General features: G+C 34.3%; 4 protein-coding genes across 4 annotated transcripts in view; 2 read left to right on the forward strand and 2 right to left on the reverse strand.

Moving 5' to 3' along the window:
• Window positions 1-621: 621 nt before the first annotated feature.
• Window positions 622-70228, reverse strand: LOC129801887 (F-box/WD repeat-containing protein 7). Its single transcript, XM_055847320.1, has 10 exons — window positions 70050-70228; window positions 40267-40751; window positions 33082-33701; window positions 27280-28068; window positions 16232-17122; window positions 5312-5493; window positions 5008-5233; window positions 4728-4938; window positions 900-1071; window positions 622-806 (listed from the first exon to the last, which is right to left on the reverse strand). The coding sequence occupies exons 2-10, from the start codon at window positions 40724-40726 to the stop codon at window positions 695-697; spliced, it is 3663 nt and encodes a 1220-aa protein (XP_055703295.1). The 5' UTR covers window positions 40727-40751; window positions 70050-70228; the 3' UTR covers window positions 622-694.
• On the forward strand, window positions 9581-11457 carry LOC129801900 (integumentary mucin C.1). The gene is made up of 2 exons (XM_055847336.1): window positions 9581-10249; window positions 10346-11457. The coding sequence occupies exons 1-2, from the start codon at window positions 10243-10245 to the stop codon at window positions 11242-11244; spliced, it is 906 nt and encodes a 301-aa protein (XP_055703311.1). The 5' UTR covers window positions 9581-10242; the 3' UTR covers window positions 11245-11457.
• A 26-nt stretch (window positions 70229-70254) lies between the features above and the next one.
• LOC129801895 (nitrilase and fragile histidine triad fusion protein NitFhit) lies at window positions 70255-78500 on the forward strand. Its single transcript, XM_055847330.1, has 5 exons — window positions 70255-70534; window positions 70621-70986; window positions 71047-71259; window positions 71319-71604; window positions 78023-78500. Exons 1-5 carry the CDS (start codon window positions 70340-70342, stop codon window positions 78373-78375), a joined length of 1413 nt encoding a protein of 470 aa, XP_055703305.1. The 5' UTR covers window positions 70255-70339; the 3' UTR covers window positions 78376-78500.
• Window positions 78501-82338: 3838 nt separating this feature from the next.
• Window positions 82339-144179, reverse strand: part of LOC129801896 (autophagy-related protein 13 homolog) — a 73454-nt gene continuing 11613 nt past the window's right edge. Inside the window, exons 2-5 of the mRNA XM_055847331.1 lie at window positions 131610-131967; window positions 101540-101738; window positions 94022-94433; window positions 82339-83961 (exon numbers count right to left, since the gene is read on the reverse strand). Of these exons, the coding sequence (XP_055703306.1) occupies window positions 83731-83961; window positions 94022-94433; window positions 101540-101738; window positions 131610-131967 (1200 nt within the window). The 3' untranslated portion in view covers window positions 82339-83730. The remainder of the gene's footprint in view (window positions 83962-94021; window positions 94434-101539; window positions 101739-131609; window positions 131968-144179) is intronic.

Here is a 144179-nt window from a genome sequence, read left to right on the forward strand (position 1 = left end):
TGGTGAATTATTGAACAGGATAAAAATTTTATATCCAGAATATTCTAATGGAAAAGTATTTTATGAAGAATAAAATTATGTTAAAGTAGACTTTACAATCACGATATAATTTTTCAAAGGAGGAATATCAGGAATATTTAAATATCAGGATAAATCGATAAGAAATTCTTTTCACTGAGATAAATTCCTGTGATATGAAAAATAAATTAAAAACAATTGTTAATTGTTATTAAATGTTCCTCACCGTCACTTTTATCTCAATATTTCGCTAAGCAAATTAGAAAATTAAAAGATTATCCTCTTATTCTGTTTTTGTTTAATAACGAAGGGTGTTGGTTTTCTTGACTATATTTCGTTAATATAACTACATATTTCACATTCTCTCTCGCTCAGTGTTTTTTTTGTTTGTTTTTAAATAGAAAGCTGTTCAATTCTTTTAAAACAGAGAGAGAGAGAGAGCAATATCTTCCCCCTCAAACATGTATATATATTTTTTTCAGTGGTATTCAGATTTTTGAAATTTTTTTTTAAAGAACCCCTTTTTCCGATTATCCAGAAGTAAATGTATTTTTTTTTCATTTGTTAATAATTCACGTGAACGTTTCTCTTTTCTATCTTATGTTTTTGTTTTCTTTTAAAATTTTGTTAATTGTGTTTAACCTGAATTAGCTGAAACACAGACCATTCATCCTTCTTATGAGCATTTTAAGCAGGCACCTTCAACATCAAAGTCCAGTACCATCAACTTGGTCTCCTCGGTTCCATTCCTGGAACCCACGGCACAGATCAACTTGGTATCATTGGCCCTACACAAAAACACATAAAGAACGTTTTTATTTATTGATCTCTAAATAACTTCCTCGCTTCCATCTTTGAATTATACAAAAAAAAATGCTCACCTTATTCTCCATACAACTCCGCCTGATCCACCCGAATCCAGAGCCACTAAATTCCTAATGAATTCTCCAGTCTTTACGTCCCATAGCTTCACAGTTCCATCGTCGGAGCTCGTGATAACAAAGCGAGAATTGAATTGCAGGCAAGTAACAGCTGATTGGTGTTTATTTGGTCCTGAAAATACAAAAGATAAAAGAAAAACCACTTTCATTAAACGAAACTTAAGAGCACGTTCCGTTCAGTGATTCATTCATTTTCAACTGCTTATCCCTATCGGGGTCGCGGGCCTAGGTCACACCCAGGTTATAAACTATGTATGTCTGTTTCTGTTGATACCCTGCCACTTCAGGAAGATGATCGTTTTCGATCCCAAAACGCTTCAAAACTAGAACCTGAATTTAATTCAACCACCTTGTCCTAGGCCTACCCCGAATGCACTGAACATGATCATGCCATCGAAGTTGTGATCTCTCAACTCGAAACTTCTCAACTCATCGACTCTTTGCAACTTCTCGACTCTTAGCTCATCACGAACGGTTACGTTCCTCACTCGATCTCAACGAGTGATTCCTTTAACCGATCAGAGGTTATTCATCTCGACAGCTTATACTCACGATATTATACTTTCGGTCATTACCCAAATCTCATGACCCTATTTGAGAATATGAATTAACACAGCTTTTAAACCAATAATTAAGCAGAACGACTAGGCTCGACCTTCCTCATCATGCTACTGCTAAGGTTTCTCATTACTGCAGAAGTCTGGCCGATTCCTAACGAGAGTTCTGCGTCCATCCTACCATGATTTGTGAATAACACCCCGAGATTCAATTTATGTGTTTGTCTTGAATTAAAGCTTGGTTGCGACAGCCGCCGACTTACCGCAACCAATTTCATCAGGTAAACGACAGAAACCACTGAATCATAAGATCGTATATACCAAAAATTCGTACTACTTTTACAAATTTTACAATCCATTGTCAATTATTTGTGTATGGCAATTATTCATAGTAAAAACAAGATGAAATTGGAAGGGTGGAATTCTATTAGTTGAACTGAACTAGTTGAAATTTCGAATAACAACCACTGAAAAAATTAACTTTCAATTGAAAAGGAATCAATTAAACTGTAGAATTGGTAAAATTCAACCCTTAGTAATGGCCCAAGTGCAATAAATAATGGTAATAATTATTATAATGGTACTAAAATCACTAAAATGAAACAACAAAATAGCGTAAACTACATTTAATCTACTGGTTATTTCTACGATTATCGTGTGTAACAGAATCAATTCGATTGTCGTAGTAATTTTTCCACCGATTATCGCACCAAAATTTCAACTTTCAACTACTTTCGTTTGAGCTCATTCTTCTTCTTTTTATATTTTGTCATTGTCTTTGGATCCAAAGACAATAATTAGATCCTTTTAGATCCAAAGACAATGATTTTGTGAAATTTCAGTGGGACGAGGCCGAAAGAGCAATCCGTCGGCTTAAACACAACAGAGCGCCAGGAGTAGACGGAAATGCAGCAGAGCTGTACCAACATGGAGGCGCCCAACTACACCGATTTGTTCATCAATTAGTGCTCCGTGTATGGGACGAAGAGGTAATGCCAGACGAATGGAAAATTGGCATTATCTGTCCTATACATAAGAAAGGAGATATCACAAACTGTAGCCACTATAGGGGTATTACGTTGTTGAGTACCGCCTATAAGATATTCTCCTCTATTCTGCTTGGTCGAATAGCCCCATTCGCTCAGACCATTATTGGACTATATCAATGTGGTTTCACTCCAAGCAAAACAACAACAGACCAGATCTTTTCCCTTTGACTGTCTACGGAGAAGATGAGAGAGCATTACCAAGCACATCATCATCTCTTCATCGATTTCAAAGCAGCCTACGATAGCATAGTCAGGGTAAAACTGTACGAAGCCATGGGAGAATTCGGCATCCCGAACAAATTGATTAGACTGACAAGGATGACCATGACCGATGTGAGGAGCAAAGTAAAGACGAACGGATCGCTGTCACGAGAGTTTTGCGTGAACAACGGACTCAGACAGGGGGACGGACTATCGTGCGTCCTCTTTAACCTGGCACTGGAAAAAGCGATCCGTGACTCCGGCGTGAGCAGGTTATACTCAATAAGTTCACGCAGCTCCTAGCCTATGCTGACGATATTGACATTATGGGGGGTAATCCCAGAGCTGTACAAGAGGCCATCATCCAGAATGAACATGTGGTACGAAATCTGGGGCTACAGATAAATGAAGGCAAAACGAAGTACATGGTGGCCTCGTCAGCAGCAACTCCGGCAAGATCCACGGAGAGCATCTGTCAAACAGGGCTCCCGATGGGGGACTACAACTTTGAAGTTGTCAACTCCTTCGTGTACCTTAGGTCAACAATCACAGCCGACAACAACACCTCAACAGAAGTCCGCGCACGGCTGCTGAAAGCCAACAGAGCCTATTTCAGTCTATCAAGAGTTTTCCGGTCCAGAAACTTAAGCATAAAGACTAAGCTACTGCTGTATAGGACTATGATCCTGCCAGTTCTCACGTATTCGTCTGAGACGTGGGTCCTCAGCGAACAGAATTGCGAACTCTTAGCCGCGTTTGAGAGGAGGATACTACGACGGATTTTTGGCCCCATATGTGAGGAGGGACGATTCCGGAGCCTATACAACCATGAGGTGTATGAGCGCTACCGAGAGGTAACTGTCATCAAGCAAATACGCATCAATATGCTCCGGTGGGCTGGTCATCTGGTTCGTAAAGATGAGGACGACCCAGCCTGGAAAGTCTTTAGGGGCGGACTCTATGCTACGAGGAGACGAGGCCGACCCAGCCTCAGATGGATCGACGGCATGGATTAGGACGCCAGCTCATTAGGGGTGCGGAATTGGAGAACAGTGACGCGTAACAGGCTCAAGTGGCGACGGGTCCTGAGTCAGGCCAAGACCAGTAATTGGTTGTAGGGCCGGTTAAGTAGTAGTAGTTTTAGTGGAACTTTTGGAGGAAAATTCAGCTTACTTTGCTTTTCAACTATGAAAATTCAACTTGTTTGCTGTTCAACTTTGGTTCCTACGATAATCGTTTGAAATTTACTACAATTATCAATGCTCTCCTATTACACGCGATAATCGTAGTGTAGACACTCGCGGAAAACTTTCCGAATTTAGGCTTATCTTGCCAACTCTCGCACCACACACTCTGTAGCCAACCATGGCTCACGTCACTCTGACTCTACGTCAAGTGGCGCTGTGGACGAGTGAAAGCTTGCTCATCTGGTGAGAAATGTTCGAATTGCATTTCAGTTAGCAAATTCGACAACAATAGTAATTATTTTTTACTATGATGCGTAAGAAAGATGCAACAGAATATGCACATTGAGGGATGAGTCTCGGCTTGGCCAATAAGGCAAGTGACACAAAAGTCCAGCAACATTACACCGTTCTTGTTTTCGTCAGTGTTATCGTTCTTTCCAATCACACCATTCCATGCCTCAGAATCGACACCAACATAGGCAATGAAATCTCCAAAAACTCTTAAATCCACTCCAGAAGTTGCCTTATCAAAGTTACATTTGCCTAAATTATGGCCGCAAAAGTTAATTGAGATCAAAACGTTAAGCAGTTTCACTAAAATCATTAGACGCGGAAATCATCGATGCACTGTAAGCACTGTAATTATTTGTGGAACTTCACCAGCAAAACAAGAAAAATATTGCTTTTTATAAGCCCCATTTGTAAAACTTGTCGTGACAAAAAGGCATTTTAAAAAGCCAATGAAAGTTTTTCTTTCAAAATCAAATTCCTCACCTGAAAGTGTTTGTAGGCATTGTCCCGTGAGAATATCCCACACTTTGACAGTCGAATCGGCATTCCCAGACACCAAAATATTCTGCCTCAACTCCATTCCGGACGTGAGGCTCTGATGTCCCATCAGAGTATGCTTGCAACTCCCCGTCTCGGCATCCCAGACACGAATTGACGTATCCAGTGAACCAGACACTACGTGAATACCATCAAACTGGAAAATATTCTCGTTAGAACAAAAATTCAAATGGGGGAGGAAATGGAGAGACTGAAGTGGATTCACCTGTAGTGAGTAGACACGATTGGTATGACCCTGAAGCGTGTGTAAACACTCAGCCTTCTCTGGATTCCACACTTTCACCATATAATCGTAAGCCCCCGACACTACCAGTTTGCCATCGTACTGAACGCAGCGCACAGCCGCCAAATGACCCACAAGGATGTGCAAGCAGATTCCACGAGTCACATCCCACACTCGAAGAGTTGCATCGCGGGAACCACTAACGACTCTGAATGGTCAAAGGGAACAATCAAAATTGGGAAAGCTATTGGGAAAGGGTATTTCTTCTAGAAATTACGATACTCACTTGTTGCCATGCAGATGCATACACCTGACTGTGGATGTGTGTCCATAGAGTGTATGGATACATTGTCCAGAGTCTGCATTCCACACTTTCAACGTCCTGTCGGTGCTGCCTGAAATGATGATGTTGGCCGACATCTGGGACGACCATACACCACCTGTGTGTCCTACAAGTGTTCGAAGGCACTGCAGAGACAGAAAATCAAATATAATGTTACTTCGCCGAAACGTAAACAACTCTATGTTTTTTTTTACTGAATTAAAAATATCGGATTTCAAAGGCTAAACCAGTATTTACTAAAAGGTTTGCTTTTTAGTTTTAACTTGAAAAGTGACCTGGAGGGCAATTCTGTAACGCTCTGGTAATGCCAAATGACAAATTGGGTTTGAATTTTAGGAGAGCTTTTTCAAAAATGCGATTCTGTAGCCGTGACATTGCCATTTCAGCTCACGTGGTATTGTCAGAAGTCACATATTTTAGATTTCTGGCAATTCAAATGACAATGAATTTTGTTAAATAAATCAACCAAGGACGTACTGTATTTTCATAAAATAAAATCATCAAGTAAAGGGATTTCATTCAAAATTAAATGAATTGAATTTTCGAAATCATATGATATGACGAATAAAGCTCGAAGGGCATTGTCAGGTTTCGAACTCACGCGTGGCAATGCTACGAAAATAACAGAATTCCCCTACTGGAGGGGAATTCTGTAAATAGAATAGAATATTTATTTAATCACAAAAAAGGGTACATCCCTCTTACAATTGTGATAAAGAAAAAGAAGATTAAAATTGAAATAACAAAAGAAAACAGAGTTAAAGAAAAAAAACAACATGAGCTGAAAAAAAGATGAAAAAAAAGATGAGAAGATGCTTCTTTAAGATTCACTCAGCCTGGACCCGAAAAAACTGACGGATGCCATCCGCGGACCTACGCATGTCACTAGGAATTGCGTTGAAGGGCACAATGCCTTTTACAAACAGTGACCGGTACAGACAATTACTCCTGACCTTAGGCACTATGAGTCCCAGAATCCTGGCCGAATCCCCCCTAACCAGAAGACTCGACAGGTACTCAGGACACCCAAAAATTAGCAAATGAAACAAAAAGAGCGCAGCTCTTGAGTTCAAATGAAAAATAAGGTCACAGCCGATAAATACATTTCTGTGGGGAGTGATATGGTCCCGGCGATTTAAGCCACAGATATACCTGACACAATTATTGAAAGAAACAGTTAGACGACGAATGGTGTCACTATCCGCCGCAAAGAAAAGCTCTGCTCCGTAAGTGAAGAAAGGAAGAAGAAGCGCTCGCGCGAGGAGCAAGCGAGTGTCATAAGGTGTGATGTCCCGGAAGCGCCTAAGGGTATACAAAGAGTAGTTGACCTTTCGGCAAATTGAGGTAGCATGATCTGACCAAGATAACGTGGAATTAAAGATTATTCCGAGGTTTTTAACCTGATCTACAGTAGGAATAATTTCTCCGTGTAGGAGTAGAGGAAAGAAATCAAACGAAGGGGTTTTTCTATAAATTATGATAGCTTGGGACTTTTTAGGGTTTAAAAGCAAACCATTCAGAGACTCCCAGTGCTCAATATTGGAAAGATTAAAGTTTATAAGATCGAAGGCATCCCGTGGATTAGTAGGATCACCATCCACATAGATTTGAAGGTCATCTGCATAAAGATGAAATAGGCAATTTAACATTGAAGGTAAATCATTAATAAAGAGAGAGAACATGAGAGGGCCAAGAATTGAACCCTGAGCAATGCCCTTACTTAAGAATGTAGGTGGTAAAGTTTCATCGCCAAATTTGATAATATGTGATCTACGAGTGAAGCATGATCGAATGAGTGCAATTGCAGAAGAAGAAAATTCGAAGAGACTACACAACTTGTAGCAAAGGAGATCGTGAGGAAGACTATCAAAGGCCTTAGTGAAATCTAGAAGAACTAGAATCACAAAACGATCGATAGCTGAGGAGATGTCATGGTTTACCTTGAGAAGGGCAGAAGTAGTACTGTGACCTTTATGCCCTAGACACACTTACGACTAAAGTCCAGAGACGACTAAGCTAGTTCATAGCCAAGTCAGTTCCTGACACACTACGAACGAGGATTAACATTTACTGGTACCTACAATACATAACTTTTGTGAGTTTTTATGCATATATTTTTACTGAAATGCACTAAAACTCTTCTGAAAATGAAACTATTTGTAATATCATGTCTCAGTACACGTGCAATAATTATTGTTAATTACAATTATTTGTGAGGTGGAAGCTAACTCACGACTTAAGTCAATTTCTACGATTCTAGTGAATAATTCTTATTGTTATAAGTGAATTGTCAAGTAAATTTACAAGTAGTTTCATTTTCAAAGGAGTACTAGTGCATTTCAGTAGAAATATCTGCAGAAAACCCACGAAAGTTATGTTTTGTGAGTGCCAGTAAACGTTAAGCCTCGTTTGTAGTGTGTCAGGAACGGACTTGGCTATGAACGAGCTTAGTCGTTTCTGGACTTTAGTCGTAAGTGTGTCTAGGGCATTACGGAAACCCGACTGAAAGTCACAAAGAAGTTCATTTGCGGTCAGATGCTGTGAGATTTGTTCATGTAGAACAAATTCAAAAGCTTTTGAGAGGACAGGAAGAAGGCTAAACGGCCTAAAATCCGAAGGAGATTTGGGATTAGAAACTGTTAGATGGCGCTCAAAATGGATTATCGATGTCGATCAAATTGCTATGTACCACTGACTATTCTTTGTTCACATTTTTACTCTGCCACCAGAACTCAATGTGTAAGCATCGGTGGCAGCCAAAATCCCGAAAGCCAAAATCCCGAACGCCAAAATCCCGAAAAGGTCAAAATCCCGAAAGCCAAAATCCCGAAAGCCAAAATCCCGAATTTTCAAAATCCTGAAAGGGATGAAATTATATGAAGGAAAATGCTTAGAATAATTTCCCAAGACACAGAAGATTTCCCTTTGCCACCAGAAAGCGCGGGTAGAATCGTGGGAGTAGCTGTAACACTTTTAAAAATTCGGGATTTTGGCTTTCGGGATTTTGGCGTTCGGGATTTTGGCTTTCGGGATTTTGGCGTTCGGGATTTTGACTGGGACCCGTAAGCATCAATATATTTTTTGTCAAGTTAAATAAAGTGAAGTTAAACTTCACCTGGAGTTTTCGGCAACAAGAAGGGATTATTTCTATATTAATTTCCTCTACCCTCGCAGGTATTTAATTCACTACACAAGGAGCAAATGTATGAAATTTTCTTCAGAAAAAATATGAACTTAATGTGTTGAATCTTGTGTCAAAGTTGAAGCGTCTGGAAATTCTTTTGAATTAGGACATTTACCCTACGAATGATACGAGTGTATATGACACTTCTAAGGATCGACGATTCAACAGTACGGTCCTGAGGCTGCAAAGTGCGAGTGTATCAAAGGAATTGCCGGGTACAGATGCAACGAGTGCGATAGAGGCTATCTTGGACAGACTCTTTATTACTAATCCGGTGGGGAGTGTTTCGACGGTTTCGACAATTGGGATCTCTCGAGAGTGGAACTCTTCGTGTGATCGACGAGGCTAAGAATATCAAGACAGTATATGCTACATGTGCATACACCAAAGACTTTGAAGGTATGGACAAGAAATTGGAGAAGATCTGTCAGTTGCCGGACAATACAACAATCGATGAGCAGAATATTGGGATTTTAGAATCTGAGGTGTTTAACTTGCGAACATCTCTGAATACTCCCTTAGAAAACATTAAGAGAGCGGAAAACTATCTCGAGGACTTGGATTCCAATATCAAGATACCCAGAACTCTTTAATTTACACAATCGCACTGAGAACATCAAAAATATGATCATATCAATTTCTCTTCCTGTTTATTAGAACTTGAATGTGTCGAACAATATTTGAGAGTAATAAATGTGATTTATTATCAACCTGGGTTTTACGTCTTAAGACAAAAAGTTACCTATCAATATCGCTTCATCATGGTATTCATATTCTAATGTTGCATTTCAAAAGACACTAATTAATTTTTCTTTTTAGTGAACAACACTAAGCGGGAATCAACAGGTTTTTCCTCGAAGTAAAGAAGAAAAAAAAACTGTATGAAAAGTAAAACGAAAAGGGATTATTATTAATTTCACTCAACAAATCCATAACTGTTGACCATGGCAAAAGTCAATCTATTTTATTATAGTATCTTCCTTTAATAAATACTGTCCTAAATGGCCCTTGGCATTAGCACACTTTCCGCACTCGCTCACACAATGATTAAAAATGTTCCAGGAAGGCAAAAATTGCGACTTTGGAGTCACTCACCCCCGGTAACAGGAACACATTCCATTAGTAATTCGTCACAATCTTCCTTAATCACAATTCTTTTTCTTTTTTTTGTTCAATCACGCATTAATTGATCACGCATAGGAGGGTCAAATTTCCCCACGATACATCGTTGTTTGGGTCTTTGAACGTTATATGCACAATCCACAACAACAAAAAGAATTCTAAAATCAGATTTCCGGGAAAATTCGTCATTTTAGATCAAAGGGAAATATTTAGTGAATGACCAGTTATAAATTTAGTAAAAAAAAAAATATGTGCCTAATAGTATTGGAAATCCAAACAAGTCACTCAAGAGTCTATTCAAGGCAAAGTACAAAAAAAAAAAAAGAACAGCTAAATCAATTCTACCCCTCGTCAATCACATTTGATTTTGGGAAGTTGATTGAACGATTATAAATCCAAGAGAAAATTAATCACAACTAGTAAGAATTTGGGCATTTTTTCAAATAGACTATTCAATTGTCTGTTTCTGATAAGAAATTGCATATGTTGTGAACTGCTGGGACTTGGGTATAAATTGGCTCGATAGTGAAGCAAAGGACATCAGTGGAGTGTTAACCAACGAACAAAAATGAAGTGTAAGTGTTTATACTTGGGCTTCTTTACTAATTTGGAAGACTTCTTTAGTGGAAGAGACACTTGACACGGATTAATCTTTTGTTCCAAAATTGCAGACGCCATCTTTGTGGCAGCGCTCTTCGTCGCTGGAGCCTTTGCAGCACCAGTTGAGATTGAAAATGAGCTCCCCAGAAGTCTCGATCCCCGTTTTGTCTCCCACGGACGGCCAGCCTGCCGCACCAACGAGGAGATGGCTGTTCGCCTGTACAGACACAACTGGGATCCAACTAGATGGTGGCAGTGCAATCATCAAGGTGTTCCCGCCGAAATGATGTCCTGCCCCACCAATATGCTCTTCGACGAGCGCACCCGCACCTGCATCCCATCTCATCTGTGGATCTGGACTGAGCCACGCAATCCACCCACTCTGGCCGAATGGAATGGTTCTCCGCCAGCTGGAGGAATTTGCCCACAGGACAACCCCACCTGCCCATGCCCAACTCCATGCCCTCCATGTCCTCCGAATGAGCCTCCAACCACCACCACAACTCCATGCCCACCATGTCCAACCACCACACCTCCCTGCCCACCCTGCCCACCAGAGGAGCCTCCAACTACAACCACCACGACAACAACTACGACAACCACAACGACAACCACGACGACGACAACAACCACAACAACCACCACGACAACGCCTTGCCCACCATGCCCAACAACCACCACCTGTCCTCCATGCCCAACAACCACTCCACCCTGCCCACCTTGTCCTGAGGATCCTCCAACCACCACAACAACTCCATGCCCACCCTGCCCCAATGACCTAATCTGCACTCAGGATCATATGGGTACACTGTGGCCTGGCTCTCGTGCAGACAGCTTCTTCGTCTGCCACACCGTCAACCACCCAGCTCTGGAGATGTTCTGCGAACCCGGAACCGTCTTCAACTTCAACCTGCAGACGTGCACAAACGCCATGAATGTTTTCGAGGACGAAGAGAAGGCAAAGCCATAAAGAGAAAGAGAGAGAGGGAGAACGAGAAGAAGAAGAAGACGAAAAAGCGATCAGCTAAAACCTCATAATGACGAATGGAAAACAGCATTTATTATTTGTTAGTCCCCCTATAATATTGTTAGATTCTCCCCCCGTAGTAGTCACGTAGATTGTCCGCACTCTGTAGAGATTTTTTTTCGTAGTAGAAATATATCCACTTTTGCATACCTAAAATAATAATCTTTTGCTCACATTTTGTTGGTTTCTGAAGGAACTTCAGAATTTTTCCCGTTAAGGCAATATATATATATATATATAAACTACACAGTAAAAAATTGTGTGAGAAATAAAGTTGTGTATGGGAAAAGTTGTGTAAATTCACAAGCAATATGGTTGTAAATTGTAAAATTACATCATATTTGTGGTACGATACAAACATAATGGTAGTAAAATGATGTATTGTGTAATGAAATTTGTGTATGGGACAATTTGTGTGAGAACTGTCAAAATTTCATTGTTTACTATTGCAATTTTTCTAAGATTTTAGACAGTTTTTGCATTTTTAACTGCCTAATTGTCTTCTGGAATCATTCATTGGATTCTTAAAATATGCCTCAGTCGTAAAAAATTAGGAATAATTATGTAATAACAGAAAACAGAGGAAGCATCATGTAAATTAGAAAAATTGACGATGCAACTCTTGGCCATTTGCTTAAGAGAAGTAAGCAAGTTCGTGGCGCATCCGGAAAACGCGAGACCACCAACGCAAAGGTTATGGGCTCAAGTCTCAGACCCTCTCTTCATATCTTTCTTTTTTTGTTCCTTTTTTCTCTTTTTTCCTTAGTTTAATACAAAGACTTTTCACAGATAATACACATAAACCGAACAAAATTGCTCTACAATCAAAATTATAGACAGGAAGACATTTTATAAAATTGACAATACACAACTTTGCCAATATACAACATTGCCAATACACAAACTTCACAACCATAGCGCTCGTGCAAAAATTACCAACGATAGTGGTTGTAAATTTTTTTTACTGTGTACGTAAAATTTGATTGATCAAGAAAGAGAACCAGTGAATAACTAAGTTCAGAAGAAGCAGTCACATCAATGATTTTGATTCTAAAGCAAAGATAAACTCGAATGTTAAGTCTACAAGCCTTGTCGTAACTATCACAACCGTACTACCACATTTGTTTTTTATTTTAAATCTGCAGCCTTGGAGAAAATTTAAAAAAAAAACAGGAACAATATCATTTATCTCATACAACACACCATTTTTACCTTAATCTAAGACACTTCCTTCGCTTCAATAGAGAAAGTTATAATTATTTTTTTGGTAGAATACTTATGGTAATAGTGCCACAAGCAAATCAAGGAGATGAACACCCTCGGGATGTGCAAGGGGCAATAATTCTTTTAGGGCAGGGAAACACAAAATTCTTTGTCAAAACTGTCGGCGTTTCAGTGCACCTTCCTTAGTGGCCAAATCTGTGATTTGTTTCTGGAATTATGTCTGCAACTCTATCCACTACTCCAATTCATGATTTACAGAGAAAATTGGGAATTAGCCGCGGATGCGCCTTCTTGGACATTATTTCACACTAGGCGAACTTTTGGGAAATTTTGATTCAGGATGGTTCGACAAGAACATTTAATTAATTTAGATTGTTAAATTTAGAAATCCTCTTGATTATATTTAGAAACCAGGAACATTCGTGAAAGAAGACCAAATTTTTGTCTGAAGAAAGCATTAGATTCTATTTGAGGGCACTCAATGGGTCAAGTGGTAGAGCACTCGCTCTATGATGCAAGTGCCCCGGGTTCGAATCGAATTCCCTTTAGGTCACTAGGAATTTTTTCTGGCGTTAAAGGTGTTCGGATTGCATCCAGTGAGCTTCACAGCACTTGATTCCACGGGGCATGGGACTGACAACCCCATCCTTGGATAAGAAAGAAATAATAATGGATGTCCCGAACTCCCCTTGTGGGAAGTCCCAGTTCCTCTATCGAACGTTGTGCCACCATTAATATTATTATTATTATTATCTATTTGAGTTCCTTATGTATTTATCGTGGCTAATTTTTTTTTTGATACAGCTCTCAGTTCTACAGGATGTGACAAGAAAGTTTTTTTTCGACGGCAATAAGATCGAACTCTGTGAGGTAGCTCAACGCCACTTTACACAGAAAATAAAAATTTCCTGAAAATGTTGGTAAATGTTTGTGAATTCCTAGTGAGAACTTACAAATAACTCGTAAAGCGTATAACTCTTTCTTCTATTTTGGGACTCTGGGTAGGGGAGACTGGGGCTAAAAGTCACAAACCGAAAAATTCAAAATTCAATATCTTCCAAGGTAAAAAAGATAGCGGCTCAAATTTTTTTTCTATAGATAGCCTCCATAGATCTTCTTCAATGTCGTAAGTTTCTTAGAATTCGAACAAGGAATTTAGAAAATAAAAAATATGGAAATTTTTAGTCCTATTTTTGAAATATTTTCCTTGCAGAAGATAACAATTATTACCTACTTATTTTCCAAAATTGATGCACTGGTGAATATTTTCTAAATTATTTGGATTTTTTGAATACGAATCCGCTATATATTTTAGATTTTCACAAAAGTTCTTTTCCCCAGAAATCCTTTTATTAAAAATGGCCATTTGGGGTAAAAAGTAACAAAAGGCATAGAGCAAAAAGTAACAAAAAAGCGAAGCAATTTTTGAAGTCTCACGGCAAAAAGAAACGTCATTATCATGTCTCGCCGCTTGTTGTATGCATTGGTCAAACGATTTGCAGTCTTTTGTGTGTTTTTTTTCTAAAATAGCTTGAAAAGCGCTTTTCTCGTCTTCCCACTTTTCTCGCAGAGAAAACGGTGTTTTACAAAGTTGTAGATGAATAAAGTTTCTATGAAAATATGTCCTCTAAATAATACCCAATGTCTGGTACTATTTGCCCCAGCATTTTTGAGAATATTCACAAAATTACCTTTTAGAAATTGGCTCGATAAACGTATTTCCTTACAAAATAGAGGAAAATTACTTTCACAAAGTTGTAGAGCGGTAAATTTCCTATAAAACTGCGCTAATTAGAAATTTTTGAACCAACGGTTATGAACCAATAATGCAATGGTTCATAACCGATCAGGGGCGGATTTAGAAATGTGGAGGCCTAGTACCCACAGTATTATTTTAATATTTGATGAATAAGAATAATGAATTCTATCTTAATATTTGTTCTTTTTGGATGATTTTAACATAACTGTTTTTTCATAAGTTTTTCACAAAATCTATTATTAAGTGGTCGACATAGGGTACTTTACTTTATTAAAACTAATTTTAGTAAAAAAGACGATAAATAGCTTCACAAGTTTCTAAACAACCCTTCTGAAAAGACAGTAACAAAAAAATCAATTGATATTGAAAATATCGCACTTCAAACTTAGAATATTGATGCTTATAAGCACCCTCCCTGTCCAAAATGATGAAACCCTCCCTACGGCTATTAGAACAGATTTTAGATTTTTTTAAAAATTGAAAAAATCGCAAAATAGGGGGTCGTGACATTAAATGCTCTAATCGTTAATAGCAATTTAATTTGCAGTTTTTTTTTTAATTTTTTTTATTTATGCAGTTTTATTTTTTTTATTTTTATTTCCTGCCTATTTAACCATGGTAGACTTCTTAAATGTGGAGGCCCTTGAGAAGTGGATGCCCGGTGCCGTGGTCTCAGGGAACCCACCTAAATTCGGCACTGTAACCAATAACTAGTTTTTATTCGAAATTCAATTATATATTGGTCCTAAGGTAATTTTGGGATATATTTTGAGTGATTTATAAATCGGTTCAAATCGGTTATGAACCGGTTATGAACAGATAAGTAATTTTTGTCCGAAAATCAATTTTATTACTCTTAAAACCATTTTGAGGGATTTTTTGAGTAATTTATGAATTTGTTCAAATCGGTTGGGAACCGGTAAACGGTAAGTGCTGCGAAAGTATATTTGAATTATAGCGTCTAATGGGCTTTACACAATAATAGAGAAATTTATGTCCATGTTGAAGGAAATTCCCTACGCTTATGTAGGAAAAACTCTTCAATATGGACATAAATTTGGCAAGCTGCCTGAAATTTGAAGCCACTTTCTCATATTTTGATTCAAATTTATATGGGATTTTTTTTGCACTCGCTACCGTTATGCTAAATATTTAAAAAGTGGGAAGTTTTCCTGTATTATAAGATACATTTCCGTATAGAGGGATAAATAATACTAAATTTTTGTTTAAATAAATATTTTCCTCGGAGTACTGTGAGCTGAGTCCGAGATCAATTTAGGAATTGGCTTCAAATAGCTCCATATAAAAAGGCCAACTTGACAGGTGCTTGCCTGGGACGTTTTACCATCCCTATTTCTTCTTCATTTTTATGTTTTGGCTCTCACTCACTTTACTTCTATTCAGCCAAGAAAAAAATAAAAAAGCAAGATCGCAAAATGACAAATCTATCAATTGTTTTAAAATATTGATATTCAAGATATGTATCCTGTCCTGGATATTTCAAGATTTGTTTTTGTAATAATTGTAGAACCAATATTCCATCATTTTCAAATGCCATTTTGTTTTTGTTTCTTGAAATTTTTCCAAGGATATTTCAGAAATGTTAGGAATTATCAAGATGCTAAACGATTTTTGATTTAGTTAAGACACTTTTCAAGTCAATTGCAACGATCTAGAAAAAAAAGATTCGATCTTGTAATTTTTTGGACAGCCTAAAATTTTGATTCTGTTAGAAAATTCACGTATAATTTTTTGAAAAATTTTCTTTTAAACTCTTTGCAAAATGTTGAACACTTTCGATAAATTATTTAATTGAACCGTAAGGAAAATAGTTAGGGAATTCGTATAAATAGTAAAAGTCGAAACTTCCTTCCGGAGATAAAAATGGTTTAGACAAAGTACAAAATTTTCAATTAGAAACAAATAATAAAAAAAAGATCCACTCACCTTTCCCGTGATGGCTGACCAGACTTTAAGAGTGTTGTCATCGGATCCAGAAACGATTCTGTTGCCACAAAATTGGAGGCATGTGATTACATGATCATCATGCCCCTTCAGCACCTTTGGCTTCCGAACTGGCCTCGAGCGCCAATTCATCTCAATGATGCTCTGCCGGATGTAAGCAGCTTTCCATGGTGAAGAAATATGTGGCATATTTCCTGCTCTTCCACGCTTTGGCCTATCCGTAGCCCCTTCAATGATGATACTTGCCCTCTTGCACTTTTCCTTCCACAGTAGATTATCATCGCAGAGGAAGCGCCAGTTGCGACAGGTCTGAGCAGCACGTAGCAGATCCCTCGGTTCCAAATACGACAACACCTGCAGGGCCAGTTCCTTGGGCAACAACGATATAAAGTCCCGCTGAAACTGTGGCTCAATCACCTTCATCATATGACGCACCTGCGTCGGCTCGCACAGATCTATCAATCGATCCAGCGCCAGCAGACGCTCTGGTTGCGTCCAACGCTGAAACTGCACCAACCAGTCACCCAACTCAGGCGGTGGATTATCTTTGGTCGGGATAATCGAACGTGGTGTCTTCTTCTCACCACACGTACTCGGACTGGTTACAGTACTGGGAGATGTTGTTGTGGAGGACGATGGTGACAGCAAGGACACCTTTACCACTAACTTACTACTCTCCAATGTGATGCGTTTGCGCCCCGAAACTCCACCACTCTCCATAAAACTTCCATCTAGGTAGACCATTTCACTGATTTTGCGTTTCCGACTAACCCGTGGAGTCTCAGATCCGCTCGTCTCGTGTACATAGTCATACGTGTAACCGGATAGATCTACGTCACGAGACGGCAGCAGCTCATCCTCGCTACTTGCCGCCTGAGAATAAAACAATTTAAAAAAAAATCGAGATTTGCCTTTTTTATTCAGAAAAAAATTCTAACAAAAAAACTGAAAGTTGCTTCAATTGGAAAAATTATTGAAAATCAAAGTGATAAGCCTAGATCAGCTTTTAGTAGGTGAATACTTCTATTGTAAATTCGAATCATGAATCAAGTTGAAGGATCTTTTTTATAAGAAATATTAATTTGGTTTAGCTTTTAAATGTCATAACGTGAGTAATAATTCAATAATTCAAAATGGCAAATTTTCCGGTCATAGGTATGTTTGGGCGAAATGTTCGCCTGGACTAGCTCTAAAACATATCCAAAAATCATTGAAAAAGCTTGGGCCAATTTTGAGAAAAACCGAAAAAAATATGTTTTTAGGGGAGGGGAGGGAAATAGGGGAAGAAAGGGAAAAACGTCTAGAGATATTGTTTTTTTATTGGGGGTCATCTAAGACTGGAAGTCGATATCTCTTACCGTTTAAGCGAAATATCAATTGAAAATAATAAGAGAAAAAAACCGCAAAACCCGAAAATTCGCCATAAATTCAATGAATCACGAAACTCTGTGAAAAATTATATGAGTTCAAGAGAATTCTGTATGCTGCGAAAATTCGCGAAAAATTCCGCAGAGTGCGATAAATTACGAACAATTCAGTTATTTCAGAAAATCTGTGAAAAATTCCGCTGGCCAGGAACAACCGTGGACAATTCAATGGGCTGCGAAAATTCGTGAAACCATTGGGACCATTTCATGTAATTGCGAAATATTCCGTTTATCGCGAAAATTCGAGAAAAATTCCACGGACCTTAAGAATTTCTGATAATTTTAATAATTCAAAAAAATGTCAATAATTCTACGAGCTATGAAAATTTCCGGAAAATTCAATGGACAGCGAAAATTTGTAAAATATTTCTTCTGTATCGAAAATTCGTGAAAAATTCTGTAAGTCACATAAATTCGAGGAAAATTCGTGAAATACTCCGTGGATTGCCGAAAATTAAGAAAAATCCTTTGGGCTCAGAAAAATTCCACTGACCGCGAATTTTCGATAATTTCCGTAATTTACAAAAATTTGTGAAAAAATCTCAAGGGCCACAAAAATTCGCAGAAAATACCATGAGCAACGAAAATTTGTGAAATTATTCCGTTTGTCACAAAAATCCGTGAAATATTCACCGGTCCACAAATATCCGTGAAAATTGAATGTGCAGTAAAAATTCGTGAAATAATCCGTGGGACACTAAATTCGAGAAAAATTTAATGAGTTGAGAAAAATTCCGCGAATATGGCGAAAATTTTCGTAGTGTACGAAAATTTGTGTAAAATTCCACGGACAACAAAGATTTCTGGAAATTTCAATGAGCAGCGAAAATTTGTGAAATATTCTGTTTGTCGCGAGAATCTGTGAAAATTTCTGTGGGTCATGAATATTCGAAAAATAATCCGTAGACACCAAAAATTCGAGAAAGATTCTATGAACCGGAAAAAATCCGCGGGCATTAAAAATTTTCAATAATTTCCTGAGTTCGCAAAAATCTGTGAAAAATACTACGGGACACGAAAATTCATAGAAAATCCAATGGGCAGAGAAATATTTCGTGGTCTTTCGAATTATTCAAGTATTTCATGGGTCGCAAAGATTCGAGAAAAAATCAAAGTTGAGAAAAATTCCACGGACCTTAAGAATTCTGTAATAGTTTCCGTAACTCACGAAAATTCTTCGAAAATTCAATAGACAACGAAAATCTAAGAATATGGAGCACTCAGTGAAGTATAAGTTTGTTTACCGTTTTCCCACTTTTTCTTAACTTATTTTCTAAAATCATAAAAAAATAAAATTTATGATTCGAAATATAATTTTTTCAAAATAAATTTGATCTAATTGGAATGTCTCGAAAAATATTGATCCGTTTTGAAGCATTTTTCTTGTATACTCAAGTAGGGGAAAGTACTCTCCCTTCGAACGTTCATGCTTTCGATAAATGCGAATTTTCTTTTACTTTTCCTATGAGACTTAGGGTAAGTGTGCCAAATTTCGGCATAGTTGCATATAAGCACCGAAGTCCTAAGTTTGAAATGCAATAATTTTAATTCATATTGATATTTTTTGTTACATCCTTTTCGGAAAGGTTGTGTGGAACCTTGAAAACTCGTTTATCATCTTTGTTTTCTTTAAATCACTTCCTAAAATATTGAAAAATTAATAAAAATATGGGCATTGATTTGGGTAGTATTCCGGCCACTTTGAGTGAAATACCGGCCACCTTTTTTCTGACCAACTTTTGTGACGCAACGGATAGAAAATTTCAAAACATCAAACGGAACGAGTTTAATATTTAGTTCAGAGGTGTGCAAGAAACCGTTGAAACCGAATTAACGTCAAAATAAGTTTGTTATAGTAGCGTTTTGACCATTGACGTACATGTTTCATTTGACGTTAATTCGGTTTCAACGGTTTCTTGCACACCTCTGATTTAGTTTAATACGTTTATATGACCCAAAAGCCCTGAGATCTTCCGTGTAATTTGTCCTGAAGACCTGAAGAGTAGCATCTCAAATTTACGCACAGATTCCCGTAGCAATTTGCACTTCCTGAACTCTTCCAAGGCCTTTTCCACATCATCTTTTTCATAGAAGCGATGGTTTTTTTCTTTGGACATTGTAGAACTCAGAAATTCAAAAAAAAAAAGAATAAGAAATTCAGGAAAGCAAAAAATGTTGCCGGAATAGGCAACATTACTTCACCGGAGAGATGCTCACAAAGTATATACTTTTTTACGCAAAATAGAGGATCCAGCTGGGAAATTTTACCCGAAATTTAAAAATAGATTCATTATTAACATAAACAGAAACAATCTTTAATGAAAACTAATCAATTTTCATGAACCGAAGGAAAACCTTTTGCACTTCACCACAAATCGTAAGACTGCTAGAAACGCAATCAATAAGTCACATTTTTTATAAGACTCTTTCCACACTGAGCTTTTACAACGCAATTTAAATTCAAATTATACCTAAAATTTAACGGTCTTTGTGTTAATACATCCTAAAATGAACAAATATTTAAAACCTAAATAAATTCATTGACTATTCGAAGATTACATACATAATTTTAATTAATTTATTTGCATAGCCGAAATTACACTCAAAGTGGCCGAAATTAGAAGCTGGCCGAAATTTGGCACACTTCCCCTATACATTTCTATTAAATATTAGTTGGCTTATCATCAATTGTTGATAATTCCGTGATAATTTAGTGTAAATCTCTAATGAAAAACAAAAGAAATTCACATTATTCAAAGCATAAATGTTCGAAGGGAGAGCATTTTCCCTTAACAATACAACATGGACTTAAAAGGCTCACGAAATCGCATCAGCTGATTTCAAGATGAAGTCGAAAAACCAAAATTTTTTCAAAATTCATTAATTTTAAAGATGGTTTTTTTAAATACCTAGTCAACAAAATTTTTACAACGGAACCTAGAGTGGTCAAAATCGCGTACGCACATTTCGAGATAAACAATTAAAAACGATTTTTAACACACTTTTCAAAAAAAAAAAAAAATAATGCCCAAAAATTCCTCGTCTCATTTTCAGTATTAGAATCAGGGATGCTTCAAATAAAACCTTTTTTTATTTTTGAATTAAAAAAAACAGGGTAAGTGTGCCAAATTTCGGCAAAGTTGCATGCAAGTGCCAAGCTCTCAAGTTTTATGCAATATTATTAACCCATTCAGTCAATGTACCAGAAATACTTGAGATAGGATGTTCATATTTTGGGATTAGTTTCCTACAGATTAATAGATGAATTTTTTGAAGAAAAAATTTTTTATCCATTAAGGTGTCTACACATTGGAGCTGATTTCATCAAGAATTATTTCAAGAATTTTTTAAAGAAAAATTCATATTTTTGAAGGAATTTTTGAAGAAAAATGCCTCCACATTGGGTTTTTTATTTTCCATCAAAAATTTTTTTGACAGATTGCCATCATTTCCAAGTCTCTACCTCTTCTGACTGTTTTTCACGAAAATTTGTTGTTTCACTACTGGAAAAAGTGAGAAAAGCGTTTGGTGAAGTTCCTTGGGATAGTATTTAGTGAATTTGTGAAGAAAATCTTCTAAATATGCAAGGGAATAGTGTTTTTCTTGAGATGTCGTTCCTGGTGGAATCCAACCCAGCCTTGAAGGAACATTTCCTGTGATTTTCCTCCAGAAATTGCCGGAAGTTAATCCATCTGTGTATTCTTGAGGTGTTCCACAGTACAGTGGCCTCGTACTCCATGGATTGCAAGATGGATGGAAAGGAGAAAATTTACGGGCACTTTGGAATCTCTGCCTTGGTTACCAATCAAAACAAGAGCTAACCAGAGCCACCGAGGAGATCTCAATGCAAACGAGAGCTGTCCGGAGCTACCAGAAGCCATCACTTGAACCCCCAGAAGAACATCAGAATGATCTTTTATATCATTCACTTTCTCAACCATTAGGAACTCTGTGGGATTGCTTCCTTTCGAGAACATCAGAACTGGATAGCCACATGCCTTCAATTCCTCATGTCAATGGAACATGGAACCCAGTAAACAAATCAGTAGTGGAATTATTTTGGAACATCCATGGAATTTTCACAGGAATATTCTTCTATTATATTAATTTAAAAAAAACTACATTTTTTACATAATAGAGATCCTTTATGTAATTTTTTTTTATTTATTAAGGGGTCCATCTGGAAGATGATTGCCCCGCCTTTATGTAATTTCTAATGATTATTTATTAAAAATTCCCACTTTTAATAACATAATGCAATGTAAAGGACTTTTAATTTAGAAGATTACGTGGATTTTTAAATATTTAGGTTTGCTTATTTTTAGTATAGTAGAAAATATATCTGATGTGGGGATGTTATAATATAATACAAGCGGTTTAAAATAAATGAACTAAAAAAAATCTAGTATAATATCGACCACTCAGAATATAATCCGACTATCTCGATTTTTTGCAAAATTCGTTTTTTTCGCTTTTCGGATACTCCGTGAAACCCTCTACCTTCCCTGTGAATATTATACCTGAATATAAATTATTTCCAAATTTATAGCGCTTTTTCTAAAAAAGCAAAATCTCACTCATTTTTCAATTCAGTCAGGATAAGAGCCGCATAACTCGACCGTGTGACGTCATCATTTTGCATGTCAAAAGTATTCCGGCTGATTTCACGATAATAGATAAGCTATTATTTGGCTGCAAATATGTATAGTTTTCAATTTGGTAATATCTAGTTAATAACCAGTATTGTTAATAATAATTAATAACTCTTCTATAAAATTAAAAAAATGGATCAAAAACTAAAAATTGGATATTGAATACGAAATAGGCGTAAAGTGCTAGTATTTTTTATATGGAGTTTGACAGCTGTAATGGACATTTGAATGGCTTATATTTTATAAAGATCAAAGAAAATTTCACGATTTAATCCAGAATATTGCAATTATTTATGAAATATTACTGATATCTTGATAGTTTTTTGAGCTTCTCTAGTATTGCAAGTGTTGCAAAACCTGGATAAAAGCAATAAAATGCTAATTTATTATGCATCAAACTTCTCTTTGGCGCGAGAGCTCATAACCTATTAACTTTTAAGAGGTTTTGTTGCTTGATAATTGGTTAGAAATAATAATAAGAAATATGTGAAAAAGTGAAAATAATAAAAACTAAATAATATAAGACCTATAGGGGGTGTGGTTACCCGTCCTACTTCACTGAAACACTACCTCTTATTTCGATAATTATATCTTTTTATTAATCAATTTTCACATGAAAGTTTTCTACATTTTCTTTCGGATAATTAGCCGTCATTCCACACTTCACTTCTTCTTCTTCTTCTTCCCCTTTCAGTTCCCCATCCTAGACACACACCAACTGATCGACATTTTCCCATCACTACAGTTCCCACAGGGTAAATTCTGTAATTGCCGTGGAATTTTCACGCTTGCGTTTGATACCTGTCAATGCCAATCGACATATCACATTTGTTCGATTCGAAAATTGAATGAATTGATTTTTTCACACTTTAAAACCCAAATTGACATTTTACTTTAATTTTAAGTGATAACACTAATGTATAGAGAATTTAATGACCTTTCGTTTAGTAGAAAAAAATAGTTGATAACTTTTTTATTATGTTAAAAATTGAAAAAAACTAAAAAATGGGCGTAAAATACCAAATTGGCGTAAAATGCTACCTTTTTATACGTAGTTGGCATCCGAAATGGACATTTGAATGGCTTATACTATATAACCTAAAAAATGTTAATATTTTTGAGTTTTGTCACGATTCGAAAAAATCGTAAAAAATACGTGAAAATAATAAAATAATTATTAAAAATTAAATAATATAAGACCAAGAATTGATGTAGAATGGTAATGTAAAAAAAAGGTGAAAATTCACTTTTCGCTTTGTTTTACTTTTTCTTTTCTTTTTAAACTATATATGAGAATTTTAAAATTTTACAGGATAATATATAGATATAAGTTCTAAGATTCTTTCCAAATTGTTAGGAAAAAGGAAATTAAATATGTAAACAAATGCAGTAGAGTCTCGCTATAAGCCATCGCTCTATAGTCCACAATTTATTGACCGTTGACTTCAAAACACTGATTTTAAGTTAGGTTATGTTTTTTAGTACGCGACAAGCATAATTACAGTAGAGTCTCTCAAATCTGAATCTCTCAAATTCGAACGCCGGTTGGATTTAAAATGTCAATTGTAGGGTTATGTTAAAAAATTCGTATTGTGGATGATTAAAAATCATATCTCTGTACTGTTTTCTGAATATTTATACACATTATGTGCAAATAAAATGAAAAGGAAGTATGTTACCAACTAACACTTGTGAGAAATTACGGGAATTTGATTCAAAGTGCTATTTAATCTCACATAAATTCAGTTAGTTTTAAAAATATCGTTCGAATTTGAGAGGTGAGAAATGTCAAAAATACCACCCAATCGTTCCAATTTGAGAGACTCTACTGTATTTTAATATTTTTGGCAAACTTTATTGAGTAGTTGTGATAATTGTGATCCACAATTAAGAAAGTAAGGACAAGTACCACAATCGCAAAGAAAGTGGAAGCCATTGAGCAATTTCAATACTAAAAGTCGTTGATAATTTTAAAAAATTGCATGGACTATAGTGCGACTCAAGTGTCAAATCTGAAACCAAATATGGACTATAGCGAGACTCTACTGTAGTATAACGAAATTCAACAGAAGTTGCCTTTTTGCTACGAAAATCTGTAAAAATTCACTTTGGCATTTGTTGTCAATTTTCACAAAATTTATATACAAATGATTAGAAAAATGGGAAAATATTTATTGAAAAAATAATTTATGAGTCCTAGAACTGCTGTGAAGTTTTACGAAACGAAAAATATTGAAAAATTGCTTTTTTATGGAGAATAACTGCTCTAGCATTTTATGCCAGTTTAGTGTTTTACGTGATTTTTTGGCTCGGGTTTTAAAGTGTTAAAATGTCTTGAAAAAATTACTTAGAACAATTAATATACATAGATAGTGATGCGTATGGGGAATGATATCGAAACAATTTTGACAAGTGATGCGTGACCAGCCGGGTCGCTTGGCAGCGTGGGAAACTCGAGTTGTTCGGGTCTTATCCTGAGCTTTTGATATGACAGCTCAGGAAAAATATGTTACAACTCGGAAAATATTGTAATAGTTATTAAAATACACATTATTTTGTGAAAATTTTATGGAATTAAGATAACTTTTATCGAATCCTTTCGTTTGATGTACAATATTAGGAAAGTGAAGTTAAATTAATTGATTTATTAGCAAATATGCAAATCTCAGCTTTAAATCGCTCTCCTGTAAAGTTGGCCATTCACGAAATAGTCAGGTCTTATTCTGGGGGGTCGATATGTTAAGAGCAGTTTCCCAAAAATTAAATAAAATTTATTTCAATTTTAATTTCGCATTAAAATTCAAATAAGAGACAGCCTTTGAAATTTATTGTCTTTTTTGATCAGTAAAAAGTTTCATTCAAGTTTTTAATGCTTGTGGAAAGGATTTTATCAATATCAGGAGGATTTTTTTATGAGATCTTAAGAGTATTTTCCAAAAATTACACTTTAAGACTACCAAAAAATCTAGTTTTGAATCTAGTCCTTTACATTTCATTATGTTATTAAAAGTAGGAATTTTTAATAAATAATCATTAGAAATTACATAAAGGCGGGGCAATCATCTTCCAGATGGACCCCTTAATAAATAAAAAAAAATTACATAAAGGATCTCTATTATGTAAAAAATGTAGTTTTTTTTAAATTAATATAATAGAAGAATATTCCTGTGAAAATTCCATGGATGTTCCAAAATAATTCCACTACTGATTTGTTTACTGGGTTCCATGTTCCATTGACATGAGGAATTGAAGGCATGTGGCTATCCAGTTCTGATGTTCTCGAAAGGAAGCAATCCCACAGAGTTCCTAATGGTTGAGAAAGTGAATGATATAAAAGATCATTCTGATGTTCTTCTGGGGGTTCAAGTGATGGCTTCTGGTAGCTCCGGACAGCTCTCGTTTGCATTGAGATCTCCTCGGTGGCTCTGGTTAGCTCTTGTTTTGATTGGTAACCAAGGCAGAGATTCCAAAGTGCCCGTAAATTTTCTCCTTTCCATCCATCTTGCAATCCATGGAGTACGAGGCCACTGTACTGTGGAACACCTCAAGAATACACAGATGGATTAACTTCCGGCAATTTCTGGAGGAAAATCACAGGAAATGTTCCTTCAAGGCTGGGTTGGATTCCACCAGGAACGACATCTCAAGAAAAACACTATTCCCTTGCATATTTAGAAGATTTTCTTCACAAATTCACTAAATACTATCCCAAGGAACTTCACCAAACGCTTTTTTCACTTTTTCCAGCAGAAAATAACAAATTTTCGTGAAAAACAATCTTGAATCGTGATGGTTTTCTTCAAGAATTCTGTCAAGAATGACTTTGATGAATTTTATTCCAATGTGTAGCCGATAATTTCTTTCAAAAATTCTTGATGGAAATTTCCTTCAATTGGATATGATTTTTGAAGAAATTTGTCTACACATTAGACAAATTTTCTTCAAGAATCCATCTTTTTGTCAAAAATTCTCACCAATGTGTAGGCAATTTTCTTGAAGAACACTTCTTGAAGCTCATTTTTGATAGAAATTTCTTACAATGTGTAGACACCTTTATGGAGGCGTGGGGAGCCCCTGTCAAACACACGTCTTAACGCTCACTGAATTTAAATTCTGTACATTAATTGATTACAAACTCTATTGATTTAGATAGAGTAACTATCCAAGAAAACACATTGGCAACCAGAATTCAAATCAGGAAAGAGGATGAAGGCCAATTTTGACAAATTCGACAGGATGTCGAATTTTCCGTCCGCCATTTTGTGCAAAATTTTTGCATGACTTCACGCGAAGCGAGAAAAGAACAATATAATGTATTCCCATCTCTATCGGGCTCTTTTTTCCAAGTAATTGAAGGAGTAAAGTAACTAAAAATCCATTCCCGACATAAATTCGAATATTAATTTCCCTGGAATAAATCATCTAAAATCACTCAATTTGCGTATGATGTATAATACCATGGTAAGGAATGGGTTAATACAAATTGAATATTTTTATTACTTCTTCTTAAAGAGTGTTGCTTGGAACCTTGTAGACAGTATATCGTTTTTATTTACTCTAAAATCAATCTTAATACATTTTAAAATAAAGAAAAATGTTGACATAGCTTTGGTGCCTTATTTCGGCCACCTTCATTTTCATAGTTTTTTGCCCATTGGGAATTCTTCAAATGTCTTTTTCACGTCATCTTGTTTGTCGAAGTTACATTTTTTGTTATTCTTTTGCATTGTATAATCTCTAGAAAACCAAAAATTCATGAAAATTCGAGAAACAAAAAATGTGGCCGGAATTGCAAACTGGCCGGAATTGCAAACTGGCCGAAATTGCAAGCTGGCCGGAATTTGGCACACTTACCCTAAATAAATAAATATTTAAATGATTTAGACAAGGGAAACGTTGTAGGTTTGTTTTTTGGAAGATTGAGAATAGCATTAAAATGTTTAACACTTACATTCTCCTCGTCTGTGTACTCTCTGCAGGTGCAAACCTCCTCCACATCTGATCCCTCATCGCAATCCCCCCAAGCGTCATCCTCCCCGAAATCATGTTCAGACTCTGGTGGAATTGTTATGGGAGCTTCTGGCTCCAGAAGAGCCGCTTCCAGAGGCTTCAACCTTCCCGTTCGCCTGGAAGTTGAAGCTTCTCCCGAATCTACCATCAAGCGACTTGAACCCTCCTGGACATCATCAACATCCAGGAAGCCATGTCCTCCAGCTGGCAATTCGATATCTCCATCTCCGGCAAACTGACAAGTAGGCGAAGTCTGAGATGAGGTGGTTTGTGTGGCAGCTGTGACTGAGGACGTGCTCAGAGGTGGTTTCGATGGTCCAGGTGCTGTGGAAGTTGACGCACAAGCCTTGCTACATCCTGACGTTGATGGACCTCCAGCAGCATCCTCAGACTTTCCTGTCACTTCCAACGGTGTGATGTAGGGCACAATGATTGATGATCGATCCGATGAGAGGCTATCATTGGAATTATGATTGACAATGGCATCAAATTGTGATTCCTTGGGTGATTCACGATCCTCCATTCCAAACAAATGGGTTCGCCTACATGACTTCCTCTGACTATTTACAATTGACTCATCAGGATCAATTTCTTCATCATCCTCAGCATCATCCTGATCACCATTTGTCTTGGACACCAGACAACTAGACAGATTCACCTTCACCTTTGACGATCGCATCGCACATCGACTGCTCGTTGGTGTCGTTGAGACACAATTCTCAGCACTTCCCTGTGCAAACAAATACACAAAGAGACAAATACGCACACTTTAACTCCAAAATTCTCAATATTCCTGTTATGCTTCCTTCTCTCTCTTTTTGCAAAGAATTTCCCGGTGGTGAATATAGCAAGAAATAAATAACGAATTAATAAAAAAAAGAGAACGGAGCTCCCGGGAAGTGAAAGATCACACACTATCATCTCCTTCTCTGTTTCTTTTTTTTTCATTACACCAAAAGACCTTCGATTTTGCTGTGAGAGAATATCAGAGAGAAATTTTTACCGGACATGCAGTTGTCCAGAGAGAGACACCTAGAACCGGTCTCACACGAAGAGAGCGACAAATGCCAATTAATTTATTGGTGATCTTGTCTCCAACAACTCTGTAGAAGAGATATAACACTATGTGTCTCGATAAATCCACATTCAATGATCTTGTAGGCATCAAATAAAAAAAATTAAAACTCGATGGGAAGAAAGATATTGCAGTTTCTTTCACACACAGATAAATTTTTGTATAGTTTAATCTTGGGAAAAATATTTGAAAAAAATTGCCATACGATCGAAAGAATTTACAGTATGAATGAAATATTAGGGAAATACAGTGTTGAACGATTTAAATGTAATTACAATTGTAAATTAAAATTGAAAATAAGCACAGCTTTAAATCAGGGATAGGTCCAGGAGGGGAATTCTGTAACACTCTAGCACCATATGACAAATTAGGTTTGAATCTCAGGAGAGCTTTTTTCGAAAATCCGATTCTGTAGCCGTGACATTGCCATTTCAGCTCACGTGACATTGTCAGAAGTCACATATTTTAGATTTCTGACAATTAAAATGAATTTTGTTAAATAAATCAACCAAGACATACTGTTTTTTCATAAAATAAAATCATCAAGTAAAGGGATTTCATTGAAATTTCAATGAATTGCATTTTCGAATTCGAACTCATATGGTATGACAAAAAAAGATCGAAAGGCATTGTCAGGTTTCGAACTCACGCGTGACAATGCCACGAAAATTACAGAATTCCCCTCCAGCAGAGGAATTCTGTAACGCTCTGGCAATGCCATATGACAAATTAGGTTCGAATTTTAGGAAATCTTTTTCGAAAATGCGATTCTGTAGCCGTGATATTGCCATTTCAGCTCACGTGGCATTGTCAGAAGTCACATATTTGAGATATCTGGCAGTTCAAGTGACAATGAATTTTGTTAAACAAATCGACCAAGACGTACTGTATTTTCATAAAATCATCAAGTAAAGGGATTTCATTAAAAATTCAATTAATTGCATTTTCGAACTCATATGATATGACAAAAAAAGCTCGATTGACATTGTCAGGTTTCGAACTCACGCGTGATAATGCCACGAAAATTACAGAATTCCCCTACAGATAAGCTTAATATAGGTGAAATTCTTTACAGGAAACAATGGAATGTGTATAAATTCCATTACGATTTGAATTTCTGGAGACAAAAATCGCATCGATCTTGGCTGTAGAAATTTATCAAATTGGCTTGACTCAAATCAATCGTCTGTAAAAGATCGGAATGAAGTTTTGATGTTCTGAAAAGTTCTGAAAAGAATGATGTTCTTCACGACATGTTTCATTATCACAATCAAACATGAAATTCTTACTTTTTGAATTTTTTTTCTCTCGAGAGTTTTTAGGGATTGACTTGATTGACTGTGATTCGAGGACACGAGGACGACCAAGTCTTGAACAGCTTAGACCAGGACGCCTGTTTAATGGGAATGAGGAATTAACAAACAGTAGCGCGTAATATGTTCAAGCGGCACATGGGTCCTTGAGTCAGATCAAAACCAGCAATATGTTGTCTATATATTACATATTTCCGTTCTCTCGCCAGAGTTTGTACAACAGACAACAAAGAAATGAAAGGGCGGAAGAAAAGAATCGGAAAGACAGGACGAACGGGACGGACAAGAAGGACGGGTCGAACAAGAAGGACAGGAAGAATAGGAATGACAAGAAGGATGCCACGAATGGGAAGGACAGGACGGGCGGGAAAGACATGCAAGACGGAATGAACAGGGAGGACGAGGAGGACCGATTGATCGGGAAAGGGAATACGGGCGGGAAGGATAAGACGAACGTGAAAGGCATAAAGAACGGAATGCATAGGAAGAACAGGACGAACGAAATAATCAGGTAGGGCAAGATGGACTGCAAGGACTTGAAGAACGGAATAATCGGGAAGGACAGGACGGACGGAAACAACACGAAGGACAGGATAGACGAGAAAAACAGGAAGGACGGGACGAACAGGAAGGACGGGACGAACAGGCAGGCCGGAATGATAGGGAAGGGCTTCAAGGACACGAAGGACGGGAAGGACACAAAGAATGGGATGCATGGGTAGGACAGGAAAGACAGAACAGACTGAAACGAAACGAAGGACTGGAAGTTCGGGAAGGATAAGACAAACGCAAAATACTTCAAATACGAAATGCATAGGAAGGACAAGAAGGACAGGAAGCATAGGTCTGGAACAGGACAGATGGAAACAACACGAAGGACAGGATAGACAAGAAAAAAACACGAATGACGGAATGAATGGGAAGGACAGGACGAACAGGAAAGACAGAATGATTGGGAAGGACTGTAAGGGCACGAAGAACGTAATGATCAAGAAGGGTACAAAGAGCGGAAAGGACACGAAAAATGGGAGGCATGGGTAGGACAGTAAGGACAGAACAGACAGGAACGAAACGAAGGAAAGGAAGATCGGGAAGTATAAGACAGACGCGAAGTATTTAAAATACGGAATGCATAGGAAGGAAAAGAAGGACGGAAAGGACAGGAAGCACAGGAGGGACAGGACAGACGGAAAAAACACGAAGGACATTAAGAAAGGAAAGGACAGGGTAGACGAGAAAGACACGAAGGACGGAATGATAGGGAAGGACTTCAAGGACACGAAGGACGTAATTATCTCGAAAGGTACAAAGGACGAGAAGGACACGAAGAATGGGATGCATGGGTAGGACAGGAAGGACAGAACAGACGAAAACAAAATGAAGGACAGAAAGAACGGAAAGGATAAGACAAACGCGAAATATTTAAAATACGGAATGCATAGGAAGGACAAGAAGGACAGGAAGCATAGGTCTGGGACAGGATAGACGCAAACAACACGAAGAACAGGAAGTATAAGAAGGACAGGATAGACGAGAAAAACACGAATGACGGAATGAATGGGAAGGACAGGACGAACAGGAAAGATAGAATGATCGGGAAGGACTGTAAGGGCACGAAGAACGTAATTATCAAGAAGGGTACAAAGAGCGGAAAGGAAAAGAAGGACAGAACAGATAGAAACGAAACAAAGGACAGGAAGATCGGGAAGTATAAGACAGACGCGAAGTATTTAAAACACGGAATGCATAGAAAGGACAAGGACGGAAAGGACAGGAAGCACAGGATGGACAGGACAGACGGAAACAGCACGAAGGACATGAAGAAAGGAAAGGCCAGGATAGACGAGAAAGACACGAAGGACGAAATAAATAGGAAGGACAGGGTGCACTGGACGAACAAAAAAGACAGAATGGTCGGGAAGGACAGGCAGGACAAGATGGACGAAAACAGCACAAAGGGCAGACAGAAAGGGACGTACAGGACAGACTAGAAAGACACAAGGGACGAAATGCACAGGAAGGATGGAACGACGAGGAAAGACAGGTAGAACGTGAAAGTACGGATGAGTATTAAAACGTTCGTACAAAATTTGGATGGGCACTCAATGGGTCAAGTGGTAGAGCACTCGCTCTACGATGCAAGTGTCCCGGGTTCGAATCCCCTTTAGGTCACCAGGAATTTTTCTGGGGTTAAAGGTGTTCGGATTGCATCCAGTGAGCTTCACTGCACTTGATTCCACGGGGCATGGGACTGACAACCTCATCCCTGTATAACTGTGTTATCACACTTGCACATTTAAATTTTAATATGGTTCACATTAATTGTCGCTGGTGAGAATCCAAATGTGTAATTTGTTTGTTTGAATCATTTTATATTCAAAATTTGATCTATTTGTTGATAAAAAGGTAGACTTGGCCCGCAAAATTTGTATAAATTGATTTATAGCATTAATGCGAAAAATTAATGCAATTTTTTCATTTAATTTTTTAATGTGAAAAATATTTATGCTTTAGATAAATTTAAACTCATTTTTGCAGGCCAAGTCCACTTCCTTATCAATAAATAGAAAAAAACCCCAAATATTAAGTGACTCAAAGACACAAATAACATATTTGGACGGTCATGATGATTACGGTTAATGTGATTCACATTAAAATTTTAATGTGAAAATGTGATAATGCGGTAAGAAAAAAAAATTATGGATGTCCCGAACTCCCCTTGTGGGAAGGCCTGTTCCTCTATGGAACATTGTGCCACAATTATTATTATTACAAAATTTGGACTCATTCGAAATTCGATCTGACGAGATCAAATTTCACCTATCACGACAAAAGCTTCAGTGATTATCCGACTTTCGAATTATTCCCGCATCTTCAACAACTTTAATTGGACAATTATAAACTTATAATTGTTTACTAGTTTAAAAGATTTTTCTTTCATTAACATTGATATTAAAACTTCAATGTTATGCAGATAATCTCAATAATCACTGAGAAAAAAAAAGAGGATGCGATTAACTTTTTTTCCTCAGAACTTTAACACTTTTTAGGTGCAAAAATATATCAACATTTTTTTATGTTAATTTTACACCTTTTTAGGAGTAAAATTAACATGAAAAAGGGTAACTTTAATCCCCAATACAACTAAAAAGGGTAATATTTACACCGATTTTGGATCAATACTGCAGGGTAAAATTAACATTTTCGGAATGTTATTCTAACTTTTTCGGATTTCTTTCAGTGAAACTGTGGAATTATTTAACTTGCGATTTATTACGGAAGCAGATCAATCGTTTCATTGTGTATTCACCGGGAGAATTCTAAAATGGTCTAGAAATATCCAAAAAAAACTCACCTTTTCCTTCTTTACATCCTCCTGATTGGCAGTGGCAAAATGATTGAGAATATTGAGCTTGAGCTTATTATCGGCATTTGTTAGAGTATCATTGCGAATGATAACTCCACCGATGAGCTGTTGCTCCCGCTCAAAGTCTCTTCTCTCAATTGCATCCATCGATTGCACGTCATTCTCGTCGTAGATGGCATCATCTACGGCATGATCCTCCTCCGGTCCAAAATCATCGCCCAACGTCACCGTGGGTGATGTCGATGAAGATGCCACAGCGGCAGATGGCACTTTATCCTCCGCCTGGGCATTCACCCTTCCACCATCATCCTCCTGCCCCACCATCACCATTCCCAGACTCCGTCCAGTCACAATTCCCTCCACTGCCGAATCCTCATCGGCAGCTGCTGGAGCGTGCCGGACTTTTGGCCCACTCGTCTTGCTGCACGACGCCCCACTCTGCTGCTTGCAAGACACTTTTTTCACGCACATTCCAACCACTTCGTCCCTCACCCTACCACTAGCATCATCCTCCGCTGCCCCACTATCTCCTGTGCCATCGGACTGTGAACCACTCTTGTCAGCCACCGATTCCTCGACACTCACTCGTCTCACCTCGGATGATGCACCTGGAATGCGCGTTTTTGGCCCAAAAATAAAATTAATACCTTCCTCCTTCTTTCTTTTCTCAATCACCAAGAAAACTCCAAAAAACCAAACAAAAAAAAAACAACATTGCACGCGATTGCCATTTCAATCGGACATCACCTCCTCTTCACCCAGCGAGATTCTTCACAGAATACACTCCACTTCTCTCTGTCAATCTCACTGTCCAAAAAAGGATAGAGAGTCAATGAATATTCATCTCCTCATTGATCGCATCTGCACCATGTCGTTTTAGGGGGCAATCTTCTCTTCTTTGTTTTTATTTTTATTACCGGGTTATTTTGCAATTTTAGGCTTTGTGATCAAGCAAAGAAAAGAGGTGCAATAAATTTCATTGGAATTATCTTTGGAAGTTTACCAATAAAAGTAAAGAAATGGAGAGAATGTAAAAACAAGAGCTCGACATTTCTTTTTTAATACTATTGAAACGAGATAAAAATTAAATTTAAGATAAAATCAAAGATTCTCAAATTACTTTACTGATTTTTATTAATTTCATTATTTATTATTAATTAATTATATTAATAGCAAACCAACCCGCTCGCACCATTTAATTGTAAATGTAGGGTCGAAGAAACACTTATTGGGCACTTTGAGAACTCGTATTCTGGCATATTGCCATCCTATTGTATACTATTTTTTTAATAAGTGAGACTGGGGCAAAAAGTAACAAATCGAAAAATTCAAAATTCAATATTTTCCAAGATAAAAAAAGATAGCGGCTCAAGCTTTTTTCTACAGATAGCTTCCATTGACCTCGTTCAATGTCGTACGTAAGTTTTTTTTTTTTAAAAATTCGAACAAGTAATTTAGAATATAAAAGATATCGAAATTTTTTGCCATATTTTTTAAATATTTTCCTTGCAGAAGATATCAATTTTTTCCTACTTATTTTCCAAAATTGATGCACTGGTGAATATTTCTTAAATAATTTGGATTCTTTTAATACGAATCTGCTGTCTATTTTAGAATTTCACAAAGGTTCTTTTCTCCAGAAATCCTTTTATTAAAAATGGCCACTTGGGGTAAAAAGTAACAAAAGGTATAGAGCAAAAAGTAACAAAAAGCGAAGCAATTTCTGATGTCTCACGGCGAAAACAAACGTCATTATCATCATGTCTAGCCGTTTGTTGTTTGCATTGGTCAAACGATTTGCAGTCTTCGTGTGTTTTTTCTAAAATAGCTTGAAAAGCGGTTTTCCTGTTTTAACTTTTCTCGCAGAGAAAACGGTGTTTTACAAAGGTATAGATGAATAAATTTTCTTTGAAAATATGTCCTCATGGTATTTTTTTTTCAAATTGACGAAAGCCCATAATGAAGCAAATCAAAATGTGATAATATACTATGTCTGGTACTATTTGCTCCAGCATTTTTGAGAATAGTCACAAAATTACCTTTTAGAAATTGGCTCGATAACCGTATTTCCTTACAAAATAGAGTAAAATTACTTTCACAAAGTTGTAGAGCGGTAAATTTTCTATAAAACTGCGCTAATTTGAAATTTTTGAAGCGCTCGAGTAGCTTGTGAAAAAATAAAATATCCGTTTTGTGACTTTTTGCCCCAGTCTCGCCTACCATTTTAAAGTGCTCAAAAGTGCTTTCGCATCATCTCTAACGATTTACCGGTTCACAATAAATTGAGACGATTTGTAAATTACTTAGAGATCATCCAAAATAACCTAAAAGTAATATAAATGATTTGGTGATAAAAATTAGTTATTGGTTTCTACAATTCGTTCAGTACCGATTCATAACCGATTGGAACTATTTCCGACTGCTCAGATATTCCAAAACCTTTCCAACGAGCCCAAATATGATACCATTCGGTTCTGTAATCGAAGGTGAAATACAACCTCGTCAGATTGCGCCTAAACTTTTTATAAACACGTTTTGACACTTTTAGATCATGAATATCATAACCAGCAAATACCGATTTTCGTGGCCGTCCTTCCGTCCGGCCAATTCTACGTAGTACAAATGCTTTTGGGGAGAGAACGAAAAGAAATATCAGCAAGCGGTTTTCGGCAAAGGTTAAATGTCGGATTGACGACATTCGATGGTGATATTAGATCCTTTCCGCCAATTTGAAACACCCCTAATTTTTTTTTTCAATAACTCAGCTCCTATGACATCGATCGATCGATCTCAAAGTTGAGTATGTTATAGCTGGGCTTAACGGCGTTATCATACTTGCACATTAAAATTTTAATGTGATTCACATTAATTGTCGCTTGTGAGCATCCAAATATGTTATTTGTGTCTTTGAGTCACTTAATATTTAGGGTTTTTCTATTTATTGATAGGGAAGTGGACTTGGACTGCAAAAATAAGTTTAAATTTACCTAAGGCATAAATATTTTTCACATTAAAAAATTAAAGAGAAAATCGCATTAATGCTATAACTCTTTCCGGACCGCAGCATATGCTGCAAGCCAGTTTCACCATTTTTTAATAAAAAATATCTAATCCCAGGAATTTATTGCAGTCCTACAAAAAATATCTTATATTTGGACATCCTTATGGTTTGTAATCATCCACAAGAATAGGATTTTTATCAGTTCTGAATAATTAAAAAACATTATTTTTCACAGAACATTCATATGCTGCTTTGGGTACTCAGAGTCCCAAAAGAGACGAAAGAGATAAATCAATTTATATCAAATTTTGCGGGCCAAGTCTACCTTTTTATCAACAAATAGATCAAATTTTGAATATAAAATGATTCAAACACACAAATTACACATTTGGACTCTCACCAGCGACAATTAATGTGAATCATATTAAAATTTTAATGTGCAAGTGTGATAACACAGTAAGAGCTTTAGATGAAAAAAAATACATGGCCCCAGTCCCTTCTGATCTGAGCCGTAATGGGCTCTACACGCTAGGAGAAATTTATTTAAAAATACCTTTTTAAAGAAAATTTCCCCTGTCCTTGTAGGCAGAAACGTCAGATTTTTTTACGAAAATTGCTTCAAATGTGTAGACACCATAAGGGATCAAATATTCAATTTTAAAATGGTTCTTTCTCTGATTCTAATTATCAGAATTTGAAAATCTTGTGATTTGGAAAGGTCTCAATAAATGCTACAACTATATTTAAACATCATATTTCCACTACAGTCAGTCCCGGTATTATGCACTTCGGGATTATGCACCTGACGGTATTATGCACGTACAATTATGCAAATTTGCCTACCATTTTGAAACCAATTTGAAAACACAGTGTTTCTTTTTCAGAATAAAATTTTAATTTCTTTTATTAAGGTAAATTTTTTAAATATTTTACACATTTATTGAAGAACTCTGGCCAAAAAGTACTGTTTCTTAATGTATAGAATTTCCATTGATTGGAGATCTCTTAAAAATAAGAGACAAAAGACGGTTGGATTTTGAACATGTATGGAGGGAGAGAGAAAGAGGAAAAAGTGGTGAATGAGATCAGCTGGAAAGAAAATAGGGGAATAAGGGGAACGAGTATGGGAGTTACGTAAGACTTGATTTTTGCAAAGAGACGTGAGGAGAGAAAGTTATAAGTTTATTTTGTGAATTATAAATTAAATATTAGTTCAAACTACAGAAAAATTTACGTGACGTAGAGTTAAACGTGTTCAGTGAAATCTAAGAGGAGAATACTTGTAAATAAAATAATTGGTGAAGGTGAAAAGTGTGTTTCACTGCCTCAGTGGATTTGGTGAAGGGCATTTGGCGGTCATCGAGGAAACGTCTTCTGGAAAATCCAGCCGCCTACGTTCCGGATCACTGTTGAAGACATTTACTAAAGGAATATATATTTCCAGGTAAACTGGGCAGGAAGAAGAGGGTATTAGATATCACAGAATCCTATCACAGAGAAATTATTGTTTACCACAGGTACGTGAATATCACAAACGGTAGAAGGAAGCCCAAGAAACACAGTCCCTGACAGATTTATAACACCACAATATATTTATAGGTAATTCTCCACACTTAATGTATTTTTATTAAACAGTTGAATCTTTTTGTTTGAACTACTTTAACTCCGCGCGAAATTCATTCTACGGCCGATTTATTCAAAAGAAAGCCCCTGGAAGTATGCAAATTTTTTCGATGCATAATGCCATTTCGCGTGTGTTTTTCGTTCCCGAAAATGTGCATAATCCCGGGACTGAGTGTAAAGGTCCGATTAATCGAAAAATCGAATTTCGAAAACTCGATATCGAATATCTCGGAATTTCCATTTTCAATTTTGATGAAATTCTAGTATATTGTAGCTGAGATCAACAACTTATAAACGGTAGGTTGCACTTTACCCTCGCTCTACTCTCTATGACCTGAGCCATAAATGAAAACAAACTGACTGTACCATATCTTCGGTGTTTATGAGGCTATTTCGGTGAAATTTTAGTACGTTTTTGTATCTGAGATCATGATTTATATGACGATAGGTTGCATTCGTTCCTACTATTCTCCACTGTACCCGACCCTTACTATACCGAAATTAACCCTTTAAGGACGATTGGGTCACTGGTGACCCAAAAATGAAACGTTTCCTACGGCCATCTAAAGTTATGTTTTGCTTTAAAAATCAGTAAAGGTGATTTTTTCTGACCCCCGATTTTTGACCTTCTCGTCCTTAAAGGGTTAACCGGACTCTATCTTTAATGTTTATTAACCAATTTTAATGAACATTCTCTTTCTTTTGTTGGCTTTCTGTACTCGTATTTAGCCTTTGCCGATATTTAACCTTTGTCGAAAATCGCTCGATTGTTCATTCGCCAGAAACGTTTGTACTACGTAGAATCGGCCGGCCAGACGAACCGCCACAAACCATTTTCGTGATTTACAAATGTCAAGCCTACACTGAGAAAAAAAGGGGGTGCGATTAACTTTTTTTCCTCGAAACTTTAACACTTTTCAGGTGTAGAAATATATCAACATTTTTTAATGTTAATTTTACACCTTTTTAAGGGTAAAATTAACATGCAGAAGGGTAACTTTAACCCCTAATACACCTAAAAAGCATAATATTTACACCGATTTCAGATCAATAATCCAGGGTAAAATTAACATTTCCGGAATGTTATTTTAACTTTTTCGGATTTCCCTCACTAGTGTACAAATTTTGAGCCCGAGATGACGAGGTCGCATTTCACTTCGGACCACAGCAGTTGAGATTGTAATGAATCTCAGCTAATACAGAATGACAAGTGATAAGCCTAAGTAAACTTATGGTTGTTGAGATTCTTTACAGTCGACCTCGAAATGCGTGGAACTCGGGATGCTTGCAACTCGAAATGCATGAAAATTCGATTGTGAATTGAATTTTGGGCGTAAAGAATAGCTTTGAGGCAACTTAATCCATTTCGACCGCCGAGAATAGTTTACTCGACGCGATTCTTTACCCCTAAAATTCAACTCAAAATTTAATTTTCAAGTTTTTCGAATTGCAAACTCTCCGAGATCACAAAGATGTAAAGATGTAAAGAATCTCAGCGACCATAGACTGAGAAAAAAGGGGGTGCGATTAACTTATTTTCCTCGTAACTTTAACACTTTTTATGTGTAAAAATATATCAACATTTTTAATGTTAATTTTGCACTTTTTTAAGTGTAAAATTAATATGAAAAAGAGTTAATTTAATCCCTAATACACCTAAAAAGAGTAATATTTACACCGATTTCGGATCAATACTGCAGGGTAAAATTAACATTACCGGAATGTTATTTTAACTTTTTCGGATTTCTCTCGGTATAGGTTTATCTGGGATTATCACTATTTTTTTAATTGAATATTCAAATTATATTTAAGAAAAAACTTCTCTTCTCAGAAACACGAAAAACACGCAGGATTTTTTGCCAAAGCTTTCGGCGCTGCAGTGGCTAAAAGAAGTTGTGTCCCTGAGAAGAGAAACCCCGCTGACGCACCCGGAAGGAAGTTATCTCTCTCAGTTTTTTTTTTTTAAATTCTAAACAATGTCAGTTACCTCTCGAATGTGCAAATTTTATAAGAAAAATAATATTTTCCATTTTGTTCTGGTAGCTGTTTATGCCACTTTAAATAATGCATATTAAGTTGCAGATAACATAAAACGAAGAATTTAAATAACGAATGAATCAAACTCTACAGTGAAAGAAATACCAATGGGATAAATCTCTAAAAGCTCTTCTAATTAATACTCAAACTTCCCAAAAAAGATAAATTTAACTTGAGAAAAATCTACTTCAACAAATCCCCAAGAATGTTTTATCTAAATTGCAATAAAACACTTGAGGGAATTTTCTCAACAAAAAAAAAGAGAGTGTGTTCTTGATAGAAATATTAACATTATTAGCTAGACTTATTGCATCCTCGAGGAAATGTCTTAATTTTCTATTTTACACATTCATTATACAATATAAATACATATTAATTTAACAATTTTGCTCAGGGGTGAAGCAATTTTTCAAAATTAATTCATCACGTCCAAGAATATTTCATTGAATTTCTGTGCTGGAGTTTAAGCTTAAAATCTTTCTCTCTCTCTTGCTGTTTTTCTTATTACTTACCTTTCTGTCGGTGATTTTGCTTTGTCGACTTGGCATCATTCTCTTCACCAGCATCATCAACATCATCATCATCATTATGGTCATCATCAACAACAGGTGCATCGAAAATCATCTCCACTTTCACGTGCTTTGTCTCCCCCTTTGCCGTTTCCTCACATTCCATTGCCTCTGTATCCTGAGGCGCCCCCGTGTCCACAACATCCTCAACCAGAGCCACTGGAGACATGGCTGAGTAGGTTGGGGATGTTGATAGGGTACTATCAGATGCCACAGCCCCATTTAGATCCGATGTGGAATTATTGAGGCTCACAAGAGGCGTATTGTCATACGGGAGGGAATTTATCTCATCACCATCACCACTTATTATCAGCTCATCGCTCGAATCATTTGCAATGTCTTGCGACACTTCTGAGAATCTTGATTCATTTATACTGGCAACTACCACACATTCTTCCGCCATTATCTAACTTAGCTAATTGTTGTGCCTGCAAAGAAACAGAAAAAGGAAACAAATGGAATTATAGCAACTAATTGGCATATTTTTTTTAAGGTTTTATCAGTTTTAAGAATAATTTGTAATAAAAATCAATTGTCTAGGAAAAAAATGAACAAAGGACTACGCGATTTTTCAATATATTTTATTGTTTTTGGTTATCATTCCGATAGAACATAGTATAATACTTAGAGTAGAATCACATTGACAATAAAATGCTCGCCGTAGCCTCACCGTATTTCGTTAATTTACGCATTTTCATTGCAATTCTTACGCAAATTTTCCATTACCGTATTACCTTATCTCATACTCGGTGGCACTAGGTGAAAATAATATAAAAAAATTGAAGAAATAAAATGAATATTCGATAAACGGTGAGTAAAGAAAACTGTACGAGAAATTAATCGTACAGTTTTTTTTGCTCACCGTTTATCGCATTTTCGTTTTATTTTTTCAATTTTCTTATATTTTTTTCACCTAGTGCCACCGAGTATGAGATAAGGTAATATGGTAATCGAGAATTTGTGTAAGAATTGCAATGAAAATGCGTAAATTAACGAAATACGATGAGCATTTTACTGTCAATGTGATTCTGCCCTTAATTCAATTTGAATTTCAATTATTAATTTGAGTTGACTACCGAAAAGGTCTACTCTTTCCGTACATAAGTAGATCATGAAAAAATCGAAAATCTATTTGAAGATCCAAAGACTTAAACAGAAGTAGATTTTGATTCTCAAATAGTGTCTTGGATAAAAGGTGAGTTGTGAGTTCGAGTTCCGCCGGGTGTAAATAGAGTAACACCCCGTGGAATGTGGCCTGTGGAGTTCAAACCAAAGCTCATACTTCTATACATAGAAACAAATATGAGAATTCCTCAGCATTTGAAACTGTTACGCCAAATATCTTAAGAGTGGACAGTGATTTCCTTTAAGGAGATACTGATCCTTGTGGAGCAATAAATATATATACTAAGATTTCTGTATAAATAATTTTTCCCTATCGGCTCTGTTAGCTGAGTAAAGGGGCGAGCTTCAAATAGCTCCACAAGAAACGACAACTTGCCATATGGACGATTTGAACTTTTTTTTTGGAGTGTAGTCCATTATGTCTTGCACCGTTCTCTCGATTGGTTCATTTCCGAGATTAAATATCTTTACTTTTGCTATAATCACACCAAATGTGTTTCGATTAAAATAGGAAATCAGATTATATTTTGAAAAGTTGTGAGGTAAGTATCAAATAGATTTTCGTAAATAGAAATTTGATAAGAATTTAAGATTTTTGCAAGCTCTTCTACTGTATACTGTTTCTAGTTGTACTGAAAAGCCTGCATAATGCGGTAGATTTTTGTAGTATAGTATTATTTTTAGTAGGAAAATGATAGACATAGCCACTAGAACTCCTGAAAAGAACAGTGTCAAATTAATTTAATACTCCCTCCGTTCCGAAATAAGTCGTACGTTTGGGGAAAAACTAGGGATTAAGGAATAGTTTCAGAGAATGTTTTTCTTATTTGCAAATATCTGATGTATGAACTATCCTCCATGTTCAGGGATAATATAGGAATCCTACGACGATGGTAAGTAGAGGAATCCATATGTTGAAGGTGTCCATTTTTCGCGTTTTTGTTTTTCAAAGAGGTCCGGTAGATAGTTAATTACTAAAAATAGACTGTGATTAACATTACAGACTAGAATTTGTTCTAAATTTTTAGTATGTACAAGTAGAACTCAACAGTTATTACCGATATTGCATTTTTATTGCTCAAATTTTGCAGAATGAGCAATAAAAAGAACATCCTTTATTATGTGTGGGCATATCTGGCTGCTAAATGGTAAGGGATCGGGACTTGAGACCTTCGGTGTAGCCCCCCCTAAGTTGACCCTGGGACCATTAAAATGTCCTGCATTTTCCTCCATCCTCCCTTCCTCTCCAAAACCATGTTTTTGGGATTGGTCGAAAACATGTCGTGTAATTTTTTCAGAGGAAGGGGAGGGACGGGGGGAAAAGTAGGGACATATTAATGGTCCCAGGGTCAACTTATGGGGGAGGGAGTCCCCCGAAGGTACCAAATCTCTATCTCTCACCATTTTGCACTTAATTTAGATTGAAAATAAAACTAAAAAAAAGGCATTTTAAGACATTAGTTTCTCAACATAGCATCGAGACTGGACCTCAATTTTAGTTTCGAATATTAACTTTTTTACAAGAGATAATTGTTGATACACAAAACATTTACCAACAAACTTTCCCTTAATCCCAATTTCTTCCCAAACGTATGACTTATTTCGGAACAAGAATTTTTCCCAAACGTACGTCTTATTTCGGAACGGAGTACAATTTAGAAAAAAAAACTTTATCCAGCTTTGGCTCTACTGGCTGCACCTCCTCCAGTAATATATAGGACAAGTACTCTATATACCGGCACATAGTAAAGTTGATGATCTTTTGGCATGGTGAAAAACTAAAGGGAGCACTTTTCCTCGTTTGTAGACTTATGTGACAGGTGCTATGTCTGCCGATGACAAAAGCTCCTGCAGAACGAAACTTTTCTACTTCAGGAACGTTTTTGACGTTTAGAAGGAGCAGACTGCACCCTATTACGATCACTAAGGCTCACGATATAACTATGAAAAATTTCATCGATCAATCGATTGATTCAATTCATTCGATCGATGTAAGAAATGTTGTAAAAAGATGAGTGAATTACGTTGCAACAGCATATGTGATTAAACAATAACTTTGATTTTTTTCTTAGGTGTTGATGCATAACAAAGGGTCAACCGTAGTGAAAATTTCTATCAAGATCCTCTAAGAAATATAATTCTTATTTCTGAGAAAGTTCTACAACACGAAATTGAGTTGCCCAATGAAACTTATATCCCTCAATTAGAACCCAAAGAATTCATTAGTGATAGTCCTAGATTTCGGAAAGTTTTTACTGAGTTAATAAGATTGATTCAAGGTCATCTGTATGAACGAAATATCCGCCTATACATACTCCAAAACAATAACTCAAAATTAACAAAATCCCATGGTTTATTCTAAAGATCTAAAAAAAAACATGTTTGTATGTAGTGGAAAGGAGGGGTGGAGGGGGGGAGCAAATTAAGATCATATTTGGATTCCCTGCGTCAACTTGCGGGGAGGGGGGTATGAAGAACTTTATAAGCCTCTATCTCGTCATTTAGCGTCTACATACGAAAAATCCATTTTTGACCTTTTGACCTTGCCAATGTAAACAAAAAATTTGTGAAATCTAGGACTATCATCAATGGATTCTGGGTTCAAATTATGGAATACCAATACAAACTTTCATTAAGCAACTCGACTTCAAGTTACAATATTATTATTCTACACGAAAAAAAATCTCAAGAGGAGGGGCTTTAGTTAGGAAAACGCTTTTTCGAACGATGAAACTTGCACGCAAAACTCCAAAAAAATTTTCGTGTTACTATCGAACATTGAATAAAGTTGTGATATTTAGAAGGGTAGAAGGATATCAGAAGATCATTTATTTTATCAGTAATGCTGATCAATTTTATCATCAATATGGGCGTCTCTGGCACACGATGACCAGGGCCATATGCATGATCAATTTCAAACAAATATAATCAGATTAACAACTTTATTAAAAAAAAATCTTAACTTTACGATCGCAATTCCACTAAATCCGTTTCATACCAACAGGGGCTGCTATCGGGGAAATTTTTCGTACTGGTAAGAAGAGGGTAAAATGATTATGACATTGAGATGATAAATATAGAATTTTCCAAGAAGTTCAAATTAATATCTCTTACCGTTTTCTATCCGAAAGCGGTCGTACTACAATTGGCCGGTACTTTTTTTTCGTATCAATTGTGACAGATAAGGTATAGATTTCTTATAATATACAAATTGAATGGAGTTTTCGATAATTATCATGCAGACTGGTCCAAGGATACTTGTCCAGTTGGAAAGATTCCAAAACATTGCCAAATTGTGCTAAACGTACGAGAAAACTACTGAAAATCTTTACCCCACAAGATCATAGAGTGGTATTTCTCAAGAAAGTGTCATTGTGATGTGTTGATGGTTTTCACCCAGATGACCTCAAGTTTAGATAATTTTTTACACTGAACAATATCATCTACTGTGTGAATAAATTTCACTGGTGTTTTTTTTTCAGATTCCACATACGAACATCATTACTCTAACTCCTTGAAAAGGTGATGGGAAAATCTTCAGGTAGTCCAAAAAAAAAAAGAGTGTGACGAAAAGTATTTGGAAAAGAAAGAGAAAGGGGTCCACAGCCATCAACACAGTCGAGTTCCTCTATACTTCTCTACTACAAACAATTCAAACTATCTTTTAGGGTGCCTTCATCCGTTTATATCTAATGTCTTCCCATCGATGATGTCTTCTCATTCAGCTTAAATTGTGTACAGAGATAGAAATGATGCGTCTTTCCCTTGATATTGAGCATGTTTATAGTGGATGGGGCATTCTTTCACCTTCCCATGATCTTTGGGATTTTTCTCAAGGTGTTCATGGGAATTTTTGCACAAGAAATTACACTCTCGTCTTCCTCAACCCGACACAAGAGAGCTTTTTCGAGAGGAAGATGAAAGGTATATACATGTAAGAACGAAAAAGGGTTTGGAGATGATGATGATGAAGTGGGTAAAAATGTTTGGTACTCATCCATGTGCATCCTCCACTAATTTATCTTATCTTTGACATTTACAATTGCGTCTCAGAAGAATGTGCAAAATATAATATACACAAAATCCTGAAAGACTTAGGGAGTTATTGGAAAAGGGAAAAACGCAAATATTAAAACAGATTTTTTGTTGTTGTTGTTGCTTAATTTATTTTCCTAAAGAAATTACCCCTGAAGACTTTAAGATTTGTAGAGAGATCATTATCGTGATCTTAAAATTTGTAACAGTGACCTTTATTTTTTTTTGCATATAAACCAGCATATTGTAATTCAAACGTGATAGGGTAAGTGTGCCAAATTCCGACCAGCTTGCAATTTCGGCCACCTTTTTCATTCCTCGAATTTCCATGAAATTTTAGTTTTTATATACTCTATAGATCATACAATGTAAAAGAAAAACAGAAAATGTAATTTCGATAAACGAGATGAAGTGAAACAGACATTGGAAGAAATCCCGATGGGCAAGGAACTATGAGAATAAAGGTGGCCGAAATAGGGGACCAAAGCTATGTTTACATTTTTATTCATTTTAAAAAAAATGTAATAAGAATGATTTTAGAGAAAATAAAGACGATAAATTGTTAACAAGATTCCAAGCAACACTCCTTAAGAAAAAGGAATAAAAAATCAATTTGTATTAAAAATACTACATTTCAAATTTGAGATTTTGGAGCTTGCATGCAACTATGCCGAAATTTGGTACACTTACCCTATGTAAAAGGACAATTAGAACATTTTAGGATTTTTTTTGTATAATTACAGTGAATTACCCAAAAAAATAGAATAATCTTTGTTGATGAATAATTCATTCATCTGTCTTTTTTCTATTAAGGGGGACTGTCAATTATGAGGCCAAAATTTAGTTGCTTTTCGCGATTTTTTTTTTGGAAGAAAAGGAAACGACAAAGCTATTTGAAATTTTTGGCATATGTTATATACTTAAAAGTATGTTTAAATTTTTTTTTCGAGAAAAAATTACATAATGGCGGACTAATGCGTAGTCGCTAAAAGTTTTGTGTTAGGAAAGTTTTACGGTTTTAATCACATTTGCACATTAAAATTTTAACGTGATTCACATTATTTGTCGCTTTTGAAGTTTTAGAATTTTTATCCACTCTTGTGGAGTTTTGAGGACTTTTTCTGATACGTTGGTTCCTTTCTTTTAATTCCTTCCTTTTCTCTTCCCCACCTTTGACCAAAAGCCTACACGGTAAAATATCTATTACAAGCACACAACAACTTAAAATAAAGTATTATTGTTTATTTATTTATTTCGATGTACTGGACTATTATTGCCATTTTGTTCTTTGTTAAGAATTTGTAGTTTTGTACTTTGTTAAAAAATCGGGAATGAGGATCTTAATCCAAAATTCGTATATTTCTCAAACTCTTGTCTACCTTGTCCATTAGTCCTTGATCCAAATAACATTTTGAGTACAATTGATTTTTCTTTTAAAAGTTCCTATTCTATCATTTGTACAAAAATTTCATTAGGATTTCACCTTTTCAACAGTCTTTTAAGACATAATCCACACTTCTGAAAATTACTACAGATCAGAGATTCTTAAAGCATTGCTTAAGGGAAGGGTCTAAGATTTACATTATCCTCTTCCTCTGGCAAAAATACCTTTACAATTGCGTGAATACTTTGGATATTTTTCTTTAGCAGAGAAACAGTCTTTTGCCAGACAGTCTGCAAAAAAATCCTCACGATCGATATCATCATTTTGAGGAATTTCGTGAAGATCAGAGGTGAAGACAAGGGGTGAGTGGTATAGAAGAGCAAAAAAAAAAAGAGATAATAATTTTGCGGGTGTAATTTTGCTCTGAATTCTCATTGGATTTTTTCTTCACTTTTATACACTTTTTTCCAGTCTGACTGCAATTTTCAGTCATTTGAGGATTATTGCTTGTCTCTCCTGGGAGAGACTTTTTGCTAGCGATCAAATAATTCCCACAATATGTGAAACATTGTGGAAGAATTTTTCGTGTGAGAAAAATTCTTGTGTGAGAGAACGTTTAATTTTTTTTTTCGTGTGAGCAGGAATTGTATTTTAATTAATTGAGTGTTGGACAAAAAAAAAACACACTCGATGTGAATAAATTTGCTATGCAGAAGAATTTTAATCTACAATTGAGGAAATAAGTAAAGTGTCTCAGCATCAAATTGGGATAACATAGAGGTAGATATATACATATAGGGTAGGATATATACATATAGGGTAGGAGCTACATATAGGGTAGGACGGTTCTCTCCCTTCCGTTTTTGAACTGCCCTTTCACACGGTCGACTTGGTAACTTGAATATCGTGGTTTGATTATGATGAATAGGAATAAAGAAGCAGGTACCTGATCGCGTCTTCCTTAGTCTTTTTCCGTGTCCTTCTTCTGGTTGACCATACCGATTTTACTGCTCGAACTCTAAAGAGAATAATTATAATAATAATCCCTCGATTTTTCTAAATCTCTAAATTTCAATCTGACACCTCTCAGCTCTCAGTTATATTTTGAAACAATTGTGTTGTCTGGTAACGGACGCAGGAACGAAGTCCATTACCAAATTTGGAGAACAAACTGTGAAAGGACTACTTGGGGTCTTCTTGACAAGTACCATAAGTAATGGTTATAGAGGACGTCAAAAATAGGAAATTCGGTCTACATTGCTGTTTTTCGTTTTGGGCTCCTGTTAGCCGAAACGTATCCGTTTCTGGTTGGGGTAATTCTTCAGGCGCTACATGATTATTTCATCAAAAATATGTTTTTTGGATAATCTCGAAAACAGCTGTGGAATTTTTTTTTCATTTTTGGATATATTTGAGTGATTATCCAGGTTTACATTTCGTATTCTTATTTTAAGTGTGCGAATATTAACTAAATTTTCGTTTATTTTCCAACGCCAAAGGTTAAGTAGCCATCGAAAGCGTATTTTACTTTTACAACCGTTTTTGACAAATTTTTTATTCATTTCAATCGCGTGTAATGTATTTTCGTCTGTTACGACTTTGGATAGGTTTTGAGATGATTTGCAAATCGGTTGAAAGTGGTTCCAAATAGTTAAACTAAAAAATAAAATATTGCTGCAATGTAGTATTTATATTAACTAATTTTATTCATAAGAACCATGCATTAGTGCAAAACCAATTTTTAGGATAGAGTATAAAATTCACAAGTGAGCACTCTGCGAAATGTTGTACATATGGGCACCCCTTTTGAGACAGATATTCTCCTGGGAGATTTTCTTTCTTCTCAAATTCATCATTAAAACCACTCCCATAGTCTGTAATTTTTGATAGCGCTATGATTTCTAGTTTTTTTTCCTCTTTAATCTAGAGTTTTTTGGAGAATCAGAAAATCATTTTCTACGCTTTATTTTTTTCTCACCATGTAATTATTAATTGTCTACCTGTTGGAATTTTTCTACCTGTTTCTCCCATCCGATTTCGATTATTGTTATACACATTTTTTTCCGACCCATCCTGTCTCTTTCTTCTATTTCACGATTTTTCTTCGAAAATCGAGCTTTCAAAGAAAAAAAAACGCAATTTGACAAAAGTCGACTCAGAACCAGAGAGAAGATGCCAAAGAGAATTTGAAGAAGCCAAAGAAAAGGTGTATTTTGGATATACAAGAAAAAAATTGTCAAATGAATGGCTGTGAATGATTCAAGATGCATTGTTCTGCCTTTGGATGCATTAAAGACCAAAGAGGGACCTGAAAAATGTGACATGTGAAAAGGTGCAAAAATTTTATAGTATATACACGAAAGTGTGTAAAGTGAAGCTGAAGAATTTAACCATTTTTAGCATGCAAAAATTTAAGGTTTTTTTTCTCTCTTCCTTTTAAATTCTTTTTTGAACTTTCTCAGACGATGGCACTAATATCGATGAAATTTTCCATCAGTTGTTTTCTTCTTCATTTGTTTGTGCCCTCTCCGAGGGGCCTCTTTTGTCCTCATCATCAATGAGGGCTCAAAGATGAAGGGGACAATTGTCGCCGTAGAAGGATTATTTATGTGAATTTTTCTCGTGCTGGCAGGATCATTGACACATTTTAATTTCCTTGTGGGAATTTTTGCATAAAACATTTCCTTCTGTGCACTGAAGTGTGAAAGAGAGTTTTATATTATTCATTCAACTCAATTGGATCACAAGGTAGGGACCATTTGGTTGAGGATATGTTACCTCTTTATTTCAAATTGCAAACCCTATTATATTATGTATATATGTAATATATTTATTGCAGTGCAAATTAAATTAGGAATTAAAAATTGTACGTGCAGTACAATTTATGAGAAAGAAGTATTTTATTCTTCTGGTTTACGTATTTTACTGCTCAAACTCCACAGAGAGAGAACAGTATACTATAACCCCTCGATTTTGAGTTGTAAAAAAATTTCGACTCTTACTCCCTCAGGAGTCATATTTTGGTTGTATTTTGAATATTTGAAGCCGTTACTACGCTTAGAGGCCGAAAGGTTAGGAGATACATCGAGATTTAAGACCTTCGGGAGTCTCTCCGATAAGCCGACTCAAGGATCGTTAACATGTCTCTCGTTTTTTCTTCACTCCTTCCCTAACTCTCCAAAACTATGTTTTTTGGGATTCGACGAATTCATTACAGATAATTAATTTTTATTCTAAAATTAAATTTAATGCTCTTTAGCTATTTTGAGCGATATTTTGTCTCCAACCAGGTCCAGGTTTGTCTTATGTTCCAATACCTATCCAACAGACCTAAACCTGCTTTAATCTTTTGGGAAAGAGTTGTTACACAAATCTTTGACCATGGAAAACCGTTATTATGTATCATTTAAGGGTATTTTCGGTATTTTCATATGGAAGAAATGTCAAACCAGATAGCTTCTAAAGATATAAAAAAAGAGCATGGTTTTGGAGGAGAAAATAACGTCCTAATTATGGACGACTTATTATTATGACCGAAACCACAAGTCTATATCTATAACCGTTTCGTCTATAAGCCTGATAATGGCTTACTGACTAAAATTGTCTAATTCGCGAATTTGTAAAAGATAGGTCTGAAAATTGGGAATTTCTTGATGTAAAAAATAGTTTGTCTGTAGAGTTCAAGCTGTTCGAACTTTGCAGGTAAGTTAGGTTAACTTTAAAACTGACTTGGGCTTAAATTTATTCACTTTTTACTCCACTCAATGCAACGTGCCAAACTTATTAACTGCTTCTTCTGTCATTAAGATCCTATGATAATTTCGAACAAGTGAACTAACAACTACTAAAAATATAGCTGGAGGAAACAATAGCATGTTAAGTCCGAAGCGGCATAACGTTATTGGACTTCCGCTGCAACACATTAGAACCAAAGATTATGGACATAACGCTCAAAAAATAACTATGATCATAGCGATCTTTTTGATGTTCTAATTTTTTCCAATTTTAGCGTTTTTCAAGATAGGGTGTTTATTTTTTTTTACCGAATAATATAAATTGATTCACAATTAAAAATCCAAAATTACTAGTAGTAATAAGGTAAGTGACACTGAAAAACAATTTATGAAACACAAAATATTACATTGTCGTTTACAGTCAACCATGGGGGATCATTATTGAAAAATTGCACAAGATCAGATGATAGTGAAAGACATTTTCACACTCATTGCATCATTGAAGTATTGAGTTCCCAGAAGGAAGAAATTCTCAGGATTCCTTCACGATCTTACAAAAGAAGTAGAGATTGTTTAAAAGGAAAATCGAGTGACACCTAAGGAGAAAATTTATGAATATAATCCCTTCGAATGAACCTAAACAATAGAAAAGAACTATATACGAACATCTTCTCCCTCTTTCTCTCTACAGCAAAATCAATTGATCTTCCATTTGTTGTTGTACTTTATTGAACACATTGTTCCACGCAGCCACCCTGTTGCACATCTCGCTTCCCTTCTCTTTTTTTTTTCTATGTCTTACCGAAGATAGGACACAGCAGACAAACACGCAGACAATTGAGTATCCATGGGGAGGATAGTAGAAGAGATACCTGGGAACATTTTTTCTCTTATACAAGATAGATGCAGTAGACGTGCAATGAGAGGACCCCGAATGATCAGCAAAGAAGACAACCATGAGGAATATTGTTGATTGAGTGAGAAAATATTCTTGTAACTTTCATTTTTTTTCCTTTTACATTGTAGTTCTTGTCTTTTATAGTGCTCGAACTCCACAGAGAGATATTATTTATTAATCATTGATTTTTCAAAGTTTTATTAGATATTTTGTGAAATTTTCAAATTCTGAATTTTGCAAAAAAAATGATCTTAGGGTGTTTGGTCCGTTTGTTTATTATGGGACCCACCGATGGGACCAAACAAGATAAACGGTTAGTGATACCAATGACTTGGGGTCTTCTAAGTTAACCCTGAGATCATTTTAACACATATTCTTTTGGTCCCTACAACTTTTACTAATTGGCTCCAAAAATTTCCTTTTTTTTTACTGCTCGAACTCCATAGTGGGAGCAGTATTATACATAATCCCTCGATTTTAAGTTACCTACATATTTCGAATCTTTGACCCCTAAAAGGTCATATTTGGTAGAATTTCGGAAAGGTAAATTTTTGAGTTATTTGACGTTCTAGAGGTCAAACGGTTAGAGATAGAAGTTTAGGACCTTCGCGGGACTCTACATAAGTTTACCCAAGGTTGTTAATATGCACCTATCCTCGGCTGATCTTTTATTAAATATAAAAAAAAATACTAAATGGATAGTGGATTGAGTCAGAAAAAAAAACAATTTTTAAGAGATTTTAGAGTAAAACATAACTTTACGGCGTTATCACACTTGCACATTAAAATTTTAATGTGATTCACATTAATTGTCGCTTTGTGAGCGTCCAAATATGTTATTTGTGTCTCTGAGTCACTTAATATTTGGGGTTTTTCTATTTATTGATAAATAAGTGGACTTGGCCTGCAAAAGTAAGTTTAAATTCACCTAAAGCATAAATATTTTTCACATTAAAAAATTAAAGAGAAAATCGCATTAATTTTTCGCATTAATGCTATAAATCAATTTATATCAAATTTTGCGGGTCAAGTCTACCTTTTTATCAACAAATAGATCAAATTTTGAATATAAAATGATTCAAAAACACAAATTACACATTTGGACTCTCACCAGCGACAATTAATGTGAATCATATTAAAATTTTAATGTGCAAGTGTGATAACACAGTTAGACTTTACACTGACAAAAAACGGGGGTGCGATTAACTTTTTTTCCTCATAACTTTAACACTTTTTAGGTGTAAAAATATATCAACATTTTTTAATGTTAATTTTACACCTTTTTAAGGGTAAAATTAACATGCAAAAGGGTAACTTTAACCCCTAATACACCTAAAAAGCATAATATTTACACTGATTTCGGATCAATACTGCAGGGTAAAATAAACATTTCCGGAATGTTATTTTAACTTTTTCGGATTTCTGTCAATGTAGGAGAAATTTTGTTTTTAGATCGCCGGTGACTCAATCGTTATTAAAGGGTTAACGGATCTATGACGCAGAGGTCCCTAAATTGAACATAGCATCAATATTACTTCGTCGAACCTATTTAATGCCATACAATAGATTTAGTGATACGCCATACGTTTTATAATGTAAGTGTTTCACGTTCGAATTCCCCTTAGGCAACCTAATCAGTAATACCTAATATTAGAAATTAAACTTACGAGAAGATCTAGTCTTTCTACGGGTTTACGAGTTCGAGTATTCCGCAAAGTCTGGGTGACTTTCTTAACCCTTTTTTTCCAAAGACCAAAAGGAACTTTTTTCGTATCTTCATGGGAATTTTCTGATTTCTCTCTAATATTTTTTTCTCACATCTATATTATTCTTTTTTTCTTTTTCATCATCTTTCGATTTCTCGTATATACGATCGTTTTCTGTTAATTCAACTCCATGTACAGTGCGCGACACGACGATCATCATTTTATTATACACCCAAGTCTCCTCAAGTCGACAATAATAATAATAATAATATCCCAAGCCTCTTCTTTTTTTCCTTACCACACATCATGCTCTCTGTCTCTCGACATCTCCTTTTAGTATTAACAAAAACTTCTTGTAATAGTTTTTGGATCTTCCTCTCTTCATGATGGTGGAGCAAGAAAGAGAAAAGTATTTTCTTGTCAATATTTCATAGGTTGAGGGTGTGAGACTGAGAAAGATCACAATTTTTGTGGGAAAGACACTATATATAAGTATATACAGTAAAAAAAAGAGTAGAAAAGACTCCGCGCATATCGTTGGGAAAAAAGTCCAGTGTTGAGATCAACATGCAAAAGACTATGGAAGAAGAAGATTCCAAAACCAAAAAGCCAAAACACATATACATAGTCGTCAACCAACTACATTCAACAGCACCAGTCTGAAGATCATGATGATGAAAAAGAGGCACATTTTAATGTTGATGTTCATAAACATGAGAGCCAAAGAGAGAATGGTGGGAATTTTTCCCACAGTCAGTAAGAAGATTCTCACACAGTGTGTGACACAGAAATCTCTCTCTCACTGTTAACCAACGATTTTTCGCCCTCACAGTCAACGTCAAAATATTGTCGATCTTTGACCAACAACACAGAACTCACGATCTCCCCCTCTGTTACTATCAATTCACACGGATTTTTTATGAGATTATTTTTTTTCTGAGATTGCGATCGTACAATTTTGGGGAAGCATCTTCCCGATAAGTCTAAAGTAAAAGAAGAAATCAAAAGATTCATGATCGATGAACGTATACCATAAAAAGACTCGTGTGATCACTCAAATTAAACGTGAATATTTAACGACCAAGACAATTTGTCTTAATGAAGACATTTCCTCCCGTAACTGTCGAGTAGCTCCGTATAACCAAATTAAAAATCGTTTTTTTCAATTTTTTTCCACTACTGAGAAAGAATGGGTTTGCAACGATGTTTATCAAAGCATATTATTTCTTCCTTAGAAAATATAAATAAGTGTGATTTTATGAAAAAATCAGAAATAAAAATGTCGAAGAACTTTTAATAATAAAGAATCTTTAATATTTTAAACAAAGAAATATTATTCGAAATTCCTAATTAATTAAAAAAAAATTATGGTTATTAATTATGGTTATTAATGTTAAGACAGAGATGGATACTAAAATGAAAACTTTTAACTATAAACTGATCTTCAGAATAGAGATTTGTTAGTCCCGCTTAATAATAATCTAATAGATTATTTTCCCCCTATAATCCAATCCTAAGTTAAATACGGGCTTCAGCCTTACTGCAAATGGGCATTGGCCGCCCAGATTTCTAAATCAGGCTCTGGCCTTAGGTCGAAAGCCCACATAACAAAGGGAGCCTTAGTGAATTAGCAGATATAGATTATTGAATTTATGGAGTAGAAGTCCTGGGTTAAGCGACGAACTGCGCTAGTACTTAAAAAAATGGAAAAGAATGTGTTCAACTGGTAATATAATTCTAGGCTCAACTGATCAAGCAGTCTGCCACTGGCCACAACGAAACTTTGCAATAAGGGGCACGGTCGAAGCATTCCTATTACAAGGTGCAGCTCCTGAACTGTCCATTGATAATAAGACTAATGCGGACGTAACAACCTATAGACGTATTAAATCTTCTCATAAGTGAGATTTCTAGACCATTAAAACATTATTCAAACCAATTAGTCACACCTATAACCATTCCCCGTGGAATCAAGAGCAGTGAAGCTAACTGGAAGCAATTTGAACATCTGTATCGTCAGACAAATTTCTAGTGACTTAAATGGGATTCGAACCCAGAACACTAACAACATAGAGCGAGTAGTATACCACTTGAACCAATGAGTGCTTAAACTGACTAATAATGAGTGCCTATACTTCTTACAATACGAAAATTATTCAAGAACGAATAAAGACAGAAAATTGTTATTGTTGAAATTGATATTGAAAATTGTTACAATTAATGGAAGTTCGGAAGATGGTATAGTATTTATTAGAACAGCTTAGTAGGGTAGGAGAATTGTGTAATGCTATGAGAATGTCATATGATTAAATTTAATTTTATGTGGTAAATTCGGATGACCTAATTAAAAATCCAACTCATATTAGTACTGAGAGCTTCACAGAGCTGCTTACAATGGTCATTAGATTCTCACTGGGCTTTAATGTTATCTACACCAGAATTTATCATGAAAATTTGTCATATGACATTGTAATACTGTTACAGAATTTGTACAGAACCATCGTTTTGGTCACCTCCTGGAGAAAGGCATTCCCTTAACTCGACAAAACCTGAAGGAAAGATTTCCTTCCACAGATTGAGTCTGGCCTTCTCTGGCGATTTGTCAAGTGGTTTGACAGAGTGGCAAAAGCTCTTGCGAATCTTCAGCGTTTCTCTTTTTATTTTTTTGTACCATGGAGAAGATATTTCGGTTTAGAAAGAACCTTGAACATCTCTCAACTGGAGATGATTTGTCTCCTCATCCGTGGTGGAGCAATTCCTGCTAAGGGATAGAGTTTGTCCACCGGAGTGCTTTTTAAGCATCCTGTGATAATATGGGCGGTATTATTAAGAGCGACGTCAACTTGCTTAGCGTACGCATCAGTTAGGCGTACGCATCAGTTTCGCTTGAGCTCCCCACTGAGCGTTGACTAGTTTTCGCAGTAAGTTCTTGTTTTGGACCTTGTTTTTAGCATTACTGCAATGGGCCTTGTATGTAGAAGTTCAGTCAAGAGTGACACCTAGATACTTCTACGTGAAATTGTGCTTCAGAGAATCTCCTTCCCACATTACATTCAAGCAAGTTTTGGCCCACTTGTGATGCAGATGGAAACAACTTAACTCTGTTTTAGAGGGATTTGGTTTTACTATAGGTGGGGTATCTGACGGATTATATTGGATTCAGATCTTCCGGTGTTCGTCAAATATCAAAATTTTGCTCCAAAGCTTTCAACCCTGAGCAAGACCCATACCAAGGGTTGAAAGCTTTGGAGCAAAATTTTGAGTTTTGATTGAGGAAAAAGCTATCCCTGACGAACACTGGAAGACCTGGAAGATCTGAATCCGATTTGGCTTTAGTTGGTTCTAAAGCTTGTAAAATTTGGAAAATTCCACGAGGAAAGTCTCAAGCTGGGACTCCACGTCTTGAAACGTGTTTGCCTTAACAGCTAGAGTCAAGTCATCCGCGTACAGGAAGGCCTTGGATGGAGACGTCAGTGGCTGATCATTTGTGTAGATATAAAAAAAATTGGAATCAAGACACTACCTTGAGGTAGGCAATTTTTTGCAGTCTCCATCTACTTTTCTGATCACGGAACTCAACAAATAATCTGCGATTCTCTAAGAGAAGCCCAATCATCCGTGTGAGACCGTAGTCATTTGTGAGATTGTAGATCATGGAAAGGAGAATTCTGTGGTTTACTGTGTCAAAGACTGCCGAGAGGTCAACGAAGGCAACACCTGTGATTTTGCCTTCCTCAAACCCATCCTCAATGTCTTGAGTGAGGTTCAGTACTTTACCAGTTATGGATCGAATTAAAAAGTATATTTACAAAAAACGTTTTTAGAACAAAGAATTAGTCGGGGAAACCTTTCAGGCTTCGCATACACTCTGACTTTGAACATTTCAATTGTTTTCCCATATTCATTTAATGAATTTGACCCGCAATGACAATATAAATTTAGCTACTATAAAATCAAACATTTCCTGAAAAACTTAGATGAGATTCATTAAAGCAATATTGGCAAAAAAAGAAGTGTTTGAAGACAGTGTGTGCGAAGCCTGAAAGTCTTCCTCTATGTTGATTTCTTTTCGAGATTATTGAGACAACTACAAGTTTTGGAATATTAAAATCAATTTTTCTTTAAACTTCGAATTTCAATCTTAAGAATTTTTTATTCAATTAAAATCGATATTTTAATTAGGAATCTTCACTTTTTATATTGTTTCGAAAGTTTTTGATACACATTAAATGATTTTCTGTGGGTAATATTTCAAGTTAGGAAGTAAGTAACAATGTTAATTGCTAAATAAGTACCGTGTGAGAAAGATATGCACAATACTTTCATTTGCAAAGCACCCAGAGTCGAGAAAAAAATGATCAATTTTCACGTATGGAGTGTAATCCGGACTGAAAATGATTATAAGTTATGAAAAGGTTAATGGTGGGAAAGAGCACAGAAAATGATACACGTGGTCTTGAGCGCGCAAAGGAAGGAGTGTCTCTCCTCCAGAGAAGAAATTTTTCGCTTGAAGCTAAAAATTATAAGAAAGGAATGTGTCGCAAAAGAAGTGTTGGAGGAACTTTTTTTTTGTTGATCAAAAGAATTTTCCCAATGTCTTTTCTTTTTTTTTCTCGTGCTAAATTCTTTTGAGGTTGCTGATGAAGGAGTTGCAGAAAAAGGCGTATTTAAAATTTGAAATAAGAAAGAGAGAAAGACTCTAGAAGGGGCCCAACCAAAACAACAAACACGTTGATTATGCACAATTTAACTTGGGTGCTGGCTCTGTATTTCAGTTTTGGCCATCATCAACTTTCAAGGCTGTTAACAATCATTTTACACTGAATATTCCACCTAAGTTGTAGTTACTATATAGTACAGGTAACTCAAATCTCTCACAGAGTTCGAGACATCACGAAAAATCTTGCATTCTCTGTTGTTACAGAAATGTTTAATGAGACACCAGCATTGAAATCTTGAAGAATTGTTGTTGATGCAGAAAATAAGAAGACTAATAATGAAAAAAGAAAAAAAAAGAAACAAATTGTAAATGCAAGTGCAAGAAAATAGTGTTGCACGCGTGAAAAGTGGCCTAAGATGATGAGGAAAGAATATATAATGAAAAAAAAAGTCAGAATATATGGAAAATTGAAATAGTATTGTTGAAATTGCGATAAATGCGCGCGGCTTCTTTTAGTTTGAAATTCTACCACGTTTCGTTACGAATATTTCTCTCCTCTCCACAAGTTTCTTTCGCATTGCATCTCTCACAAACAATTTAATATAAAAATAACGAGTGTGGTATGGTGAGAAAAACATCAAGAGTAACAGTGTGAGAGACAGAGAAGCATAAAAGATGAAAAAGAAAGAACACGAAACAGGGAAGAAACAGGTGCTCATTTTTAATTGAAATGAGACGAGAGGGCCCAAAAGTGAGGGATTTTTTCACTGAAATTATTTATTAAAAAAAAGGATCGTATTTTTGGACACAGTCTCTTTCTCTTTAAAATACTTGTGAACTTTTTTTTTTTTAATGAAACAGGAAGAGGAGGTGTCCAAACGGACAAAAAAGAATTTTTCGCACGATCGTATATGGTAGATCGCGAGATGATCAACACACCAAGATTGATCGAATGTGTGAGGAAGCATTAATCTATTCTACCATTTTTCACAACTAAGTTGCTGCTGTTGTGGAATTGAGATCAAAGTATAAGATATTGATTTGAAATTATAATGACTATATACCAAGTGGTGCATTTATTCATTTCAAACGTCTACTGTTATTTTTTATTTTTTTTTTGTTTTTGAAAAACTCTTTTGAAGAATTTGAACATCATGTAGTCTATGTAGAAAAAGGGATAGCTTTCAAAATTTAAAGCCACTACTGGTCTGTTATTTTCGAATTTTGAGACGATATTTGAAGAAATAGGGTAAAATGGTACAATTTGGACAGGGCTTTTTTTCTTGATAAATTTAGTAGAGGAGATTGGGGTAAAAAGTCACAAATCGAAAATTTCATAATTCAATATCTTCCGAAATAAAAGAGATAGCGGGTTCAAATTTTTTCCATAGATAGCCTCCATAGACCTTCCTCAATGTCGTAAGTTTCTTAGAATTCCAACAAGGAATTTGTACAATAAAAAATACCCGTCTGACCAGATAAGCGTGGATTATAGCCTCAATTAACCCCTATCTTTCATACCTTACTTTTAAGAAGCTCCCATACAAAATACCCCTTACTAAATATATGTGAAGGACACTGTTTTGCGTTCATGGTGGTGAGCAGCGGAACTACGAAAATTATGTTTCCGGCCTTGTTGCTCAGCTGACAGTGACAAGATGGAATATTTTCCAAAACATTTTATTTGTTTTTAAAATTCTCGCAGATTCTCAGTGATTTTAGTGGTTTTTTTTTTTAATAATAATAAATGTGCGTGAGTGCGTGTCGTGTAGAGAAAAGTGTCGTGGTCACAATAAACAAATTTCCAACCCTGAAATACGTGTTTTTATTCCCTTTTGGGGGTGTTTTTTAGGAGGCATTTTTTTCGGAATAGTTTTTTGTTTTTCTAAATTGTTAAATCGTTCATCCTGGTTAAATAAAACATATCACTATCTTTGTAGCTTCTATCATTTGTATAAAATTCGAAGGTGAAATCAGGATGTGCAATTGACAGTTTCATTCCACCGCCATTGATGTACGTGGGAAAATCCAGTCCTTAATTCGGGCCTACCACTTGGATCTTGCCAATGAGGGTTAAAATAGTGCCTAAAGCTGGGTGCTAATTAATGACTAAACGCTGGGTCCCCCTTACCCTGTGTCAGACGGGTATTGAAATTTTTAGTCCTATTTTTGAAATATTTTCCTTGCAGAAGATATCAATTTTTACCTACTTATTTCGCAAAACTGATAGACTTGAGAATATTTCCTAAATGATTTGGATTCTTTGAATACGAAGCTGCTATCCGTTTTAGCATTTTCTAAAGATTCTTTTCTCTAGAAATTCTTTTATTAAAAAGGACCACTTGGGGTAAAAAGTATCAATCAAAAGGTATGGGGCAGAAAGTAACAAAAACCGAAGCATTTTCTGATGTCTCACGGGGAAAAGAAACGTCATTGTCATGTGTCGTCGCTTGTTGTTTATTTTGCATTGGCTAAACGATTTGCAGTCTCGTATGTGTTTTTCTAGTGTTTCCAAATTTCCAGAAGTTTCATAGTTCCTTATTCTATTATTCAATGTATGAGAAAACATTAAGGTTTGAAAATATGGCATTATAATAATTTAAATAGTGTAGTTCACAAATAATTTATTATTAAAGAAATACAGAAAAGCGAGATGGTGCGTGAATATAAAAGGAAAAATAAAGCACTTGACCCAGGAAAACTCTCGCTGGCGCTGCGTATGGTGGAAAGTGGTGTTCCGGTGAGGTCAACCGCCAAATTTTACGAAATAAACTATTAGACCCTTCGACGTTATTGGCAAAAAGGAGAAGGTTTGAGAGACACGGTATGCGTACAAACCGCGAAAAAAGGACGAGCAACCGTATTCAGTGAAGAGCAGGTAGCAGCATTGCAAAACTAATTGCTGAATTGTTCCAATAGATATTTCGGATTGTCTATAACAGAGGTGTACAAAAACCGTTTGAAACCGAACAAACGTCAAATGAAACTTGTACGCCAATGGTCAAAACGCTAACTGAACAAACTTATCTTGACGTTTATTCGGTTTCAAACGATTCTTGCACACTCCTGGTCTATAAGCAGTGTCAGAAGATTGGCATTTGATTATTCTCAAGAGCTGCAGATCACTAAACCATCGGTCTTGGAATGAAAAGAAAATGGCAGGTGTCGACTGGTCTAGCTGAGGAACAGGGAAACCCAGATCCGGAGGTGGTTCTCGACAGACAACTGACAAAAATACAAAATCTAAGAGGATGTCCAAAAAACAAGCCTAAGAAATCGGGACGTTCAGATTCAGTGGTGATGTCAGGAATATCCGCTCATCAGGAAAGTGCCAAAAAAAAAGGAAATCATAAAGGGAATCTGCAGAAGAAAAACCAAGGAAGAGAGGACGTCCAGCAGAAACAATTATACCTAAAAAAGCTTATCGCCATCGCCAGTCTGTGAGCTAAATAAATTTGCTCCATTTGCACTCATGAAATTGTAATCCCTGAATGAATCCATCCGGAACGAGAAAACGTGTAGAAAGTTTTCTCTATTGACTTGATATAAGCTGAATCTAAAGCTATTTATTTTAAAAAGAACACAAAACACTTCTTTCCATTATTTTTTGTTTTTATTCTGATTTTTAGTGACATTTACTCGGCAATTCTTCGGCAGATTTTGTCAAATGTATCTCGCCCAAATCGCCATTTTCGCTTTTTCAGAATGGTTGAACAGAATTTTCTTGCCAAAACTTGCCTTTGGAAAACTACTTTAAAATCGCTTTTCTCGTTCAGATAGAGTAAACTCTATTTATAAAAGGTGTAGAGCAATAAATTTTCTATGAAAGTATGTCATCTAGGTATTTTTTAAATTTACGGGAGCCCGTAATAAAGAGAAACAAAATGTGATACTTTTACCCCATGCCTGATACTATTTGCCCCAGCATTTTTGAGAATGGTCACAAAATTACCTTTTAGAAAACGGCTCGATAAATGTATTTGCTTACAAAATAGAGAAAAATAACATTCACAAAGTTGTAGAGCGATAAATTTCCTATAAAACTGCACTAATCAGAAATTTCTGTGGATCATAGGTAGCTCGTAAAAAAATAAAATATGCGTTTTGTGTCTTTTTGCCCCAGTCTCCCCTACTTCATTTTTATTTGTATATTTTTAATGCTTTACTTTTATAATTTGGTTCCCTGTGCTTAAAAACAAACTTTGTACTGTATTTATCAAGAAAAAAAGCCATGTCCAATTTGTATCACTTTACTCTACTGCAAGCAAAATCATTTGAAATTCTGGGATACCTCAAAATTTGCATTAAGGGATAATTACGACCCATAGGTTAAGATGGGGTATTTTGAAATCATGTCTATTTTGGAATTTTGAGATTTTCTCACTGTTTCAGATACTGTTTCAAAAGTTATAGATATCTTGAACAAGTATCTCTTAAACGTTTTCATCAAAATTTAACTTGCTTAATGAATCATTGAAACGCGAAGAATTTTAGCAATAGATAGAACTTCAAAAAATAAATTCAATTTTCTTTGATCGTTATATTCAATAAAAAGAAAATGAACTATAGTTTGAGAATTGCTAGCTAACAAAGTTTGATTGTGTTGTGGTTTCTTCGTGAACTAGTTTCCTTGCTTAATATAGTTTATTTATTGAGTTATTCTTTAAATTTAAAAATTTATAGATGTCTCTTAGTATGTTTTTTTTTGCTTTTTCTCTACATTTATAAACATCCCCTATTCGTTAAATATTAATTCAATAATTCAGTGAATGACCTCATTTAAAAGAATACAATTTTTCAAAAGATTTAACTTCATAATTCATACTAAAAAATAACTAAAATGAAATGACATTTATTTGAGTTGTGAGAACTTCATAAAAAAAAGTCTCATTACTTGTGCCAAAATGATTTTTATTCCTCTTTATACAAAAATTTATCTGTCACAGTTGTTCGTCTTAGCCAAATAAATCACCCTCAGAAATACTTTCTCTCTTTGCCATAAAAAAAAAAAATAAGGCAAAAGCACAGAATTTTGCTCTAGTTCTCAAACTTCTTTCTCTATACTTTTATTTCCCCGAACAATCGTGTGACTTTATACTGGACGCTCCAATTATTATTGGATGTCTTCTAAACAATTCATGGGGGATAATTTCCCGTTGCTCCCAGTTTCCCGACCGACAAATCAATAATTTCTCAATAGAACGGAAATTATTCCTCTTGCATTTTTAAAATGGGTGAGGACTGCTATACTATACACCAGAGAGGGAAGGAGAGAAAGTTGGGAGACGCATAATACAAAAAAAAAATTAATAATTCTCGGTTGATTTACGATGTTGGGAGAACTTGGGAGGGAGCTGAAATCAACGTTGATTTATCACAATTGGCCCCAAAAGAAGCAAAAGAAAAAAAAGTGAAGCGAGATGGAGAAGAGTGGTCTTGAATTAAAAAATCGATTGCAGATTTGCAATTCAGCACAAGGCGACGACAAATCCGAAGAGTCATATATGAAAAGTCTTTCCCTTGAGTATTGAAATTCAAAAAAAAAAAAAAATTCAAGGATCATCAATAAAATCATTTGCATGGAATGGACACTTTTCACCTGGACCTTCCCCCGTTTACAATAATATCTCGTTTCTTATAGCATTTTTTTTATGATGCAAAGAAGAGCGATGCAATAAAATGACAAACTTTGAGCCTCCAAAGCAAAAACCCTTCGTAAAGTAATTTTTTGGGTTCTATTTTTCTACATTATTCCTCTATAAAAGAATAAATTTGAAATTGAGGTGTCGTTTTTTGGGATACGGACACTCTTTCACTCCTCTCCCAGAAAATTGCCCTTTTATGAGACATTTGAAATAAGAATTCCCACACGATACCCAAAGAAGAGAGAACAACAAGCTCTATGAGCAGGATTCCAATGAATTAATCGATCTCTCTAATCATTTTCTCGCAGCATCTTCTTTTTTTTCCTTCTTTTACTTTTATTGTGTATTTCTCTACCTTTTTCTTTTCAAGTATTACACACACTCTTCTTTTCTATTTTAGAATGAGAAGCAAGAGACAACTTGAGAGAGAGAAGGAGAGAAAAATAAGAAGTCACCAGACAACATCCCAATTGAAATGAGCCCCCGAAGAGACGTTGTGAGATTGTCTGTCGTTCTTTCTTGCCTCCTCCTTCTTCCATCGTCATCATCATCATCAGGCCCCCGATCCAACTGATTATAACAGCTCGCAGCCTCCACCAAAAACACGTCGACTTTGTCGGTGAGAACACGACGACCATTTCGCCAGAGACGGACAATATCATGGGGAATTCTCTGGCCTCACCTTGCTTCCCCATCTCGATCAGAGCGTAAGAAAAGAGAGTAAGATGTGGTATTCTTCTCAATTGAATGATAAAGCAACACAACTTCTCTGGGAAAAGGAACCATTCGTGGGAAAAAGGCTTTAAACATTGAAAGTCCTGAGGCTTGAATTAGAAATGACCGACATGTATTTTTTTCCCAAACTCTTATATTTTGGATTGATCGAAAAATTTGCATTTTCTGCATAAATTGTCTAAAATATGCATCAAGTCCTGAGGGTGGTTTTCTCAAAAACAAAAAGGGAGGAATACGATGAAAAACGCAAAAATATGTAGAAAATAAGCAAAAACCAATATTAGTTTATCCCTGAGTTATCATGTAACCGTGGCTTTATGAATTCAAACATAGCACTGTAGGGCTCTAGAGGACGTTATTCTAAGTGGATTCAGAAGTGGACTATGAAGTAAATGTCTTATATTGCTATTTTTTAGAGAATTTAGACAGAGAGAGTATAATATCTAGAACTCCAATATGAAGATGATTTAACGACTGAGAGTTGTAGAATGACTTGGGGGTTCGCAATGCAATCCAAACCCTCACTGGACTGCATGCCGAACCCCCAAGTCAATCTAGAACTCTGTATTTCAGACTGTTTTTATAATCATAATAATAATCTCAATGAGTTTGAATACACATAACACAGAGGATATAGGCGTTCTCGTAAGCCCTATAAACTTGTTAAACTAAAACTGATTGAACACCTAATTGAATGCGAGTTAAAGAACTTCAATACTATAAAATTCCTAATGAATTTAAAGGGATTAGAACGCAAGCGATTCACTGCTTTACGTATTATGTGCCCTTTTGGTGTAAGTTCACTGAGAGAGAAATCCGAAAAAAGTTAAAATAACATTCCGGAAATGTTAATTTTACCCTGCATTATTGATCCGAAATCGGTGTAAATATTACTCTTTTAGGTGTATTAGGGGTTAAATTAACCTTTTTTCATGTTAATTTTACCCTTAAAAAGATGTGAAAATAACATTAAAAAATGTTGATATATTTTTACACCTAAAAATGTTAAAGTTACGAGGAAAAAAAGTTAATCGCACCCCCTGGACTAGAGACTAGACTTCAGACTAGAGGTTTAGCCTAGTTAACAAAGGACTCAAAATCTCAAATAGCCACTGATTTTATTGATTTTTACTGAGTCAAAATTGCACCAAAAATACTGAGACTTGACTGATCAAGAATTAGAGAAATTAAGCCAAATGGATAAACTTTATGCATTAGACATATTTTATAACCTAAGCCGAAAGTCGGCTTAAAGTAAGTATAATTAAAATAATAAATAGACTACAGTTACACTAAAACGTCTCTCAGCTTAAGCCGTAAGTCCGTCTAGGGCATTGCGGATCAAGCCGAGAGACGGTTTAATGGGAAAATAACAGGAAATGCGCCTAATCATAATTTTGATTACAATTACGTTAACCCGTCTCTCGGTTTAGGCCATAGGTGTGAAGCCCGTATAACAGTTTTAACTGATTTAGAGAAATTAAATTTTTAATGTTTATGACTTCGGCACACTTTTTTTGGATTGACAAAATTTTATGTAAATCAAAATTCGTGTCCATATCTTTCTTAAATGATTTGCACAAGTCTATTCCAATCGTTAATACTCAAAATTCGATTGAACTGAATTTAATTTAATGTGATGTTCAAAAGAAGAAGAAGAATTCAAAAGAGTAGGATAGACATATGATAAACTTTCAAGAAAGCAAAGGGATGTGAATTTTGATTTTATGAAATTTTCCTGTTCTAAAAGGTGTGTCGGAGCCATTAAAAATGAAAATGAATGGCGAAGTACGAGATTTGCGGAATGTTCAAGCTTATGAACATACCATGATAAATCCTCTGACTTAGGTTTTCAAAACACGTCTTTAATCATGTTTAACAATGCCTGAATTACTTCAAAGTAACTGACAACTAACAAAGTAACTTCAATTGAAATACAGTGGGACCTCGATAGAGTCAACCCCCGATAGAGAATCTGTAATAGAGTCAACAGCTATTTTTTTACTCTACGGACTCCGATAGAATCAACTTGGACCCAAATTGACTCCGATAGAGTCAACTTTTCCATTATTATTGAACTAATACTATTGTATGACATTCGAAACTTAAATCAGTGTTTTGGTGTATCAAAGTAACGTTTTTAACAGAAGAAAAACAATACAGTAGACTCTCTCAAATTCGGGTATATGGGACCGAAATGCCAACGGAATTAGACAGAAATTCGGGCGACAAAGTTTTTGAAATGCACCGATTTTTTATTCATGTGCATATAGATATTGAGTTTACACACTCATATAATGACGTAAATTGCATGAAAATCCCTCAATAATGCAAAATCACATCAAAACTAAGACAAACCATGCCAAATTTGAGCATATATGATTCATTTGATAAGCATAACCAAACTTGAAAAATGACAACAATTTTTTTTCAAATGTAACCGCTGCCTGAATTAAAAAGTAGCCCGATCTTAAAAGAGCCGAATTTGCGAGAGTCTACTGTATTATGATAAAATTAGTATATTAACCGTGTAGGGGAAACTGGGGCACTATCAAACAGGGGTACCACCAAACACTGCGATTTTTTAATCGGATATTCGACTTCAGAGGATAAGACCTATAGGAATTTATAGGCACTATCTATAGGGATGCTTGTCCACTGAAGGAATGGTCGAGATAGTCCAAGTAGTTTAGAAAAAAAAATAGTGGTGGTACCCCGTGTTTGGTGGTGCCCCAGTCAATTTTAGACAAAATAATTTTCTTTTCGTTATTTTAAGCGTTTTGACCGATTGAAAGTTCTCGTTTTTTAAGATTTTTTAATTAAGACCTATAGTCCTGTATGACGTGTTTTCCTGTAATCACAAAAAAAAAAAACGATTTTTGTGGGGAAGGGAAGGGGTAGTGAGGAAATGAGGATCATAATAATAAGCCCCAGGTTGACTTATTACGGGATCATCTGAAGACTCCAAGTAGATATCTCTAACCATTTAGCCCTCATTTTTTTTCAGAACAAGGAAATAAGAAAAATTGGTTTTATTGTTTTTTTGTTAAGTTTAGAGCCATAGTTATGTCATAACGAAAAGAATAACTATCAATCTCTTCTTTCATACAATAAAAGTTTAAAATAAATTCTAATTAATAACGGTAATTGCATCAGAATTTTCAACAATTAAATATTTACCGGAGCTCTTCCGAAAAAAGTAAAAAAAAAAGAAATCTTTAAGACACCATTTCCTTATCTTAAAATCGTGGATGGACCTAAATATTATCACATGGATAATAATTTTCACTTAAAATACTTACTAATAATAAAAACATTCTGTAAAATCATTCCTTAATCTCCAATTTTTGCCCAAAAATACGACCTTTTTGGACCAGAGGGTGTAGAATTTATGGATTAATTAAATAAAATATTCTACTATTGTGTTAAATTTATCAATTATCTTGTGCAAACACAAAATAATACCCCTTTATATCAAAATTTCACATTTCAATTGATTTTTTCGGACTCCGATAGAGTCACCGAATCCAATGGAGTCAACGGAACTGGGGCAGTAGTAATCTGGGGTAGTTGTAAACACTGTGATTTTTTTCATTAATTTTAAGACTCCAGAGGATAAAACCCATAAGCATTCATAGATACCATGGGGATGTATGTCCACAGATAAATTGGTCAATAAAATCCTAATATACTTTAAAAATAAAAATCATTTTTCCCGAAAATGTTGATATTTCGATTATTTTGGTCATTTGGATTTCCATCTGGAAATTTAAAAATGTGTAAAATAATCGAAATGTAGCAATACCAGTTCTTTCCTACATCTTTTAGGATTATATTAATGCATTTACTAGAGAAATTGAGATTCTCATTATTTCAAAAGAATTAATAATTGGTCAGAAAACAGCATTTGGGGTAGATGTTATCAGGCAATTTCAATTTCACAAAATGAGTAGGTAAAAGAGCGGGAAATTGACCTTCATGCGAAATATCTATAATTCATAGATTACGAAAAAAATTGGTGGCGCTGTGTTCAATAAAAAGTCACATGATGTCAAAATATGGGGAAAATCCATTGAAAAATGTCTTTGATATGCATGCTTTTAGTTTTTTTGTTATTTTAATTATTCTTTGTAAAAAGTGTCGTGATTTTTTGAAAAATATACAGTCTTTATATATCTCTTAAGTAATTAAAATAATCGAGAGTGGTGCAAAGTTAATTTCAAGGGTGGGAAAAAAGGTGTTTACATCCTCCCCAGAAAGTGGTTACTTCTACCCCAGGTATTTTGTGAAAAGAGAAAAATGCACAGGGACACAAATTTTATTTTTATGGAAAACTCAATTGTTTTCCAGGATCCGCATTACCCTCGACGAATTGCCTATACCCAAGGGTAAAACATGAGCTAAGAAATATTTTCCAAAAAATCACGGTGTCCTTGGAAAATCACCTCAAATTCGCATGTATCGAAAATGATTACATGTGCCCCAGTCTCCCCTATATATTTTTTGAAATGTTCTAAAAACTAATCAAGAGAGCTTTCGTTCTTATATTCTTTCCTGATTTAGAATTTAATTTTGATGTTTCTAAATCTTTTGTCTGAATTAGTGAAAGTTCTTTGTGATTTCAAAGTAGTCAACATTATAAAAACGATGGAAAATCAGGATTTTTCTTTTTAGTACTTCCTAGTTCATACTATAAACTTTAAATAAGAAAAAAATTGATCAAGGCAGCTTACAAAACTTCTTTGTTGATGCATTATTAGATTGTATTACTTTATTAAAATTTATTAAATTTTTGAAAGGAAACAATTCTTTAAACAAAAGAATAGCAAATTTATTTAAGAGTCTTGCATCTTGAGGGCTAGAACTAGATCTACATCAAATATTATGAGCTATATTTTTCAAATTTTCTCAAATTGAAAATTAACAATATTTTTTCTCACCGATAGTCTCCAAAAGTCGCCTTATCACTAAAAAAAAATAGGCCAATTTCTTAGCTGCTAAACCCAAAATCTCTCACAGAATCCACTCTCACAGCCTTAAGTAACACTTTATCTAAATTTTCCACTAATAATTCTACCCTGGAGCACCTGGACAGAGTCAGAGACACTCAGGATGAGGATTGAAGGGCAAAAGCGGCCCAAATGGGGCTACTACTGGGGCAGAGCATTGCACACAAGGGAGCTTGAGAAGACAGAAAAAAAGCCACCTCTCTGAACCACTCCACGCACAATTCTGTGCCTGCGATCGCACCCAAGATGGTCCAACGAATGAGACGAGGAGGAGATGCGATGAAAAAGAGCACCAAGCCTCTTGAGAAACAGGATGCAGAGGAAGAAAAAAAGAGTGAGACACACATTGTTGCACCGAGATGCTGAGGGAGAGAGGCTCAATTTCTCAGGCAAGGGAAGGTGTTTTCTCAGCAGGTTTTACCTGGAACCGATGCTACAGAACTTTCTGGGGAAAATTCCAGCAAAACATTCACTCCCGGAAAAGTGGAATGGGGTCTATGGGGAGGTTTTCTTTGGGGTACACAAAGAAAATGTCATCCCCTCTGAAGGTGGGCAACTCCATCGAGTCGTGGCATTGTCAGAGTGTAAAAAAAAGCCCAAAAGAGGCATTTTGGGTGTATGGGGATGCGAAGTCCGGATGGTGGGTTACAGGGCGTGTCCCAGAAGACCATGTGGTGGTGATTTTAATCTGCTGGGAGCCCCGAAAGCCCGTGAAAAGTGCGTATGAAGAAAAAACAGAAATCGGGGTGTCATACTAATTGCGCACCTCAATCTATCCCCCAGATTTCTCCTTACCTCGATCACCCTTGCGTTATCCACCCAGTGTCCTCGCTTCACAGCACTACACACACAATTTTGTACACATTTTCAGTTATTTACAGCACACGGAAGGGGCACATTTTAGCAATTTTCTAAGAGAAACACTTCACGCGACAATCACTGGCGGCCATACTGTATTTTCTTTTTGTAAAACTGCTGTGTTTTGTAAAAACTTTGCAGTGACACGGAATGTCACGGACGGTGTGAAGTTGACTGCGATTTGTTGTAAAGATTTCTGTTGTGAAAACTGTAGGAGAGTATAGAAAATGTTTTCATTACAATTTTTTTTGCACAAGATAAAACATACGATAAAAGTTGTCGGAAGTAGAAATTTTGCAGGAATGGCCATGGAGAAGAGTCACAGGGTTGCTGTGTGTCAGATGCAATCCACAAATGACAAAGACAATAATTTTAGGCAAGTGAAAAATCTGGTTGAAAAAGCAACAGATGGAGGAGCTAAGGTAAGCAGGATTTCTAAGGAATTGTCAAAGAAATCACCATGGGAAGTCATTAGATTCAATTTTAAAATCTTCCCTAATCTTTTTAGTTCATCTTTCTGCCGGAGTGTTGTGACTTTGTGGGAGAAAATCGTCAAGAAACATTAAAACTCTCAGAACCCTTATCCGGAAATCTCATAGAATCCTACAAAAACTTGGCCAGGAGCCACAATGTGTGGTTGTCACTTGGGGGACTTCATGAGGTCCCCATGGAGTCTTCAAATCCTCCAACGAAGATTTACAATTGTCACGTTGTAATCAATAATTCAGGAGATTTAGTTGCTGCCTATCGGAAACTTCACATGTTCGATGTCGATACTCCTGAATTTCGCTTCCGGGAATCGGAAGTGGTGGCTCAGGGTCCAGGAATTGTTATGCCAATAGACACACCAATAGGCTCACTTGGTCTGCAGATTGTAAAAACCTCACAGAAGTTCTTTCCTTGGCTAGAACTTTGAAAAATCTTAACTTTTCAGTGCTATGACATCAGATTCCCGGAAGTTAGTGGGATTCTCCGTTCTCGAGGCGCACAGATTCTCACCTATCCTTCAGCCTTTGCCTATGCAACGGGATTGGCCCACTGGGAGACACTGCTGAGGTGCAGGGCAATAGAGAATCAGTGCTATGTAATTGCAGCTGCCCAAATGGGCTTCCACAATCGCAAAAGGAGGAGCTATGGACACGCCATGGTAAGATGAAATCCATTAGAGACACTGAAGATCATTAATTGACCCCTTTCCGGGTACAGATTGTCGATCCTTGGGGCAAAATTCTTGTCGATTGCGAAGAAAAGGAGCTGGATGTGGCTCTGGTGGATCTCGATCTGGACAAAGTGGCGTCAGTCAGGAAGAATATGCCTTGTGAGGAACACAGGATGAAGTGCCAGAACATTTACTCAAGACTCCCGTTGAGGATTCATCCAGAAAGCCAGGGTGGATTTAGTTTTGGTGGCTTCGACATTCCCAAGGAGACGGTTTTCTACGAGAGTTCTCACAGCTTTGCATTCACCAATATTCGCTGCGTTGTTCCGGGACGTGAGTAAACTTCTTCCTCCTAGTAATTTTGTTTACTTTCCACGTGATCCGCGAAGATTTGTTTTATTTATTTAGTCACAAGAGAAATACTTCAGATATTTTTAGAGTTAATATTTTTTTTGAGTGGTTGATATGCTGATAAGAGCAATGATGTTCCTCAAGTACAGTAAAACGCATACTTTTTGAGTATTTTCAAAGCATAAACATCTGAAAGTTAATTTTTTAATGCTGCAAAACATTGGAAAACGATCATTTTAATAAAAATATTGTTTAACTAATCTAATTTGAGCATTATTATAAGGAAAGTGCCAAATTTCGGACAACTTGCAATATCGGACACCTCTTTTGTTTCTCAGAATTTTACAAATTTTTAGTTTTTTTTTCAAAAAACTTAAGCGTCTGCTAAGTTAGATGCTTTGGAAAATGCCATAGGACAATTTTGGAAGGGTAAGGGGATTGCAAGAATCAAAGTGGTCGATATTGCACACAAGGTGTCCGAAAAATAATATGATAAGGTACCTTTGAAGAGCACTTCAAAAAAAAAAGAAGCAAAGATGGCAAGTTGTCCCTGGTTTTATTTACTTATATTATTAAACTTCTTTATTGGTATAAATTTATGAGGAATAGATTAGTGTTCACATGATCAAGGACTTTGCAGAGATTTGAACGTATTTATATAACAGCGCCCAATATTGCTTGAATTTCAAATAAAAATTAAATATCGGTGCCCTTTCATTACCGGTTCATAACCTATTGGAATCGGTTAAAACTTGTCAGGAATTCCAAGACCTTTCCAACGAGCACAAATATGAAATCATTCGGTTGAGAAATGCACTCTATACACTCAGTCCCGGTATTATGCACATTTTCGGGACCGAAAAAACGCGCGAAATGGCATTATGCATCGAGAAAATTTGCATACCCGCAGGGACTGTCTTTTGAATGAATCGGCCGTAGAACGAATTTCGCGCGGAGTAAAAGTAGTTCAAACAAAAAGATTGAACTATATAATACAAATGCATTAACAGTACTTTTTGGCCAGAGTTCTTCAATAAATGGTTAGAATATTTAAAAAATTTACCTTAATAAAAGAAATAAAAGTTTTATTTTGAAAAAGTAGCAAAATGTTTTCAAATTTCCCGCGTCGCAATATAGTATACATTCAGGCGTATTTCAAAAATGATTTCATAAATTGACTCCCAATTGTCGGGACTGAGTGTAATTGACACTAAAAATTTTAGCATTTCACTTTTAAAACTTGTCCGAAATTTTGTTCAGTCCCCCTTATCACAAGGTTAACGAAATTTCTGAAGAAGAAAAAACAGTGAATTAGAAAAATTCATTGAGCTTGAATGTGAACACATTCTTTAAATGGTCGTTAAAATCGATTTAGATTGATCAAGATTGGTTAAGAGTTAAGCCTTGTACAGAGAGTTCCGCTTTGAAAAAAATTCTCGGCATTTAAAGAAAGGGCGCGAATTAATTTATATGCCACAGAAAAATTGCATACCTGCAGGAGATATCTTGGGAATAAGTTACGGAGACGCCCTGATGTGTGCAAATTGCCAATATTTCAGCGCCAACGGTTCATAAGAAATACATTTAAATTTTACTGTGTGTAAAATATTTGCATACATTTAGGGACATTTCGGCGTTTTATAAATTAGCGCCTGATAATAGGCAAATAATATCAAATTCTTTCAGTCCGTTTGAACTGAAATTGGAATGCCCTGTCAGCAATTACAGATAGTTCCGCTTTGACAGAATTTTTCAGGACCGAAAAGAGCCTGCGAATTAACTCCAATGACACGGTAAAATTGCATATCTGCAGTAGATATCCTTGGGATAAGTTATGGTAACGTCGTGATGTATGCAAGACATTTTCGGCGCCAATTTTTCAGCCTATTAGGAAAAGAGATTCTTATATATTATATTATATATTATATATTCTTATATATTATATATATATCATATAGGAAAAGAGATATAAAAGAGATTCTTAACAATCTCACCTACAATAATTCTAACAAAATCTCATGTACTCCAATCGGCCCAAAACTTTGCCAGAATGTGTTTGGCCACTTCCCGATCACGAATATATGGATGGCTAAAAACCGTTCCCGTCCGTCCGTCCGGCCGCTCTTTGGAGCTTAATAACTCCTAAACTAAAAGAGATATCGACTTGCGGTTTTCGGCAAAGGTTATATTTCGGGTGAAAATTGCAACTTGGTGCATTGTCCCCCCACCACCCACCCCTCCTTCCGCCATTTTGAACACCCCAATTTTTTTGTTTTCTCAATAGCTCCGCCCCTATGGCATCGAGCGGGCTCAAATTTTAGTATGTTATAGCTAGCTCTTAGGGCTATCGATCAATACCAAACTTAAGGTCCCCCGACCCCCCTGACTCGAGCTATAAGGGTCCAAAAAAAATCTTAAAATGCCGTTTCAAATCCGGTTCTAATTGTCAAAATTTAAAAAGTGAGGGCTTTTTGGAAAGCTCTCGTGAAATGAGACTTCCCCTTCTAACATCGCAAGTTCATAAAACCACCGCTAGGGGCGCTATTTTTAAAAAGAAGATTTTTAAATCTTAAAAGTTAAATAACTCAAAAATTCCATTATGCATCGGGCTGAAATTTTAGTATGTTGTAGCCCTTGATTATACCTATCAAACAAAAAAATACTTAAGCCGATCCATAACCCCTGACCCGAGCTATAAGGGGTCAGAGTTCGAATATTGACCAGCCTCTATTTCCGGTTCTAATTAACATTTTAAACTAAATTTTACCTTTTTGGTTTCGTCTCGATGAGCACTTTCAGATGGAAGTTCAAAAAGTCACCACAGGTGGCGCTGTGATAGCGTCAAAATTCATTAAAATTCAAACTAATTTTTCTCAAAAACGGCATTGTGCAAGTTAATCAAATTTTAGTATGTTGTAGTCTAGTCTAGGACGTTTCCAAAATGGTGCGTAAATGCGCTGTGGTTTCAATAGAACCGGAGATATGAGGGGTCAAAGTTCACGAAATTCAAAAAATCATATCTCCGGTTCTATTTGACCGATTTTGATGAGTGAGGGCTTAAACGAAAGATCTCACCAAATGCTACAACTTTCTAGAATATTTGAACTTCGTGGGACTAACACCGGGGGCGCCACAGTCGGGAAACCAATTTCAATATCACATAACCTCAATTATCTCGATTGCCTCTGAACCGATTTTGATGATTACTTCGACATAATTGTAGAGGACATTTGTGTCTATATTTCGTCTATACTGAGAAAAAATGTTGGTGCGATTAACATTTTTTCCTCATAACTTTAACACTTTTTAGGTGTAAAAATATATCAACATTTTTTAATTATAATTTTACGCCTTTTTACGGGTAAAATTAACATGAAAAAGGGTAACTTTAACCCCTAATACACCTAAAAAGCATAATATTTACACCGATTTCGGATCAATACTGCAAGGTAAAATAAACTTTTCCGGAATGTTATTTTAACTTTTTCGGATTTCTCTCAGTGTATACATCATTTTTCGATCAGACAATGCGATCTGTCCGATCATAATAACTCTTTGAAACCACTCAGATACCAATTTGACTGCTTCTACTCGAAATAGGGTTTTAAATGGAAAATCTCACAAAATACAACAATTCTTTGATATAGTTAAAGTTCACCAAATGAACACTTGGGGCGATCTGGTCGAAAATACGAGTTCAGAAACAAACAACGTCGATTATCTCGGCTTCTGATTAATCGATGAGATCAAGTTCTTCGGTAAAATTATAGAGAACTTTCTGGTCTACGTTTCACCCATATATCACTTTTCTGCCAGTCCATCCAAATCCTTGATATTTTGGTTTTAATATAAAATTTGTAAAATATCACGAATTTGATTCAATATAACTGAATGGCGTACCCTAACTTCAGCTCTAAATCGAATTTGCATACATTCCGAGTTAGCTCACATTAAGAATCTCACCTACATAAGCCGGTTAGGATTATCTGTCCCTTTACCTTGAAATTGCCTCGCATTGTGGTAGTTTCACGCATTTTTCCATTCAGGTGAAATCGTCTTCTCCACAATAGACTAATGAAATTAAAGTTATTGTTATTAATTTTATTAACCTTGAACCCAATTGTAACTTACAGCGTTTTTACTTACAAAGTTTTAATTCTGTTTATAATCTTTTTGTAAAATGGCCTCAAAATCAATTTTGCAATTTAGGGGTAAAACCGCACCACCTTCTATTACAACTATTTTAAGTTAACTTACTATAATATGGAATGGAACAGGCTGTATACCTTTAACAAAGAGTTAAAGAGTTAAGCTTGCCGCCACTACCGATTTTCATAAAGTCGGAAGCGAGCATGGCAGCTCTGAGATTACGCTCAGCTGGAACTTGGAAGGTTGGTTGTCACCCAGCAGGCCATACGAGAATACTCAATAAGCCTGTTGCTAGACATCCAGACCTTCTAATGAGGGATGACTTCCACATTGAGGGAAGACTACCCATGAAATCAATTAAAGCAACACTTCATACGAGGGCTGACTGGGCTGAACGGGCAGATGAGATAATTGAGTCCGATGCGGTCGCTCTATTCACTGACGGTTTTCGAGTTGAGGGATCCTCAGGCGCCGGTTACCATTGCTCAGAGTTTCAGGTTGCTGGATCACTGCCCCTCGGCCAGTACACGACAGTGTTTCAGGCTGAGGTCGTCGCAGTCCTGCTTGGTGCTCGGAGTCTAGTGGAATCTGGCATCGAGAGTAGAAAAGTTCAAATTTTCTCAGATAGTAGAGCTGCGATTCTGTCTATAACAGGATATGAGTCGCGTTCTGCTATCGAGACTGAGTGCAGGAAAATGTTAGAAGCGGCCTCACAGAAATGTGACGTCGGTCTACATTGGGTACCTGGGCACAGGGGCATAGCGGGAAATGAAGAAGCGGACCGCCTCGTGGTAGCGGAGGCAAGGACCGCTTTCATTGGTCCCGAACCTGCTGTAGGGATTTCCTTGCAAATGAGGAAATCTATTATACAGGAGGATTCATTAAAACTTCATCAAACGGAATGGGCCGCGACTAAAGATTGTCGCGTGTCCAAACTGTTCATGACCAACTTGGATAAGAAAAGGACAGCGTACCTGGTGGGAGGCAGTCGCTGGAGAGCCCGGCAGATTGCTAATGTTCTAACCGGTCACTGTCTAAATAAACATCTGAATAGGATGGGTGTCCAATGTAATATAATGTGCAGAGGATGCAATCAAACTGAGGAGACGGTCACTCACTACGTGTGTGACTGCCCCAGCTTATGCAACATCAGACGAGTGCTGCTAGGTAAAGCGGTACTGTCTGATGAAGACCTATCAAGATTGAAGCCGCCCTGTTTAATGGAGTTTATCCGAAAAACGGGCTGGCTTGAACCATCTTGCCCTTAACAGGGATTAATTTAACCGGGGATGCATAATGGGCCCAAAAGGAGGCCTGGGTGCAGCGGTTCCGCGAGGAACCGCCCCCACTGTAATCTAATCTAATCTAACAAAGAGTTGAATTTTGACCTCTAAAATTAATTAAAAAGAGTTACTCAAAGTTATGTATGGTTCTATAGAACATAAGTATGAAGCCCGACTATCTACAGTCTGGTCAGGACAGCAAAAAGAATAATAAAGAATGTGGGCTAAAAATCAAAATAAAAATAATTCTTTCCAAATTTGCCTTATAGCGTTATCCAATTTGATTTGGCAGCTTCAGATGCGAAGTACACTCAGTCCCGGCATTATGCACTTCGAGATTATGCACCTGACAGGATTATGCACATACAATTATGCAAGTTTGCCTACTTTTGGGAGTCAATTTATGAAATCATTTTTTTTTTAAATACGCCTGAATGTATACTATTTTGTGACGCGGGAAATTCGAAGACACTATGCTTATTTTTCAGTATAAAACTTTAATTTCGTTTATTAAGGTAATAATTTTAAATATTCTAACAATTTATTGAAGAACTCTGGCCAAAAGATACTGTTTGTTGATGAATTTCTTTACTCCGCGCGAAATTCGTTCTACGGCCGATTCATTGAAAATAAATCGCCTGCGAGTATGCAAATTTTCTCAATGCATAATGCCATTTCGCGGGTTTTTTCGGTCCTGAAAATGTGCATAATACCGGGACGGCGTGGATGTTTAAAATACCTACCTGACGAATATGAGCTCGATCTGGGATAGTTAACTAAACTGAAGCATCACAATAGCTGTGATTGTAAAGGAGCTAGATTATACAATTTATTAATCCTTTCCTTTAGGCGTCAACTCATAGTTATCGCCTTGAATTTCCTGTTAATTGATTCTTTTCTTGCCGTTTTGTTTCGCTGCATTGAATTTTAATCAAAAGTCAAATTGTTTATTTTTAATATTTCAATAGATTGTCTTATCGCCACAAAAAGACTCGCCAAGAGACTTTCTGACCTTTCTCCTGAGGAAATTGGAGATTTCTTCAACACTGCAGTTCTAGTCCAAGGACTCCTTGAGGAATTCTACGGAGTCTCTGCGTCCAATGTAACAGTTCAAGATGGCAAAGAAGCTGGTCAGACTGTTGCTCATGTGCACTGCCACATTCTCCCACGTCGAGAGGGCGATTTCTCCTTCACTGACAAAATCTACCACGAACTCAGGAAGCATGACAGCGCCCCAGTGGACACAAATCGCCGACCGCTCGAGGAAATGATCTCTGAGGCCCAAAAGTACCGGGAAATGCTAAAATCTAAAGCAAGATAATGCTGTTTTTTTTTTGCTGTTTTAGTGCCATTTTTTGGCTCTTTATTCCACGGTTTATTGTTACACAACAAAAAAAAATGATGAAAACAAAGGTGTTAAATAAAATAGTGTCTTGTGATACACAATTGGTTTTCTTTTTCTCATGATCATCGCCAATCTCGCTAATTTTAAATAAACTCCCAAAAAATATTTAATTAATTATATCTTTCACCAATTCATTCTCAACTACCAACTATTGCAGTCTTTTGCTTAACTGTCTCTTGTTTTTCGTGCCAGTTCTTTAAAAAAAAACATCAGGGTTTCAAAAGAAATTTACAAATGAATTTAATAATTTAATAATTAAAAATCACTCCCTCTTAGCATCGTGCTTAAAATTGAAGATTTTCATGGTTGATATTAGACTTTTTTTTGCAAAATTTGTTGAGATTCTTTCAAGAATTATAAAAAAAAACTTCGTAAGGAGGTTTGAAAATATTTCTAATAAAATTATAACAATTTTAAAGGTTTAAAGGATTTGTTTAATGATTCACAACTGTTTCTTTTTAACTAATTCATAAATCACCTTGTGCTCAGAGAATTGAATTTTGAATTAGGAATAAACTCTCTAGTTGTCTAGATAATTTCTAATATTTGACCTTGAAAAATCGTTAGTAAGAATAATTCAAGGGCATTGATGTCAAGCTGCTGGAGGTTAGTTATAGTTACCTCAACTTATGCAATTGAAGCATTTGTCGTTAATTACAAGGGAAAAAACATTTTTAATTAGTAAACTGACAACATTTTGGTCAGTAACAAAGTAAAAGGCGGTGAGAAAGCTTCTCAAACCAAAGCGAAAATTCCATTTGTGTTTGAATTGTGCACTGACTAAATTCCAAGGCCATTTTTTGCCAAAGGTGGAACCAGGATTTTACTAAGAAGGGAGGCCAAATTGGTAGATTATCCCCAGAAGAAACCGTTCTTCGAATACAGAGTCGAAAATTTACAAGTTTTCAGTTTTTCAATGAATTCTGATTTTAGTCAATTTTTATGAACTTGATTTTATTTAAAAATCAAACAAAATCAAAATTAAAATTATAATTTTGAATTCAATTTTCAAAAAGAGACAAATATCTGATTACATTTGAAAAGAAATGGCAAAGCGTCCTAGCTTTGCAGGGTGCTCGAAATTACGAGAAAGAGTTCTTCGTGTATTATCCTTCAGTACTGTTTTTGCGTAGATTGGTTTATTACCGATTAAATCGATACATTTATAAAATCATTCTGAAATAAAATATTGCTTAAAAAGCACATTTTAGAATATTTTAGCAGGAGTAGCAAGCATATGAACAAATAAAATAAATCTGAGAAAGATATTTAAGGGTATATTACCGATTAAGTCTGATACAGCCGAATTTTTCAAAAAATCCAATTTAAGCAAATCGTTTAAAAAATAGACCCACCAGTGATTAAACTTTGATCTTCGAAAATTCGATATCGAAATCGAACATAGGTGTCTAAGGACGAAGTGTACACAATGACTGCTTCCAAAACATATTTGAAAATGAAAAAAATCAAGAAGCCGTTTTCGAAATAAACCAAAAAAACATGGTTTTGGAGAGGAAGGAAGGGGTTGGGGAAAAGAAAAAAAGACTGTCCTAGATAATGTTGACTTATAATGGGGGGGGGTGGTTGGTCGGAGACTGGAAACCGATATCTCCTACCATTTGGCCTCTAGCCGTGTCACAAGCTTTCGATAAAATAAAAGATTTTTGAAAAAAATACTTGAGAAAGATACATCAATTACGGGTACTTTATCGATTTATTGCAGATTAACTCCGGATGCAACCGGATTGGAAATTTCAAGATCTCCAAAATGGTTCAACTGTGATCTTCGAAAATTCGACATCGAAATGTTTTTCGGTCATAGGTGTCTAAGAACGAAATATTGTCCTTGAATACCTTCAAAACGTATTCGAAAATTCTAGGAACCGTTTTCGAAATAAACCAAATGTCGAGATTTTCCACCGATAGCGAAATGGAGCCCGGCTGGTGGATTCCCTTCCCTGTTCGCGGAAACTTCATATTTCCCACCTCATACTCCAAGTAAGGCCTTTTACTGGCAGTAATAGTACTGTTGCCCGTCGTGCGGGGAATTGACTGACAGGGGATACTGTCAGTCAGTCGGAAACATGGCCTGTAGGGGAATTCTGTAATTTTCGTGGCATTGTCACGCGTGAATTCGAAACCTGACAATGCCATTCGAGCTTTTTTTTATCATATCATATGAGTTCGAAAATGCAATTCATTGATTTTTCTTAAATGAAATCCCTTTACTTGATGATTTTATGAAAATACAGTACGTCTTGGTTCATTTGTTTAAATTCATTGTCATTTGAATTGCCAGAAATCTCAAATATGTGACTTCTGACAATGCCACGTGAGCTGAAATGGCACTGTCACGGCTACAGAATCGCATTTTCGAAAAAGCTCTCCTAAGATTCGAACTCAATTTGTCATATGACAAATTGTCCCCTCCAGGAGGGGAATTCTGTAACGCTCTGGCAATGCCATATGACAAATCGGATTCGAATCTTAGGAGAGCTTTTTTCGAAAATGCGATTCTGTAGCCGTGACATTGCCATTTCAGCTCACATGGCATTGTCAGAAGTCACATATTTGAGATTTCTGGCAATTCAAATGACAATTAATTTTGTTAAACAAATCAACCAAGACGTACTGTATTTTCATAAAATCATCAAGTGATTTTATTAAAAAATCAATGAATTGCATTTTCGAACTCATATGATATGACAAAAAAAGCTCGATTGGCATTGTCAGGTTTCGAACTCACGCGTGATAATGCCACGAAAATTACAGTATTCCCCTACTGGAAGCGTTCGGTTGGAGGCGCAGAGCTGGGTCTCTGCCGGGCAATTGGCCGCGATAAGCCTTGGTCTCCCTAAGGAATCTTTCAGGGCAAAAACTCGGCTACAAAAAAATGGTTTTGGAGGAGAAGGAGCAGGCTGGGGAGAGGAATAAAGACTATCCTAGATAATGTTGACTTCTGAGTGGGGGTCGTCGAAGATTGGAAATTTATATCTCTTACCATTTAGTCTCTACCTTTGTCAGAAGTTTAAAAAAGCGGATTATATAACTGCTCTCTCTTTGATGTCGAGCAGTAAAAAGAGGTAGGGTAAAATGGGGTAATTTGGAATCATGTCTAATTTGGAACTTTGGGATTTTAAAACAATTTTAGATGGCAAAAGGTAAAAACAACGAAGAAGTACTCTCGAATTCTTTTTCTTCTTCGTTGTTTTCTTTTTCTTTTTCTCTTTCTCCTAAAAATCCCTAAATCCTAAAATTCCAAACGATTGAATTTCACTAAATTGAAAAATGTGCGAGCGTTGTTTGGAAAGATTGAAATTATCTCAAAAAATATTTAAAAAAAAGCCTTCTAATCTCAATTAACTATTCAAGTTCAGTTCAGAAAATCTTCAATATTACGAACACGAAGAATTATTCACATATAATTCAATTTTTATTCCCCTGAAAAATTCAAAGCACATCGTGCTCTCTGATTGGCTAGAGCTTCGAATGCTTCCAAGCGCTAGCCAATCAGAAAACACAATGCGACAAAAATATTTGAAGAGACAAAATATTTAATAAAATGTGAATAATGACCAGTGCACAATAAATCTTGTTTGTAAACATGTTTTCAAATTTTCCTATGAAAGAGAGCGAGATGACTAGATGTAGATCTCACTCACTCTCATTGAAATGTCAAAAACATGTTTATAAAATAAAAGTTATTGTGCGTTGGACATAATGCATTAAGGGAATTTATTTTTCTAGTCTCATGAATTTTACTATACAAATTTGCCTGAATTTGGAAACTATCAATTAATTTCTTTATCAGTTTAATAAAATAGAGATTAATCGATAGTTTCTCAAGTTCCAGCATCTCAATAAGACACGAGTAAATTCTTTTCTTTTTTTTTGCCAAACAAAACAATTTTTGCTATACAAGAAATTCAACAAATATTTATAATTTTTTTTTAATCTCATCCTTATTTTTGGTTACTTTATTAATTTTATTTTTATTCTTTATTATATCAATAGATTAACAATTTCTTTGTATCAAAAAACACTGGCTTTTTTTTCTTGTGATTAAACTTTGTCACATGAGTTTCGTTATGATTTTCATTATTTAATGAATTATTTATTTTAGGAAAGAAAAAGTTATTTTTTTTTGTATATCGAAATGTTAGAAAAGGGGAGCTTTGTTTCTTGATTATCTCTAGAAGCTATTTTATGATTGATACTTTTTCCTCTTATCAATTTTATTTCTTTATTTATTTTTTTTTAGATTGCAGTCAAAATTAGATTTTGGGATATTTCTTGAGTAGAAAGATTTTTATTTTTAGAGGTTTTACAGAAGCTGTCTAGCGTATTCTTTTTCTATAATTTATTTTCATTTTAAGTGATTATTTCATTATATAAATCATTTTCCCTCATATTCATGAGAAAAATTCATATTTTTCTTCTTTTCGTAGTAAGAACACTTTTTCCTTAAAATCTCCCTAAAAGTATCTTTATATTTTTTTCTAAAAAAAAATAAGAGAAAAAAGCTTTCTCTTTCAGCACTTTTGCAGCAAATATGCTAAAAAAAAATTCTTTCAGTGGAGAAATGCAGAAATATGTTTTTATATCATAAAAAATATTTAACTGGAAAACATTATTCACTTTTTTTTGTACAGAAACTTCTTTTTTTTTTGGCATTTGAAAGTCCAATCTCCATAAAACTTTCTCTTGCGCCTTAAATTATCTACAGAATTGGGGAAAAAAACTGAGTCGTTTTTTTTGCATGGGAGATAAATTCTTAAAAGGTAACACAACTGTAAATGAATGCCACAAACTTTTGGCCGAAAAAATAAATGATTATGAATTTAGAATAAGATATAAATTATATGTCGTATGAAATACATTTACATAATATTACACACTAATAAAAAAAAAGAAAAAACTAAATGGCCATCCCACTTTCATCTTAAAGCAATCGGATAACTTTCTTCCAGAAGGAATATTGTTTTTTTTAATCATTTGTCTACTTACAAAAGGAACAGAGAATACCCTTAATAAAAAAAATAAGCACAAAATAATTCTTTTGACAAATACAAATAATTTGAGTAGAAAAAAAAAAAGAAAATTGGTTTCTTTTTACAAAATATAAGACAAGAAAAAGTGGCTTCAGAGAAGAAGACTCATATCCAAAGGGACTATTTTGGGCACTTGATTTGTTAGAAAATTAACAAATAATATAATGTACCTGCCCAAGACCACCACCGTCGCCGTGACCAGCTCAATTCTAATCCCTCCTTAGCTGTTGGAGTTGTCGTCGACCGATTGGCAACATAGTGACGTAACCAGGGAGTCAAAGTCCCCCAATGATGTCTCAAACTGCTCCAGTTGTTTCGTCAGATCCTCCACTTCGATCTCATCATCGAGGGGAGAATCTGAGAAGCCCTGCAAGGGAGGTGCATTGAAGCAATCGCGATAGAATTTCGCGAGGTCACTGATGGGGGTGTTTGTTGTTGCAAAGGGAAAATGCTGCAAAAGAAATTCCAATAATTGCATAAGAAAATCCGTCTTTACCTCTAAAACTTTCAGAATATCAAAACAAAAAGATTTTAAAAAATTATTCAGGGGGTCAATTTCTCTAAAGCTATACCGCAAAAGTACTTTCGCATCATTTACCATTTACCGGTTCTCAACCGATTTGAACCGAGTCATAAATCTCTCAAAAGATCCCCCGAAATAATATTAAAAGTAATAGGATTGATTTTCAGATATAATTTCGATTCATAAATCATTCAATAGATTCTACAAAATAGTTTAAAGAGTAATAAATATTATATTCGAAAAAAATTACTTATCGGTAAATAATCGGTTCACAACCTATTTGAACCGTCTTATAAATCACTCAAAATATTTCCCAAAATACACCTTAGGAGTAATTTAATTGAATTTTGTATAAAAATTATTTATCGGTTATGAACCGGTTCATTACCGATTCAAAACCGATTGGAACCGGTTCAGTTTTATAGGAAATTCCAAGACCTTTCCAATGACCCCAAATATGACCTCATTTGCTTGATAAATGCGCTCTCTAGTGTCTTTTTAACCTTTGACCTTGAAAAACCGTTATTAGGAATGATTCAAGGATATTTTCGTCTAAGGACGAAATGTCCGCCTGGGTAATCTCTAAAACATATCTAAAAATGAAAAAAATCGCACGACGCGTTTTCGAGCAGTCCCAAAAAACATGGTTTTTGGTAGGGGGGGGGGGAATGAGGGGCATGTTAACGATCCTTAGGTCGACTTATGGGGGGGGGCCCAAAGGTCCCAAGTCTCTAACTCTAACCGTTTGGCCTCTAGAGCTGGCGACAGCCGGACGGACAAACAGCGTGACGACATTTCTCAGAAATCGTCTTAAACGCGAAGATTCGTTGACAAAACTGGTCTCCGGGGGATAGAAGGTGGAAATTTGGGGGGGGGGGTGAAAAATCGAGGGATTATATATACTACTCTCTCCGTAGAATTCGAGCAGTAAAAAGAAGGTTATTGACAATATTCTCAATTTTGAAATAAAGAACACTTCAAGGTACAGGGAGTTCCGCTTTCAAAGAAATTCTCGGGACTGATATAAAGACCGTGAATTCACTTCAGTGACACAGAAAAATTGCATACCCACAGGAGAGGTCTTTCACAGAGACAAAAAAAAGAGGGTGCGATAAACTTTTTTTCCTCGTAACTTTAACACTTTTTTTTTAGGTGTAAAAATATATCAACATTTTTTAATGTTAATTTTACACCTTTTTAAGGGTAAAATTAACATGAAAAAGGGTAACTTTAACCCATAATACACCTAAAAAGCATAATATTTACACCGATTTATGGATCAATAATGCAGGGTAAAATTAACATTTTCGAAATGTTATTAGGTGAGATTCTTAACAATCTCACCTACTATAATCCTAACAAAATTTCATGTCCTCCGATCGCGCTCAAACTTGGCCAAAATGTGTTTCGCCACTTCCTGATCACGAATATATGGGGGGCTAAGTTACGTTCCCGGCCGGCCGGCCGGCCGTCCGGCCGCTCTTTGGAGCTTAATAGCTCCTAAACTAAAAAAGATATCGACTTGCGGTTTTCGGCAAAGGTTAAATATCGTATGAAAATTGCAACTTGGTGCATTGACCCCCCACCCCCCACCCCTCCTTCCGCCATTTTGAAGACCCCCCTTTTTTTGTTTTCTCAATAGCTCCGGCCCTATGGCATCGAGCGGGCTCAAATTTTAGTATGTTATAGCTGGGCCTTAGAGCTTTCCATCAATACCAAACTTAAGGTCCCCCGACCTCCCTGACCTGAGCTATAAGGGTCCAAAAAAATTTTCTTAAAATGGCCATAACTCCGGTTCTAATTGTCAGAATTTAAAAAATGAGGGCTTTTTGGAAAGCTCTCGTGAAATGCCACTTCCCCTTCAAACATCGCAAGTTCATAAAACCACCGCTAGGGGCGCTATTATTAAAAAGAAAATTTTTAAATCTTAAAAGTTAAATAACTCAAAAATTCCTTATGCGATCGGGCTGAAATTTTAGTATGTTGTAGCCGTTGGTTATACCTATCAAACAAAAAAAACCTTAAGTCGATCCATAACCCCTGACCCGAGCTATAAGGGGTCAAAGTTCGAACATTGACCGGCCTCTATCTCCGGTTCTAATTAACATAGCGGCCTAAATTTTACCTTTTTGGTTTCGTCTCGATGAGCACTTTCAGATGGAAGTTCAAAAAGTCACCACAGGTGGCGCTGTGATAGCGTCAAAATTCATCGAAATTCAAAGTCACTTTTCTCAAAAACGGCATTGTGCAAGTTAATGAAATTTTAGTATGTTGTAGTCCAGTCTAGGACGTTTCCAAAATGGTGCGTATGTGCGCTGTGGTTTCAATAGAACCGGAGATATGAGGGGTCAAAGTTCACGAAATTCAAAAAATCATATCTCCGGTTCTATGTGACCGATTTTGATGAATGAGGGCTTAAAGGAAAGATCTCACCAAATGCTACAACTTTCTAGAATATTTGAACTTCGTGGGACCAACACCAGGGGCGCCACAGTCGAAAAACCAATTTCAATATCACATAACCTCAATTATCTCGACTGTCGCTTAACCGATTTTGATGATTACTTCGACATAATTGTAGAGCATATTTGTCTCTACATTTCGTCCATACATCATTTTCCTCTCAGACTATGCTATCACTCCGATTTTGCCGTTTAAGTGTGAAAAAATTGATTTTTCCAATAATAACGCTTTGAAATCACTCAGATGCCAATTTGACTGCCTCTACTCCACCAAGACACTTAAAATAGGGGTTTAAATGGAAAGTCCCGCAAAATACAACAATTCTTTGATATAGTTGAAGTTCAACAAATGACTACTTGGGGAACTCTGGATGAAAAAACGAGTTAAGAAACAAAAAACCTCGCTTATCTTGGCTTCTGAGTAATCGATGAGATCATGTTCTATGGGAAAATTATAGAGAACATTCTGGTCTACATTTCACCCATATAACACTTTTCTGTCAGTTCATCCAAATCCTTGATATTTTGGTTTAAATACAAAATTTGTATAATTTCACGAATTTGATTCAAGATAACTGAATGGCGTCTCCCAACTTCAGCTCTAAATCGAATTTGCATGCACTCCGAGTTAGCTCACGTTAAGAATCTCACCTACATAAGCCGGTTAGGATTATCTGTCCCTTTTAACTTTTTCGGACTTCTCTCACAGTGTTGGAATAAGTTACGCAAACGCCGTGATGCATGCAAATCATTGTCGCCGCCAATTTTTCAGCCTATTTCCAGCGCTAATAAGTTCATAAAAAATATATTTCAAATTTACCACGTGAAAAATATATGCATATATTTAGGGGCATTTCAAAAATTATTTTATTTATGAGTTCCCAATAGTAGGCAATTCATTTCAAATTCTTTCAATCCAATTTCACTTAAGCCGGAACTCCTTGTAGGGGTTTCCTGAATTATGGCGTCTACAAATTAGTAGAATTTTTTTTAAAAAAATGCCTTTTTAAAGAAAATTTATCCTATCCTTGTAGGCAGAAACGTCAGAATTAAAAAAAAAGCATTTTTAAAAAAAAATTCTACTAGTGTGTAGACGTAGACGTAAGTGTAGAATAAAAAATTCACTGTTTAAAAAAAAATTAATTCTTTTTCAACGAACCTTTAGGTTTTCATCTAGAATAGAACTTAATTCTGAAGAGATTTAAAATAAAAGGTCTTTGTTTCATTCGCTTCAAAGGTTTTTTTTGTTATCTTTTCCGCTAAATTATCAAAAACCTTTAAAACGATAAGTAGAGAAACCTCGCTTTAAAGTTTTCAAAGTTCGCCCGAAATGCTTGTAAATCTTCTCTAAGCTCCTTTGTTTTTGTCTTTGTATTTTTGAAAATAATTCGTATTTCGTATTGGCTTTTAAAGTTTTTGTGGTACATTCTTAGATAGTTTATCTAACGATTTAAACAATAGAAAATTGTTTGGTTTTATTTTGTAATTCAGGCACATTTTGAGTTACCGTAAGTGAGGGCGACGTTGTCCTCCTTAAATCAGTACCAAAAATCAATAATTTCTTATCAATAAAAAAACAATAAGAAAGATTTTCACATACAAAGCGGTCTTCAGACTAGAGGTCTCAAAAACCCAAAGAGCAACCATTTTTTATTGCTTTTCAGAATTTGATACGTCAATTGTCATTAATAATTCAATCCTAATTCAATTTTTTCCAAATAATCTTGATTAAAAAAAAATACAGCAGTTAAGCCATATGGCTAAGTCTTAGGTATGAAGCATGTTTAAAGGTAAAACAGTCTTCAGACAAGAGGTTTAGCCCAGTTCCCGACGGTCTCAAAAACCCAAAGAGCAACCATTTTTATTGATTTTTTTAGAATCGACTAGGGTAAGTGTGCCAAATTTCGGCAAAGTTTCATGCAAGCGCCAAAGTCTCAAATTTGAAATGTAATATCTTTAATAGAAATTGATTTTTCATTCCTTCTACTTTAGGAGTGTTGCTTAGAACCTTGTAGACACTTTATCGTCTTTATTTACTTTAAAATCGTTCTTAATACATTTTAAAATGAATAAAAATGTAGACATAGCTTTGGTGCTCTATTTCGGCCACCTTCATTCTCATAGTTCCTTGCCCTTCGGGAATTCTTCCAATGTCTTTTTCACGTCATCTCGTTTGTCAAAGTTACAGTTTTTGTTATTCTTTTGCACTGTATAATCTCGAGTATGTAAAAACTAAAAATTCATGGAAATTCGAGGAATAAAAAAGGTGGCCGGAATTGCAAGCTGGCCGGAATTTGGCACACTTACCCTAGATCATTTTCATTTTTTCCAAAAAATCTTGACTGATAACAAATTAGAGCAGTTAAGCCACATGGCTAAACCTTAGGTCTGAAGCCAGTTTAAGATGCTCCAGATCTACAAGATGGCATGGTCACCATCCCAATTTGACGTTTTTGCCCGCCATTTTGATTAACTGTCAAAATTTAAAACTAATCCGATTGAATTGAAATTTTAGGATGTTCTATCTGATGTCAAGGCCTTTTCAGAACGTATCCAAATTCTGGTCTATGTCAAGCAATTACCGAGATACAGAGGTTCAAAGTTTCAAATTTTGAAATAATCATTATTCCGCTTAAACGGAATGTATTACCAAAGTAAACTGGGGTAATTTGAAATCATGTCCGTTTTGGAATTCTGAGATTTTTTTTTACTGTTTTAGATAGACAAGGACAAAAATAAAACCACGAAAAAGTACAAGACTTTACATTCGTGAGTACTTCTTCCTTATGTTCTTAGGCATATAAAAGTACAGCATTTAAACTATATTTACTGACATTTAATTGCTTTAATTGTTTTCATTTGTTTATCAATTAAGCGAAATATCTTGTGTAATAGCAGAGACTTTTTATAGAATTTAAATTTATTTCCGTTCTCAGAAATTGGGCCTTTTAACATTTAATGGCACTTTAAATTAGTTCATTAGGTTTAGTTATAATTTATCGCCGTCTAAATTTTAGGTTCATTGTAATACTACTAGTACCAATATATTCTCATTGAAATTGTTTATCACAAAAGCTCCATTGATTGCATTCTAAGCTTTCTAATATAGTTTATCGCTTTTAAAAGCAATTCATTGCTTTTGTTTTGTGTTACGAATTAACATGTATTGAAAGTTTTCTCTCCTAAATGTTCTACCCATATCTCACTTTACTGCAAGGTTTAGCATTTTATTGTATAGGTACTCTGTAATTGTTGAATAATTGGCTATGAAAACCACTTCCTAGAGGATAGTTCACCTTTTGGCCTCAGAAACTTTTATGAAACAATAAATAGTATTATTGGCATGAAAGGATAAAATGTCTATTACTCTTGCTTTTACTCCAAAATATATCCAATAAATTCATTTACTGGTTTTAATAAACTTCTTGTGGAGTTGAAATTGAAAATGGGTAAAAAAAAGTCTATATGGAATGTTAACTTAGAGGGTTACTAAAGACACGACATTAATATCTCTAACCGTTTGGCCTGTAATTCAATAGGCAAGTGAATATTTTTTCTCAAATACCAAATTATATTTAAATGTTCTTTCTTGGAAGATGCTTAGTCACTTTTCCTATTTTTTCTGAGTTGCTTTTTCAGTGTAACCTTTTAAGGATAATTGTGTTACCGGTGACCCAAAAATGAAAATTTTCCTATGGTCATCTAAAGTTATGTTTTGCCTCACAATGTTAGGAAAAATGTTTTTTTTCCTGACTTCAAATTTTTGACCATATTTTTAATACTTCATTTCCATTGGGAAATTTGTCGAAAAATCTGTTAGAAACTTTTCAATTCCATTACAAAAAAGTGTTTTACGAGAAAAAGTTCAATTCACTGAGAGAAATCCGAAAAAGTTAAAATAACATTCCAGAAATGTTAATTTTACCCTGCATTATTGATCCGAAATCGGTGTAAATATTACCCTTTTTAGGTGTATTAAGGGTTAAAGTTACCCCTTTTCATGTTAATTTTACCCTTAAAATGGTGTAAAATTAACATTAAAAAATGTTGATATATTTTTACACCTAAAAAGTGTTAAAGTTACGAGGAAAAAAAGTTTATCGCACCCTCTTTTTTTCTCAGTGATTTGGTTGAACTTTTCCACATAAAAGCTTAAAAATAAATTTTGTAAACAGTTTGATAGTCCCATCTATGGAGTTTTCTGAGAGTTTTCTGAGTGAGTTGTCAGCTGAGAAAAGTCCCTTAAAAAACTCGTTTTCATATTCGAAGTTATTATAAAAATACAACAAATAATATATATACATAAGAATAAAAATAAACAAATCCACACACAAAACCCGGTACAAATACATGAAGAAAACAGAAGAACTAAAGGAAATATAATTAATATCAAACCAAAGACAACGAAATTTGGAATAAACTCGATACACTACCATGCAATAAATAACTATAACAATTTACCAACCAAACTTAAAAATGCAAATGAAAATGTTAAATTTAAGAAGTTATTGATAGATGGGCTTTAGGAGGAATCACCGGAGAATCGGTTGCAACAACGAAAAAGAAAAAACTAATTGTATAGTCTTAATATAGAATCTATGGATTTGTAAGACACTAAGTGTAACAATAAATTGAATTGAATTGAATTGAATATCACACTGAAGGTGTTGATGAAATTCAAGTAGGGTAAAGACTCATAATTTTGGACAGTCTGCTTATAAGCATCGATGTTCCAAATTTGAAGTGCGATATTTTCAATACTAATTGACTTTTTTTGTTACTCTCTTTTCAAAAGGGTTGCTGAGAAACTTGGCAAGGGTTTATTGTCTTTGTTTTTTCTAAAATTAGTTTTAATACGTTTCAAAATCAATTAATATGTTGATGTGAATTTGACTCGAATTTTGGACAACTTGGTTATTAATTTGGACAACTTGTCTGTAAATTTGTACAGCCAATCCGCCTCAACAGGATGCCCATTGTTCTTCATTTCATGAACCAATTTTACCAAGTCCTCTTCCTGTTCATGTAAAGGAACCGTAGAATGTCACAAGAAGCCTGGAAACTTTTCATATCATTCATTAAAGTAAGTTGACTTCGGTACTCCAAGTACGTGCGGATTCGCTCATTCCCTGGCCACTCCGGGAGCTTTTCAAGGCTTTTCTCGCTACATCTCTTTCGTAGAGATGATGCTCCTTTGTTTCTCCAGGCATTTGTCCAACCTAGTCAGCACAAAAGATAAAACTTCACGAAATTTCGTGAGAAAAACACCTGTCTAAAATAAGGAGTATCACCTCACTGGTGAATGTCTTAGAAAATTTCCCATTTTTCACACGAAAAATCTAATTCATAAGGCAAATCTCACTTCAGGTCAAATGTACAAAGCACTACTAACGTGAATTAACACAATATTCAATGAATATTCAATAATATCACTCAAAAAAAAAAGCGAAGAAACATTGTTAGTACTTCACCACAGCTAAATAAAGACTGAAAAACACAAAGTTCTGTCATATTTCTCGTAAGCAATTGCTCACACAGAATTTTCAATGAAGCAATATCAACTCAAATCAATTCAATTTCAACTCAAGCTTCTAATCTCGGCCACTTTGAGTGTAATTTCGGCCATGCAAATAAATTAATTAAACTTATGTATGTTATCTTCGAATAGTCAATGAATTCATTTTGGTTTTAAATATTTATTCATTTTAGGATGTATTAACACAAAGACCGTTAAATTTTAGGTATAATTTGAATTTCAATGGCGTTGTAAAAACTCAGTGTGGAAAGAGTCTTACAAACAATGTGACAGATCATTTGTGTTTCTAGCAGCCTTGTGATTTGTGGTGAAGTGCAGAAAGTTTTACTTCGGTGTTTTTCTTGAAAATTGATTAGTTTTCATTAAAGATGGTTTCTGTTTATGTTAATAGTGAATCAATCTTTAAATTTCCGGTAAAATTTCCCATCTGGATCCTGTATTTCGCGTAAAAAGTATATACTTTGTGAGCGTCTCTCCGGTGAGGTAGTGTTGCCTATTCGGTGCTTATATGCAACTATGCCGAAATTTGGCACACTTACCCTATCATCATTCATCAAATATTGGAATAAAAATCCATCAATTTAATCAATTTATTTTTAGTGTCCAATTTTATCCTCAAAGTGTCCAAAATAAGAAACTGGACAAAATTATGAACCTTTGGCCTATCTGAATGTTTTTTTCTTAATAGAAATGTGCAATCAAGTCATAAAATCAACACTTATAAAACAATTTTAATTATTCTTTTAACTCATAGAAACTTATTGGATTTAATTCTTTTTGTATTGATGAAATTGTAAAATTCAAAGAATTTTTCAGAGCTTTCTGAAACAGCTTGATTTTCTTTTCCTTACATTCTCTTGCATTTTTTTGTATTGCAATTTATCGCTTCTTATCGCAACTCAAAGTTATTGCATTTTATTTTTTTTTTTGCTTCAAAATCATTGCCAAAATACATTATGCGTTTTATTGGATTTGATATAGGTTTATCACATTTGTTTTTAATATTTTCTTTTTTAAAGAGTCATATCAAAATTTATTGAGACTACGCATGAATTTATCATTTTGTTTGAAAATTGACTTTGATCTCGATTTATTATGCTGTTTATCGCTTTTTATTAAGATTTTATTTTTTTCGTATTTTTTCGGGATATTTAATTGATGAACAATTTTAGTTGTTTTTTGAATATTGTAAGATATCACGAAAACATTGGTGTCAGTCGTGGGATTTTAACTTCTGCTCTGAGCGTCTCTTATATGAATTATCTCGTTGATAAACGCCCTTCTGTCAATTAATTGTTTGATAATAATCCTTCAATTCAAAGTTTATATTCTTATTGCGTTGTAGTCAAACAAATCAATTGGGATTTTCTTTAAATTGTTTTCATCGAAAATCCAGATGATTCCGGAAATTTTATCTTTAACATTAATCACGCATTTATTTTTATTGAAACTTCCAGCAATATATCATAACACTCTAAACTTCCTGATAAAGATTGATTAGATAGGACCTTTTCACGAAGAAGAAGAACGATTACTTCTCTCCATGAACCCGCTTTGAAGACAGTTAAAAAAAAAACTTCCCCAGAGATAAGATTGATCTTGAAGAGGTTTAAGAAACCTTCCTTTTGTTTTTTTCCCCCTTTTTGCACTAGCAACAAGATAAAATTACCTTTAGATGTGCTACTTTCAAGGTACATTTTGTAATCTAACACTGAGAGAAATCCGAAAAAGTTAAAATAACATTCCAGAAATGTTAATTTTGCCCTGCAGTGTTGATCCGAAATCGGTGTGAATATTACCCTTTTTAGGTGTATTTGGGGTTAAAGTTACCCTTTTTCATGTTAATTTTACCCTTAAAAAGGTGTAAAATTAACATTAAAAAATGTTGCGTTTTTTACACCTAAAAAGTGTTAAAGTTATGAGGAAAAAATGGTAATCGCACCCTCTATTTTTTCTCAGTGAAGAGTCAAAAAATAGAAATATCACTTACCAACTCTTTGAGCAATTTCTCATCTTCCGGAGGAACAACTCTCGATGTTGACCATCTCGAAGATGGTTTTCTGGTGAATTCCTGTGAACTTGGCGATGAGCCATTGATATCCTTCTCTTTGCTCTCCTCAACACCAACCTCGAGATTCCTCGTGGCATTGTTGTTGTTATTGCAGGTGGTGGAATCTTCAGGATTGCTGGGGGCTTTTGAAGCACCACCAACTCCTCCTCCTCCCTGTGTACTCTTTTCCTCACTACTCTCAGTCTCTTCCTTCGTTTTCCTCAGTAACCAACTAAAGGGTGGCGTCTCCGGAAGAATATAATCTTCCTCAGTGTACTGTTTTGTTCGACTTGGATCTACAAAAGCGCCAATCCGCATGGGTTTGTCCAAATCCACCACTTTCTTCTCACATCTGCAGAAATCCGCAAAAGCACGTGAGAAAAAAAAAATAAAACACAAAAAAAAAGAAATCAGTGGAATTTGCACTAGATTGTTGATCAACAACGGACGTTGTACAGCACTGTGATTAATAAGGTGAAATAATTGTACGATGATGAAGGAAATAGCAATCTCCACCTTTGATCTGGAGAACAGTTTGCTAAATTACTATACAACAGTGAGTAAAAGAGAAAGACGCAGAAAACATTATTTATTGAGAAAATTCTCAGACTTGCAAAAAAAAAGCCACACATCGTAACAGAATCTTATGCAATTTCGTCAAAATTACCAAAAATCAACCGCAAAATTTTCTCTGCTCCGGTTATTTCTTGAATTAAAGAAAAGAGACGCATATAATATTTGCCAACTTGGCCACAAAATAACACCAAAACCGGAAAAAAATTACCATCGATCCATTTGAAGTTATCGAATTGAATTTTCGGATAAGAAATATATAAGAGAGAAAATTTCCACATAAATTGAACTCTCAAATAAGATTTGCATTAATATCCAATTAGTATGTTGCCATAAAAATTCTGTGAAAAGAATAAATTCTTTGGCGTGTTTCAAGATAATAAATAAATGATTAGAGAGAAAATACAGACAGCAGCCAAAGTGTTGGGACAACAACTTAATCCTGAACTAATTCAATGTTCTTTTGGAATTTTTGAAAAACTCATTAGGGCAAGTGTGCCAAATTTCGGCCACTTTGAGTGTAATTTCGGCCATGGAAATAAATTAATTAAAATTATGTATGTTATCTTCGAATATTCAATGAATTCATTTTGCTTTTAAATAGGGTGAAAGTGCCAAATTTCGGCCAGTTTCTAATTTCGGCCACTTTGCGATGTAGAACACTACAATCTTCCCAATAAAAGAAAAAAGTAAACATGAATGGTGGAAGTAAGATATAAGTAAGGTGGAATGGTGGAAGAGGATAGGAATTTTGATTTCATGAAATTAAAATTTGCGTCCTTTTCTTTCTCAAAAGATTTGCCTAAGTCTATTCTACTCTTTCGGTCTTAAAATTAGATTGAATTAAATTGATTTTGTTATGACGTTCAAAAAAAGAAGAAGAGTCTGAAAGTATGGGATAGACACACGCAAAGCTTTTAAGAAATTCATGTGAATTTCGATTACTTGAAATTTTCCAGATCTAAAAGGTGTGCCGGAGCATAAGAAACATATTTTTATACCTTCGGAGTATTTTTTAAATCAGAAAAATTTCATAAAGTCAAAAATCACATTCCTTTCCTTCCTAAAAATGTTTGCATAATGTCTATCCTACTCTTTCGCACTCTTTTTCTTCTTTTGAACATCACACCAAATTAAATTTAGTTCAATCCAATTATTTTCATAAAGACATGCTAAAAAGGATTTAGGGTAAGTGTATCAAATTTCATCCAGCTTGCAATTCCGGCCACTTTTTTGTTCCTCAAATTTCAATGAATTTTTAGTTTTTGCATACAAGAGAGCATACAGAGAATTGCATACAATGTTTGAGATTGTGAGGGTTTTATACTGGCAAAGTGCAAATAAACAAGTCAATATTGAAGAAAACTAGTTAAAAGTGGTTTTTCTTAAGCACCCATCAGTTTACGGCGGAAAAAGTGATGGGAAAGCGCCTCAGATTTGCGGAATGCTCGATCTTGTAAGTTTAACGCTGTATGATCTTTAAATTTAATGGAGACTATTCGTGAAGAATCATACTCACAAATTTAAGCTTTTCGATTTCGATATATTTTTGTTCCCCTGTTCAAAATCGTATTAAACCGTTTGATAGATCATTTTAGCATTTGTCTAAAATTTGCAAAGAGTAAGACAAATTTTAGATAAAAATAACTTATCCGGTAATAAACCGGTTGAAAGTGGTTTATATTTGTCCGGGATTCCAAGATCTTTCAAATGAATTTATACTTTGCTAAAATTAGTTGAGAATTACGTTCCATGGAGATATTAAACCGTTGTCTTTAAAAACTGTTATAAGGGAATATTCAAGGTCAAGAGAACATGTTTTTGGATCAAAAGGGGAAGTGTGGAAAAAATCGCTTTAATTATCCGAAAGTCGACTTATGGTTAAAAACTCCCTTTGAAAACCTCTAGTCGTTGTCTCAAATCGTTTGACTGCTGTTTCTGATGGTAGCGGAATGGATAAACAGTATAGGGTAAGTGTGTCAAATTCCGACCAGCTTGCAATTTCGGCCATATTTTTTGTTCCTCGAATTTCCATGAATTTTTAGTTTTTGCATTCTCTTGAGATTATACAATGCAAGAATAACAAAAGATGGCACTTCGATGAACAAGATGATGTGAAAAAATAACTTTGGAAGAATTCTGGATGGGCAAAGAACTATGAGAATGAAGGTGGCCGAAATAAGCCAGCAAGGCTATGTCTACATTTTAATTCATTTTAAAATGTATTAAGAATTCTTTTAGAGAAAATAAAGTCGATAAACTGACTACAAGGTTCCAAGCAACGCTCCTTAAGAAGAAGTAATAAAAAAATCAATTTGTATTAAAAATATAAACATAAGAGTTTGGGGCTTGCATGCAACTATGCCGAAAATTTGACACAATTCCCCTATCGGCTTTCGTCGAATCGTTTCATGAAAAATTGTCAAAAATCATTTACGACAAAAGTATACGGAAGCAAAATATTATTTCCAAGTTTGTTTTTTTTGTTTTTCAACATTTGTCCTCAAATTTGTACTACCGCCTGTATTATTTTCTCATACACTCTTTTTTTATTAGATATCCCCACTATATTGCTAAGAATTTCTCATGCTGATAAATCCGCCTATCAATGACTGACACATCGTACCACAACACAACTATTCCGTTTAGTCAACGATCTCTGTGGGTCGACCAGAGTTGCGCTTCCTCACAGTGGAAATTTTACGCGATCAACACAACAATAAAAAAGAAAATAATATTCTAACGTGACTTTGACGGGGACTTTTTGACTTTGCAATCGATTAACTATTTTTCTCCTCCCCTTCCTACTCTCCAGAGGCGCCACAACAATATTATTACTTCATTCACTTGTACGCAACATAACTATTTTTCACCCGATATATATCACATTCATACCACTTGTTCTTCCCCTCTCACATTCATTTCCCGGCGTCTAATCTACTTTGAACCCAATTTGCCTCTGAGTTTTTTTTTTATTTCTTTACTTATAACACGTCGTCCCCTTCGCGAAAAAAAAATGAATTGGCGCCATTTACTCGCCAAACTCATTATACAACACCTTTATGGGAGACCTTTTTCTTACAACATTTGTCACGAGTTTTTGCTTCTTCTCACAGCAAATTTCACTCCTTTTTCCTCCCATGTTGGTATCATCTGTTGAGCTTTTCTCCCGAAAAGAAAAAAAAACGTGATAAAATAACTCAACGACGCACAAATAGAAAGATTAAAGTGTGTTTCTGAGGAATTTGGCGAATAAACGAACATTTTGTCTGATGATTAGATAGCAAAAATCCGGAATTTACTTGCACACCACCCACATACTTTTGTCTCCTTCTCTCACTCAGTCTATGTATTATACAAAGTTTTATTCGCCAGTCATTACTCCATCTTGAGGGGCTAAGCACTGGAATTGACGCTGTTTTGACGCAATTTTTAGTACAAATAGAACTCAAGTGGGAATTTTGTATGAGTAACACAAACTTAAACAAGCATAAGGAGATTTAGATATTGTATTAATTCCTTGAATTCTCTGATAAGCTTTTAAAGGCTAATTCGTATTTCAAAGCTCGAACTCAGAGAGCAGTTGTATAATCCACTTTTTCACTTTTTTTCAACTTGTGACATGACTAGAGACCAAATAGTAGGAGATATCAACTTCCAGTCTTTGACGACCCCCCCCCCCATAAATCAACATTATCTAGCACAGTTTTTTTCTCCCCCAACGAATCCCTCCTGCCCCACCGAAACCATGTTTCTTGGTTTATTTCTAAAATGGATCCAAGGAGTTACTTTTTAATTTTCGAATATGTTCTAGATGTAAACAAGGTGAATATTTTGTCCTTAGACTCCTATGTTCGAAAAACACTTCGATATTGAATTTTCGAAGGTCAAAGTTTAACCAATTTGGAAGCCCAATTTTTTTTTGATAAAAAAATAGTTTTAAAATATTATATTCCTTCATAGCAATTTTTATCTGTACGTTACTTTTACACGGGTTTCCGACTGAAGGTTTAGTCCATTGGCAGTAAAAGCCCAGTTCCTCAAGATTTCGAAACTTTAAATAACGCGAGATATTAGTAGTTCTCAATATCTAGTAAAAAAGTTTCCCAAAAGCCTTGCATGATAAAGAATTAGATAAGATAGCAAAGCCTTATAGCAAAGCCTAAGACCGTCTTCAGACTAGAGGTTTAGCCCAATTCCCGAGGGTCTTAAAAACAGCAACCGATTTTATTGATTTTTCAAAATGTAATAGGTCATTTACCCTTAAAAATCCAATCATAAGTCAAAATTTTCCAAAAAATCTTGACTGATAAGATATTAGAAAAGTTAAGCCATATGGCTAAGCCTTAGGTTTTAAGCCCGTATAAGCCTAAGGGCTCAAATATACTCAGGCTGAACTTCGAGAATATTTAGATTTAGACTGTAAAATTTAGCAGTAAAGGATTTGGTAAAGGAAATTTATAAAAAAGACCTCTAATTGCTGATCTTAAGCTCTCAGTGTATAAAAGCTTGGAATAAATCTTTACCATTTATGGGAATAATATTAACCATTTATGGAAAACTGTTCAGAAATATTGTTAGAAAATTATGGAAAGAGAAAATTAGTAGAGAACCAGGGGAAAATGTGTCAAGCTGAAAATTTAAAAATTTGATATTTTCCTGTATAATAGCCTCTAAATACTAGAGAAATGTATGTCCATTAATTTCTTAAGGCATGATTTTCTACTCCTGTTTCGTAAGTTTTTTTTTCTTTAATTCTATCACTTAAGGAGGATCTTCATCGCGATCCGGTCTATTTGGTCTGATCAGTAAAGAACGTCCTTAAGTGCTAAAATTAAGCAAAACTCTAGGAAAAGCAGGGACGCAGTCACCCTCGAAGTGCCAAGTTACCCTCAATTACGATATTGAAATCTGGGGTCTTGTTTTAAAATATATCAATTTTAAACTATTTCTTTTTCAAAAATTATATATTAGTGATTATTTCTAAAATAATTTGGATCTAATAAATACGATCAAGTTGTCCGTTTTAGGTTTTTTCGGAAAGCTGCTTGCAAGATTTTTTTATTCATTAAAAAAAAACTTCTCGGGGTAAAAAGTAACAAAATTCTGGACAATCTCCAATTCGCCTTTCTTTGCCTATTTTAATCAGGGAAGAGATTTTCCTTGGCAAAAACCTTGGCAAAACCCGCTTTTGGATAATAATTTGAAAAGGGTTGTACTTGTTGATATAAAAAAAAGTTTGTAACAAACTTGTAGGGGGTCAAGTTTTGTAGGGGAATAAGCACATTTCTTTTGGAGACAGAAGAAAATCGTTTTCGGAAAAGTTTTAAGGCGATAAATTTCTTATAAGGAGATACATAAAATCTTTTCAAATCTTGCAGCTCATAAAAAAATCATTTTCGCATCATTGTGCCTCATGTTTCCCTATTATTTTAAGAAATTTCCGATCTGTTCATAATGTTTGACATGTTAAAAATTCAAAATCTTATTCTTCGTTTGAGATTAAATGTGAGCTACTTTTAATGATAACTTAGAAGAGTTAACACAAACAAATTAATTTATTTCACTTTGAAGACTTAACATTAATTCTGTAAAGAAAATCTCAATAGAGCTAATATAAAGATTAATTTATTTAAAGTTAATTTAAAGGTCAATTTAGAGATTTATCTAAGAATTGAGGAACTAATTCTCGATTCAATAGTAATACTTCACAAAATAACATTATATATAAAAAATATAAAACATTGTAATCTCATGTTTCTTAATCTTCGATAATAAAATAAAATTCTACTAATCACAAGTTTTAATCTAATTAAACATCATGACGGAAATTCAAAGAAAATCGGTATAAATATTTTTGGTCAGTAAAAAAACCTACAATCACTAAAACATCGAAATGGGCAATAAAATATTCTATTTTAATCAGTATATACCATATAAAACTGATAAGAAATTAATTTAAACAACATTTTAGTTACTAAGCTGATTCATAACCTTTTAGTTTTTTTCTGGTCAGAATATTTCAATGTTTTAGTAATTAAATTTTATTATTTTATTTTTTTTTTAAATTAGTTTTAATCAATTTCATTATTTTAATAAATTAGATTTTTAAAAACCTAATTTATTAAATTACCGACCCAAATTTTGTAACCATTGAGATTGATGATATTTTTGTTTATTAAATTATTTTAAAATTCTTAACACTCTTTAATGAGCCCTACTTTAGAAAATTCAAATTTACTGAATTCAGTAATGGAGTAGGTCCCTTGGCGACTTGAAAAAAATTCAAAATTTTGTTAATTTATCAATCAACAAAATGAGTTTGTCAATTTGCCAAAATTTTGATTTTTTATAACCACTTGACAAGCAAAAAAATAACACGGCGTTTTACATAAATCGCCAAGAAAAAATAAACACCTTAAAAATGTTTAAATCTTTTTAAAAATTCTTTTTAAAAATCTTTTTATACAATCTTTATCTTTTTTAGTAAAATAGCTAAAACTCAACTAGCTATTTCCAAAAATTCAGATACTGCGCAGTAAACTGGAGTACCTGATCAAAATCAGAATGTACTTTAACCCCTTTCGAAAACCGGTAACTTTGAACACCCTTCCCTTTATCACCAAATGTTGTAAATTGATACAAAAATTAATCGAGTCGCTACGATAAACACTCAAAAAAGGTAAGAGCATGGCTCAATATTCTATTATTAACCACCAGCCGGTTGCGGCGTCAGCAACTTTCCCTCATGTACCTCACAAATCATTCAACTGATATCACAGGTTTTTCTTCACATATCACAGTTTTTTTTTGTAAATTCATTTTCAAAACACTGGTAAATCCAAAATAACAATTTTTTTTGTAGTTCGAATAAAAAATACTCACGTTTTTCTATTGCTGTGATGGTATCTGATGTGCTTGGGACTGATATCCTTGAGAAAATGATCACTTTTCAGCATAATTGTATTATCCCTGCCCGTTTGCGTGGGTGAGATGGTCATTTTGGTGCGATAGGCCACTTCCATGCTCAGCATTCCAATAGTTGTGCACAATTGTCCCACCCTCAGTTGCTTATGTCCGTCTCCTAATGTTGGACGACGTGGAATAAAAACGAAAGAACCGATGTTGAGTGCTCAATCAAATCCAACATACTGAATATTACAACTTTTCTCAGACATTCGCTTTGCAATCGCAACTCTTTTTCCCCATCCCATTCTTACTGATCATAATATTCTGCCTCTCCATGTCTCTCTCTCTCTGTCTTTCATTTCTCAATGTGTCCCACTCATATAAGTACATTATACTATATTTATAGTATGTGTATTTATTTATTTTTTGCCGTCTTATCTGTGAAACACTCGTACTTTCTTGCCTTGATGATTGTGTGTATGCTCTCTTGCCACGTTGTTGAACGCAAGAATATTGCTCTGTAGTGGCCAAGAGTTTTGCCGATACATCAAAATATTTTTACATGAGACACACTCCTTGCAGAAAAACCGCGAACACCATTTACGTTCGCTTAAAAATTTATTATGAAAATTATATAAAAAGTTCTTTTACTAGGGGAGAGCGCGCTATACTTTCGGACGACTCATGCTTTAAACAACTCATTTTTTAAATGTATATTTTTAATGAATATTTATTTGTAATAATAATTAATATAATGAATTTTAATAGCTATAGTCCAATACCTGAAATTTCCTGAAAAGATCTAGGGGAAGGTTTTGCACCTTCGTAAAAGTTGATTTTTTTTTCAAGTTACTAAATGAATTTCATTCATAGACATATAATCTAAAAGATAGTTCTACGTCTCACATTTCCTGACAAACTTGGAAGCCTAGGCCTTTTTTCTGGATCCAAATGGCAAAAATAAAAAATGGGCCTAAAATCGTAATTCATTTCTTTTTTTGATGTGTAATATTTTATGCATTTTTGCACACTTCAAGTGTCTTTTCGAAAAAGCAACTATTCCAAGTTATAAAGGTTTATTAGGGTTAATATTTACCGTGAAAATCTTTTGCTTGAAGGGAGTTGTTTTTGTGGGTGGAGGAAAATTCATGAAAATTACCACCCTTGCAGCTCAGGAAAATTGAATTTTGCAGCTTCGTAAAAACATCTGTCAAAATTACTGACCACCGAATTTGAGAATTCCTCACTGTTTTGGGTCACACTGTGCATGCCGCTCGGGATATTTGACTCATCAGAGATTCCACTGAATAAATTCACAAGAAAATTGGGATATTAAACAATTTTCACTAAAGTCTGGAAGGAAAACACGCACTTCCCCATCAAAATGAGACTTCATCACATGTTCTTATTTCACTTCTGTCAAATTGAACATTGAGCCTGAATCTGCTTATGGCAGATGTGATTCATTCATTGCCCATGCGGTGCGTTTTGAGAATTTTTCATCCAATTTGCTTTGTTTTCAAGCGGAACTTTTCACACTTTACTTTAAATTAATCACTGGTAATCACTGATGTTCAAAAAATGTTCTGTAAGACAGATTCGAGACGTTAGAGAAAAAACAAGGATTACAATAGGTGTGATTACTACTTTCTGATTTGTGCAGTGATGAAACTAGACTGCTTATGGTAGATGTGATTCTTTATTTGCCACTTCGATGTATTTTGAGTATTTATCATTCAATTTTCCTTGTTTTAAAGTGGAACTTCCCACATTTCACTTTAAATTGGTGGCTGGTCATTTTTGAAATCAGTTACGTCCGAAATATGTTCTGTAAGACCCATTGGAGGTGTTAGAGAAAATCCGAGGATTACATTAGGTGTGATTATGAGAGAATCATACCTAACCAAGCTCTTAACTGATTAAATTGAAATATCGATTTTCGAAAATTCGATGTAAAATATTTCGAAAACCGCACACGGTTTTTTCAAGGCCTGTTCTTTGTATATTGGGAGCAGTCTTCGTTAAAAAATGTATTTTTGACAGAAAATTGACGTTATCCACTTACAGCAGTGTACATGAGTTCCTTCTAAAGATCTATTTTTGACCAAAATTGCTCTCAATGTGTAGAGGCCTTTATGAAATTTTAGTTACAATTGGACCTATGCAACGAGGGATCGCACGATCCCATTGATATACCTTCACCAAACCAATAATTACAAATTACTTGACCGAATGTTTATTAAACGTTTTCGATGAAATTCTATTATAATGTTATATCTAATATAGAGGACCTGTTCAACGACAGATCATATCATTCTCCCTTCTATTTCAATATAGGGGAAACTGGGCGGTAGTAAACATAGAGTAGGTTACACCTTCAAAGTTCAAAGTTCCGTCCAGTCTTGTCCTGCATATATATTGCCAGTATAAAATGTGTTATGTTTTCCTCCCACGTGTTATCCGTCTACCTTCCCTTTTGAGGGGTTATTTCAATTATAACACGTGGCAGTAAAAAATTTGTTTATATGTGAATAAAGTAGTTCCTGTCAAAATTCCGAACGTCAAAATTTCGAAAAGACCAAGCTAAAACCCTGAAAGCTAAAATTCTGAATGAGCCGAAACACAAGTAGATTTTGATTCTCCAATAGTGTCTTGGATAAAAGGTAAATGGAACTCCATTTGTACAAAAAGTCGTTGATATTCGAAGAATTCAAATTCAATTTCGAATTTTTATACTAAATTTTCGAACAAGGTGGGGAAAATTTATCAAATATCACACTAAAATGCTGACAAAGAGTTACTGTGATTATGGAGTGATTAAATAATGGATTTCAAGATCTACTTGTGGATGGAAAGAATGAGTCGATATCCCGAAATAGTTAAAATCCTGAACGCCAAAATTCCGAAAGCTAAACACCAAAAACCATAATACGGAAAAGAAAAAAATCTCAAAAACCAAAATCCCGAGAGCGAAAGAATTCTTAAGTGTTATAGCTCCAACCAGCGCGGATGCAACCGTAAGGGCCTTGACAGACCTGAGGATTAGCCGAGCGAGAGACAGCTTAGCGTAATTATATTCGACATAATGGTTAAACTACTTTTCCATCATTTTCCATTAAGCCGTTTCGCGTCTTAAGTCGTAAGTCTGTCAAGAGCATAAGAGTAGCTGACATTTTTAAAAATTCGGGATATTTGGATTTTGGTATGTTGGCTTTTTAAATTTTGTTGGCTTAATTATGTTGGCTTTTTAAATTTTAATTAAAACTCTTTTAATTAATTGCAATAGCTCTGTTATTTTTCAATAATTCAGAAAATATTTCTTTACGAAACAATGATTGGATAAACGTTATCCTAAGTGTTGAATAGTCACTGTCTCCTTCAACCACATCGAGACACTCGTTGATTTATTTATATCGAATTCTGGCGCTATTTTGATCTTTATTCACTTGTAAATAAGAATTAATTTAATAATTCTCTTCTCTAGGCACCACTATTGTTAGGTACCCATTGAATTCCTTTCTCCTACCCAGAGACTATTAATAATAATAAAAATAATAATAATAATCTAATATTTCCTCTTGAAAGAATATAATAGTGACAGAGTTTAATATCTTTTATTTAATTTCTTCTTTAACTATAGTCACAAGAGAAGCAATAAGAGAGTAAACTCATTAGAAGGAGTCATGAGTGAGTGCCCCTTTAACACTGAAATATCTCAAGCGATATTTTCAACTTTATAAATTCTCTTAATTAACCACTCATTTCGTGTTAAAATTAGGTGTGTACTGTGTATGGGTTAATATCTCACCGAGATACCGGAAATAGGAGTTACTGGAATTTTTTAGCTTGTTGTTTTTTAGTGCCTTACACCTGAGTAGTATTTTTTGCTTTAATTTTTTTTGACAAGATATTTACTTCAGATGAAATCTCATGAATAGGAACATCCTTGAATATGCGCAAATTTTTTCTTTTCTAGAAGGCTAGAAGATTACTCACAAAATCGACATGAGAGAGATGTGAATGTGAAATTTATTTTCTATAATACAAGATACCTTCTGATCGTCAAGATGCTTTTTCACCATCAATTTCACTTTCAAATGGAATTGATTCAATTTGCGGAACATGTCGTGGATTCAGTATACTACTTGATTTTATTGAACATCTTCTTGCCTTTTGATGTTCTATATAAGATGGGTGCCAGACGAGGTAGTGGATTGCAATTGGGAATTGAGGAAGTGACACATTGAGAAAATTGAGCTTGAAATCATTTTCCCTCTCTATATATACAGTGAGTGTCAATAGTTTGTTGCCTAATGGATGTTTGAGAAATCAAGTGAAAAAAATGATAGAAAAAAATACTTTTCCAAATTTTTCTTTTTGCAGATGAGTTCCTTGTAATCCGTAGATATTATTTATAATTTTCAAAAAAAATAATTAATTTTATTTCATATCAAAAATAATTGTTTTCCAAAAATTGGTCATTTTTGAAAAATCAAAAGTTTGTTGCCTCATTAAAAAAACTAATTCAAAATGGTGAAAACGTGCAACCAACTTTATGTAAACCGGTTACATTTTGAGCTTATGTCATTTGATAGGCAAATGGTGGATTTGTACATTTTTAAGGCTGTCAATGGTAAATATATAGGTGTAAAAGTGATGATAAATAACAAGAAATAATCAGTTTTTTGATAATTCATAATTTAGGTTATAATGGCAAATTACAAAAAGTTGAAAGGTGGGATATTGTCCAGAGATACTGCCAAAACGAATCTGCGTAGTTAATTGCGAAATTTAATAGAAAATTACGAAAGGTTAGACATAAAATATTCAAATATTATATTAATGAGGTACGAGTACATCTGAAAAACGTTACTGGCAGACCTAGGGTATCGACTCAGAGGGTTGATAACAGCATTGTAAGTATCTCTGATAGTGACCCGATGATGTCTGCTTCATAAATTAAAAGATAGTTGGTTACTGAAGGAACACAGGTCCCTACAGTTACAAAAACGAGCTCATATTGAAAGAAAATGGTAAGAATGTTTGGGTGGCTCTCAATATTCCATTGGTAAGCAAGACCAATCTGAATAAAAAGTTGTAAATTTACTTGAAACATGTTAAACAAGTAAAACTACAATATTTTAACCAGATTAAACTAGCTAACCAATGGAATATTGAGAGCCACCCAAACATTCTTACCATTTTCTTTCAATATGAGCTCGTTTTTGTAACTGTAGGGACCTGTGTTCCTTCAGTAACCAACTATCTTTTAATTTATGAAGCAGACATCATTGGGTCACTATCAGAGATACTTACAATGCTGTTATCAACCCTCTGAGTCGATACCCTAGGTCTGCCAGTAACGTTTTTCAGATGTACTCGTACCTCATTAATATAATATTTGAATATTTTATGTCTAACCTTTCGTAATTTTCTATTAAATTTCGCAATTAACTACGCAGATTCGTTCCGGCAGTATCTCTGGACAATATCCCACCTTTCAACTTTTTGTAATTTGCCATTATAACCTAAATTATGAATTATCAAAAAACTGATTATTTCTTGTTATTTATCATCACTTTTACACCTATATATTTACCATTGACAGCCTTAAAAATGTACAAATCCACCATTTGCCTATCAAATGACATAAGCTCAAAATGTAACCGGTTTACATAAAGTTGGTTGCACGTTTTCACCATTTTGAATTAGTTTTTTTAATGAGGCAACAAACTTTTGATTTTTCAAAAATGACCAACTTTTGGAAAATAATTATTTTTGATATGAAATATAATTAATTATTTTTTTTGAAAACTATAAATAATATCTACGGATTACAAGGAACTCATCTGCAAAAAGAAAAATTTGGAAAAGTATTTTTTTCTATCATTTTTTTCACTTGATTTTTCAAACATTCATTAGGCAACAAACTATTGACACTCACTGTACATATTATAGTGTCTGAAATATCTTCATTTCCTCCTTTCCCAAAACACCAAAATAAACTCATCCATTTGATATCAGGAAGTTTGGGTGATTTGAGATGAGATTGAAGGTGAAAGACATTCGTGTATTCTTGAAAGTCATTCTGATAGGAATTTTCCATATAGTAACAATTTCAATCTAAATTATTATTTTGAAGGTTTAATATGTATCACGGCAGATTCCATTGTTCTATTGTTGCACTTTGCGATATTTTTCGACATCTTTTATAGGGGATCTAATCAATCCGTCTGATTCGTCGCAGGCTATCTACGGAAAACACTGTAAGAGATAGCGTCTTGGGACTTTCGAGGGTCTCCCGTATAAGGCGACCCAAGAACCATTAATACAACTTGCATTTTACTGCTCGAACTCAAAGAAATAGATTTGGATTTTTTAGAGAGGTCTTGGAAATTCTAACTCGACTGCATCTGGCTCAATCGGCAGTAAATTGGAAAAAGATCTCTTAATTTGTTCGAAAATTTTCATTTATTATTCATAGGGGAAGTGTGCCAAATTTCGGCCACTTTGAGTGTAATTTCGGCCATGGAAATAAATTAATTAAAATTATGTATGTTATCTTCGAATAGTCAATGAATTCATTTTGCTTTTAAATATTTATTCATTTTTGGATGTATTAACACAAAGACCGTTAAATTTTAGGTATAATTTGGATTTAAATTGCGTTGTAAAAACTCAGTGTGGAAAGAGTCTTACAAAAAATGTGACAGATCATTTGTGTTTCTAGCAGTCTTGTGATTTGTGGTGAAGTGTAAAAGGTTTTCCTCCGGTGTTTTTCATGAAAATTGATTAGTTTTCATTAAAGATTGTTTCTGTTTATGTTAATAGTGAATCAATCTTTAACTTTTGGGTGAAATTTCCCAGATGAATCCTTTATTTCGCGTAAAAAAGTATATACTTTGTGAGCGTCTCTCCGGTGAGGTAATGTTGCCTATTCCGGTAAAATCTTTTGCTTTCCTAAATTTCCTATTCATTTGGTGTTTTTTTTTTCAATTTCTGAGTTCTCCAATGTCCATAGAAAAAACCATCGCTTCTATGAAAAAGATGATGTGGAAAAGGCCTTGGAAGAGTTCAGGAAGGGCAAATTGCTACGGGAATCTACGCGTAAATTTGAGATGCTACTCTTCAGGTCTTCAGGACAAATTACACGGAAGATATCAGGGTTTGTGGATCATATAAACATATTAAACTAAATATTGAACTCGTTCCGTTAGACGTTTTGAAATTTTCTATCCGTTGCGTCACAAAATGTGGTCAGAAAAAAGGTGGCCGGTATTTCACACAAAGTGGACGGAATACTACCCAAAGCAATGTCCATATTATTATTAATTTTTCAACATTTAAGGAAGTGATTTAAAGAAAACAAAAATGATAAACTACAGTGAGTGTCAATAGTTTGTTGCCTAATGGATGTTTGAGAAATCAAGTGAAAAAAATGATAGAAAAAAATACTTTTCCAAATTTTTCTTTTTGCAGATGAGTTCCTTGTAATCCGTAGATATTATTTATAGTTTTCAAAAAAAATAATTAATTTTATTTCATATCAAAAATAATTGTTTTCCAAAAGTTGGTCATTTTTGAAAAATCAAAAGTTTGTTGCCTCATTAAAAAAACTAATTAAAAATGGTGAAAACGTGCAACCAACTTTATGTAAACCGGTTACATTTTAAGCTTATGTCATTTGAGAGGCAAATGGTGGATTTGTACATTTTTAAGGCTGTCAATGGTAAATATATAGGTGTAAGTGTGATGATAAATAACAAGAAATAATCAGTTTTTTGATAATTCATAATTTAGGTTACAATGGCAAATTACAAAAAGTTGAAAGGTGGGATATTGTCCAGAGATACTGTTGGAAGGAATCGGCGTCGCTTAATTTCCAAATTTTATGGAAATTCATGAAAAGTTAAACATAAAATGGTCAAATATTATAGTGATGAAGCACGAGTACATTTGAAAAACGCTACTGGTAGACCCAGGGTTTCGACTCAGAAAGTCGATAACCGCATTTTAGGTATCTCTGATAGTAACCCCATGATGTTTGCTTCAAAAATTCAGAGTCGGCTGGTTACAGAAGGCATACAGGCTTCAAAACCAACCGCAATTTAATGAAAGTGGTAAGAACAATTACTTGGTTTGCAGGTTTCCATTGGTAAACAAAACCAATCTGGTTAAAAGGTTGTAAATTCACTTGGAGCATGCTAAAAACGGAAAAATACAACCTCTTACGCAGTTTGGTTTTGGTTACCAATGGAATCTTGCGAGCCAAGTACCTATTCTTATATTTTCTTTCATTTTGAGTTTGATTTTCGAAGCATTTGAAGTCTGTATGCCTTCTGTAACCAGCCGACTTTGAATTTTTGAAGCAAACATCATGGGGTTACTATCAGAGATACCTAGAATGCGGTTATCGACTTTCTGAGTCGAAACCCTGGGTTTACCAGTAGCGTTTTTCAGATGTACTCGTGCCTCATAACTATAATATTTGACCATTTTATGTATAACTTTTCATGAATTTCCATAAAATTTGGCAATTAAGCGACGCCGATTCCTTCCAGCAGTATCTCTGGACAATATCCCACCTTTCAACTATTTGTAATTTGCCATTATAACCTAAATTATGAATTATCAAAAAACTGATTATTTCTTGTTATTTATCATCACTTTTACACCTATATATTTACCATTGACAGCCTTAAAAATGTATAAATCCACCATTTGCCTATCAAATGACATAAGCTCAAAATGTAACCGGTTTACATAAAGTTGGTTGCACGTTTTCACCATTTTTAATTAGTTTTTTTTAATGAGGCAACAAACTTTTGATTTTTCAAAAATGACCAACTTTTGGAAAACAATTATTTTTGATATGAAATAAAATTAATTATTTTTTTTGAAAACTATAAATAATATCTACGGATTACAAGGAACTCATCTGCAAAAAGAAAAATTTGGAAAAGTATTTTTTTCTATCATTTTTTTCACTTGATTTCTCAAACATCCATTAGGCAACAAACTATTGACACTCACTGTAGTTTTCAAGATTCCACACAACCTTCCCGAAAAGGAAGTAACAAAAAATATCATTATGAATTAAAATTATTGCATTTCAAACTTAGGACTTCGGTGCTTATATGCAACTATGCCGAAATTTGGCACACTTACCCTATATTGGTCTTGCAGTTAAACGGTAAGAGATAACGAATTCCGGTATTCAGTGACCCCCCCCCCCCTCAATAAGTCTATAGAGGAATGTTGGCATGGTTCGTACACAGTAAATCTTCAGACTCCAAAAGTGTGGTTGTGTTTGTGCTTATTGATAAGTTCCTGATTTTTTTGACAAGTCTGAACCGATACAAATCAGCTATAAAGCGAAAACTGATCGTTACGCGAAATTTAATGCCCTAGACACACTCACGACTTAAGCCGAGAGACGGCTTATTATATTCAAAATAATGATTTGTCTAAATGTCCATCAGTTTTCCATTAACTAAGCCGTTTCTCGGCTTAAGACGAGAGCCGGATTAATCAGACACTGATGTAAATGTAATCTGATAATTATTTTGATTACAATTACGTTAAGCCGTCTTTCGGCTTAGGTCATAAGTGTGTCTAGAGCGTAATTTGTATTACTTCTAAAACATTTTGAGCGATCTTTTCAGTAATTATACGTCGGTTATAAATCAGTAAACTCAAAAAGAAATTGTAAAAAATAGCAGTATTGTCATATTCGTAAACACTATGCTTTTCTTTATTAATTGAACTTAAAAAAGTAAAAAAAAAATATTGTTAAGATATAGTATCAAAGGGCCTCGACAGACCTGAGGATTAGCCGAAAGGCGGCTTAGTATAATTATATTCGAAATAATGATTAAACAACATTTCAATAATTTTTCAGTAAGTCGTCTCTCGGCTTAAGTCTTAAGTGTGTCTAGGGCATAAGTTACGAGTTTAAGCACTTCGCAAATCTGGAACACTTTGTCACTCTTTATTTAAAATATATATATCCCAGTTTTCTGAGTAATTTGCTTAATTAAACAAAAACAATCAATTTTTTTAATTATTGCAAAACTATAAACCAAAATACTACAAGGAAAAGGGAACAGTATTGTATTAACATCCAACGATGTATAAAACTAAAATATTCCTCAATTCTCACATTCTCTTAACATAAACTTCGCTATAAGACATAATTTTATTATCTTCATAACAAAATTATTCATAGAATCGTCAGATAAAGCAAAAGTTGTGCAAAACTAGAATTTCAACAACTTTACTAATCCGCAGAAGAAACAAATCATTACTAAAGTTAAAATGAATTTTCAGCTAAGAATTTTCTCCCGACAGCAAGAAAATAAATCAACGTTCTCAAGTTTCGAGAAACATTTTCTTTGCAATTTGGTCAAAGGAATGCAATGTTACTACTCTATCTCTTAATACTTTGAAAAGAAGCACAAGATGATGGTTTGGAATTTAAAGAAACAACCCAATGAACACTCGGAAATGGCATAAACAAGCACAAAAGTGCATTTGCTGGAGGAATGTTATGCTGAGGATAAATTGGCTTAATGAACAACGGGGACCCCAAGAAACGGCTAAGTAAGAAAGAAGTAAGAGAGAATTGACCAGAGAATAATTTAAAGTAAAGAAAGAGTTGCATTCATCCCAGTGAAACTCTATCTATATACTTCAAGATGAGCGTTGGAGTGAAAAGTAGAATAAAGGGACTGATTGTGTGAGACGATAGGAAACTTGCAAAATTGATAATTTAATACTTCTCTGCATTACAAAGTTCTGCGAGATGAACCTTGTACAGAATTCCGTCTAGACAATCATTGTTCCATTGCATGACTTTGTGTATTGCTCAAGACAAATTTCAACTTAAAATTACTAACATTCTCTCTGCAACACTGACAAATACCCTGAATTCCAATTCTATGACGTGTATGCTAAACTAGTTAAATGAACTATATTTTTTTTTTACTAGCTCTCTAAAAGAATTTACTGGTATTATATTATACCATCTAACAAATGAATAAATGTGAAATGTTTAGAGGCCAAAAACCATTCATTCTTTTTACCACTCTATTTGTTTGTGGCTTTGGTATTTGCTCGCAAAACTCATTCATTTTGAGGCACCTCCGCAAAAAGAGCCAAATGCCAAGAGAAGCACCAAACCTCAGGAGAAATTACAATCTTCCGCCTACCACATCATTTAGCCAAATCTTTTTCCCTCTCTGTTTCATTTTACAAAATGAATCAGAAGCTTAAAATCAAGTGGATTTTGCCACAAAAATCAAAGAGGTTTTGCAACAAAGAGGCCTAATATAGACGTAATCTTTAGGGGACTGAACAAATTTAATAATGATTCGTGGTTTTCTCAAAATATGTGAAAATTTGTGAATTTCAAAATATATATTTTTTAAACCATATACTTCTATACTCCTAGTAAATCTTGAAATTTAATTATAATATTGCACTTGTTTAAAATATCATTTTTATTTTTTAACACACTTGAAAAACTTATTCATATTCCATGACAAAGTCTTTATATTCGAAACAGTCAAATTTGATGAATCTCTACAGAGAAATTTATGTCCATATTTGGCATTTTTCAAGAAAATTTGACAGTTTCTGTAGGCAGCGGCTTTCAGACTTCGCATACACTCTGGCTTCGAACACATCATATTAATCCGTTAATGAATCGGGCTGGCCCTATCCAAGAAACACACATTTTCTGCAAAAATTTAGTCTGATTCATTAAAGGAATATAAGAAAATATGAAATGTTCGTAGCTTTCCCTACAAGCAAAAACAATTTCCTTCAATAAGCCAAATATTAATGAAAGTGTAAAGTCTGTGTAAAGACCATTAAAGACTTTCGCACATTGTGATATCGTGATCTTGTCAAAATGGTACATTTTGAAGTAAATTCCATCAAAATGCTTCATTTTAATGAAATTTTCTCACATTTCCCAGAGCTTCATTTTTGTCAATATTTGGCATATTGAAGCAAAGTGTTTACACCTTTATGGCCTCTACACACTACAGAAATTTATGTCCATAATAAAGCAAATTCCCTACGCTTGTGTAGGAAAAACTCTTCCATATGGACATAAATTTGTCTACTGTGTAAAGACCATTACAGTGAAAATTGATACTTTTTTCCAGTAATGCCAAATATGGACATAAATTTCTCTACAGCATGTAAAGGCCATAAGGCTGTAGTTTTCCATTGCAAATTGCAATAAGATGTCAATTTATAAAGATATTTCATGATTTATACTTATTAGAAGAAATTTTCGTCAAAATAGAGCATTTTGAAGCGATTTTATGTGCACGTCCATGGACGGTTTTACGTCCATGGACGCGCACGAGCGATCTACTACAAAATGCTCGATTTTGATGAAATTTCTTTAATAATGCCATATACGAACATAACTTTCTAAAAAGTTTAGAGCTCATAAGGATATACACAGCTTTTCATTAAATTTCATAATAAAAGTGTCAATTTTTAAGATAACATTAGAAATTTTCGTCAAAATAAAGCAGTTTAACTCGAATTTCGTGCACACTTTCCAGCATTTTACTTTAAAATACTCCATTTTGATGAAAATTTATCATAGCAATATTTTTAATTGAGATTCTTTATAGTCTCAGATTCTGTGGTTCGAGGTGAAAGGTGTTCCGCGTACCGAACACGTCGTTTAACCTCTTCTGGAGAAAACGGAAAGATATCGCTAAGCGGTTTTCGGCAGAGGTTAATTGTCGATGGGCGGTTAGAAGTAGGTGATACTAGATTCACCTCCCTGTCGCCATTTTGAAACACCCCCAAATTTTGTTCTTACAATAACTCAGTCCCTAATATGACATCGATTGCTCGAAAATTTTATTATGTTATATCTAGATCTAAAAGCTTTGAATTAAAAAAAAAGTTAAGTCTCCCCGACTTCCCGACCCGAGTTAGAAAAGGGTGAAAATTTTAATTTTCAAATGGCCATATCTCTGGTTTTAATTGCCAGAATATGAAAAAAATGGTGTTTTGGAAAGCTCTCGTTAGAAACTGCAACTCCTCTGAATACTCCAACTCCATCCAATTAAATCCGACTAAACAATAAATTGCATTTTTGACAGAATTTTGACGTTTCCACTTACAGTGCTACAGACAATTTCCCTCAAATTTTTTTGACGTATTTTTTGACGAAAATTGTTCCCAATGTGTAGAGCCCTTAAGCAAACTACACTTATAAAATTAATCTTGAAAAGGGTCTATGTATAAGAAAGCGAATACACTAAAATATGCAATAAAATAGTTTTTTAAACTTTAGTATTTTCCAGTATTTTGAAAAAAAAAAAAAAAACTTGCAATGGCAACCAATAAAAATTAGAAACTGTTTTTGTGGACAAGGTATGCAAGTGGACATTTATTTAAGTACGAAAAGTTGTAACTTCCGTAACGTAACTGTGTTTATTTTATATATCATTAAAGTATATTCAGAGATCGCTAGATCTCTGAATATACTTTGAAAATTGAAGCTACAACCAATCAGAGCACGCATTAAAATTATTTTATTACTTATTCGTAATTTTTTAATGACAGAAATCACAAAATACTACTCAACAGGTTTCACTTTTTTTATGAAAAAACTGAAAATTTCTATTGTCAGTCGGCTTGGTACAGGTCGTGTTACATTTACCACCAACATTTTTTTTTTAATATTAAAATATTACTTTTATAAATACAGTAGACTCTCACTCAATCGGCTCTTTTTCAATCGGGCAACAAATTTTGTTGTCAATTTTTACGTTTAATTATGAAGCTAATTCGCTCAAATTCGCTGTAGTTCTTCCTATTTTATCGTGATTCTTTATAATTGTGCGCTTTTTGTGATATTTGCAAAGGCTTTGACGCTGAATTCTATCGCTAAACCGGATGACATTTTGCCCCATATTCCCGATTGAGAGAAAGTCTACTGTAGCTCCACACAGGAAAATTCCCTAATTATCCACAAACTAGTATAAAGGCTTCTAGGAGCATATTAAAATTAATGCTTTTTTAAAGAAAATTTCCCCTAGATGTAGGCAGAAACGTCAAAAATTTTGAAATAAGGCAATTTTTGGCGAAAACTGCTTTTAGTGTGTAGATGCCATAACAGTGGATTTTTTTCAATAATATGATTTTATCTCAGAAATATCCCAGAATTTTTGAAAACTAAGGGAAGTATGATATATATAGTTTTAGAAATAATTGATTGATTGATTGAATCGATTGATTTTATCCCACATGTGATAGTATTTCAAAATATATTTCAAAATTTTTAGGAGAAAATTAGATTGTTTTTAACGTATTTTAAGATGAAACTTTGGGAAATCAGTGTGATTGAGTTTAACCTATATAAAAATGAATTATCCTAGCTAGAATTATATTTAACTTAAGCATTATCCAATTAAATATTTATTTAAGTGTGGGCAATAACAGGTTGTGTTCATACATAGATAGATTAGATATTCTTAATATTTGTTTTAGAAAGGAACTATGCAAATGTACATCATGTTCATATTATTTCACGAGAAGAATTAGAAGCAAGTCTCAAAGAGAACAATAAGACATCTGCAAAAATCAAGTCAATGTAGAAATCATTGATTAAATGAGACATTCCACAAGATGTTTGTCTAACAATGCCCTCCATTCTCTTTCGCTCTAGCAGATTAATAAAGTCACATATAGCTTTGGATGGAATGAGGATGAGAGAATGGCATTAAAATGAAGTTTATTCTTCCATTCCGAGCATTCCATAATATTCATTGTCATAAATTTATTCAAATGATTTTCGTTAAAGAGAAATTTTCTTCTGACTCATCCAAAAATTTTTTTTAATATACCATTTTTCTTTCGTCAAAATTTTCTCTCATCGAATTTGCAATATTTGCATCCCCAGAAGGGAAATGTCTAAAAGAGTGGAAATATTTTGCATCAGTTATGTAAATATAAAATGTTATAAAAACATATCGAACTGTCAGTGTTTGTACATCAAACAAACTGACCACTTTCAGTTGTAAAATTTCCATTAGTGAATTTTGACGAGATAACGAAGGATTTTCAGTGAAAATTAATCAATGGGATTTTTTTCTTTCAAATTAAATATCGACACACACACAATCACGCATTGGCAAAATAATATGCCCCTCAGACAAATTTAACCACAAAATTCAAAACATTTTACAGATTGTATCTCACGCGAGAATCAACAGACACTGCCGCGAAAATATGACGTCAATGCATTTCATGTGATTCCATCCTTGAGTAATTTTCTATTTGATGTTTTTTGTTTTTCACTCTGGTCAAACAAATTAATTCAGCATCATATATTGATATTCCCTGATTAGAAATTAGTTTTAAACATTGTGCGTTTCTACCCTTCATCGTGACTTTCTAGCCGGATTTTTATCTGTTTATTTCTATTTCTAGTTGTGGAGATGTTAAGAGGTGAAAGAATGATGACTTTGCCATACTTTCCCATAAAATCAGCTAATTTATTTATGCTGCGTTAGAACTGACTATCTCGATCAGTTAATTGACCCTTGTAAACACTACGTTCTACACATTAATGTAATCTGTTTTTCTCAGAAAATTTCTCCAATATTTCTCAATTTAAAATGTCTTTTCAATTCTTACAATGTTTTTATTTATTTTTATTTATGTTTTTACTTGAATTTTACGAGTACATTTTTTTATTTTTATTTTTCTCTAATCGTTTTGTATATAATGCGAGATAAGAGAAATGTTTTTACAGAAAAAAGCCGAAAACCAAATTATTTATGAACTTCCAGATTAATCTCTAACCAAGAAAATTGTAAAAAACTAAAAATTCATGGCAATTTGAGGAACAAAATAAATGGTCGAAATAGCAAGCTGGCCGAAATTTGGTACAATTACCCTAACTGTGTTCCCTTTGCTCTCATTCGTATTTCAAAAAGAACATAAGTTATTTAAGTTGAACTCTATCTTCAATTTACTTCCCTTGGGTACTTCAAACAGAAAATATTTACTTTATTTCTAAGATATTAATAGATTTAAATATTCCAACGCCAAATACATGTCTGAAACATCTCACCGCCGTCAATGAATCGTTTGATGTAAGATTTTTTTTCTTGCGATTATTGACCCCTTAATTCTACAATTTCTGGAAAATTTCTGTAACTCACACTTGTAGTTTTGTTTTCTACAAAAAAAATAGCATCTGCTTTTTTGAAAAAAAAAACATCAGTATAATTATTGTGTTATAGGTTAAGAATTTTAAGTTGCATGTGACCTAATGATTAATTCAAGGAAAATCTTCCAAAATATTCCATTGTAAACATTTTTCACAATATCCCCCCAATGAAAACTGTGACGAATGCAGAGAATAATTTATAATGAATTCATCAATTCTCAGTTTGTAGCATTCTCTTCTTTATTCTATTTTTACCATCATGAGAATCATTACAATTAATCTTAAGCATATTTTTTTATCTCATTCTAACTTCTTTAATTAAATACTTTTGCCTTGACTTGAAAAAGTCCAATATATATAATATTGAATGCATCGAAACAATCTTCGAAATGCCTTCAAATTATGTGAAGAAATCGTGGAATTAAATATATTGCTAATCAATTTAACTTGATGCATCTCTTAAAAGCTCATTGTAAGCAAAATGATGTGATGGAAAATCTTGGAGTTGTTTGTCGCGTTGAGCATGGAGATTAGATTGATTGAGTCACAAGTTCTCTTCTTGGCAAACTTACAACTGGGGAAGGGTTAGGCGGGTATGGTAAAGAAACCATATGAAATAGTAAACAACAGTGAGCTGCAAAATGTTGCACAACAATTACATGATCTCTTTTCACTGTCAACCACACCGCACTTGGATTAAAAACTCTTTTTTCTTCATTTTCTCACTCTAGTGCCTTTTTAATGAAAATTCCAAGGAAATTCATTGGGAATTTCTTTATGACAAAATAATTTACGCGACTTTTATCACGTATTCCGCGAAAAATTGCGTATATCGTGGTCGATTTATTGCATGAGTGAGAGAATAATAAATCACACATGTAGTGAGATGAATTAAGAAATTCTGAATAAGCTGGTGTATGAGCTTATGTCATGACAGATTTTACCTATTTACCTTCTCTTACAAAGTTCTTAATAAAATTAATGTTGTGCAGAATGTTAATAAAAGTTTCATTTTATTGATCGAAAACGAAAGCTGAGCGATTGATATAATTAATCGATTTTGATATATTGTTATTTCGTCTCTTTACGTATCAATATAAATAATGAACTGGCGAAATTTTGAAATTCTGAAATTTTGATTCGTTTCATGGATTTTCCATATTTTATTTTATTTTTTTTTGAACCGCAGCCAAACGGTAAGAGATATTGATATTTGATTTTAGTGACCCCTTGCCTTATAGGGTAAGTGTACCAAATTTCGACCAGCGTGCAATTCCGGCCACCTTTTTTATTCCTTGGATTTCCATAAATTTTTAGTTTTCACATACTCTAAAGATTATACAATGCAAAAAATAACAAAAAATGTAGCTTCGAGATACAAAAAGATGTGAAAAAGATATTGGAAGAATTCCCGAAGGGCAAGAAACTATGAGAATGAAGGTGGCCGAAATAGGGTACTGAAGTTATGTCTACATTTTTATTCATTTTAAAATATATTAAGAATGATTTTAGAGATAATGAAGACGATAAACTGTCTACAAGTTTCAAGTAACACTACTTAAGAAGAAGAAATAAAAAATTTTTCAATTTATATTAAGAATATTACATATCAACTTTGAGACTTTGGCACTTCCATCATGCCGAAATTTGGCACACTTACCCTAAGTCGATATTTATAAAAATATTATTTTTTTTTCTGCACCGCCTTTCATTAAAAAAGATCATTCTTTTTGATTCCGTTTTCAAAACTGATTCAACATTTTTGTTTAAATTTTTGCATATGATTGGAGGTAGTCCAGGGATACTATTCGTTTAAAATACCCATGATCAAAAATTCACCAATTTAAATTGTTCAAGATCAAAGTCAAATGTCTACAAAATGAAATGGAGATGTTTTTCGAATATTCATGTCTTAGAAACTTAGGGGACAAACGGTAAGAGATATCGACTTTGTCTCCCTGGCGATCTTGGTGTAGATGTGCCTCCAATGACTTCTTCACTAAAAAAACCTATAAAGTTAAGCAACTCTATCGTCGAATTGAATTATCTCGAAGGATATCAATGTACTTAGGGTAAGTGTGCCAAATTTCGGCATAGTTGCATGCAAGCGTCAAAGTCTCAAGTTTGAAATGTAATATTTTAAATTCAAATTGATTTTTTTATTCTTTCTTCTGTAAGAGTGTTGCTGGGAACCTTGTAAAGAGTCTACCGTCTTTATTTACTCTAAAATCATTCTTAATATATTTTAAAATGAATAAAAATGTAGACATGGCTTTGGTGCCCTATTTCGGCCACCTTCATTCTCATAGTTTATTGCCCTTCTGGAATTCTTCCAATATCTTTTTCACGTCATCTCGTTTGTCGAAGCTACATTTTTTGTTATTCTTTTGCATTGTATAATCTCTAGAGTACGTAAAATCTAAAAGTTCATAGAAATTCGAGGAACAAAAAAGGTGGCCGAAATTGCTAGCTGGCCGGAATTAGGCACACTTACCCTATAGTACTCTTTTTCGATATAAAATTTCATTTCATCTGAATTATATGCTAAAGTGTTTTCGATTTAAGTATATTTTCAAGATGATTTTCAAATAGGAAAGTTTATATGGAACATAAACTGGCAATATGCGTAACAGTGCGTCACGAAGCCAAGGACCACTAGATCAAGAAAAAATAAATTAAAAAATATAATGAAAAAAAAACAAAGAATAAACATGAAATAGCAAATTCTATCCATTTTGCGATTTGAAATAAAATTATTTAAACCCTTAAAAATAATTATTTTAACTCCTAAAACAAGTTATTTTAACTCTTAGAACGCGTTATCTAAACTAAAACAATTCTAGAAAAAAGAATTATTATAACTCTTTCTTTCATGTAAACTTCAGGACAAAAATGGGTAAGAGTTCCTGTGAAAAAAAGTTGAAACTACTTTTCTGAATATTGCAATACTAAATAGAAGTAAAATAAATTCTAAAATATAGTTAATAGAAAATCATAACAAAATCACAACAAAAAAGAGTTAATTTTACATCAATTCGAGTAGGTTTTATACGTTTTTTTTACTGAGTATTTAATTTTAAAAGCGTTTTGGAGGTAAAACCAGGATAACATCTTGCCCATATAAATACTTATGGCCAGAGAGTTAAAGTTAAACCACTCTAGGAGGGAATAATTCTCTACGATTTCGCTACAATTGAATTTGTTTGAAAGGTTTTGAAACTTATAATCCGACTGCGTGGGTTCCGAATTGTAATAATTCGATAAAATACCGGTAATTCATGTTTCTGGGGCTCATGAGGTGCAATCTGTAAGAGCTTTTGTTTCTTGGACGGAGCGACTTTTAATTTCAACTCGACTGTGGTAGTTCTAAATTCGAGTCCGGTCCAGTACAAAAGATTGAAGCGTTTAAAGTATCATTTTTCACATACTTTATAAAAATTTGTAAACTGAATGACAAAAAGTCCGGAACATCAAAATAAATAAATATTATAAAATTTATATAATATTTTTTGAATTTGTCGTATACATAGAAGACAAACTGTAGGAGATATCCACTTCTGGTTATCGCAGACCCTTCTATATGTTAACAATCATATAGCATTTTTCTTCTTTTCTCTCTTTCTTTTCTCTCCATTTTATTTTTGCTTATGTTCGAAAACGGCTCGAAATGTTTTCGAACCGAATACTTTATCCATAGATGCCAAATTCTTAATGTTAAGAAGTAAAAGAAAATAAAATGTGTCCTTTTTTATATCAGATTTTGGAATTTTAGAAAGGTTAATCTTTAAAACAATTTAAGTCGTTAATAATACCGGTATGCCCCCAAAAAGAATGAAGGCGAAAAATATTTCACGAAGTGTCCTGTTGAATGAATTCCAGCATTTTGCAAAGGTCGAACGCTTTGCCACAATTTTACCCAGAAATCTGAAAATAAAACTATTTCGCAGAAAATCTACGTGATTTTTATCACGTTTTTTCTCTTCTTGAACACAAAAAAAATTATGATCGATTTATTGCTTAGAAACACGTTTAAAATTCTTCTTCAAAGTTGTTTACATTTTTTTGCCAAATGACTTTCCATTAAGTTGAGATAATAGTCATGTGACTTAGAAACTATACAGCAAAAATTGTACAAAAAAAATCATGTTTACCAAGTCATTCTTGTACTTTCCTCAAAGTCAATTGATTCCAGTTTGAAGCAGTTTGCAAGAATGATAAATTATCTAACTTATTTAAAGATCACTCGTCTCTTTTTTGTTGTTGATTTACTCGAAGAATATTATACACTGCAAAGTGTAAAGTGTCTTATAAATCACAATAACAGGAATTTTCCTAATGAATATTGAATGGGAACTCTTGAGAGGTGCTAAATGAACAAATATATTGGCACGTGGAAATAAAATATCGTCGATAAACAATATGATATGAGACAAATTAAGTAAATTCCATTTAATCCACGTGAAAATTGGATTAGCAAACAAAAACTGTATTTATAAGTTTATATTTAGATATGGAAGAAGGAAGTTGAAACTTTATTATTTCCTTATAAGCCATATACAGAAGCTAAATATATTGAGAGGAAAAAAAAGTCGTGTTTTCTTTTTTTTTCTCTTATTTTTCACCTCCAAGTCACTGACATTTAGACAAATTCTCATTGAAAAGTCAACTTGGAGTCCTTGAGGAAAGTTTTGTGACTTTTTCGAGATAATGGAAAAAAAATGCTTCTCTACAAATGACTTGGCAAATGAGATTCCCTAAAATTTTACATCTCAGTGAATTTTTTTTTAGCGAAAAAAATATCTCACTGATAACTTTAATTAATCATCCCTGACAATAGGAAAGAAATAAAGAGATTATGAGCATTTTTTTCTGCTCTCATCTCCACCACGCGACCCCGAAAAGACAAAAATCTTCGTCTAAACATCATTTAATTCTTTCTCTTTGACTTTCTGGTTCATCTCTAATAATCTTTTAAATTTGTTCAAGCAAAATAATTATCTGCAATTTTTTTTTGTCATAATTTTCTGGCACAACACTCTCATTAATGTGGAACAGCATAATATACAATAAAAATCATATCTTTGTGCGATTAAAATAAAAGAGAGAAAAATTATAAATTTGCGGAGAAAGAGATACAGATGAGAAAAAAATGTTGATTTTTTGTTCACTGAGAAATTTAATGATTTACGCTGAATTTATTTTTCTCCCTTGAGTAATCATTCATTAAATTTGGATTAATACAACAAAAAAATACCAATCTGTTAAATGGAACAATGAACAAGATGAGGAAATATTAAGTAATAATCCAAAAGATAAATTCATCTTAGGGATTAAAGGCATTTTCCTGGAGTCAATGCGTCCGATAAAATATGCTATAGTCTACAAGTGAGTGATACATTGAGGGATAGACAAGATGTTAATTACTCAAAATATTCCTTAAAGTCTTTAAAGTACTTCAATACACTAGATCCCGGCATTATGCACATTTTCGGGACCGAAAAAAACGCGCGAAATGGCATTATGCATCGAGAAAATTTGCATACCTACAGGGGCTTTCTTTTGAATAAATTGACCGTTGAACGAATTTCGCGCAGAGTAAAAGTCGATAAAAGTAGTTCAAACAAAAAGATTCAAATGTTTCAACTAATTCAACAATATAAATGCAATAACAAACAGTACATGGCCAGAGTTCTTCAATAAATGGTTAGAATAATAAAAAAATACCTTAAAAAAAAGAAATTAAAATTTTGTTCTGAAAAAGTAGCAAAATGTTTTCAAATTTCCCGCGTCGCACCATAGTATGCATTCAGGCGTATTTCAAAAATGATTTCATAAATTGACTCCCGATGGTAGGCAAATTTGCATAATTGTGTGTGCATAATTCCGTCAGGTGCATAATCCCGAAGGACTTAATGCCGGGACTGAGTGTACTACCTAAGGAGAAATTCCAAAATGTCGCCAGAAGAACAGGGTCAAAGTTAACAATGTGAATTGATGGAATAAAACTTTTAAAAAATGTTTTTGAAATAATATCTTCTCATTTTTATGCATTAAACTTTTCCTTAAAATGAGCATCCGAGTTTGATCGAATTCAATGGAGTTAGAAAAAAGCATCGCAGTAAGGTTCTTGCGCATATATTATCGTAATTTTATTAATTTTCTTCAATATTATTGCTAAAATTCTTTTTCTATCATGATTCTAAATGAAACAAAGAATAATTCTATTGATTTGGAATGGGAAAAAATATTTCATCAGTCCGAAAACAAGCGTTAAAGTCGCACTCTATGAAAAGCATCTAAATTACCTCTCTTTACTATATAATTTATTATACAGTCTGTTAAATAATAGTGTGACCGGCATAAACAGCAGTTGACTTCAAATATCATACTATTTTTTCTTTTTGTAAACCAATAGATGGTATATCGTGGACATTTTGTTGTAAAATATTAAAAGTTGACGTTAAATTTGAACCTCAAAAATACGTTATCCGCCATGAGTGCATGAAACGTGTCGCACAAAACGATTCGGTTTTTTCTATTTCCCCAAAATTGTTTGTCTTTAAGTGAATTAAGTAATTTAAAGAGATGAAAGACGTTGATTACTTGTCAGAATGTGGCATAACACGCACAGTGACGCGGGACATAAACAAATAGTTAATTTCTTTAAACGAAAGTCAACCTTAAAATTGCCACACGAAATGGTCAAATTAATTCAGAAAGGTATAAAAAATCAAATTTAATTCGTGAAAACCATCGTAAAATAAAAAAAAATGAACTAAAAGACATTTGCAAAAAACGCATAGTTACTCTTAAAGCTAAATGGTCACCAGATGCAAATTCTATTGAAAATGTGAGTATATATAATATTAAGCACATGGTGCAAAGAAATACAGTGTACATTTTCAAGGATCTGACAAGACGGATTCATCTCATTTCAACGTCCTTACTGAAAAATGTTGAAAATTTACTGAAAAATATGCTTCAAAAAGGTCAAGCCATTATCAAAGACAGTGGTGAATGGACTGTGGTAAAACGTTTTGAATCTCAATCATTTCGTTCAGTAGGGGAAGTACTCCCCCTTCGAGCGTTCATGTCTTCGAATAATATGAATTTCTTTTACTTTTCCTAAGGGATTTCCACATGATTGTCACATAATTATCAATAATTGATAATAACCTAACTAATATTTAATAGAAATGTTTAAGTCTCTTAGGAAAACTTAAAGAAAATTCACATTATTCGAAGACATGAACGTTCGAAAGGACAGTACTTTCCCCTAATAACCTTCTGTACCGATGTTTTTTTTCTGTACCGATTGCAAGGTATATCAGAGAGGTCTTACCTAAAAATCCCTTGGAAGTTCCAACTTTTAAATCGACGAGTTATACAAAACTGAGCAAGTTCATTAAAAGGATATTTTTTTTTAATTTTATTTTATTTTAATATTTAATGAATACCGAAATTCGAAATGGCGGACAATCAGCGATAGAGCGACGAGTACGTGAACTAGCATTTTAGTCTTCCGATAGATATTCTATAATAGGTTTAATTGGCATTGGAGTGTCTTTGTCTGTTCGAAAGGTTATTACTGAAAGGAGCCAATGAGTACGACAGATTCTTATATAACTTTTTTTTTTTTGTTCTATTCTATACATTAAGCCGGTCACACTCTTACTTAACAGATTGTACTCATTGTAATAATTAATAAAAGTCAAATGAATAAAGGAAGGTATAATATTTGTAAATTTGTAAGAATTTTGAAACTCAATTTAATAGATTGACAATTTGAAAGGGAGCTAATTTTTTTTTACTTCCATAAGCCTTAGAATCAAAATGAAAAATAGGCCACGCCCTCATTCTTCGTCATGCGTTAAAATAACTTTGTGGGTGTGATCTGGCTACACCCACAAATTTTATTATCAGGAAAACGCCTCTTATTAAGATAAACTTTACTATATTAGAAAAAGTTTTGCTTTAGAAATTCCGCTCTGTTTCCAGAGAGGCATTAATCTCCTTCACATGACTAGAAACTACTGAGGGTTTATAACTGATCCGGGTGAGGTTGTGCAGTTTCGTATGGAAAATTATTTGAATATTCTTTTAAAATATCATAAAAATTAATGAAAAAAACACTAATTGATTACAGGTGGTATTAAATAAAATTCAAAACGCCATTGATGGCGCCAAGTAAAAGAAATACCAAGTTTATTGAAATGAGGACAAGAAAAAATGGGAAGCCATTTCCCGTCAAGTGCACTAAACCCAGCATAAGCTTCGATTTTTATCCGCTGTGCCGTAGAGGGGTTGGAAAGAGATTGTAAAGAATCTCAGCTAAAAGAAGAGTTAAAATGGAATAATTTGCAATCATTTCTAATTGGGACTTTTGAATTTCCTAATAAGTTTCAGATGAGCAATTATAAAAAGAAAACACAAAGAAGTGTTGTTCTTTTTCTTTTTGCTCCTCTTTTTCTTCTATTTCATGGTCTCATTTTTATATATTTACTGCACACCTAAGGCAGTAATCTCTAAATTTCAAATTGCAAATGTATCTAAATTATCCTATTTTACACGGTTTGAAAATATTCAAGATTGCAAATTATTTTTTCTGATTAAGCTCCAAAACGAGAGCAGTAGGGTAAGTGTTCCAAATTTCGGCATAGTTGCACGCAAGCGCCAATGTATCAAGTTTGTTATGTATTATTTTTAATACAAGTTGATTTTTTTTTATTAATTCTTCTTATAAGGAGTGTTGCTTTGAATCTTGTAGACAGTTTATCGTCTTTATTTTGTCTAAAATCATTCTTAAGACATTTTAAAACGAATGAAAATATGGACATAGCATTGGTGGCCTATTCCGGCCACCTTCATTCTCATAGTTCCTTGTCCTTCCGGAATTCTGCCAATGCGTTTTTCAGATCGTCTTGCTCGTTGAAGCGATATTTTTTTTGTTATTTTTTGCATTGTATAATCTCTAGAGTAATGCAAAAACTAAAAATTCTTGGAAATTTGAGAAGAAAGTGGCCGGAATTGCAAGCTGGTCGAAATTTGGTACATTTACCCTATATAATCGTACGATTTTTGACTCCTCAAAATTTCCACTTCCTGCTATACGAAGATACCGTTGAATCATTCCTAATCACGATTTTTCAAGGTTAAAGGGTCAAAAGGCTCTAGAGAGTGTATTTCTCAACCGAAATGCATTATGTTTGGGCTCGTTGGAAAGGTCTTGGAATTCCTGACAAGCCTAAACCGATTCCAATCGGTTAAGAACCGGTTATAAACAGCTAAAAGCTAAGTCACGAGTTCGAGTTCGAGCAAAGTTCGTAAATGATGACACTCTTTGCTATTCTTTTTTTTTTTTAAACTTTCCACATTTTCATAATCATTGCAAAGCTAATTTGGGGCGTGATAGATTTTGTAGTAGGAGGAGCATTCCAAATCCTTTCCATGATTGAATTTCTCATGATATGGTTTATTTGCTCGACAATAATGGTACAATCAATTTATAATATTTCAGGGTGGAGTTTACTTTGCAAATATACTCTTGTACCTTCTTGCAAAAATATTACTAAATATTCTAATAAATGTTTTTTTTTATTGCAACACCTTGTACAACTCATTTTATGTTATTTCACACCTGAGTATTTGTGTGAGATTAAAGAATAAGAACAGATTCAGATGGAGAAATATGAGATAAATTGCAAAATGTCAGGTGTTATAGCTCTTTATAAAAACACTAACCACCATTATTCTCTTCATTTTTTTTCCATCAAACACTTTATCCAAACATTAATTAAACATTTACTCGGTAGATTTGCATAATCAACAATTTGTACCTTTTACTGCTGAATGTTTGTGACGAAGCACATTAAAAAAAAACACCACTGTAATTTAATATTTTCTATCCCCGAGGAAAAAAAAAACTGAAGGAAAACAAACAGAACGGAAAAAATGCTATCTTTCCAAATATTGTTTCCAAATTCATTTAAAACAATTGCAGAAAAAACAGAACAGAGAGGTACACAAATATATATTTTTGTGAATAAAAATTCTGCATTTTATCCAATTGCATATGTTCACGTTCTTTCTGTATGACAAGTGGCTCAAAGTGATTGAGCATAATGCAAATGTTCTTTTTTTTGTGCACCACAACAGAGAGCCATTTGATTACCATCGAAAAGGGCAATCATCTTTTATTCAAAGCAACACAAAACACACAGACAAATTAAAAAAAAAAACAGCGAAATAGTGGCCAAGTTAATTTACTACAATTACCCCATCGTTCATTGAACTTTTTTAATGTAAACACAACATTTTAACTAAAAAAAAAGATGATGCCTTACAAATATTTAACCACTCATCCTGATACCAATTATTCCATTGCACTTCATGCCAATACAAAAATCATACGCTTGAAATGAAATGTAACATCTCTTGAAATTTTCCAGCAGAAGAGTAAATTCATAGTATGAAATGTGGATTTTGTCGAAACAATTCATCCAGAATAGAATACATTCAATTTAATTTTATGCATTCCCCAGAATTGCTTAGCAATTTAAATGGCAAAAGAGCAAACAAACAAATGAACTTCACAAAAAGAAAGAAATACACATTTTATGAGAACTATATAACCATGATAAATCATTTTGAAAAACCGGCTATTCAATCCGGAATAAACCCACTCTCAAGTAATTTAATTGAGTAAGAACAAGTGCAATGATTTACTTTTAAAATTCTAGTAGATTTTTTTGTTTTTGAAAAACATTATTATTGAACAAACATAGTAATAGGTTGTGCAACTGCATAAACAAGAACTAGTACTGATCTTGACAAAGATAAGTAATTTGCGTCATTGCAACAGAAATTGAATTCTAATTAAAGATTTTTATTTTGTGAGAAGATTATTGGGAATTTACTACGATTTTTTTTTAAATCCTTTTTTGCGAGAAAAAGATTTTTAAGAAATGAAACAAGAAATATGGAAAATAGAAAAGGGGTATTAAATCTCCCTTTCAGTTTTATAGGAAATTCCAAGACCTTTCCAACGAGCCCATACATAGGTCCATTCCGTTCAGAAATGCCCTCTCTAGAATCTTTTTAACCTTTGACCTTGAAAAACCAGGATCCATCGAAGTTAGGAAAGGCAGTCCAAAATTGACAAAAATCGTTTTCGGAAAAAAGTGTAGGTACATAGGATAAAGTAGTAAAAAATCTTCCCAAAGAGATATTTAATCGCTCCTTTTCTCCAGTTCGCCTTTTATGCAAAAGGGGTAACTTATATTGAGAAACCCTCGTCAATTGTCCGAGAAACGCTTCGCGAAACCCGAGAAACCCACTTTTTGCATCGCGAAACCCGAGAAACCCAAAAATTGCATCGTGAAACCCGAGAAACTCAAGAATTGCATCGCGAAACCTGAGAAACCCAAAAATTGCATCGCGAAACCCGAGAAATCCATTCTTTGCATCGCGAAACCCGAGAAACCCAAGAATTGCATCGCGAAACCCGAGAAACCCATTCTTTGCATCGCGAAGCCCGAAAAACCGAATGTCTGCATCGCGAAACCCGAGAAACCCAATGTCTGCATCGCGAAACCCGAGAAACCCAAGAATTGCATCGCGAAACCCGAGAAAAAGAATTGCATGGCGAAACCCGAGAAACCCAAAAATTGCATCGCGAAACCCGAGAAACCCAAAAAATGCATCGCGAAACCCGAGAAACCCAAGAATTGCATCGCGAAACCCGAGAAACCCAATGTCTGCATCGCGAAACCCGAGAAACCCAAGAATTGCATCGCGAAACCCGAGAAACCCAAGAATTGCATCGCGAAACCCGAGAAACCCATTCTTTGCATCGCGAAACCCGAAAAACCGAATGTTTGCATCGCGAAACCCGAGAAACCCAATGTCTGCATCGCCGAGAAACCCGAAACCCTTGTCAGAAAAAACGGGAATGAGTTACCCCTTGCCTTTTATGCCTTTTCTAACAGACTTTTCATGTCAAAAACAGCTTTTCGAAAATGACCTTGAAAAGGATATTAAGACAAAAAAATTGTTTTTAGCAAAGTTGTAGACGAATATTTTTTTTTAAATAAAGAATATCGATACTTGCTCAGTAATTGTTGTAACTTACCCATCCTGTAAATTAGCAGTTTTTTTTTGCATTGTATAATCTCTAAAAATTCGTGGAAATTTAAGGAACAAAAAAGTGGTCGAAATTGCAAGCTGGCCGATATTTTGTACACTTACCCTAAATATTTAAAATTTCCATCAAAAGATAAATCAATATTTTGTGATTTTGGGAAGTTTAAAGAGCTAAAAAAATGACTTGTAATAAGGAAAAGAATTTTATAATTAAAGAATGACTGGTAAGAAGCGTTTGAAAAATAAATACATTAAATTCATGAGGTTCGTAACGTTAACACGGGAGTTGTTACATTCTCTGTTTCTTCTGGAATTTAGAGAAAAATGTCCTTAATTCTTTCGTCTCCTTTGGGACTTTGTGTACCCATTTGGACTATTTAGAATCGATAAAAATTCGATTCTTGTGAATGATTACAAATATTATAAGAATGTTCAAATCTGGGATATGTTTTTGCAGGACCCCAATTAACTCCTGAGCTAAGATATTTTTTGGTTAAAAATCGTGAATTTTCGAATTTCTGCTTCCTTGCAGATATTGTGACTTTTTTCGTATTTCTAGACCAGAATAAGAAAAAACCTCTCGTGGCCAATAAGTATGATAACTAACAATTACAAATTGCAAAGTTTTTAAAAATAAATCTTTCTTAAATTTTCAAAAAAAAACTTGTTCAAACTTTTTAAGTACGCTCCTCCTCAAAAATTTATACGTCAAATATAACGGTTCCCACCAATTCCCGCCATTTTCTTTTTGAGACCAACCTTGTAACAAAATTCCAAGCGGGAGCGACATTTTTGACAATATGGCCGACGATTATGACACTTGACAAAGTGGGAGATCGTTTTCGGGGAACTTTGTCCTGTTTTTCCTTATTATGGTGAATTCTAATTGCCCTGCATATCCCAGAAGATACCAGTCAATAATTCTTCTTGTTTTAAGGTCTCTACACATTGGGAGCAATTTTCGTCAAAAATTGCTTTTTTGAAGGAAATTGCCTGCAGTATTGTGGATGGAAACGTCAAAATTCTGTCAAAAATGCATTTTTTTATGAATATTGTTCGCAATGTGTAGAGGATTTTAGTGATCAACATCGTAAAGGAGTCCTTTGGCACGCAAAAAAAATTCACAAAATCGATAATATCGACTTTTGGAAAATTGAAGTTTGTCTCCTTTTCGTTCTTTTGGGGACGAAAGTACCCATGAGTTTTCCAATTTCCCAAAGGAGGAAAATTTTTTTCTGTGTAAAAATATCACATTTGACCACTAAGAGTTACAATAAAGTGAGTTTTACTGAAATTCATTCGCTGGATATTTTGCGGTCCAAAAAAAAATTAATTACCCGTAGGAACCGTCCTATGTCCGACATAAGTCCGGACATAAATCCAACAACTGATTAAGTCCAATTTCGCCGACTTTTGAGATATGATATTCTTTTTTTTTATTTCCATCAGTTTCTATTATTCGATTGAATTTTTAAACAAAAATTCTTAAGAAACTTCTAAAATATTTCCTAAAGTCTTGAAGTCAAACTCTTTCTCTTAAGTGTCCGACTTTCCAAAATGTACCTTATTAAATAATATCTTAGTAAAATTTAATAAAACAAAATATTAACTATTTCGATACGATTGCAAAACGATTTCTGAAATTTTAATTAAAATATACAAATGAAAAATTGCAAAAAAAAAACTTACCTAGGGAATTGGTATCCGGATCTCCAACATAAACTCTGTAGAGTATTTGATAGGAGTCAGTACTCTGTCTCCTTGACAGTTTGTAAGCTGGCGTTGAGCGTGTGATTGAAATTAGTGACTTTAGGAGGATGGCCATACGATTGTAAACTGTATACGATGCTCTCTGAGTTGGATCACATCGATCTTGTGCCAGTCCCAAGTACCACACCTCAAGAACCATTGAGTCCCCCTCAATTGTCTTCAGAGAAATCTCCACGCATAGCGGCAAGCGACTAAGAATGGATTCTCCGGAGACTAAATTCAAGGCTCTCTTTGTCTCTTCTGCCACATCCTGATAGTCCTCAATGGATATGTTAAACTGTGGAAAATAAGGGATAAAATACTTTTAGAGCACGGAGAAAACTTTTCCAGTACTCTTCGTATTTGTTTTCTGTTGTTACTGTTCTCCGTTTTTCGAGAGACCTACTTTGATTTCTCCCTTAATATTAATAAAATTTTAGAATTCTAAAATTTTGAGAGGAAAAAACGTTATACTGTTATACGTTACTGTTATACGGTATACTTATCCTTATCCATTCCGCTACTATGAGAAACAGCAGTCAAACGATTTGTTATAACGACTAGAGGTCTTCAAAGGGATTTCAATCATAACTCGACTTTGGGATAATTATTAAAATGTCTTTTAATTTTTTTTCCACACTTCCCCTTTTAATCCAAAAACATGATCCCTCGACCTTGAATCTTCCCTTATAACAGTTTTTCAAGGACAACGGTTTAATAGCTCCATGGAACGTAACTCTCAACTAATTTTAGCAAAGTATAAATTCATTTGAAAGATCTTGGAATCCCGGACAAATATAAACCACTTTCAACCGGTTTATTACCGGATAAGTTATTTTTATCTAAAATTTGTCTTATTCTTTGCAAATTTTAGACAAATGCTAAAATGATCTATGAAAGGGTTTAATTACGATTGTGACGATTGTGAATAGGGGAACAAAAATATATTGAAATCCAAATGGGAAAGCGCCTCAGATTTGCGGAATGCTCGATCTTGTAAGTTTAACGCTGTATGATCTTTAAATTTAATGGAGACTATTCGTGAAGAATCATACTCACAAATTTACGGCGTTATCACACTTGCACATTAAAATTTTAATATGATTCACATTAATTGTCGCTGATGAGAGTCCATATGTGTAATTTGTGTGTTTGAATCATTTTATATTCAAAATTTGATCTATTTGTTGATAAAAAGGTAGACTTGGCCCGCAAAATTTGATATAAATTGATTTATAGCATTAATGCGAAAAATTAATGCGATTTTCTCTTTAATTTTCTAATGTGAAAAATATTTATGCTTTAGGTAAATTTAAACATATTTTTGCAGGCTAAGTCCACTTCTTTATCAATAAATAGAAAAACCCCAAATATTAAGTGACTCAAAGACTCAAATAACATATTTGGACGCTTACAAGCGACAATTAATGTGAATCATATTAAAATTTTAATGTGCAAGTGTGATAACGCCGTAAATTTGTGAGTATGATTCTTCACGAATAGTCTCCATTAAATTTAAAGCGTTAAACTTACAAGATCGAGCATTCCGCAAATCTGAGGCGCTTTCCCATCACTTTTTCCGCCGTAAACTGATGGGTGCTTAAGAAAAACCACTTTTAACTAGTTTTCTTCAATATTGACTTGTTTATTTGCACTTTGCCAGTAAAAAACCCTCACAATCTCAAACATTGTATGCAATTCTCTTCTACTTTTCAAGTAGATGATTTTCAACTTGTTTCTCGCATACCAACATCTTCACATCGTATTTGGAGGACAAATGCACAATAAACAGGCTCTATATAGATATGTCTCTATAGTTTTTCCAAAGAAACCCCCACACCATAAATGACATTTAAACAATAACATCGTTTTTCTTATCACACTTTTTCATCTCATATGCTTTTCCTTCCTGATCACCGGCGACAAATATCATCTCATACTCTGTCTACCTCAATTAACTTTTGCAAACGCCGCCGAACTATTTTTAAACCATTTAAACGCACTCGGTTAGAAGAGATTGTAAATTGAGGATATTTTTAGTGATGAAAGTAAGAAAACAATCTCTTACCTCCACCTAGATTTCTCTTGAGTATATAATACTTCTCTCGAGAGTGACATTATTTATTTTGGTTCTGAGAGTGACTATTTTACTTGTACATTCAACATTATTTTCACAAAATTGAGCAAAAGTAGCAGTGGAATTAAATAAACACTCCCGCAAATGGAATTGTTTCCTTTATAATACAACTAACAAAAATGAATGCAAGTTTTGTGACTCACTCATTTGCAAATTGTATAAAATACGATTAGATTTTAATATCTCGAGAAAAAGACATAATAATACCAGAAAATATTTTTAAAAAAAAAATCATTCGGAACTGTTTCCATGGTTTCTATAATTAAAAGGGTGAAAGAATTGAGACTACAGTAGAACCCCGCTATAGGCCATCGCTATCGTTCTATAGTCCACAATTTATCGACCGTTGATTTCAAAACACTGATTTTAAGTTAGGTTATGTTTTTTAGTACGCGACATCCAATGTTATCATAATTATTTTAACATTTTTAGCGAGGCCCTACTGTATACACAATTTTAAAACATACAAGAAAAAAGAATTATGATTATGAGTTCCAGTTTTATAGAAAAAGAGCTTTGTGTAAGTGCAGAGGGGTGACATTATCTCTGAAAAATGCGACCAGTTTTAGTGTAAAGTTTTTCCTGTTTTCGTACACATCTCACGAGATATCTTCAAAACTATGTAGGTTGCCAATTTGGGGTTTTCGGTTGCCTCTTCGTTATTAAATTGGCTTTTATGTTGTATTAGTATTTTTTGTTAATTCATTCTACAATTACAGAAAACAGCTAATAAACTCAAAAGTTGTTTCGGCGCGCTAGAAACGTTTGGGAAACATATAGGAAATGTCATGCCCCTGTTCATATAAAAAAGTCCTTAATAAGTACCTACTAAGCCCTTACTTAAGACATTTTTTGTCCCATAACCTTATGGAGTCTACATGTTACAAAATTTTCAGTATTATTATTTTTTAATTGATCCTCCTATCGATTTTTCATTGAAATACTTCATCTAATGGATTTGAGGGCAGCAATAGTTCAATCCCCTTCAAATCATTGCTCTACCTGCCGATTTTACTCGGAGGTTTTTTGAATTGTAACGGTATATTCTAGTACATTTAGAGAAATTCTGTAGATTTTCGGCAGACATTCTTCCGAAAATCTGCAGATTCTCGGCAGAATTTCTGCATAGGAAATCTGCATTATCTCCATTGTCTCAACAAAAATATTGTTGATTTATCAAGAAACTGTAGAAGTTACAAAGGAAATGGTATGCTCTGATTAACAAGCATTACCGATTAAACATTTTAGATGAGTAAAAAGATTCAAGACAAAAATACTAATTTCTTCAAAATCGCCCATGAAATGATACAGAAACACGAAATTTAGGTCGACACTCAGTTTAAAGTTTTCACTTCACTATTCTCTACTTAGAACACGGCGTCGCAGAATTCTTCATTTTATATAAACACTGTGATATCACTAAGAATCACTCTATTGAATTTTGCAAAGTTCAGTGAAAAATATTCCATATTTTCAGACACAGCTGTCTGAAAAGTCTGGAATGTAGATAAAAATCTACAGAAAATCGACAAAATATTTACAGAAATTCGTCAGAGTATGCACCAGGATTCGACAGAAAATCTGCAAAAATTTCTGACGAATTTTGTCCCAAGCCCAAATAAAATTCGTAGGAATATCTACAGATTTTTTGGCAGATTTTCAGCAGAAGTGTTGAAATTTTCTGCAGAAATCTTAAAGATATCTCACGAAATTATTTGACGGGTCTGGCAACAGCTGAAGTTTGCAAAAAAGCTCGTGCTCGAACAACCAGGTAAGTGCCCAAGTGCCCATGCTTCATACTAAATTTTATTCTATGTTTTTCAATAAATGTGACTCACCGCACCTATATTTCAAGAACTAGAGGAAGGTGCATGGTCCTTTTCCCTAGTTGAAAGTATTATTTTTTAGTAGTTTTCCAGAAATAAAAAAACAATGAGGAATTAAAAAAATATTTTAGAAACATAAAGTTAACTACTTAGTGCAAATATTTTTCATGTCCTTAATATAAAGTACATAATTAAGGGCTTTTACAAAGACCTTAATTAAGTACTTAGTGTAAAGGCTGAGTCGTGTCATGGTAATTTTGCTATTCGCCACAAAGCGTTGGCGGTTGTATCACTTTCATATATTTTTTTAAGTAGTTGAATGAGTTGAATGTTCTAAACTTCCTTAAAATTAAGTTGTTGTGTTAAGAACTAATTAAGATCTAAATAAGTTACTTAAAGTGTTAGTCAAGTAAAGATAAAAATAAACAAAATTATTGTGATGAATGATAATGAAATTAAACCGGAATCGAATGAATAATTAATATCGGTACATCAGCTTTGTGATTCAAGCGCCTCCTATCGTTCTTATGATGAATTTGATATGTTGTAGAAAGTTGTAGCCTTTTACTAAATCCTTAAATTTGGCTTGATTTAATCAAAAATCGATCAAATGAAACCGACATTTTTAGTTTTTGAATTCTGACTTATCCAATCTCCGTATTTTCCAAACGTACTTTCTGTTTTCTAATTCTTAAATAATAATATAATATTTCAGTTCAATTGAAGTCGTCAAGAGCCACTACTAAATGAGTTTAACTTGACAAAAAAAATGCATTTTCAGCTGAAGACCACCGATTAATCCATTGTACAAAGAAATGCAAAAAAAAACTTTTACTTTTCCCATAAATCCCACTTTAAAAGTTTTTTTTTCGTGGAATACATATCAAACCAGAGAGGAGTTTGAAGTATCATTGAAAATGTGTAAGTGGTAAAAAGTAGATTTTTTTAGTTGAAGAAATTTTACGTTGAAATAACTCGGTAAGAGGTGCAAATGAACTTTTATGCATGAAATTCTGGAAAATATTCATGATTTAGTAAAGTTGTTCTTTGTATAGAGAGTAGTCCGCATTTTTCGTCAAATTAACATTGCAATTCGTATTTTTTTTTGCAGAAATTATGGCTTATAAAGTTTTACTAGTTCATTTTATTTAATCGACTTTTCTATTACAGGAAGTATAAATTATTTAAAAAAAAGAAGCATTCCGACATGACAAAGAAATTGAACAAAGTGAGAATGACATTGAATATGAGAAATTTTTGATCTGACTCATAATTGAGACTTTTCTAGCAGTATATTAAATTTGCATAAATTATATGCTGAGAAGAGAGAGGGAGAGAAAAGTCATCAATTGATTGGAATCAAAGTCTGATGTCTTTTGATAATTGTGGCTTTTCTTTTCTCTTCAAATGTTTGAAGACATAAAATAAAATTGAATGTTATGTGAAAATTGATAGAAAATTAATTTGAGTAACATTGAGTCAAGATTGTGGTCCAAAGAGTTCACTAACACATTTCACGGAAAAAGTTACTGACACTAAATTCAATTGTCTTTACAGAGATTGTATCATACTCTTAGTCCAATTCATTTTGTGCAACTTTCGCCTTCGAAGCACAAAACAACAAAAAAAAGCACCCGAGAAAACATCATGTGGGTGAAAAATCGATAAATATACCCTTACACAGGCAAGAAAATACTTAGAAACAGTACCCCTCCGCAGAATCCGCCATCCTTACTTTCTTATTGAATTATTGGCAATTTTTATGGTGCTTGGGAGTGATCTTGGAGATTTTCATTGTAAGGGAGAAATGGAGAGATTTTGCATGTTGAAAAATGTTGAAGACTTAGGAGTAAATACGGAATGTACTCTATATAATGTGACACGATACATACACTCTATGACAGTCCATTACAGCCACACGGTATTTTTACCACATCATGTAGGCTTCTGAAGTGACATAAGGAGGTGTTTATTGGATTGTAAACCAATTCAAGTCCCAATTTGCTCTCGTTTCTTTTTAATAGCTTAAAATAACATATTTTGCCACTGTTTTATACCAATTTAAAGTACATTTATTGTTTTCCTCTCTAAATAAATAAACTAGGTATTTTTGGACCCTTTAGGGGAACTGTACCAAATTTCGGGAAGCTCGCAATTTTGGCCACGTTTTTTTTTCCTTTAAATTTCCATGAATTTTTAGTTTTTCATATATTCTAGAGATCATACAATGCAAAAAATTACAAAATTGTCGCTTCGCGTGAAAAGGATTTTGGGAGAATTTTGGAAGGGCAAGGAACCATCAGAATCAAGAGGTCCGAAATATTACCAAAAGCAATGTCTATATTTCTAATCATTATTGAATGTATTAAAAATAATTTCAAAAAAAGCAAAGACGATAACCTATGTGCAAGGTTCTGAGCATCACTCATTAATCCATTCCTTACCATAGTATTATACATCATACGCAAATTGAGTGATTTTAGATGATTTATTCAAGGGCAATTGATATTCGAATTTCTGACGGGAATGGATTTTTAGTTACTTTTAGTCCTTCAATTACTTGGAAAAATACCCCGACAAAGCTTTTAAATACATTTTGTTATTCTTTTGATGCTTTGCGTGAAGTCATGCAAAAATTTTGCTCAAAATGGCGGACGGAAAATTCGACATCCCGTCGAATTTGTTAAAATTGACCTTCACCCTCCTTCCTGATTTGAATTCGGGTTGCCAATGTGTTTTCTTGGATAATTAGGGTAAATGTCCTAATTCAAGACCATTTCCAGACGCTTTAACTTTGACAGAAGATTCAACACATTAAGTTCATATATTTCTGAAGAGAATTACATAAATTTGCTCCTTGACTCTTCTAAAATGTTACTGTTTAGTGAAAATTCTTTAGATATAATTTGAAAACTTCTTAAATACAAGAAAAATACGCGAGTGTAAAATGCTTCTATTGGAAAAATATTAATCCAAATGGAGACAAGGATAAGTTCCTAATTGGAGACAAACAGTGTAAATGAAAAGTGGAAGTGAGAGTTGCTCCTGAGTGTCCTTATTCCTGGTCCTTTCTCCTTTCCCATATAAAACAATAAGAAAATCTCTCTAAAGAAAATCTCTCTAAAGAAAATCATATTTCCGGAGTTTCCTATTGAAGCATTTGCAGACACTTCAGAAAAACCCTTTTTCTTCACGAAATAGGTAATTATTTCATTTGAAAACTTCACGTACCGTTAACAATAAAAGTTAGCACTTAATTTAACTAAAATTAGCCAGAAATATGACATAAATGTTAAACTAAATGAATAAACAACAGTCACCTCATTGTGTTTTTCATTGGAAAACATGGTCGATCGATGAAAAATTCGATGGTGAAAAGGTACACTTTTAATTTTTCTGAGAAATTAACAAATTAAAATTTGTGAATATGAATGGATTTTTGCTTTATTTGGAGCAAAATTAACTAAATAATGAAACTGTGGTATAATAATATAAATATAAATTTAGTAATGTATTTATCATGAAAACAGTGACGTTTCCATTTGGAGTAGCTAAAAATTTCCATTTGAAGCAGGTTTTGAATTAGCTTAATTTACCCTACTCTATCTAAATCAATAGTGTTTGTAATGAATTAATGTACAGAATTTAAATTCAGTGATCGTTAAGACGCGTGTTTGAGGGCGACTCCCCGCGTCCTCATAATGGATAAATAAATTTTCTTTTCAAAAAATTCATCTATTAATCTGTACGAAACTAATCCCAAAATATGAACATTCTATCTCAAGTATTTCTAGTACATTGACTGAATAGGTTAAAAATAAGTAGCAAGAAATTCAATTTTTAACATTTTCACTATGATATAACGTAATAAAAATGCACCGCCTACACACTGCGAGGAAGGCGTTCCTGGGCGATCGATTTTTAAAATAGAACTGTTACCGTTGCTTTCCCGATCCATCACCGATTGTGACCGATGCAGTCGGGTTCAGAATTTCAAGATCTTTCAAAAAAAAAAAAAAAAAAAAAATTCAAGATGGCGAATTTTTCGGTAATAGGTGTCAAAGGACGAAATGTTCAGCTGGACTACCTCCAAAACATTTCCAAAAATGAACGAAATCGCCAGGGCCAATTTTTTGCAAAGTTAAAAAACATGATGTTGGAGAGGGTAGAAGGGGTATGGGAAAATTTGGGTAAGTTAGATAGATAGAGAATGTGGAGGGTCACTGAAGATCGAAAGTCATTATCTGTTACCGTTTAGCAGCCAGGATGGAGAGAAATTGAAAAAAAAGTCGATTGTGAAAACTGCCCTCTCTTGGAGTTCGAACAGTTAAAAACCAGTTGACACTCCGGCGATTGACACAACTGAAGTTGCGCTGTATCATCTAAATTTTACTTGTCAAGACTTCGAGCAATTAGGAATGACTTAGAACAAAAAAAAGAAACAATTTCCCATAATTTCACTGAAACGACCACAATTCTACGGACTGTAAGAAAATGTCTCTCTATCCTCCTGGAAAAAGAAGCTAAACCAAATAATACAATAAAAAATGGAAGAAGGTGAGAGTGAAAAAGTGTTGAATGTTGTTCGGCATTTCTTGTTTGGAAATTGAGAGCAAGAAAAAAAATTGAGAATCACATACAATATATTTGTGATTTCAAGAAATAGAAAGAGAAAGTCGCGGAGGTGTATTGACAGTGAAAATATGCATATATATAGAAAAAATACTAAGTGTGAATGATAAATTTTATCTTATCAGATATTTTCAACCCTACACAATTCCCCATGGAGACATTTTCGCTGACAGAGTTATATCCTCTAAACTTTTATTCTTTGAGAGACGAACAAAACGAATCTCGAGGGTGAAATTGACCCATTAGAGAGTCAATTTCATGTTCTTCTATTTTCAGACTCAATTGTTGGGAAAAAGTATAGTGTGGGCGTTTTAATTCAATGAAATAACTTACTGAAGTGAGGGTGAAATTTTGTAGATGAGATAAGAGTGATAATGAATGTATTTGAAGATAAATTCAAGGAGGTGTGTCCACGGGAAAAACACTTTCAATGTCAGATAACATTGCTAAATACATATTTATCTTATTAAACTGCATTTTTGACCTGGAGCTTTAATTTGCAATATGAATACACTCTAATAAGAAAAATCAACAATCTGCAGTTTAACATTTGTCGCCTAATTAAAAATAAATGGAATATACGTTTATAAGTAAAGTTAGCATCCATTTCATAATATATCCAGAAATAACTGGCTTTTAGTCGTTTTTTGAAAAACAAAGCTTAATTTGTTTAAAAGCTTTTTGTTTATAATTTGACGGAAAATCGATAACAAAATTCATTTAAATTAGAAGCATAGTCGTGGATAAAGTTGCTATAATTCTAAGTTTATTCAATATAGCATTTTTTAATGTAGGGGAAACTGGGGTAGTAATGAATATGGGGTATTTCTGGACATTGTATTTTTTTATTAGATATTAGACTTCAGATGACGAGATCTATATGACTTTATACACTGAGAAAAAAAAAGAGGGTGCGATTAACTTTTTTTCCTCATAACTTTAACACTTTTTGGGTGTAAAAATATACCAACATTTTTTAATGTTAATTTTACACCTTTTCAGGGTAAAATCAACATGAAAAAAGGGTAACTTTAACCCATAATACACCTACAAAGGGTAATATTTACACCGATATCGGATCAATACTGCAGGGTAAAATTAACATTTCCGGAATGTTATTTTAACTTTTTCGGATTTCTCTCATTCAGTGTAGTATCTACACCAAAATCTGTGTAAGATCCAAAATCTGTGTAAATATTACCCTTTTTAGGTGTATTTGGGGTTAAACTTACCTTTTTTCATGTTAATTTTACTCAAAAAAAGGTGTAAAATTAGCATTAAAAAATGTTGATATATTTTTACACTTAAAAAGTGTTAAAGTTATGAGGAAAAAATGTTAATCGCACCCTCTTTTTTTCTCAGTGTATATGGATCCTTGTAGTCAACATATAAGTTACAGTAGACAGAAAAATCAGTGTTTATAACTATCCCATGTTTACTGCTACCCAAGTTTTTCTCATACGTAAATAGTATCACCACTTTATCGCCACCTTTGTGACAACTATCCGCCACTACTAAAAACCTTTTGAAAAATCATTATAATCGAAAAATTCATTATAAAAAAAAACATAAATGTAATTTAAGGAAAAAGTACTTAAAAGATTTTATTTTTTTTTAATCTTTTCTAAACCATTAAGTTTTTAATAGAGAAACGACCATAAAGTACCGTTTAGTATCTTGTTTTTTTGCGTGAGAAAATTCATAGACAACATTACAATGATCTACTAAATTAGATATATTTTAACTAATCATTGCAACTATTGCTATTGCAATAACCAATCCCAGTTATTGTACTGAATTTAGTTCTATATTAAAAATAAATTTTGTTAAAAAAATTGTGACTGAGTCAGATGGCGCTAAAATTGTGCATCAGTGCCATCTGCAGCCACTTTAAAATATCTCTCTCAACTTTCTTTGGCAAAATAAACGACACATAAGAAAATAAAGTGAACAAATAAACTCTAATAGTGCGAATTTCCTCTCCAGAGAAAACTTTCTTGGGGGAGAATCACAACTGTGGAAAAATTTGTAGCAATTTGTAGTGCAACACAAGTTAACAAGACAGAGCGAAAAAGAACTAATTAAAAATGAGATAATTTTTTCCCATTGACTCTTTTTCTCTTCTTTATAATTTTCAAATAATTACACGCCATATTGCAAAACTAATTAGTTCAATGTCTTTTGAAGCTTCTTGTTGCTTAGTAAAATTTTCACTATTTACTTGAAACTTCCTGTCGTCAATTTTTTTGCACATTTGTTGTTGAAAAAGGGTTTCTTAATTAACTAATTTTTCTACAGTTGGACTTGTCTTTTTTTATTATTTTCTTGATTTTCTTCTCCTTCATCTGTAAATATAGATCTTGTTATAATATTTCTGAATGTTCGAGTCCTTTTTTTAACTTATTGATACAAATAACCGCCCACATTAACAACAATCACCTATAATATATAAAAAGCTTGAAAAAGGAAATAATATTTCATTGAATAGCTTACACATTATTTCTCAGAGAGAAATTAATCAAGAATAATAATAATTTCAAATCGTTTTCTAGTATTTTCTCATGTCTTAACTGCAAGAACCATATTTCCAATTTACTCCTTATGAAACGTTCTTAAATTCAAATTAGATAGAGGAAAAATGTAAAGCAAAATAGCTAAGTAATTGAATAAAGAAAAATCAGAAAGAGATTTATTTTTCTCATTATTTTGCTTTTTCACTCAAAAAGTACACTTTCAGAGTATAAGGAGACTCTGTGAGTGAAGAATAATAAAAGTTTCTAAAACACAATATTTCTTTCCATAAAACTTTTACAGAATCTTGTTTTTTTTGCCATTCCTTTCCACTTCCTCAACATTTTATTGCATTTGTCTTTAATATCATATAATTTTCCATCATCATAAATTTCAATATATCCTTGTTATTAAAAACACAAGAAACTTTTAGATCTCAAATGGAAAACTTTGATTGAAACAATTTTTTTTTTGAGATATAACAACAATTCTCTTTGAATAAGTTGTTTTGGTATTCTAGATGATTTAACAAACTTTGTTCTTGCTTCTTATAGCAATGCATTATTGCGAGAGATAATTATGATAAATAGAAAATTTGAATTTATAAAATAATAATAATAATATAATAATGCTTCCACAATATTCCATGAAGGAACAAGGCCTTCCCGCAAGGGGATTTCTACACTGAGAAAAAAAGAGGCTACGATTAACTTTTTTTCGTCATATAACTTTAACACTTTTCGGGTGTAAAAATATATCAACATTTTTTAATGTTAATTTTTACACATTTTCAGGGTAAAATTAACATGAAAAAAAGGTAACTTTAACCCATGATACACCTAAAAAGGGTAATATTTACACCGATTTCGGATCGATACTGCAGGGTAAAATTAACATTTCCGGAATGTTATTTTGACTTTTTCGGATTTCTCTCAGGCTAGACGACATGCATTATTATTTTTTCTAGTACGGGATGAGGTTGTCAGTTCCATGCCCGTGGAATCAAGTGCAGTGAAGGTCAGTGGATGCAATCCAAACAACTTTAACGCATGAAAAATTTCTGGTGACCTCCTAAAGGGGATTCGAACCCGGGACACTTGCATCATAGAGCGAGTGCTCTACCACTTGACCCATTGAGTGCCCTTATAAAATAAAAGGGACAGATAATCCTAACCGGCTTATGTAGGTGAGATTCTTAACGTGAGCTAACTCGGAGTGCATGCAAATTCGATTTGGAGCTGAAGTTGGGAGACGCCATTCAGTTATCTTGAATCAAATTCGTGAAATTATACAAATTTTGTATTAAAACCAAAATATCAAGGATTTGGATGAACTGACAGAAAAGTGTTATATGGGTGAAATGTAGACCAGAATGTTCTTTATAATTTTGCCGTAGAACTTGAA

This window comes from Phlebotomus papatasi, chromosome 2 (assembly GCF_024763615.1).
Source record: "Phlebotomus papatasi isolate M1 chromosome 2, Ppap_2.1, whole genome shotgun sequence".
In the NCBI taxonomy this organism is placed as follows: Eukaryota; Metazoa; Arthropoda; class Insecta; order Diptera; family Psychodidae; genus Phlebotomus; species Phlebotomus papatasi.

What these genes read in the sequence shown, in the direction of transcription:
- LOC129801887 (XM_055847320.1), bottom strand. Translation starts at nt 40,726, where the DNA reads ATGGCGGAAGAATGTGTGGTAGTTGCCAGTATAAATGAATCAAGATTC. An exon ending in ATCGTGTCTACTCACTACAG is followed by an intron (nt 4,939 to 5,007) that starts GTGAATCCACTT and finishes AATATTTTCCAG; the next exon opens with TTTGATGGTATTCACGTAGT. An exon ending in GGAGTTGTATGGAGAATAAG is followed by an intron (nt 807 to 899) that starts GTGAGCATTTTT and finishes GTTTTTGTGTAG; the next exon opens with GGCCAATGATACCAAGTTGA.
- LOC129801895 (XM_055847330.1), top strand. Translation starts at nt 70,340, where the DNA reads ATGTTTTCATTACAATTTTTTTTGCACAAGATAAAACATACGATAAAA. An exon ending in CAACAGATGGAGGAGCTAAG is followed by an intron (nt 70,535 to 70,620) that starts GTAAGCAGGATT and finishes TAATCTTTTTAG; the next exon opens with TTCATCTTTCTGCCGGAGTG. An exon ending in GCTCACTTGGTCTGCAGATT is followed by an intron (nt 70,987 to 71,046) that starts GTAAAAACCTCA and finishes TTAACTTTTCAG; the next exon opens with TGCTATGACATCAGATTCCC.